Consider the following 117,854-nt stretch of genomic DNA (forward strand, 5'->3'; position numbering starts at 1 on the left):
ACTTTCTTGCCATTAGAGGTGTGTTGACAGAAGTGGCCTTCCTCTCTTTTAAAGATTAAAAAAACTAATTTGACACCTGCTTTGTTTTTGTTAAAAAAAAAAACAATACAAAACAAATGTTTTCTCCCTTCAGTTAACAGTTCGGCCGTAATGGAGGTCTTGGTTCTACTCTTTGCTCTTGGTTACTGTTAGTATTTATTTTACTAGAAGTTTTGCTGGTGACATGTGAGATGCTATTTTATGTTTTCCTGATGACATAAAAATAACAAATAAACATGAAAGACGCAAAGCAGAAGGTTCCCATTCCTTGAGGAACACCTCGGTGTGGTTACCATACTGTATTGATACCACACTACAAGAAGTAGTGCACCAATGTACTCCATCGGTCAAATATTGGAGTCCTGTGCTGTTGAACACAACAAGCCATGCATGCAGTGAGGTGGTAGATGGCAAACACTCCCCCTGACGATGTCACACTGCACTGTAAGCACACGCACGCACGCACAACACTCACAGCAGAGAGAAGCATCACCTCTGGATTTGTCTTTCCCGCACCCCACACATCACCATTAGTCCCGCACAAAGAGGAGCCATGTGACCGAGAAGAGGACGGAACACTTCTTCTTTTCTTGCGTGCAGCATTTAGTGGAGCTTCTTCTTCTTCTTCTTCTCGCTGTGCTACGTGTGCGTAAAAATGCGCATCTGGGTGGACTCGCTGCTCGCCACGTCCCGCAGCGTGTGTGCGTGGGAAACTTGGCGGCATGCTGCGTGTTGTGGACGGCGCCTTGGAACAGATGGACGCGGACTCTGCTAGCCGGGTAAGTCTGCTTTTACTGCTATTTTACGCGCGGGAAAAACACCGCCAGTCGACTCAAAAGCGCGCTTAAAGCTTAAGCGATAAAGGAGCGTTTATGGAGTGGACGCACAGGGTGACGTCTTAATGCTGGTGTCGTGTCCTCATCATACTTTTATTTCATTATCATCAGAACCTGCAGGGGCACTTGGCACTGCTGCCCCACTTGTATCATAATTTGCTTATATTTCTATGAGGGGGGCTTGTCTCATTTTGGGGGCATTTTACCAAACCAACAAGCTGTGATATGGACAATATTGCCCCGACTCACCCTTCCTCAGCTGGGAGGGTCGAGAGGACACCAGGAGGTCATAGGTGAGAGGTCATGTCAGCCCAGCTTGGCAGCACCTGCTCAGGTGTCCTTCCTCTTCAGCCAACTAGTCTTCCTCTTGATGCCACTGGACAGGAGGCAATAGGCAAACATACTGTAGGAAATTAAAAATAATAAAATAAAATAAAAGTAATAAAAATGACCGCCACTACTAATAATAACAGTGGTATGAATATTCATTAATGCACTATATGTAATATTAATATCAATATAAATGTATGAATGAATCATTATTACAATTAGTACTTGTATGGCTAAATATATAATAATAAGCAAATATATTCAATTATTATAACAAATAATATATTTAAAATATATGAAAAGGTAGGTAAACATAGGCAAATTATTATGAATAAACTACATATTTTTATGAGATATATTTTTTAATTATATTATTTTGTATCATTATTATTCAAAAGTTAGTAAATTGGATAATAAAATAGCCAATATATATGGATTTAAAAAATAAAAATAAAACCAACTTTTATGTGAACATGTGTTACTGTGAGTAGTAGAAGTATCATGACTTACGCTGTATAACAACGTCCACATGTATCAGAGATACCTGCCATTATGTTGCTTACAGGTGCTCGATGTATCAGTACGCAGTGTTTTATTACTATTTGTCACTAAAGTAGCACGTGAACGTGGCATACAATCAACATCAGCTACACCGAGTACGCAATGTAACACGTTTATAGTTATGGTTGGCCGTTACGTCATACTGAGAGCTGTTTGGAATATTTTAACACTCTCATAGCTAAATACAAAAAATTAGGAACACAAAGTCCCCCCCCCCAGATTGTAAAAGGCCCTCGGGTGCCATGTGTTCCAAGTAGTCTCTCTGATGATTGTTACAGCACTTGACAGACGTTTTGCATCAGCCATTTTCCAACCTAAAAGGAGTCATCTTCATGTTTGAGTGATGAAGGCCAATCAGCCCCCATTTGGCAGCTCATCGGGGGGTCGTCGTTCCAGACCTCAGCGTGATGCTCAAAAAGGTTATACATTCATTCATGCAAACGCTCCCCTGAATGGAATCTGCATGCGCGCCTTGTGCTGGTTTTGTCTGAAAAGAGACGAGACGAGGAAGGTGACTGAGACACAAGTTAGCCCGGGGTCCCTTGGAACTCTTGTCAATCACCAGTCAGAAGCACTCTGCAGGGATATCTGCAGTGGCGCATCCAGATGCTCACTTTAAATAAAAGAAGAAGTGTTAGGACACCGCCACCCCACCAGCGTGCGTGCTTGATCCTTGCGTAGAGTGCAGGGAAGAAAGCAACAACAACAAAAAAGAGAACAAGCGTGATTGCCGTTATTGTCACAGTCTGTACCAGGAAGTAAGTGCATCCAAGGGGACATCATCGTGATTTCCAAGTATTTTTCTTCTTCTTGTACCTCACCCATTTGCTGCCATTAGCTCGTTTATGCCGAGACTCTTTAGGTCAGTTTGTCATCAGGCAGCATTCTCATGGCTCTCCGCAGGTCTTCAGGAAACAGTCCATTGTAGACATCGTGCCCTTGAAAGGAGCATAATATGGCTAATGCATGTTTCCTGTGCACGCTATTCACTGTCTTTCTTTGCTTTTCATTCACTTTTGTGCACCGATGAGGCGCATGCACTTTCCTAAGCAAGGTCAACTTAATGAAGACATAGGGAAAAAAAATACATCACATGACTTAAACATTAATATTTCAGCAAACGAAAATGTTATTTGGTTATTAAACTTGTGGGATAGGCTCCAGCTCACGTGTGACCCTGATGAAGAAAAGTGGAATACAAAATGAATGAATGAATAATAAACGTGTACATTTTTGTAAAAATAAAAAAATCTCTGGTGGTAATATTAACAGAAAAAAGTTGTCATTTTACATAAAACGTCTTAATATTATGAAGAAAATCAACATTTTAGTAGAATAAAGATGAAATATTAAAGAAAAAAGAAGTTCTTTTTGAACGTCATACTATTATAAGGAAAAATAACATCATTTCAGTCGCATAAATTTGAAATATTAAAGAAAAAAATTTTGTTTTTTAAAATTGTAGTATTATGAGAAACAAACAAAACAACAAATAAAGTTGTATTTTTTATTTATTTATTTTAATTCATTTGGGCTGCACGGTGGCCTAGTGGTTACTATGTTGGCCACACAGTCAGGAGATCGGGAAGACGTGGGTTCGAATCTCCGTTGGGCACAAGTTTGCATGTTCTCCCCGTGCGTTTACTCCGGGTACTCGGGTTTCCTCCCACATTCCCAAAACATGCATGTTAGGTTAACTGGCGACTCTAAATTGTCCATAGGTATGAATGTGAGTGTGAATGGTTGTTTGTCTGTATGTGCCCTGCCATTGGCTGGAGACCAGTCCAGGGTGTACCCCGCCTCTCGCCCGAAGTCTGCTGGGATAGGCTCCAGCACACCCCCGACCCGAGTAGATGGATGGATAAATTAGTTTGCAGATAAAGTTATAATGCTACGAGAATAAAATCAAAATATTATGGGAGTAAAGTCACAATTTTGAGAAGAAAATTTACAAGAAGAAAGTTGAAATAGTTGGAAAAGCTAGAGAAAAAACAGAAATGAAAAACAGCTGCAACTTTCTGAGAATAAAGTGAAAATATCATGCGAAAAAAAGTCGTATTCCAACGAGAAAAAAAGTTGTAACTTTCCGAGAATAAATTCGTAATATCGCAAGGAAGAATAATGTCATTTTAGTGGCACAGAGTTGAAATGTTAAAATAAAAATACGTTATTTTTAAAAGTTGCAATATTATGAGAAAGAAAAAAAAACCCTAACAGAATAAAGTTGCCATTTTTGGAAAATCAGGCTGTGGAAAAAGTTCTAATGTTATGGGAATAAAGTCTTAATTACAAGAAGAACGTTTGTGAAGATTATTTAATAAATTGAAATACTGGGAAATTTAAAAAAAAAACAGCAAAAATGGTGAAAAAGAGCAAAGTTGATACTAATAATAGACTTTTTCAAAGCACAAAATTATCAAATGCAAATTATCAATGCAATTAAAAATATGAACGTCGGAATATTCTGAACTCCTGTTTCCATGCCACTGTTGCAGCGAGCGGAATGATACTGGCCAGGCATGTTGAAATAGCACAACATCTTTATACAACAGCGCCTCTGCTGGTTGCCACCAAGTACTGCACTCCATTTGGACTAAAAGAGGCGACAATTCCACTTTCTTGAACTTAAATGCTGTCTTTCTCCTTGTGTGACAGAAACGTGCTGACGTGTCGCTGAATGGCTGCCAAGCCGCTGCCCTCCTCGTCTCCCTTGTGAAGCAAAGTGGCCGCCATGTACCAGGAGGTAGCCTTCCTGGCGGGCAGCACTGACCACCAGTTCACCACCTTCCACTTCAAGCGTGTGGAGAACCCCCAGGAGGTCTCCTCCAAGAAGGGTGTCTTCTACAAGCGGGCCCAGCTCCTCCTCAAGCCTCAGGCTTGCCAACAAGACGGCGGGGGTGGCGGCGACGACGGGGCGGCCATCATCAACGTGGGTGGCATCAAGTACCGCGTCCCCTGGTCCACGCTGCAAGAGTTCCCCATGACCAGGCTGGGGAAGTTGCACAGCTGCAGTAACGAGGCCGAGATCATGGACGTGTGCGACGACTACGACGGCAGCCGCAACGAGTTCTTCTTCGACCGTAGTCCCTCAGCTTTCCGCATCATCGTGACCTTCCTGGCGGCGGGCAAGCTGCGGCTCCTCAGGGAGATGTGCGCCCTGTCCTTCCAGGAGGAGCTGCTCTACTGGGGCGTGGAGGAGAACAACTTGGACTGGTGCTGCCTGAGGAAGCTGCGCCTCCGCCAGGAAGAGTACAAGGAGCTGCAGAGGCTGGAGGAGGAGGAGGCCGAGCTCGCCTCGCCGCAGTCCTGCGAGGAGAGCCAGCAGCTGGGGAGCATCGTCGAGGAGAACCCCACGGGGGGGTGCATGCGAAGACTGAGAGACATGGTGGAGAACCCTCACTCTGGGATCCCTGGGAAGATCTTCGCCTGTCTGTCGGTGTTGTTTGTGGCCATCACCGCTGTGACGCTGTGTGTGAGCACCATGCCCGACCTCCGAGAGGAGGAAGAGAGGGTGAGTTCAAGCCAATGAAATCTCTCGCCAGCGGTACCTGAGGCTCCGATTGACTTCCTCAGAAGTCCAGCCTGCGGAATTTTGTGAAAGCTGACCTACTGAGAACTATCCGAGTTCTCGGTATGTACAGTATTTTAGCATTATGACAACAACATGGAGTGCTCTGCTCTCACTGCTTACTTCCTGTTTTGACCGCCATGGCAGCCCGTGTATGCGGCAAAACAGTTGTGCCGTGAGTCAATATTGCCTTCAGTAAGGTTGCCACTTGTTTCATCGGTCTACTTCCCATTTGGACTTCTATCACAGCCCGTCTAGACAGCAAAATAGTTGGGCCCTATTGTCGTTGGTCGTTTCCAAAGAGTGAAATCCACTTCCAACCATGTACTTCCTATTTTGATTTCTGAGGCTTCCCGTCTAGAACACAATTTGCCAAAATTTGCTTTAAAAAATTCAGAGACAAAGGTTTCATGGGCCGATCCACCTCCTTGCTAATGAGTGGTTTGCATCTTCTGGTCTTGGCATTGTACTTTTGCTCATGAAGTCTTCTCAGAGTAGATGGTGGTACCTTCACTCCTGCCCTCTGCAGGTTGTTGCTGACGTCAGCAACAGTTGTTTCAGGGTCTTTCCTTACAGCCCCCACAATGATCCTCTCATCACCCGCTGATGTTCTCCTTCTAAATGTTCCACGTCTGTCACTTAGTACACGGTGGTTCCTTTCTTCATTCCAAATGGCTGTACTGGCTATGACCAATGTTGGTTTTTCATCTTCTCTCAGTGTCACATTTGCTTGTTTTGCACCCAGAGACAGCTCTCTGGTTTTCATATTGTTTTCACCTCTAAATGCAGTCTACACAGGCAAAACACATCCTACCCAATAGGAAATTGAGAGTAGACATTCTATGCTATTTATATTTTATATTTTTATATTTATATATATATTTTTTCAATTTTGAAAATATTTCAACTGTCACCTTGTCATTTTTTATACCTAACGCTGTCACTTTATTCCCATAATATTTTGACTTTATTCTTGAAATGTCACAACTTTTTCTAAACCTAATTGTCAAACTTTGTCAACTTTATTTGTTTTATTGTGAATTATCGCAGAAAATGGAAGAAGAAAGAAGATGATGAAAATGTATTTTTTCCCCTCACAGTATTACGATGTTATGCTCCAACAATTTTTGTTGTAATGTTACAATTTTTTATTTCAATATTACCACATTATTCAATTTTTTTCCTGTTGTTTTTATGAGCTTTCTTGCTTAACTTTATTTTTAAACTGTCCAAATGGCCCCAGGGCCGCCCCGTTCCAATACTTTTTGTTGTTTTGAACCACAATTTAACCTCTTTGAGAGTGACCTCAACAAAACGATGAATGGATGCATTAACATGGTGGAAGCGTGGTTTATACTGCATTGAAAGAAGCTCCCTGGTGTACAAAGTTGTAGAAAAAAGTAGAGTTCCTTCGCTTCTGTCCCTAATTGTTGGCATATCGGTGATACCTGGAGCCCCCAGTGAGGGAAGAAAGCACCTACCATCTACTTAATCATCTGCAAAAACAAACAGTGAGTCCTAAGCGGGTTCCCTCCTTTAGCAGGCCAGCCTTCGGGATGCGTGCTGCTACAGTAGCATTATGATTATGTTGATGCTGCAGCCCACGTACAGTAGCAGCGAGCGCTCCCGCGCTTCAGTGTAAATCATCTTGACAAGAGACACAGGCGCAGGGACACGGGGGCTTCTTGTGAACAGCGTTATTGTGCCGTCGCTGCCACGTCGAGAGCCCCCCTGCAAATGCACTCCATAGATGCAACACAAAGACGGGTAAACAACCACGCGGTCACACTAGGGGAAAATAGATTGTGGTTTCTCGATTTTGGGATTTCCGTGCCTTTGCTTCTCTTAAAAAAAACAAAAAAGACATGTTCTTATATAACATGATGGTTATATAAACGAAGTGCTAATCCATACATTTAAATCTCATTAACCCAAACATTGCAGGTGATAAAAATCATGGATTGCTAAGAATTCCATGCATTGTGTGGAAATGATGTTGATTAAACGGGTCTGCAAGCAGTGGAGGCGCTGCCGAGTCTCAACTACAGCAGATTGCAGTCTGAGCCTCAGAGTTTTGTCATTACTGCCCCCTAGTGACCAGAACACTACATATCACTTTTGTGACTCATAATAGACCATTGTCTACCACAAAACAGCAATCATTTAATTAATTAATTTCAGAGAAAAAGCGATAATCGAAACGCGATATTGTACGGGACGACTTTAGCTTTAAATGTGGCCCATTTCCTGGGAAGCATGAACATAATTCCGATTGTGTTTCTACTTAACACTGCAAATAATGACCCCCTAACAGAATGAGGATGCTCCTTGTTTATAATTAGACCTGAAAGTCTGTTCCACTCATGTTTTGTCTCGGTGCTGTCGCAGTTGGTGACCCAAACAAGCATGCTGTCCCTCTTGAGGCTCACCTTTATCACGCTAATTCCCCGTAGCGAACCAATTCGTTGAATAAGCAGATTAAAGGAAACAAGCCGAGGCATCACCCCTCTGGCATGAAGTGGTTTTTGTCATGAAAAGGACGAGGAATCAAAGCGGAGCGAGGATTAGCTGAAGTTCATTTCTTATCTTGGCTTAAAATTAATGATATGTCTTGTGTCATCTTTAATGGAGGCTGTACGGCTCGTGGATGATTGGTGGCAACCAATGCAGACACCTTAAGTGCAAGGGTTTATGGATATTTAACGACTGACCTTTAATATCGCTATACTGTCGTCCCTCGCAATATCGCGCTTCGATTATCACTCCCTCTCCACGCCATGGTTTTTCAGAAATTAATTCATGAATAAACAAAGCGAAAAAAACTCTCCTTCCATTCCATGTGGGAGTGGTAAGTTTTTGGCTTCTTCCATTTAGAAGAAATAAATTCGAGGGTAACTGGTTAGCTTGCTAGCTCACTTGTTTGCTAGCTAGCGGCCGCCTCAAGTCCCTGCAGCATAACAGTGGCGCAACTTCTGTTTATTAATGGTCATCAAAATAGCTTTTCAACGCTTTAAAAATAATGCAATACATTTTTATGACACAGCATGACCAACAATATTGTTTGGTTTTTGAAACAATCTTCTGTGAGTCAGGTCCCTAATCCAATAAAAGATTAAATTGGAAAAAATGGGCGTGCAAAATACTTTTCGGGTAGGACTAATCATTTGCCATGGTTATGGATCAATTTGTGGTGTGATTTAGAATATATGACTTTTTTTTTTTTTTTACAAACTCTCTCAAACGCAATAGTAATTTATTGATGGTCCCGAGTATAAACAACCAGTAGTTACAGCGGCACTTCCCGTGCGAGCCCCCCGCACCAATACACAGCGGTCCGGGCACAGTGAGGGGGAACTACCGAATAACCAACGTCCAACGTGAAACGAACTTCGCCACGGTACACTGCGGACATGTCTGCATGGTGGTGTTGCGTTTTCTTCTTCCTGCGGGTGGCGGGAGTCACGTGGCAACCAGCTCTGAGGCGCATTACACCGCCTAACATTCTGGAGTGTGGCCCAGAGTTACAAACGTTATACGGTAACCGGATTGGCCCGATCTCGCGGTGGAAGCTGACATTATCCGGATCGGCAGCAGATCCCGATCCTGTAGACTGGATTGGATGAAGTTGAGGATTGTCACACATCTTCTGGAAGACTGCTGTATAATTACAGTAAATAATAACATAATTGTTATTCATGTTCTTGTTGGAAATTAGAGCCTAAAAACTTCTTTTTTTTTAACTTTGACCCCAGATACTTCAGTGATATTGCCTTGAATAATGTTTATAACCAGTAAGGGTGTTAAAATAATATAAAATAGTCTTGTATCATGACAATTGTTCCCAGTTAAGCAGATGCTGTGGCGTTTAAGTGGTGACGCCGGCCCTTTAAGTTGTGCAAGTGCGTGTTCCTTGTAGTTTACGGCCATTGTCACTCCAGTTGTTTAAGCCCCGTTTACGCCGATGAATCAAGCTAAAGTAAACTTTCTCTCGAAGGAGGCGGTATTGTTCGGTTCCCACAAACAGTGTGTGTTGCCAGACAACAGGGACTTTGTCACCATGTTAGGAGACAATTGCGTCCTCGCCACAGCCAAGTTTTCATGCAGTTGGACTCAACGTGGTTTGTGTTCATGACAGAGTTTCCTTCCACCCAGGGCCCACCCTCTCCACCCCAGCGCCATTACAGAGCACCCATTAGGCTTGATAGGCAGGCTGGGTTTTACATTAGTGCAGATCCTCCCTGCGCTAATGAAACCATGACTTCCTCACTTGCAGATGGCACAACGCCGAGTGTGTTTGTGTTGCCTTGTGCGACCTTGTGGCTCCTGTGTTGTTGTTGTTGTCGTCAAGTGCGTGAAATATGATAATATATGTAAAGTAGTGTCGTGTAACAAGCTGTTATAGCGACACCACTTAAACATATCACCTCCTCTATTTTCATCTCACTTGGTTTGTTTCCTGGCCAGGTTAAGCTCCAACTACTTGACTGACTGACTTTCCTGTGGAGTTTTTTCCCCCATTCACTCATTTTTAGAGGTTTTCCTTCAAGGAACACTGCATAGGCCTCAATGACATGATACTGACATACAGTGTGCAGATGTTCGGTATCACTGAACACATATTTAGTGCTTTAGGTGTTATGTTGGCATTGTTTTTAATACAAATGTCCTTAATTTCAGAGAAACTATTTGCTGTGTATGTGGCAAGGAACACCCCAGGTAACCAGTCATCTGAATATTGAAAAAACAAAAATAAAACAATTCACAATAAAGTGTAATGTTTTAATTATACACCATTAAATTAAAGTTAATATTACCAACATTTGTCATGTAAAAAGAAACCCAGCTTGAACCCCCCCTATTCAAATGTAATCACATTTTTCAAAAGTAAGAAATAAAAAAGGGATTTACAGGAAAAATTGCTTCTCTTTTTTTTAAGTCGTAAGATTACGATAACATTTTGTATTTTTTTTTTTAGAAAAAGTCCAAGTTTAACTTGACAATAGCCCCAACGGTACTTACATAAGTGTTACAACTACACACATAATATTGAAAAAACTCCTCACAAAATTATGTTTTTTTTTCTTCTGAAATAATGACTTCGGTTTCCTCCTAAAATTCCATTCTTGCTATTTTTTTTCTTTATCCAGTACGGCGCCGTCATAACTCCTCCCACCCAGTGAAATCATCCATACAAAAGAAAACTTCATTGTCATACAGTAAAAGTTTTTGGAAACATTCTTACACAACTTTTTTTTTTTTTTTTACAGTATTTTTTCCCCTTTCTTTAATTGTCTAAGCATAAAATGTAGAACTTCCAACTATTTCAAAGACTGCCTGATGACAAAATCCATACATCTGCATACAGTATATCTGTACGCAAGGTTCAGATTGTTGAGCCTTTGGGGGAGGTCCCAGCGTCCTACTGAGTGTTTTGATCATGCGCTGGTCACATGACCCAACATGGTGACAGTGGAGCCAAGGCCAATGACGAGCACTTAGCCCATCTCTCTCATCTAATGGCCGTTCCATTTGTAGCATTTGCACACATTGTGTACATTTGACAGCCACTCTCTGTGGATGAACAGAGGATTAAACGGGTTGTTTTATTTCACTAGAATGTTCACAAGCGCATCATTAGAAGCTCTGCTACATTCATCTTCTTCCAAACCTCTGTTGGAGGGTAAATCCCCACCCCAAAACCAGAACCATATATCATCACTAGGCCGCGGAATGTCAGGATTTTGTCATCTGTGCAGAAAACGCCGCGCATCCTTCATTTCCACTGACTGAGAGTTAGACGGCCGTTCACTCTTAAGGAAGAAGTGTCATCCATCACGGCGGGGGATCGTTTGCGCTTCTTGTCCACTCTTCACTGCTACAGCCAAAATAAAAAAAACATTTATTTCCATCAGCACAAAAGGTCCACGGACTATTGTGGGATTTTGTCATGGCTGTGATGGCGAAAAGAGACAATAAAACAAGCGAACATGGCTCATAAACACATTGGCCAAAGCAAAGCAGCCAGTGTGGACATGATGTAAGGCGCAACAATACATAAAAGCTACACAGGCTTGTAGGGGCCGTGCATACAACAAGGTGTGCAAACCTGCACTGGGAATTGTGTGTGCTATGCAAGCTGTTAACAGTTTACAGGCAGCAGGTTGAAAAGGATTCAATTTTTGTTTTTTTTTTGTTTTGTTGTTGGAGTAAACAGGAAGTATTGGCTGTAATGTTCTCCCTAAAGAACGGATGGTAAAAAAACACACCAGCAAAAGCAAACGCAACACTGTTGACACAGCAAACGTTGATGCTTTTTGCCTTCACGTGTTCTATGGGATGCACACTGTAGTCTTCAATACAGAAGCGGCCATGTTTTCTCTGCAGTCTCCTAACAAGACTTTTAATGCAGCATTTAATAAGAGCTACAGGAGGTGGAGATGTAGGAAGATCAAAAGCATGCTACTTCTTTTCACTCTGCTTCAGGGCCGACTTGGACTTAATAACCAAACAATCCGGTAATTATATCCTCAAATATTTATGAACACTGTTCATAAATACAGAGGCCTTGGTAGGAAAAAAAGGAAAAGGTTGATTACTAAGCAGAATATTTCAGCAAGGAGCGCCAGTACATGCATTCATTTTCTCAGGTGATCGCTGCCTTTTTTATTTTTTTAAACGGACAAAAAGACCTGTAGGATTGCATATGCTGCTTAATATTTCTTTTTTAAGAGGCAAGGAAGACCCCAGGCAATCAGCTGAAAAGCAATAAGCATATTACAACACTTGGCCAAAACCATTATGCCAATTAGGGATGTTGCGATTGATCGGCCACCGACGAGCATCAGCCCATTTAAGTCAAAAAACATGTGATCGGCATATGCAGATGAATGCCTTTCGAAGCCATTCACAAAAACCGATCGGCGTGCGGCAGCAAAGCCTACACGTGTGCGCTGTCACGTGGTGTTGCCAACACTCGTATCGAGCCGGCAGGGGACTAGTCAACACTCGTCTGTTAAACCTCAGTGGTTTTAGTTCGGCAGCTTGACACAGGCGACGTCGATCCATGCCAGCGTGTTTGATCACTCCCTATTGCTGTTTGACTTGCTGTCGGTGGCGGAAGCATTTATCCGCCTAGCTTCCCGTCTTCCAACTCCAAATGTGACTTTTTAACCACAGTGACCGCAGTGTTTTTAAAACAAGCAAGCAATGCGGTTAGTTCGGAGCTCGTTTTTGTCCCACGGGGAAGCGGATATCACGTTCATGGGGTACACTGAACAATGTTGCTCTCTTTGTCATTACACTAATTATGTCTTCCCTTCCAAACACTATTTGTGTGTGGTCGTTTAATGAACATAAAGCCTTATGATGGGGATACTACCACAAGGCTCTCCTAGCTTGCCAGGCGATTGAGTAGCTCACAAAGCGTCAAAGAATATTTGCTTCAACTCTTAGTCGTGACTGTTGAGTTCAGACTTCACTCCGTGTTTTTCAAATAGTTGACAGCTCTAATTGTCATGAAAGTTGGACACCCGTGCAACCTGGACACTCTTTATTCTCTTTTAAGTTAAGCAGGACAGATTTCTACTGAATAAAGATATTTATTTGTATTATTCTGTATTTATTCTTGAAATAGTGAAAGCATCTACCTAACATATACAATTGTGTATAAAAAATGCCATACAAACTGTGATTTGATTGTTACCATTCTGTTATTTACAAGTGACCAAATATGGCTCCTGGCGCTACTTACGTATGTTGTGTTGTGTAGTTACCTGTGGTGTGTGCCTGCAGGGGGAGTGCTCCCAGCGGTGCTACAATATCTTCGTGTTGGAGACGGTGTGTGTGGCGTGGTTCTCCTTGGAGTTCATGCTGCGCTTCATCCAGACTCAGAGCAAGTGCACGTTCCTGCGAACGCCTCTCAACGTCATCGACGTGGTAGCTATCCTGCCGTACTACATCACCCTCATCGTGGATTCGCTGTCAGTGGGCGGCAAACCGGCGGGCTCGGGCAACAACTACCTCGAGAAGGTGGGGCTGGTCCTCCGCGTCCTGCGGGCCCTGAGGATCTTCTACGTGATGAGGCTCGCTCGCCACTCCCTGGGCCTGCAGACGCTCGGACTGACGGTGAGGCGGTGCACGCGGGAGCTTGGCCTGCTGCTGCTCTTCCTGTGCGTGGCCATGGCGCTCTTCTCGCCGCTGGTGTTCCTTGCCGAAAGCGAGTTCGGCGCCAAGCAGGAGTTCACCAGCATCCCCGGGAGCTACTGGTGGGCCGTCATCTCCATGACAACGGTGGGCTACGGCGACATGGTGCCCCGGAGCATCCCCGGCCAGGTGGTGGCGCTCAGCAGCATCTTGAGTGGCATCCTCCTCATGGCCTTCCCTGTCACGTCCATCTTTCACACCTTCTCACGCTCCTACGTGGAGCTGAAGGAGGAGCAGAACCGAGCCCTGAGGCAGAAGCCCGACTCGCAGGACAGCACCAAGTCGCAGAATAGCGAGGACTCGCAGGAGATGGACAGCTATCATGCCGCCACGGAGGCCGTCGCCTCGTCTGTGCAGCGGAGGAAGTCCGTGGCTCCTCACAGAGCGCCCGTCCAAACTTAGCGTCTCCACGGGTCTTCAGAACCTGAAACTCGGCTTTGGGTTCCTGTGAAAATGCACCAGCGCGTTGCTGAAACTTGACTTGGGGAGTCTTGACTCGGGCTAATGAAGGACTCAACCGCTCTCAAATATTCTACGAGATCAAGAAGAAAAAGACTTAAATGCGCGCGTCAGGTTGAAGCCAACACTAAACATGTCACACGCTGTTGGGTGAAGCAGAATGACTTCATCACAACTATTGATGTCCTTTCATTTCCATTCCTGTCTGTACATAACCTGTGCCAAGCTAATTACAACACACAACCGCAATGAAAGGGCTTCGACAGTCTGTTGGGAAATTAGGTTGACGGGGAAAAGTCAAAAAGGCCGACTCTACGCGCGCCGCCTGCACTCCATAGGAAGGAACACACAAGGGAAGATGAGCTCAAGATCTAATATATCGTGACATTTACATGACGCATGTGCAGGACTACCCAGGTGGTCCTCTGTTTACAGCGTTGCGAGGTTCTTTCATACGCACGCCCATGACTTCAAAGCGTAATGTTGGTCCGTAAACTCGCTGGAGAGCCAATGCACCTCAATATTGGCCGCACTTCTTTCGATCGCTTGATTGTGGCGGCCATGATTAAGGATAAGTAACATCTACCCGGACGTAGGAAGGTTGACAGGGAGGTGGTCCATCAACAAAACAGGCTACTTTCGGCCAAAACAACATCAGCAAACTCATCTGTCCCCATCCCGCACCCACAGGAAGGACTCAAGTCGCATTCTCTGCAGCGTAGTGGTCGTACTGTGTTTTATATGTCCTTCGTGTGTTCCGTGTTAGCCATGTGAGTGCGGGAGGCTTACATCACAGTCTGGGAACGGAACTTGCACGTAGCCAAGGACCACCTGTTTACGGTATATTCACATGCAAGTCTTTTCAAGTGACTTGTGGACACTTCACGGCAGCGGTTCTCAATTATCTTCTGTCATGCCCCCCCCCCACTGGGAAACTGATACTGATAATATGTATTTATTCATCTGCACCGTACAGACGGAACTCCAACCGGCCAAATGCAACAAAAATGGAGAGCAGTGAAGCGTACAAGCGTGTGGATCCAAGACACAAATTGCATGCCGAGTACGACAAATTCATACACTTGGCAGTCCTCACTGCCTCTCACCCCCCGCCGCCCCCGCCCCACTATTTGAGAAGCACTGCTTTACAGCAACAATGGCATATAAGGCAAGATATAGACACAATGTATAGAGTGGCATAACGTCTATATAGACTTCTATATGTATAGAAATACGTCATTATACAGTACTTAGACCAGGGGTGTCCAAAGTGCGGCCCGGGGGCCATTTGCGGCCCAAGGCTGTGATTTTATTGGCCTGCAGCACAGTCCAAAACTGTAATTTAACTAGAAAAAAACTAAAAAAAAAAAAAAAACAGCAGCAAAAATGGGAAAACCAAATAAAAGTCAAAATATTAAGAAAAGAGTTGATTTATGAAGTCAAAAACAATGAATAAAGTTGTCAGTTTTGAAACTTAGGTTGGGGGGGAAATTTATAACATGGGAATAAAGTCAAAATATTAGGAGAAGAAAGTTGAAATATTTGGAAAATTATACAAAAAAACAAAAAACAAAATTTTACCAGAGTAAAGTCAAAATATTAAGACAAAAAACACAGTTTTCGAATCAGAAAATTTTTTGAGAATAAACTGTGAAATGAGGAAAAATATCATTTCGATAACAATGTTGAAATAAAGAAATAATATGTTATTGTTTTAAAAGATACAGAGTTATAATTATGAGGAGAAAATTGACAAGAGGAAAGCTGAAATGAAATAGTTGGAAGATTAAAAAAAAACAGGTGAAATTTTACGGGAATAAAGTCAAAGAAAAAAGTCATCGAATGAAGAACAAAAGTCGCAATTTTACAAGAATAAACTCTTATTATTATGGAAAAAAACGTCATTTTTAGCAGCATTTCACCTCTTTTACACGGAGAAATGCAGTTTTTTTCTTGGAAAACGTTTGGACACCCCTGACATAGACTTTGTCAACATACACAGTATGTATATATATACAGTATACACATAGCACTTACTGCATACATATTATAGTACATACATAAAACAATAGCATAAATAAACATATACAGTATGTATATACAGTATACACATAGCACTTACTGCATACATATTATAGTACATACATAAAACAATAGCATAAATAAACATATACAGTATGTATATACAGTATACACATAGCACTTACTGCATACATATTATAGTACATACATAAAACAATAGCATAAATAAACATATACAGTATGTATGTATATACAGTATACACATAGCACTTTCTGCATACATATTATAGTACATACATAAAACAATAGCATAAATAAACATATACAGTATGTATATACAGTATACACATAGCACTTACTGCATACGTATTATAGTACATACATAAAACAATAGCATAAATAAACATATACAGTATGTATGTATATACAGTATACACATAGCACTTACTGCATACATATTATAGTACATACATAAAACAATAGCATACATAAACATATACAGCTATAATATGATCATAGGATTCATCACTAATTGGATGCGAGTGAATCTTAACAGTTCAGGTTTTAACTTTCATTTTTAATTTTGTACGTTGGAGGAGATGAAAACGTCTTTCATGTTAATCTTTGGTCAAATACTGTAAAAAATAAATCAATAAATGGCTAAAGTTGGATTGCACAACACCAATTCAGGACGAGCGGGATAACACGAACACATCAGGGAGCTCACAAAATGAATGTTGCGTGGCGTTTTAGTTTTCGTTGATGTTATTAGAATGTGTTTGTGTCAGTCGCTGACAACCCTTTAGTCACATATATGCAGCTTCAAAGGAGTGCAGGGCCAAACAAACCCAAGACAAAAAGTACAAAAGCGCGAGGCACAACTTTCCCGGCACGCTCTGCAGCCGAGTCAGCCGCCGCAAATAATGAGCTGCCCGTTGGATTTGCTCGAATTGCAGCGGCAGTTGTGATTTTGTGCAACTGGAGTGTCTCGTCGAGAGGGACAAGACAGCGTTTAAAAGCATCAGAGCCAAGTGTCATTGGCATGGAAGCAATCAGAGGCTCATCAAGCTGTGCTCTCCTTTAATATCCCACACAGGCATGTCTAGGCTGGAGACACAACGCATGGAACTCCTGCACACCGATACTGTATCACTTTTTTTTTTAATAAAGACATTTTTAAAATGGATGGTGGAATGAGACAACCTGGCATGAATGTTTTGCTTTGAAGAACCTCCTTTGAAAAATGCAACACAGATTCTAATGAACTCCTGAGCTCAAAGGGGTCGGTTTAACAATTCATTACATGCAGCGAGACGCTGAAATCTGCATGCCGTGCCTGTTCTTCTGAACATCCTAAATTGTTTTGTCCGTGTTCCTCGTTAATTATAAATGGACTGCTTCCAGGAGTCGTGTTGGCTCAACGCACAGCACGTTTGATAAACAGTGACGACGCCACCTCAAAACGCCACCAGAAGCTGAATAACTTGGACAGCATTCACCTCAACACACATACGGGACAGCGTATGTGAAAAAACCCAGCGTACAAAAAACCCCAGCATGAATGAAGAATGAAATAATACATGCCTAAAAAAAAAAAAAGTACGCTGATCGATGCATACGACGCTAGCATGCTAGCTACTAGCATTGTTAGCATTTACATTTCATTGGGATTCTTCCAAAATGAACATTTTCAGAAACTAATTCATAAATGATAATTTTTTTTAGACTATGGACAAAATATACTGAAATACAAGTGATATGTTACTATGTTACTAGGCGGCAGTAATGACACAAGATTGAGACATTACCTTACATGGCATCACCTTAACACTGCATGAAGTCAGCCATGGCATGTCCCACGTAATAGAGGGGGAAAAAGTTCTCCCATTCCGTGTGTAAGTAGTAAGTTTTGGGCTTCTTAAGTTTAGACGAAACGCATTCGAGGCTAACTGGTTAGCTCGCTAGCTTGTTAGATTGCTAACCGGCAGCCGTCTCGAGTCCCTGCAGCATAAGAGCTGTGCAATTTGTTGTAAACAATGAATGACAGGAGTGTAGAGGTGACTAAAGGGGTTTCATTTTATGTTTACATGGCTCTAATAATGTTAAAAAACATATTTTGAAAGTCATAAACAGGTTTTCTATGCTCTAACTACAAAAACATTCCATTTATTAACATCGAATCCTGTATCGCGGTCGGGTCTGGAACCAATTAACTTGACTGTACAGTTTAACAGTAACTGTACCACATCTCTTGCTAGGTGCTTGCTTTAGCATTTTGCACAGGACTTTGACATTTAGCACTTTAACAAACGTCTACTGAAGCAAGAGATGTTCCCATGTTATTTACATGTAACATGTAACCACGCAGGTTGCTAACATGCTAGCTGTCATGCCGAGTCAGAGTTTAGCAACAGGTCGCAGGCTCATTTAAAGTGTATGGGAATTTTTCATCATTTGTCTCTACAATTGTTGTCATACACAGTGGAACCTCAGTTAGTGTAAAAAATGTACGCCAAAATTTTGCTTCGGTTTGCATACATTTGCCGGTTAGCGTACAGTATGCCGCGTGTCTCGTTGTGTTATTAATACACTGCGTAAGTCCAACTGTGATCTCATTGTATTTTTATCACAAATGTCCTTGTTAGCATAGCTTGCTAACAAAATGGCAACTAAGCCGGAAGTCAGCCAAGTCGCCCGTCTACGTCATCAACGGTTGACTCTCAAAAATGTAAACACAAAAGAGGTTTTTATAGTGTAAATGTAAAATAACACAAATGACCCTGATTTTCCTTTATTTTGTAGTATTTGTTTATCTGTACAAACCACCCTATGAGTTGCTGTCACTGGCATTCACGCATGACTAAAGACATTATTAGACCTGCCAACCCCCACAACGGGTTCCCGCTCCACTATTTGAGAAGCACTGTGCTCATGCAAACAGATTTAATTAGACAAAACTCAATGGGAGAGTCTTTCCATGTCCTTTTTATTTGGTCCATTTTCCATTTTGGATGCTAAAAAGCCACAATACGACATTGAAAATAGATGTTACATAAAAAGAAAACTATAAAAAAAAATGATAGGAAAAGGACAGTTTTGGCATAGGAGGGAACTCAACAATGATGCATTGTAAAAGTTGGCCTGTCTCTATGGGAAAGTGTGGAAGGAGAGGAAACAAACTTCATTTTAAATCTGCTGAGAGCCTGCCAGGTTATTCCAGCCTGTCTGCCCGTGCTGTCTGCATAACAGAACGGGCAATCCTACACTGGCATTTCACTAAATAAATATTCATATGGCTCCTGAGGAGCAGAAACAGTGCATTTCACTGCAGAGTTATGATTAATAGTTAATAGCAGTGGGTGGATGCAGGTGTATATATATTTATTATTATGGCTTGCAGGGAGGATCAGGCTTTCAGGTGAGGAAGGTCTGATAAAAAGAGGGACTATTCACCTCCACTGAACAGGAAATGAATTTTCATGCAAGAAAATGAAATGATGTGGACGCAGGAGGAGGCGGCGACGGGGTGTTCTTATATTGGCAACGTGATGAGGGTCATGAGGAGGCATGATGGCTATGGAGATATGAGCTGTAGTGCAGGGCACCGTACACAAGTCATCTTTGGCCATTGCTCTCAGTGGAAAGAGTTCTTCAAGTGTTCCTTTTTTGGGCAAAGTCGTTAAAACAAGTGGACAAAGCGGTCAGAAAGCCTGCAAGCTTTTGACACACTTGGCTCCTTCGATTGCTCTCAGTAGTTGTGTAAAAACCCCACCAAATGCCATGTGTTACATTCTATAATGCATACAAATTGAGTTGGGCGCCCACATGTGTAGCGAGTCATGTCTGACCGTGTCTTGTAAGGCGGAAGCAGGGAGCCATGCAACAGTCAGTCCACATAGGTGGTCCATAGAGTTTGTGCAAGACTGATTCTCTGCATGCAGGTTAAGTCTTCACCTTAGCAATGTTTTTGCTTCCAGTTCTGCGGGAACAGTTGGGGAAGTTCTTTTTCTTTGCCCACAAGAGTCTATAAAGGCATTTTTTCAGTTAAACATCAGAACCCTGACATGGATCTCTAAAAGGGAGGGTGAGTGGACGTAAATGCCCCATGAAAACACTCCAAAATCTTCTGGAAAGTCCTCCGTAATCGCCTGCTGTCGTACTGAGTGAGAATGCTTTTTAATAACCAAACCCGCCTTGGGTTTGTTTGTAACCAGTTTGTGAGGTACTGGTGCCGACACCCACCCTGTATCATCTTCACGGTCGTCTCTTGAAGCGATCTTAGAGGGCTTTGGCACTAGTGGTGTGGGAGACGGTGTGCGACGCCGGTTTTTGTGGGTATCGGCTATAGTAGTAAACTTGGAAGAGGATGGCGAAGTCCACAATTACCTGGAGCAGGCCGCAAGTCCAGAACTGCACGGGGGCCTGGGTGAGCAGGAAGTAGACCGTCTTAAAGGTGTCGCCGCTCGTCCACATGAGCACCATCTTGATGCTGCGGAGAGACAGTCGAGGGTTGGGCATTAAATCAAAACATAAAGGAAAAAAGCCACAGAGCACGCCCCCTTGACTTTTTCAAGCGTTCATGCACTCGTGCGAGGTTGAAGCTCATGTTAAGACAAAACGCAAACGACCTGAACCGTGACGGTTTCCATCGTTATAATAAAAAAATCAATCAACCTTATCAAGCTAATGAAACAGTGCCGAGGCTTGACTGACCTCCTCTGACACGTCCCATAACTCACTTAAGCGGCAGACAAGCCCACGCCCAATAACTCATTCACCAATCACTTCCGACCAATCTCCATTTGCACCCCTGGGGTGGATCTCTTTTGCTGTATTTTTCAAACGTATTCTGGCATTTACGCTCCAGTGAACTGAAACGGGTCAGATGACAAATCACACGTTTAGGGACAGTACCGAGCCTACGACAACACCCTGAAGCCTGGTCCTCCGTAAGGAAAATGCCCGACGTCAACGGTAACTGAACACACTGCGGATCCATTAAGAGCTTCCCTGAACTTCCTTAGGGATCAATCAAGTGTCTACGTACCAAACATTAGGGGGCAAACCTACGGATGCGTGCCATTCTAAGAGGGGGATTTATCTACACAAGGAGGCTATTCAAGTCAGGTTGGATGTCTTTACATTACTTTGCGAGCTTCGCAGGCATACTTTGAAAAGGTCAACATCAAGGAATGTGCATGGTATGCTGCTTGCGGCTTTGATTAGCTGAACTCAGATGGGCAAAAAATGACATTGGACACAAATGTCCATTTCTACAGATCGAGGCGCTGCGTTGGTGATAAAACATGAACATTACTTTCATTGGTCAAAAGCAGTATGTGAGGCTCCGTCACTGTGTGTCTGACATGGTACTCTGCAGCACAGGTGCCCCTCAGGGTACGGTGCTCTCCCCTTTCCTCTTCACCCTCTACACCTCGGACTTCACACACAACTCCACACAGTGTCACATCCAGAAGTTCTCCGATGACACAGCCATTGTTGGTTGTGTTTCAGAGGGGAATGATCTGGAATACAGGACGGTCATCAGGGACTTTGTCAGCTGGAGTGAGCTTAACCAGCTGCAGCTCAACACCAGCAAGACAAAGGAGATGATCATTAACTTCCAGAGGAAAACATCTCACTTCACACCGGTGAACATCCAGGGAGCGGACATAGAGTTGGTAGACAGCTACAAATTCCTGGGTGTTCACCTTAACAACAAACTGGACTGGTCCGTCAACACCCACGCCCTCTACAAGAAGGGCCAGAGTCGCCTCTTACCTGCTGAGGAGACTGAGGTCCTTTGGTGTGTGCAGGACTCTTTTACGGACCTTTTATGACTCTGTGGTGGCCTCAGCCATCTTCTATGCTGTGGGCTGCTGGAGAGGGGGCAGCACGGACAGGGACAGGAGCAGGATCAATAGGCTGATCAGGAGAGCGAGCTCTGTCCTTTACGGTCCTCTGGACTCCGTGGAGGAAGTGGGGGAGAGAAGGATGTTGGCTAAGCTGACATCCATCATGGACAACACCTCTCACCCGCTACATGACACTGTTGTTTCCCTGAGCAGCTCCTTCAGCAGCAGACTGTTACACCCACGGTGTAAGAAGGAGAGGTTCCGCAGGTCCTTCATACCGACCGCTGTCAGGCTCTACAACACCTGCACCACCTGAACCATGTTGTAGTGCTTTACTTTACTGCTCTCTTTACTTGTCTTGCTTGCTTGCTGCTGTAACAAGTAAATTTCCCCGCTGTGGGATCAATAAAGTACATACAATACAATACAATACAAGCTGCGAGTATGCAAGACAGTGCATGGTATGCTGCAGAGAAAGACAAATAGACCCAAATGTTGTCCGTTTCTTACAGCTAAACAGAGGCACTAAGTTGCTGTCATGTGATTAAACCATGGCAGGTAGGGGATGGAAATCCCTTTGGCCGGTCAGTATCAGTGAGTGTGTAAGACCGTGCATGGTATGCTGCTTGCGGCTATGCTTCACACAGAAAACGACACCGGGCCCGAATTTTGTCCATATCTCCAGATAAATAGAGACGCTATTTTGTCAACTACGCTAATGCAATATTATTGGCTGCTAAACTTCACAAATCTCCCCCCTTATGTTGTCATATCACCTTCCTTAGAAACTGTTCTTGTTGCCGGTAAAAATAAGAACCTTCAAGTTGCAGGCTTGTTTTTTGTATACTATATAAATATCTCGAGTCCATTCAACACGTTTCATTTGTTTTCAAGTGAATACCCTCTCCTGTCAGCGCTCACTCTAAGGTCGTGACCCAAACACAGGACTCCCAAATTCAGGACAACCTCCTGGGGTGGAAACTAGAATGACTGCCTGCTCTCCTAGCAGCTGATGAGGTCTCTGGAAAGAAAAGAATAAAGGGTGATCTGGTGTCCACCCACCCGTCTGCATCCCAAACATGGCAGGTTTGTGCATCCGTGTGTCTGCCTTGTCAAGGAAAAGCTTTGCCATCAAACCTCCTTTGCATTATTCATGCCTCCGGCTTCACCTTAGCCCTTTTCATTTGGAAGGCCCATTTGTGCAAACCTTGCCGTTTACCACACGCTCACTTCTCCCTGTAATTTTTTTTATAAAGCTCACTCTCTCAGTACTTCTCTCTCTCTCATTGCCCATTCCTCTTCAATCCGCCTCCTTCTGTACCTGCTCGCCTCCCCACAGCATGCCGACCTCGCACTCACAGTGAGGAGCTTGTTAACTATGTTCTTTCCACTCCTCCTCGGTTCCTCGGCGACCGCTGTCTTGGTTCTGAGATGCCTTCCTTCCTTCCTGCAGGTAACCATGAGAGAGGCGGGGAATCATGTTTGATCAAGTCCTCCCCCGCCTCTCCAACGCAGAGGGGGCCCGGGAACAGCCACGAGAACATCGTCTGGCTCCTTATTTGCCACCGTCTTGGAGACGTACTGTGCACAGAGGCTAGCTAGAGGTGTGGGCTGAAATGACTGAATGGTTGAGATGTGGAATGTTAAACAAGGCAAGCAGCAGGTAAAAAAAAAACTCAGTGGAAAATCTAATATGGGCCAATACCAATCAACTCCAAATGATTTTTTCCTAATTTCCTAAGTCCCAGTGAAGAAACAGCCGCCCTGCAACTGACCTGAAGCTCCTCCTTGCTGCAGCTGATCCAAAAGCTTCTTTATTCTACGCTCTTATACACACACATCATGCACACTGCCACTGGGGTGACGACCTGGCAGCATCAGTCATGAAGCTGTGTTTTTTCCTTGTGTGTGTGCGCACGTGTGTTCTAGCTAAATGAAGTGCTGTTATCTAGCCACAGTGCTGGGCTCCAAGACACAACGAGCCTTATAAGGCTGCAGTTAGCCCTACCGCATGTCCTGTCTCTCTTTTTGTTGCCTTGTAGTTGTTTTATGGCGGGCTGGTCCGCATCAGTATGCAGCTCTGCCTTTTGTAGGCTGTATAATAATAACAATAATAACAATAATATCAGGCCTCTGCACCTGCAATAAAGTTAAATACACTGACGGCTGCCCACACATGAGGTGTAATTATAAAAAGTGACAGGCAAGAAGAAAGGGAGCTGTAAAATGAACACTACACACTTGCATACACTCCATGTATAGCCTGCATTCATCCCAACCCCCAGAGGACATCAGAATATCAGATGATGGCGATGAGCCGTCTACAAAAAGGTCCTTAACAGGACTCTCCGACATGCTTCATTATTAAAAACAAGCTTGTGTGTTTACTCAGAGATGACACGAGAAGATAATTCATTCAAACCTCTAAGCGGGGAGGGGTGAACAAAGGTGCTGTATCTTCTCGAGGTAGCTTACAGTACTCGGAGTGATTAATTAGGAGGAAGGCGCTTGATGCTTTTCCGCATGGACGTGCAGGGATTTGATTCTTTTTTCCCTCCCCAAGCACTTAACAGAAAGGGCACGGAGGTTTTCCTCTCCTGTCTGTAAGCAAACACACTTACTCATTTATTCATTTGCATACACACACACACCCATTCAATACTTCTGGGTGTCTAAACATACGTTTGACTTAAACAGGACTTGCAGACGAACAGCGCGTGGACCTTGAACGAAATCCTGAGGTGAAGTAACCTAGCAACCGCTGTCAACACGTTGTGCTCACAGGAAAGAGAGAAAGAGGAGACAATAGCTGATGTGTACAATATATGCGGGAGGGGGACATATCAATGTGACAGCTTTTCTACAGCCTGGGTTGACTATACAAGAATCAGATTGGCTCTATTTCACAGCTTATTTACATATAGTGCTGCTCAAGGTGGAATGAAGTGGTTGTGGGCGGCAGTGGCTCAGGAGGTAGAACAGGTCATCCAGAAACCAGAAGGTTGGCGGTTCTGACCGCACGTCCTCCATCCCAGTCACTGGTTGTGTCCTCGGGCAAGACACTTCACCCAACTTGCCTCCAGTGCTGCCCACACTGCTGTAAGAATGTGAAGGAATGCTTGGTGTTGGCCGGAGAGGCCGTAGGCGCGGGTTGGCAGCCATAAAAATTCATACTGTATCATACTGCTCTTAATATTTTGGCTACCGTTTTTTTTTGTTGTACAGGGGGTGCAAAAAAAAATTATAAAAACACTAGAACCGCCATAGTCATTATTTGAACAAGCTCCTCCATGTAATTGTTACAAGCAGGCCTTCCAAATAAGATTTTGGTGAAGAAAAAGTCTGCTGGAGGTTGAATGGTGTTGGGGGTAAAACACTGGAAGCAGTGTCATAACTCACACATGAGTGGCTCCATCTTGCTTGGATGACAGTGTTGAGTGGTAATAAAACAAAAAGGGTTTGCATGGAGGAGCCCGGCGTGGGAGCTGTCATGGCAGGTTAGGTGGCTGCACAACCCTGCTGGAGTTGCTCTTATCAGTCTACTGCAGAGGACCAAGTAGCTAAGGGGGGTGCACACACTCACATGTTGCGAGAAAGCTTTTTATCAGCCCTGTAGACACCCTACAATGACTTACTGTATGTTTTATTACTTTGTTCTCCATCTTAAACGCCCCCCTCTCTCATATTACCTCTCCAGTATCCATTCGCCATGACCATGTCTGCTGTTTTTAGTGTGTGGCTTGGAAAGTTTACAAAGACAAGAGTAATTAAAAAAAAAAAAACATTTTAATAATAATAATAATAATTCGTATCCATCTAAATGCAACAGAAGCAGGCTTATAAAAAAACTCACCTCATGCCTTCTGTCGACTTGTTCTGGTAGTTGCAGTAGAGCTGCGGCGTGCCAAGCATGGCCTCCGTGAACACAGCCAGGAAGCCCAGCGACTCCACGAAGACAGCCGAGTCCAGGAGCACGTAGGTGACGTAGGCCGCCACCAGCGTGAAGGCCACCACGCACTGCACGTAGTCCAAGAAGCGGCTCCACGACCAGAAGTAACTCCAGTCAAAGTCTAAAAGGGATTGCATAGAAATAAGAATGTGTATTAGAGTTTGTTCCGCAGTAATCTACTTTATTTGAACAGCACTCCCTGGACACAACATTAAGTTGCGTAAATTAAAAAAACAGTAAGAAGAAATTCAATAATAATGTATAATGGCTGATTGTTTTAAAAATCTACATATGCACATTGAAAATTTTGTGGACCATTTAATAAAAATGCAGGTCAGCAGTATTAAAATTGCCTTCTGTTCTTTTTTTTAAGCCATTACAATCAAGTTTGAGCAAGCAAATGACATCTTTTCTCTATAGTGGAATAAATTAACACAGACACAAAAAGACGCTTCACACTTGAGCTGTGAATATTCACACAATGTATTTAAAAAAAACGATATGTTGCTGCTACAAATAGGCCGCTGTCACTGTGCATGAGTGAGGAGGAGGATGATGATGCTGATGGCCAGGTTATATTAGCTATAGGGTGAGAACTTGGATGCTAATGAATGATTTACAGCCTTCTGCCCTGGTGTCACTTGAGTGCTTTCGTGCTCAGAACAAAAATGACAGCATAAAGATTCAGCGCACAAGGCTGAATTCCTGGAATGATCAACACAGTCAATACTCATAATGGGCTGATATCAAGGCCACAAGGGACAGTGATTGCCCTGTGATGATGATAATGATGATAGGATAGGTACTATATGTGCCAGCCAGCGCACCATCTTTACTGTTACTTCCTACGGTTTTAAAGCAACCTCCATTTGTGCTAGCAAAGTGAGAGCAGCAGAGGCGATTGGAAGGATCTGCCACATCTTTAAATGGGATTTTTACAAGCATCAAATGCCATATAGCAGATTCAGTCAATCACACACACCGAGTTTTACAACTATTCACTGGTAATACCTGTAATAAAAATACAGATACAAAAGCTGGATGGAAAATGCTCCAATTAACGCCTCTAATGAACAAAAGTTACCGATAGTCGCCGGGGCGTGGTCTACAAAAGCAATTAGCAGCCGGGGTCTCTAATTAGCACAAGGTCAGGAAACACTTGAATTAACATCTGTGGCTGTAGGCAGCCTGCTGGTGTTGTCGCTATTAACTCCACCAGATGGCAGTAGCTGATGTATGATTCCTGTTGATATCAGATCAATATCTGTACCGGCCGATATTAATGGCTGCAATGTTGGCATTGTATCGGAAGTGAAAAAGTTCTCTCGGGACACCCCCAGTTTTTAAACCTTATTTAACAACAGAACATGAAGTTATTGACTTGCGGCTGTTGGTTTCACTTCGTGCAAAAGTAGACGCATGTGCATATGCCTTATAACACACATGTGCAAAAAAAATAAAACACAAACAGTTTGGAAAAACACATTTTAAAGATAATGTACTAATGATAAACTACTACCTCACTTTATTGATAAACAGAGGAGTTATGATGCCTGACCAAGTCAGCTGTTATAGTTTTTCAGGCTTCTGATTGGCCAAGATACACATGACAGCCTGTGAGAATGTGTTTTTATGAGGACAGACATTTTTATAAAAACGTGTGGATGGACGGAGAGTGGGGATATATGTGTGTTCGTGTGGACATAGCTGAAACCTGGCTTTGCATACCTCATCAAAGAGTAATGCGTTCTTACCAAGTTTGAAATTGGTAGTGTAGTTTTACACCAAAGAAAGTTATGACTTGTCTTAACTTTCAATGAATCATCCTTGCCATTTTGGAAGGGCTCAGCAAAATCACAAGTGGAAAGACGGCCTACTTTTATGACATTTGAGCTAATTACTGGATGAAACATTATTTCATTAGAGGGTTAGCGTAGAGCGTTTTTTGACATTTACATGGCATTTCTAAATGAATATGCTTGGCAGGGTCGCGCATGACGCAAGCTAACCTGGCCTGGCAAATGCAATTGTTCTTTCTTTGGCGACAAACAGCATAAATATAACTACCGGGGTCAACAAACCCAATGGTACACAGTTTACCCCATGGCACAGCCAAACAAAAAGGTTTACATGTCATCCTTTAAGCGCCGGTGGTGTTTGTTTTGCTGTGTGGTAGTGGATGCCCAGCTGGCACCACAACCAGCTGAGAACCGTGAGTGCGGGCCAAGTACCACCAGCCGGGCGCTCCTGATAAAAGCCCAAACAAGAGGGCGGCAAACGGCTGGTGGAGCAGTATTCCGACACAAAAGCTGGCAGGGATAGACATTGCACCACTTGACAGCAAACTGAGCCTAATGTGATACACACGGAGGCTAAATGACCCCAGAGAAGCAAACAAGCTGAACACAACAACAAATGATCTTTAAACTAGTCCACCAATATGTGAAAAAGTGCCTACATGACAAAATATTTTCATATTTGCCTCAAAAGCTGTGCATGCAGAGTTGCACAGAACAACACCAAGTTGTGCATCGACAAGCTTTCTCCTCCTCACAGCTGTGGAATCAGACTAAAGCTACACTCTGCACAGAAAAAAAATATAAAAGACTTCCTGTGGTGGCCAAAAACATCTGCATGTGCTGTGAGTACATGCTGGAAGATGTGGGTCAGAGGGGAGGGGGACATTCCACTTTTAGTTCAACTAATGGTTTCTTATTGCCGAAGAGACAATTATAGTGACATTTCTAACAAATATATACATATATACACACATATATATATATATATATATATATATATATATATATATATATATATATATATATATATATATATATATATAGGATTGTGTTAAAATAAGAAAATACAATTGTCGTGGTGAAAAAGGATTAAGATGAAAGTAAATGCACCGTCATGGAAAACAAGATTAGACCACCCTGGTTTCTTCGGTTTCTTCTTCATTTTAATGCGTGATACTAAAGGTACCTTTGTTTGGACAAATATAACAATGACAACAAAAACGGATCATAACAGCTCTTAAATTCAACTCTTATGAGCTACATGTGTTATCATCATTATATTTGTCCAAAGAAATGTACCTTTAGTTGTACCAGACATTAAAGGGATCAATAAACTGAAGAAACAAGGGCGGTCAAATCGTTTTTTCCATGACTGTATTTGCTGGCTGTAGTGCGCATGCCAAACAACAGGCAGCACAACAACTCCTAATTATAAGGCGGTTTTAGCCAATCAGAAGCATCTGCAGGGGAACAGGTGTCAATGAAAACAGTAAACCGTGAAGCCTGTTATAACACTGTCCTTATTTGGACATGCGAGGAAGTGTAATGTCACTGTTTCCTTGCAAATGTCAAGCTGTTTGCAGAGAAGAGCATGGTGTTATAATGGATCTGTGCTGCTGGGAGAACAATTACACCATGTGCTATGATTAAGGCTTACACAACAGGAAAAAAAAAAGCTGTGCAATCAGGAAGAAAGACTGACTGCTGACAACACTCAGTCTATTTGCTCCTAGGTTGTTTTACCTCCATAGTTGAGATGCTGACCAAACTTTTCACTTCATCATCATGCCGGCCATTCTGCTTCCTACAAGGGGATCAATAAGTGAGTGGTAGAAGAACATGGCTTCTTGCCAAATTTTGGTAACAATAGGTGGGACAATGGCTGCCATGGGCCTCAGTGGCCTGTTGGATAAGGCACTGGCCTCCTAATTGAGGGTTAGAGTATCCATCTGGGTTGTGTGTGTGTTTTGATTAACCCCCTCAGTGGGGCGATAAGCATGGCCAACAATCACCACAGTCGGGGTCCTATGTAGCCATGCTTCTCTCTACACAGTAAAAGCAACCAGAATGACTGTAATATGTATTATATAACAGATGACTATGATGACGACCGTTATTATGTCTGTGAAAACACCATCTGCTACTGCCATCTAGCGCCCATACAGGCAACTACAGCCCGGTCCTTCACGTGTGATGATCATTCAATACAACAGCTATTCATCTAGATTCCTCCGGTGCAAAGTAAGTGTACAGATAAACAACGCAGATTAATTGACACAGTATGATGCACCGCAGTTCCAAGCCCCGTGATATACACAAAAATACTACAATATATACTACAAAACAATCACAGAATTACAGGAAGTACATTCATAATCACAAAAAAACAAAATATTATGAGGAAAAAGCAATTATTTTTCAAGACAAGTCTTCATTTATAAGAAAAAAAAGTCGTAATTACAAAAATAAAGTTTAAATATTATAAGAATAAAGTTGTAATACTTTACTGACAACTTTAATGACAATAAAAACAAGAATAATAAAAAAGAATAAATTCAAAATTACATTATGTCTAAATTCTACAATCACAAAACGGGAGAATTTAAAGTGAATGAAGTGCTGCAAGACAAAAACCTTGCACATTTCCTAGAAGTTGTAAGTTGTTGTGTAGAAGAATACAGATGAGGGTATGAGTACAGTTTGTCACGGTTAATAAGTGAATCTCCGCGAAGTAGGATTCAATATTAATAAACGGAATATTTTCATAGTTAGACCATAGAAAACCTGTTTATGACTTTCTAAATATGGTTTTTACCATTATTAGAGCCCTGTAGACATGAAATAGACACCCCTATAGCCACCTTTTACCTCCTATTATTTTTTTATTTGCACCACATTGCGGAACACTAATCATCATTTAAGAATCAATTCATTTTTGAAAAACCGCAATAGAGCGAGGGAGCGATGTCCGAACCGCAATGCAGCGAGGGACACATGCACACGACAAAAAAAGACATTAACATCAGAATATGTCACTCGGCAAGAATAGAGTCCTAAAAAGTAGTGATTTTATAAGAAAACAAGTCATCATGTTACAGGAAAATGATATATTTTTACTAGAATAAAGTCTTTTTTTTGTAACAGGAAAGCCATAATGTTAAGAGACAAAAACTGTAATTTGACAACTGTTGTAATGTTACAAGAATAAATGTCAAGAGAAAGCCATAATATGCGCATTTTCTTGTAATTAATCTTATTTGTATAATTTAAAAAATATATTATTTTACACAGTTAACTTGGTAATGACAGAATTTTATGACAAGCTGTCGTTTGGAACGCCATCAGATTGTGCAGCTGTAGCTCATCAAGTGTATTAAGGGTTAGCTTCTAAGAAGAAACCTCAAGAGCTGAAGACCCAGGTGACCCTTGCTTTGTGTTGCATTGCATTGCATTGCGGGATATGAAGTGTCTCATTCAAAGTCATTGAGCACATTTAGGAAGTAAACCTTGAGTGGTTAGTGGGGGGGGAACTAAAGCTTGTTTGCAATCATTCACACACAGGAAGATGCATTTGAAGACTGCAAAATAATGTTTAGGTGTGAGCATGCACTATTATGAAGGCCACAAAGGACATGCCAAAATGAATAGAAGTTGTTAAGAGTGTGCGCCATGCATGGGGGTGGGGGGGGGGTTATCGTGGATGCAGGCAGGGAGTGCTGGTCAGTGCTGTTAGTCGTCAGTCACGTGTGGGACAGGCTGAAGAGGAGGATGACGGCTGGATGGCAGACACATTTAAGTCATGTACCTACCCAGAAAGAGCCTCTTAGGGATTCTGACCTCCTCCTCCTTAATGTCTGTCGCTACAGACGAAAAATAAACGCAACAAGTGAGGGAAAAAGGAAGGGAGAAGACGAGGAAGAAGGAGAAAGCGAGAGCTTGGTTTGGCTTCAATGTCGATCTTATTTGAACTTGGTTGTCATATAATAATGCTCAATCCAAGCGAGAGGAGCATCCATTCAATGGGCTGGTTCAATAAACAAACAAACAATAAAAAAACAGTCCAAGAGCCACTAAAAGTTGATATAGTTAATATAACTTTAAAAAAAACTCGTGAAAGCCTTGATTTGAAATATTAGCCTTAATATGAGACATATCAGTTACAAAAAAGCTAATTATATAGAACAATGTTTTTAAAAATTGGCTAATATTAGAGTTATACAATAATAATATAAATAATAATTTAATAATTACATTTGTACAAATAAATGTCTTTAAAATCAAACCTAATGGACACCTGTTAATTGAAGTAGAAAAATGATCCATTTTTAACATGCGAGAATTCACATGTAATAGAAAAAAAGCGCAAACAAGATCGCTCTATAATAATAGTAATTATAATAATATTATATATTTATTTCATGCATCTCAGCTTTTATTTTCCTATGAATTGTTTGTTAATTATGTATCCTTCTCTCCTCTTGACTTTAGTGCATCAAATCCTGGAGCAGGATTAAATGTGTTGCCTTGGCAGGACATTCCAAGTCACTCTTACACACACACACACACCCACACACCATGTGACAGTGCATTCAATCACATGACACATTTAAACCCCCAGACGGTTGTTACTAAAGCTCTTACATAAGCGAGGACGCCATAGCAAATAATGATTATCTGTGTTATCTGTTACTACCGAAGAGTAATGTATTTTAGGCAAGTCTCCTCCCCTCCCAACACACATGCAGTTTCTGACCTAGGAAGGAGCGTCTTTTGGTGTTGAGTTCCGTGGCCATGCGGACGCTGGTGCACAGGTTGAGCATAATCAGCATGGTGGCGATCATGATGATGCTTTGCCACAACAGCAGCGTCTCAAAGTAGCGGCCAAACCTGATGAACAGAAACATTGTGACATGGACACACGCTACCAACAAACTTTTCACAGTATCTTCTCGTCAGCAATCATGGCTTCTACAATGAGATCAATGAGCAAGCGATCAAAGAACACAGCTCCCGATGCCAAACTAAACAAAAGGGATTATGTACTCAAGTGTGTGGCATAAGCAGAGTTGAACTATATTTCAAAGGACATTTTTACTTGCATTCAAATTAACCACATTTTTGGTTAATAAATGTGTAATTTTCTGATTATGTAAATCGTCCACGGGTACATGTGAGTGTGAATGGTTGTCTACATGTGCGACCAGTCCAGGGTGTAACCCCACCTCTGGCCCGAAGTCAGCTGGGATAGGCTCCAGCATACCCCAGCGACCCTAGGATAGGCGGCATAGAAAATGGATGGATGAATATTTCATGTAGACATTCCCAATATTAAAAAAATCTGGTAATCCAGCATACCACTAGATGGAGGCTGTGTACCATCCGTAGAACACCTACCACACTTTGAGAACACTATCTATACCACTAACTTAAATATTCAACATCTTAAAATGATTTATTTCAAGCCGAAACTGAGTCAATGTGACATGTGGTTCATTTTTACCTGAAGAGGATTCGCAGGATGTTAGCCACCAGGAGGACCAAGCACACGTAGGTGGAGAAGCCCTCGGCGTTCTGTGTACGACGGATGTCCCGGTACTGGGGGATGTAGGGAACCACCCCACCGAACACCATGGCCCCGGCCGCCACCCATGACACCAGCTTGTTAACAGCGCTCACTATTTGCTCAAACACTTCATTTTCCATGGCGAACGCTTCGTGAACGCCGTGGCCGAACGCTTCCTACTGGCTCTTGGGGGAGTTTTGCAAGATGTCTGATAAGATTTGTAAAACGCCTCTGGTGCTTTAAGATTATTGGAGTGGCATCCGTGTTTTGTCTGCATAATCCTTGCACCACACAAACAAAACAGCCGCTAGCCTGAACGCCACGCCATCACTAAGCTAGCACTGGACAACAGCCAATACTGGTCGTTTGTTACTTTAAAAAAATATCAGAACATGGACGAAGTAGTTGTACTCTTGACGCTTGCATTTGTAGTGTTTATAAAGATATAGCTAAGAGCTGCCTCATTAAGTCCACTGTTCTGTTTTTGTTGTCCTGTTAACGACAAAGCTAAGTTTTGCATAGACTAAACTTCACAAAATCGTCCAATATGTCTGATTTTATGGTTAAATGCCCTGCCTTTACATTAACAGGTAATTGAACAAACAATGTTAGCAACCGCTTTTCCAACCCTACCGCCACCGGGAGACCATTTGTGTACTGGCGATAGGGACCGACACTTCCTGAAACGTCACACGTCTCTTTCGCGTGCAAAGATGTTTGATTCTATGAAGATGATTCACCGCTGCTTCGCCACACGGGCGAATGAGAAAGGAGTGGAATTTCATATAGATGCGAATAACCCAAATGGCGTGTTAAGTTACTTACAGTTGCTTTCGTATAGTTAGTCAGTTTTGTTTGAATGAAAGACGTTTGACATTTAGCATTTTGTTGCACAGCTAATTTCGCCGTGTGTTCGCCGTTGTGGTGAGTTCACGGACGTTCCTAAGAATAGTAAGCATCATACTAAGCGGATATGAACGTTTCCAGATTATAAACCCCAAACGCTAAAGATGAATTAAGAGTTATGTAACAGCTATGGGTGACTGCCTGCCATCTTTCGACTGTCACCACCTAATCTTTTATGTAACGATGCAAACCAAAGTGACAAGGTGTGGGTATTTTTTTTAACGTATATTTATATATGTGGGAGATGTTATTAATGTCACGGTGATAAATCAGTTTGTAAAATCAAATAAATGATCTTCTCTCCTTGGAAACAAGCATGGAATCATGCCGGATGTTCATAGGTCTCAAAACTTTTGTTTGCGTCCCACCGGAAAGAAATTATACTTACTTTCACGATAAAAGCATGCCACTGATAAGACACATGTTTGGGACTCTTAGGAATTCATTAATTGCGTTACATATTTCACTATATCATGTTCATCTTTGAATGGCAGTCGAACATTAAACATTTACATATTTACAACACATAAGGACTCACACGCCAACCTTTATTTTGAAATTAACATGCGGAAGTAGCCCTATTTTACGCATGCTAGCCAAACTTGTGGCAAAGTTGCTGAGTCCGGCTGCTGCTTAAAGCTAACGCTTGTAATAGAGTAATTAAACTAACCACATCTGCATTCCTTGTCTTTTGGGGAACGTTTACTCCATCAAGAGTGGCTAGCGAAAAGATGTCAAAAAGCGAGTGCAAAGCAGCCAAACAGATGACACGGACGGTGAGTACCAATGTTGTGATTTGTGTAGCAGGACAAGCTGTGCACTGGTTGATTGTTTTTTTGTGTCACACATCACAGATGGATGAAACAATGCAACGACTACACGAAAGATTCCAGGCTATGTCAGAACAACTGGAAGGACAAAATATCCTTTTATAACCCTGCGACGTTTACTGTTAATGCGGTTTGTTGTTTCTCCAGTAGGTGGTGCTATCAAACGTTTTGATGGAAGTGTCGGTAATGATTGTTTACCTTTTCGTTACTATTTAGTTGTTGGGGTGGACGATACTCTAAATGTTAGTGTCCATTATTGCCGATACCAATATTGCTACATTTTACTATTTGAAAAAAAAAAATTCAGTGTTTCCCACAGGACTGCAGTATATTTGTGCCAACAGGTTGCGGGCGGGGTTGTGTGTGGATGACTATGATGCACGTGCATGTAATTTTGATGAACGCTGTTGGAGACGAAACAGTGAGCAAAAAAAAATTGTTCATTTGGGTGGCCAAGGTGAGACCATTACTCACATAGGGGTGGCAATAAGTTGATACCTGAAATGTCTTGATGGCCAGTTGGGTGGCCGGAGAGTGACCACCGCGTAGCTCCGCCACAGCAACAAACATGAAGCGCAAAACTAATGTTTAGAAATACAAATGAGCTACACAGCAGCACCAGCTGTTCGCTGAAAACAGTACTTTTTGAGTTTTCGTGTTCCAAAAGTGTCCAATAATAGCAAAAAATGGCTATATTTGTCACCAGTCGAGGTCAGAATATTCTTTAAATATAGCGATAAAGTCGCTAAGTCGGCAATGCTGATCCCTCCTGCTACCTCTTCTTCTTCTGCCTTTTAGTTTTTTGATTCAGAATACAACACAAACTTATTCTTAAACTATTTGAGAATGTATAAAGATTGCACTTTTGCTCTCGTGTCCAGAAGTGCAACCAATGTAACAACACAGTGAAACCTTGGTTATCGCGGTTAACTGGTTCCAGACCCCACTGGGATAAGTGAATTTCTGTGAAGTAGGATCCCCTTTTTACAAATGGAATATTTTTATAGCTATGGCATAGAAAACATTTTTAGGACTTTCTAAATATGTTTTTTTAACATTTGTTAGAGCCCTCTACACATTAAATAACACCCCTATTGTCACTTTTACGTTTGTATTACCCGATATAATAAGACACAATCAGAGAAAATACGTCATTTAAGACATAAATAAAAACTTGCTCATGTGTGTTGCAATAAATGTGTTCCGGTGCTAGAAGGGGAGCAGAAAGGAAGGAACGGCGGACAGGAAGTGACGTCAGGGTTTCGGAGTTGAGTTTTGTACTGGCTTGTATTCACTTCATTTAGCCACTTTAATATGTTTGAAAATGCTTCATTTAGGCAATAAATATGTACAATTTGCTTAACTATGCATATTTTTTTTACTAATAATAGGCCCTATTCAAGCACAAACCGGCATGATTTATTAATTAATATGTTTGAAAAATCGCGATAAGAGCGAAGCTGCAAAATTTGAACCGCAACGTGGCGAGGGAATGACGATGATGTTTATAAGTATAACAGTATGAATATAGTATAGCAGTATGAACACTAACAATATGAACAACACAACTATCAGTGTGATGACACGGATATTGATACAATACCGATACTGCTCTTGGTATCCAAGCTATCAACATTTGTATCCATCCACCCGCCCTTATTATCTCCTCATTCTTTGACTGTCACACTAGATGAGATGGGGACACGTATCATCAGCCTTGAGAAGAGCGTAACAGAGCTCACGGCCCAAGCCGGCATGGACAAGCAGCCCATTTCCAAAGTAGCCGACCTTCTCTCTGACTAGTTGTAGTTTTTTAGTTTTTTTTTTCAATCCCAAATATTCCAACACCAACAGTGCAGCTGGACAAGTGTTACATGCTGATCAATACAAATGCATTCGCTACCTCGGCGTAACATTTAAAATCCTCCTTTTTTGTATTTGTAAGTGTCCAAAACAGTGTTATCATATGATGGCTTTATGATGCTAAATGTAGCTTACACACTTTTAAGCCAAAGACAATCATGTGTGGCCTTTTTAAAAGTAAGCAATAAGATAACAGCCACACTCCAAATTAAAAGTATGAAGATTACAAACAGTATTACTCTTGTGTTCACATTCTAGAGCGCTCCTTCTCAAACTGGTGGCACATGTTGTGGTAATCACAACAGCATTTTAGAAAAATAAAAACACAATTATATGTATTAAAAAACGCACAAATACACATTTAGTAATCAAAGACTCACCGACAGGATTTCCTGTGATGGCAAACCAACGAATTTGGCAGCGAAATGGTACTTTAAAGTGTAAAAAGTTTGAGAATCATTGCGCTAGAGATTAGGAAAGACTTTCGGGTTAAACTATGCAAGTTGTCAATGTGCACCTAATTGCCAAATAAAATGAAATAAAGATGTTTGAAATAAATTGGATAGTGTTCATTGAGCTGGAAAGAGTGGTAATGAACATGAGAGGATGGCTCCCTCTAGTGGTGGCGTCACTCATTGCAGGCAGCATTCGTGGGCACTGACCCTGGTGCTGATTTGTTTCTTAATCATTCCATTGCTTAGCTAAACCACTAATTATGTGCAAAGCAATTAATTCCACTTAATGACTTAAATGCTTGACTCGCTATCAATATGATTAATAGTCGTATTGTTTAGAAGCTAATTCTTACCGTATGGCGTTCACTCATGGTGGGTGCAGTTGCAGCGTTGTAGCTATAGGTGTCAGTGTACATCAAAACAAACCCGACTGTAAATATTTTGCAGTGGTGTGTGCACTCCTGCTGTGTGTCCTTCAAATGCTAAAAAGTAAAAAAAAAACAAAAAAAACAGACTAGCCCTTATTAAAGCAGCCTGCTGATTGGCTGGCCGTGTTGCCATGACAGCAGACTATCTTCAGCATGTTTGACATATTCTCAAGAAGTTTTGCAGGACAAACGAGGAGGAAAAAGAAGACTGGGGGGGTTCATGACGTTAATTGCACCGTGGGATTGTGAGCTGTGGAGTGGCGAGTGGGTGGGAGTGGATGCTGAGAGCTTTGACCCTGTGGCCCACGTCCGGGAACACTTGGTAGTGAGTACTTGTGCTCCTCATTCACCCTCTCTGTCTGACGCTACTTTAGCACACTTCACTTTGCAGGTGAGGCACAAAGTAAATGTCAATAGTTTGAAGTGGCTTCTATTCTCATCAGCACATCCTTGCATTGTGTATGTACAGTATTCTGTTTGGCCCTTCTCCGCCACACATATGCGTACGTACGGCGGGCTGGGGGCCCACCTGTGTGCCCCCGACCACCTGAAGCTCTTTGATACCTGGTGGGCTTTAATCTGCCGTGCTCCTGCCCACTTTGAAGTGAAAATCCCTGTTCATTCTCTGTCCCGCTCACACATACAGCACATGGGCCGCCATCTGTTATCTTTGTGGCCGTAAATTCTCCTCCATCCTCGCAAAAAAACAGCCAGACTCTCGTTCATACTTGCTACTGCTATTGCATTGTGCCCCTGAGCGACCTGTGCCCAAATTTAGCCCTGCAGTTATTTCAGGATCTTTATAGCATACATCACCTTCTGTCTACTCTGATATATTTCTACCTACAGGAATAGAAACGCACGATCACAGGACATTTCACAGCTCAGAGGGGCAGCACGCAGGGGTTTGGGTGAAGTTAAAAAGCTAAAAAATGTGAGGGGGGTGAAAATTGTGCTGATTTATGACAAGTTATTTACGCACGCAAATGCAACTATGTAATTAGAAGGTGCGTGCAACTGCAAGATAGCGCTAATACATAAGCTATCAATCTATTGCTGCACGTTCTCTATTATTCTCTCTCTGTTAGAAAATGGTGACACGAACACACAGTCAGGAAGTGAACACATTATTTAAAGACAAAGTATAAACTTGTGAATGACTGCGAGTGTCAGTAATGGACACGGCTCTGCTTCTTCCTCCTCCTTTCCTTTCTACATGTTGAATTGTGCAAGCCTAAACGTGATTTGTTAAACGTGTCCACACCGTAAGTATTTTTAATAACACTTATATTTCTATGTGTTTATACTGGATATTTATTTTGTATTTTTCTGTTTTCATGATTTGGTGTAATCACTGCTTGTATATGCTATTATAATTCTACAACTTCCATTGTTATTCTTCATAATATTGTATGTACAGTGTAAGTATACACTATTAATACATTTGGCATCATTGTGATTATTCTCATTAAATGGCTTTTATCCGTCCGTCCAATGGCATCGCAGTAAAAGCAGCATCATGTGTTCTTTCGTTACCCCAGATGTGACCTGACAATACTTTGAGGGAGGAGTTGCTGCCTGTATCGATGGTGGCTGAATCTGCTGATGAAGGTAAAGTAGCGACGTTTCCAAAATAAATAGCCGAGTGTTGACTCCTCCCGTCACTGACTCACGTCTCCTACTTCAATCTCTCCTTTACCTGCTTTGTGTTAGCGTTAGTGAAACATGGGTATGTCCGGGGGGATCGGCGCCCGGCAACCGACCCTTATTTTGTCACCATGGAAACTGGGTCAGCTTCGCTTGTAGCCATGGCGTGTTCTCCTGTGACAGGTATGTGTGTGTGCAGGTTGGGGTGGGGGGCAGTCTGGAAATAGACAGGCCGGAGAGATGAAAAGGACGTGTGTGAACAGGTGTGCTCCCTTTGCTTCTATTTGCAGGGATATTTTAGTCGTACTGCTGATTTTATTGCGCTATATTTAGTTCTGACTGCTATCTTTTTTTAGACCACAGGTGTCAGACTCAAAGCCCAGCCCCTTTACCTGTGCTTGGTAAAGGTGTGTACCAAAATTAGTTTTTGGAGAGGGCATTGATCTGGGTGAGAAACTTCAAGTCAATCCAACTTAAGAGGGTTCAACTTTGGCTGTATGTTAACAGCGCCAACGTGTGGTGTACTTGTCGGACAAGTAACAGCACAGGCAACGCAGCAGGCGGGCATGTTATGGCAGCGGTTCAGGACTAGAAGAGTTAGCTTACACAAATAAAAGCATGGTTACACAAATAAAAGCATGGCCTTGGTGCAAAAGTGAGTAGATGAAAGTAACAATTATCCATCCATCCATCTTCTATGCCGCTCATCCTCACCGGGCTCGCGGGTATGCTGGAGCCTATCCCAGCAAGAGGTGGGGTACACCCTTGGACTGGTCGCCAGCCAATCGCAGGGCACATAGAGACAAACATCCATTCACTCTCACACTCATGGACAATTAACCTAACATGCATGAGGTTTCTTGTAATGTGGGAGAAAACGCACGCACGCACGCACGCACGCACGCACGCACGCGCGGGGAGAACATGCAAGCTCCCAGACCCAGATCTTCCCGATCTCCTGACTGTGTGGCCAACATGCTAACCACTAGGCCACTGTGCAGCCCGTAACCATTATCTGTCGACCAATAATCAGACAGCGTGTCTAACTCCACCCATACACAAACATTTGTCCACTCAAAGAGACGCCTCGGCCAAATATTTTGGTTGTTTAGCAAGACAAATACTAGAAAGAGGGGCCAAAACTAAAGAAAGCATCCATTCCTGCGTAACACGTGCCAGCATAGTGCTCAGTGAAGCCTTGCAGATGCATTAAGGTGTGGAGAATCTTTCTTCCCCCCCCCCACCCCCCTCCCGTTCCATCTTCTTCTCTTTCTCATTAACACAGCTAATTAAGGATCTGTCAGACTACCCTCCTCCCCCCCTCCCTCCCTTCTTTCTATATGGAGTCACAGGGCCAGAATCATTGTCCAATTGGAGGTGATCGTCATGGTTGCCGACCCTTCCGCTCGTCCCTCCCTCTCCCCTTCCACGCCACCGTGTCATGATTAAGTGGCTCATTGCCCAAGGTGCTTCATCCATTGCTCTGCTTACAGACAGGCTCATTAACATCTGCCAACTTTATCCACAGCGAGGTAGAGTCGTTAGCTCGCTCATCGTGCAGTGCTCGTCCAATGACTAAGAAAGCCCTCAGCAAGGTTGGGATTTTTTTGGGGTCAGGGTGTTATGTCTTTGGCCACTACGTTGCACTAATAATGCTAATTAAGACGCGCTAGTCCCTGCACTGACCATGAACTCTATACCCCTTGCATACTTCCTTATGTACAGAAACCTGTGCAATGTAATCAGGCTGCCTTCATAAAGATGATAATGGGTTTGCAATGGTGTAAAACTGCACTAAATCAAGCAAAGAGCTGTGCCTATTATTTGCTTATTATTATTGTTATTGGGGGCAAAGAGCTGTGCCTATTATTTGCTTATTATTATTGTTATTGGGGGTTTAGCAACACAAGAGGGTCTAAATATTATCTCTCAGTATGATGCAGTGCAGTTGGGCACCACTACAACCTCCATAATGGACTTGATGATGGCGTATTTCCCCATATTTTGCCCTCCACTGCAATAGACGCCGTGCCACAGTTAAGCGAATAAACGCCTCATCTTGAGTCTACGCTGAATTACAGGCGGGAACACAGTGATGGTGTTTTTTTCTTCTCTCGATAAAACCTTTTCACATTTATAGTAATGTACGACAGTAATACAGTATATTAATATTTATTTCCTTGGTGTTTATCATTTACTGTTCAAAAGAAAAAGCCAACATTTTGAGCTTTAAAATTTTTCTCAGAAAAATAAATGTACATAAAATTAAAAAAAACATTATTTAATTGCATAATACATATTTTTTAAATATAGTTTTCATGTTTTTATATTTGCATAGATATTTTTGATATATTTTTCTATGTTTGTGTTAGTTGATGTACTTTGGGGGGTTTTTTAGCTGAAAAACAACAATAATTTAAACAAACTAATTTTTTATTTTTTTATTCAAATAACTAAATTAAATCATTAAATCATTAGTATTTAATAATATTACATAATATAAAATAATCCCAGTATAATAAATATTTTTTTCTTTGTGTTTTGGTTAAAAATACAGCAATGAGATATAATTATGTCAACATTTTTAATGGGGATTTATATGTGTGAAAAAAATAATAAATGATCAGTACAACAAACAAACAAAAAAAAGCCCTCTCTCCAGCTGCCTGACCTCTAATAAATGCCCAAGTCTAGTAAGTAAACACACGTTCTTGAGCACCATGTGAGGAACTATTGTGGTTCAACTCTGACTGCTTCAGTAAAAACTGGTGCATTGTATTACTCTTGTATGAGTACTGGACCGCAGCTTTCAATTGCATGCTGCAAAGAACACGAAACACAGCACAAAGAAGAGAGAACGTGAAGGACAAGAGGAAAAAGAGGAGGATCATCGGAGGTCAGAGAGGAAAACGGGAGGAAAGAGGAGACGGGAGGCGGATGGGTGGAAGAAGTGTCCTTTGTGTGGAGCAAAAAAAGGTCAATTAGACAGTTTACGGGGTGGATCACACTGAAACACACTCACACACACACACACACACGCACACTGGTGTCAATTTCATTATCCTGCCACAGTTTCTGTCTAAAAAAACCCCCAAAACAAACAAAAACAGAGCACAAGGAAGGGACACTGAGAGGTGATGACAGTAGCTTAGAACAGTAAAGCTTTTGAAAAAGTAAAGCAGTGTACAGTAAAGACGAAGAGAGATCAATGCAAGGCTGGCGAGCGATACGAGCGGAAGCGGAGGATGATCGGTTAAGGACGGGCTTGACGGCTTGTCTCCCGTGGCAACCCGGTGTTGCTGATGGCCGCACATGAACAGCCATGAATATTCAGGAAGAGAGGGATTCATGCTATATTCATGCCATTTTCAATTAAGCATGCTTCAATTACACAACCAGTGTTCTGTTTAATACCAATGAATGGCTTTTTCAATTATACATATTTGAATTAGACACAGGCAGAGACAGGACGCTCTATACTTATTTCAAAAGAAAGAATGATTGTATTGTCCATAATATGAAAGCTATCCGAGGTATTGAAATAGAATTTTCATATGATCCTGCGCTGTATTCTGGTCTACTATGAATACAAACTGGAGGCACACTGGTCAGTCCTGGGAGTCATTTTATCGGATCATCTGAGCCCCAGTCAAAGTGAGTAATGCTCACCTTGGACTGAAGGACACAAACACCAAAGAGTCCACTCTGTGTGGGCCGCGTTGGTGCTCCAGATGCGATGGACACCATCGCGCCCCGAGAGACGCCCCCGCTGACCTTGGATGATCAATCCAACTGTTCGAGGTAGCTGATTTATTACATTTTCTCCCCCCTTTTTCATGATTTTTTTTTTTTTTACACAATTTGTATATATGGGAACCAAATAGCCTGCATTTAAAATTCTATCCATTTTATTTTTATGTGTACAAATAAAATATAGAATTGAAATTGAAAAAAAATTGAAAAAGAAAAAACATGATATGAGGAAAAAGGGAAAAATACTACTACTAATAATACATGGCTAGAATTGCAAATGAAACCCATGCAAAATTGTATGACATACATTTTGACACTACCGTGGAACCTTGGTTACTGTCCACCCCGGTTTGCATGTTTGTACATCACATTTTTGCCTCAGTTCACGTGCATTCACCAGTTAGCCCACAATATGGCGTACGTCTTGTGGCAGCGAGACACCACACAGACGCCATCTTCCTGTTTTGCCATGAGTTACTTCTTCAGTTCAGTCGTGTTTCTCAAGATTCAAGAGAGTTTTATTGTCATGTGCATAGTAAAACAGCAGTTATACCATGCAATGAAAATCTTCTCGCCTTCCTTATCAAAATGCTGGCACTTGCAACTTTCTTTGGGTTACAGCATTAAGGTGAGAAACACTATCGAATGCAAGAAACAACTCATGTCAAAACTGGAAGGTGGTGGGGGTTGATCTCGCTGCCACTCGTGTCTTTGGGGACAGTCACATCAAACATCACATCTTCAATGAAGGTGAAAGCAACCTGCAATGTTCATGTATCCATTTCATTCATCATATGTATGTATTTATGTGCCTTTTCAATTGTTTCCTGCATTTTTGTTCACATTTTTGGATTTCTGGAAGATTAATTGGATTTACATTATGGGAAAAATTTATTTGGTTAGCGTCCGCTTCGGTTAGAGTCAGACCGTCTGGAACAAATCAATGATGCTAAAATGTTTTTAAAAATGTTGGAAGAAAACGACATTTGTATATTTTTTTCAGTGAAATTACCATGTAAAGTCAATTATTTCCGACGGTACCTTCATCAAAGTCCAAACTATTTTTAAGCACATTTTTGTTCTTTTAGTAATATTTGGACCTGCCGTTTGGACTTTCTTTCCCCTTTTTCTGGAGGACATAAAGTGACAATGTCCTTTGTCTCTGTAACATTTAGTGTCTAGATGAAATATGTAATATTATATTATATTATATATTAATAATATGGAATAAATGTGGGTATGGCCGGTGAGAGAAACCTCAAAAATGACTCAATCATTCACAGCTTATCTTTTTAAACTCTAAATAAACACTGAAGTGAGATTTCAATGGGACATGTTAACCATCTTTGAAGCCTGACCCCGCCCCCCTTCTTCCCTCCCCACTGCCAGAGGACGCGAGGGCACGAGGCGCGCGCCGCCAGAAATCAGTCGTGCGATTGACAGAGACGTGGAGCCAGTCAGGCGAAAGAGCCCCGCCTCCCTTCAGCGCCACAGCCAATGGTGGCGCGAGGGAGGACAAGTTGGCGCTTATGTGTTGGCAAGGGAGACGCAGCGGTTCATTCATCTTCTTCCACACTCAGAGTGCTGCGTTAAGAAGGAAAAGCTCTATTTTACACCAGTTTTGGAGCAGAAAGGCTGTCTCGAGAATAACCAAAGACAAACAGAAAAACCCAAAAGGAGCATAATCATTTTTTCCCAAAAAATAGCAGGTGAGTAGAGGGCACCTTTTTCCTTTTTGGCTATTTCCCCTCTGTGGTACTCCCTTTATTTACTAACTGTCGCAATATCTAGTGACTGCACAACATGGAACAGACAGGTGATAGTTCAAGGACACTTAAGGTGCATCAAATGTGTGACCATGCAGGGTGTGCTGCGTGCGTGTGTGTGTGTGTGTGTGTGTGTGTGTGTGTGTGTGTGTGATGCACCTCTGCACTGTTTTCTGCCTCTGCATTGATCTGAACACGCAGCCAGTGATGACAGCATGCCCTTCATGCGCCGCAAACATACACTTTTCAACAAAACAAGGCTGCAGCTGTTTATCATACACGAGCATACGTTGAGCACGTTGGTGCATGTGTGCTGTTTGTGTTGCATTCAAAGTCATTTCAACGCAGTGTAAGGAGTGATCTACTGTCCAGTCAGTCTTCTGAGGATCAATAGCTTGGGAATGTATCGTGCGTGCGTGTGTGTGAGCATATGACTGGTAGCCTTCATGCAGCCGTGCATCAAAAGGTCACATCAGATGAGCTTTGGTGTTATGGAAATGTGTATGTACGTGCACGTGCCTGGCTGGGTCTGTATGGATAGTATGGTATGCTGTAGTGTTCATTGATCGGTCTCATGCCCGCAACACGTCGGTGTAGGAGGTCTCACTGCATCACAGCCAAAGAGTGCACATTACGGTGCGGGATTCCAAAGTCTTCTAATCAAATGCAACTGCAGCCACAGTTTTTTGCGTCCCCAACTACTTTCAGTTCAATTTGCATTGGAATGCTTTTATTTCATCTCCACGGGTAACTTCCGCTTTACAGATGCCGTGTCTGCTCTGCAGGCGTTGTGGGGATGGCGTCTACTGTGACACATGGTGCTATCAGATACCACAGGACAGGAAACAAAAAAAAAACATATGAGGTGCGACATTTAAGTGGATGAATTCTGGCTTGGCGTTTGAGGAAATACGGTATTCTCTTCATTGCCTATTTGTCTAACTCACGGAATCAGGTGTCATGGCACAGCCTTGTGGTGCAGAAAACCCACAAATGTAGCGTATGTTTAAGGTGTGGTGTTTATTCAAGCATCCAGCATGCTACTATTTCAGGAAATATGGTATTTTGCATTTTGCACATTTGAATTCTGCACATGTATCTTGTACTTTAAAGGTACTTTGTTTGTCAAGCGGCACCAAAACACCATAATGTCTATATTTGAGGTGTGGCGTTTAAGTGGATGATCCTTAATCTGAAACCACTCCAAAAACACTGTTGCAAAATGAGTGTACGACCCGGATGTACTTGTATATTGTGACACGTTTATGTAAACTATGCAAACATGCAAACAAAAATTGGCATTTGAAGCTCACCTGGGCCACCAATCCCAATAATTCCCGATGCAGAAATGTGGTGCAGGTGTTTGGCACATACACAGTTAGTCGCAGGTCATTTCCTAAAGCAATGCTGTGGTAATTCCCCTCGTCACCTCGAACTGACACACGATGATGGCCACTTCCTGTGCTTTGGAAATACCCATTGATCCATATTCTATACAGCGATATGGGACTTTCCTATGTGTGTGTGTGTGTGTGTGTGTGTGTGTGTGTGTGTGTTTTTCCCCTATGGCACAAATGATGCTACTACAACAACCTCAGGTGTCCTGCATTTTTACTACGTCTGTCTCTTTATCTCCATCTGTCTTCAGTGTGCGGCCTGGCATACGCCACACATCTGTCTCACGCATCTCAGGCTCAGTCGGTGTGTGCGTCGGTGTGTGAGGCGCATGTGTGTGCCCCTCCAATGATTGAATCTTTGTCTTGTGTCACATGCTTTATTACACAGGGAGACAGATGCTGGAATAAGGTGTGTTTGTGTGCGTTCTTGTGTGGAAGCACATTCTATCGATGTGTTTGTGAGCCCTCTGATAAGTGGACGATAAAGGAATGCTGGACGGCGCTGCTTGGTGGAAACGGTAGAGCCTCTCGAGAGTTTGGTATACAATGGAACAAAGAAATTTAAAAGACGTCAAAATATAGATTTTTTTTTTTCATGTAGAGTTTGATCAATCCATGTTTGTGCTGATTGGTTTATGTTATGTCATTGCTACTCCGCATAACTTATAAGAGAGAGGACGCACAATAATTCGGACCCATTTAAGTTGTTGCTTAAATTGGCTGCCATAGAAACAGGACGTTTGATGTGCACCATGCCAAGCCACCCCTCCCTGTTATGAGGGCACAGTGGGCACAATGGTGTCCCCACAGAGTCTGCCACTCTTTTACAGGTTTATTCTGACTTGAACACATCAACAGCAACACCATACATGCATCTCCAACTCACAAACGCGTCTCTTGTCCTCCTCGGTCACGAGACGACAGCGAGGTGCATTCAGGGACACTCGGAACATCACAACAAGGTCTTTATTATGCGTGTATGTGTGGTCTAAATAAACAGAAAGGCAAAGAAAAACAGGAAGTGGATATTCTTATCACTGACTCTTACTGTGGAAGTACATTTTGCTGCATTTAAGTATGCTGGGAAATCCAGGAAATACACCTACACTCAAAACCCTGAATTCACCTTAGAAAATGACATGGTGTCTTTGAACGCAACCTCTCATTGCTCATAATAACACCATTAAAGTGTGATTCAAATGTTCTCCTACTATGAAAGAGAGCTTTTCAGGCGTGTGTGCTATCTTTTAGCTTGGTTTAAATTTGCAGTTGATAAAAGATGCTAATTATGTCCTGTTTGTTAAGAAAAATACAGAAAAAGGGCATATTTTATACATAGTTGCAAAAGGTGATTAATCATTATTAATTTGTAAACTATGATTAATTTGATCTAAATTTTGAATAATTTGACAGCCCTAAAAATAATACGTTTACTGTAAATATTGCCACACGGCATCACCTAAACCAAAAAGTGGATGGAGGTTCCCCAGGCAGGAAAAATGAGCATCCCTGCAACTTTCACGCCTCGGGAGTGGATGTTTTTTTAGCCTAGACTGGATGAGATATGCTTTCGTGTGGGAATATTTGCCACCAAGGATCTGAAACTGGCTCAGAACCACCTCCGCTCTGCTCTGACCCTGAGATTTCTTCAAATTGACGGTAAGCAAATATTACTAGTAATGCAACAACAGCACCGTAGTCAAAGCGTGGCAGGAAACATCAAGGAAGGTTAGCTCTTACATGTTACCATTCAGGCAAACATCACTATTACTAGTCCTGCTGCTACTAGTAAAGGAAAGCAGCGCTGTTGCGGCTAATAGTGGCCGACGTCTCGCACGACAGGCGAGCCTTTTGTGCAAGACTCTAGCATTGACTGGTTTCAAACATTCACTGGTGTTTTCCCAGCGCTTGTGTGATATGAGAGTAACTGCTGGGATACAAAAATAAACACGGCGTCTATCAGTGCAGAAACAGCGTGGTGTCCTGCTCGTACACGTTCACAGTTCATGGTGATGTGTGCTGAATGACAGACAAAGCGGCCGGGATTTGCTCTCGATAAAACCCAGACAGCAGAAAGTGGACTGGACCGGACCCAGTTGGGAAAGTGCTCGTCTCGACTGGCTAATCCATCATTTCTTGCTCTACTGCCTTTTGGCAGCAACAGTGTGTTGTCTTGACAACACACTGTTGCTGTTGCACACTGCGGTGAGCGTCCATTCATTTACAGACAATTGTAGATGATCATGGCTGGGCCTGGTATTTGACTGGCATCCTATTGATTGTTCCTCTGTCAGTCCATTGTACTTTTTCCATTTGCACAAAGGTTATTGCCAACACAAACACACAAACGGCCACACACGGGATACACAGCATGTTTTTTGCGCCCGCTTTCCAACTCAATTTCAGCTTTAGCCAGCTAATCATTTTCAGTCACAGGGACAGCTCTTGGCTGCCTCCAGTTAAAGGCTGAGTGTCATAATAATGAGTGTGTAGGCGCACCTTCTGCCTTGTGACCTTGTTTGCGTCCTCTTACACTGGCTTTTGTATGAGACATACGGCGTTAATGTAGCTAGCTTTATTTAACTATTACCGTCAATACTCCTATTCAATTAACCGCAAAGTCTCAATCACGTCATGAGATAGCATCCATCAGAAGTGTGTGATGTTTGAGCAGCATGTCCAATCAGCTTAGCCAGCCAGGGAGTGACGCATTAACAGTCTCCCACACATTTCACAGCTCTGATTATTTGTGTTTACTAGCAGTGTGACAGCTGGAATGAGAGAGTGAACATGTGTTAGTTAAGGCTCCCCTCACTTGTCCAACGCCTGTTGCTAGAATTTACTTCCCGATGCCTCCTTGCATCAGTCCATCGTGTTCGTCATCTTTTCACAAGCTGTCACCCCCCCCCACACACACACACACATTGGTGGGATTTCACATTCAGACATCCTAACATATTTTCTTTTTTGTCCTCTTTTTGCGTCATGACACCGCAGCGCGCTACAACCAACAACGACTCACATGACGACATAGAAAGTGATACATCTCTCGCACTGGATCGCAGCTACAGGTGTTCCTAATGAAGTGGCCAGTGGGCGTGAGCGAGCGTGACGCTGTCAAATCACCGCCCAGCACAGCAGCAGCTTGTTGCCACGCCAACTAAATCCTTTGATGCCATGCGAATGAGTTGGCAACCAGACTTTGTTTATTAAAATGAACGAATTCAAGCTACCGAAATATGACCCATTAATGCACATTTCTTGGGATTTGATTCTCCGCTGCCGTGCCTTTTAATGAAGTGGTAATCAAATCAAGTGGTCACACGACAGGCAAAAACTGGAAATAAAGCACTAAAAGCCAGTGGAAAAAAACAGACATCGGGAGTGATTCCTGGAGAAGTGTTGGTTTTCTTTCTGAGCGCAGCACCTGAACGCCAAGACTGGACGAGGGCTACGTTCACGCTGCAGGTTGCTCATATGTGACCCGTATATGATTTGTTCATATAAGTGTGAACAGTACAATTCAGATTTTTGCAAATGCAACTCAGGCCGTGTTCGTATGTGATATGTATCAAATGGACTGCAGTCTGAATGCTGAGGTCGCATATGTCCCCCAAGGTCATGGAAAGGCGTGTTTTACCATGCGAGGCTTATAAAGGGACTGACAGATGTAAGCAAAACGTCTTCTTGTTGTCTGGAAAATGGTTTTCAAGAACGTACGCCTCACGTCAATATCCCACGGCTCCTGGCTCTGACATCCATCCACACGCGCCTTGGAACACACGTCGCCGCAAGCTCTCCGTGAACTGCCATGGCCAAAGGTCTTAGCCCTCGTTCGTCTTAATCTCCTACGTGGAATTATTTGGTGAAGGAAATATTGACTCCCGTTGCACAAAATCCTTGAGAGAGCACAAACTGGGGCTACGTTGAGCGTGACGTCATGTTTTGCGCATGTGCGTCACTTCCCGGACGCATCGCGTTCACATTTACAAGACGCGTTTGTTTGTTTTTGGATAATGTGAACAACCACAACAAAAAATCGGAACTGGACATCATACCCTGCGGTGTGAGCGTAGCCTCATATAGACACACTTGAGTTAAAGCCGAGAATGCTAAAAGACATGAAAGAAAAAAACACGATTGGAAAGCATGATAACCTGTTCCAGGGTCAAACTGTCACCATTTTAAAACCTTTGCGGTGCGAATGGGAGTAAGTTCACGCCGCTTGTTGAGGCTGGTGCTTCTTTTGAAATAAAGAGCTGCAAAAAGGCCACAGAAAGCCAAAGAAAAAGCAAAACACTGGCAGGTAATCCTTTGCTAAAGGTTGATTGCCTGCATGATGTCACACATGGCAGTGGTTTGTTCTCCTGCACGTTTTGTGTGACTTAAATAGAAATGTAAATTGCCAAACTACAGCCGGAGGCATTGATTTACATAAACAGCAAGGGGGTGGGGGGGGGATCAATTGGAAGCAGGCGATAATTTGAAAACGTATGCACAAGTAAATGTTGGGAGTAAAGTAATGATTGGGAGTGCATAGGAAAGCGTATCTCTCGCTCTCTCTCTGTAAGAATAAGTATATTGCACGGCGCAGCAGCAACACAACCGATGTTGTAATAGTGGTAAAGAGCAGACTGCTGAGCCAGTATCAACACCACTAATGGGTTCACTGCAAACAACAATACAGCAGGTGTCACGCGTGAGTTTCACACTAACAGTTGAGTAGTGCGAGCAGCATTTTAAAGCGCATACAGAGGGGAGCTAAAGCTGGTGGATGCTGACCACGGTTTACGGTATGATGTCTTGCATTTTTATGTGACATCACATTCTTTAAAAAATGTTAATGATTGTACAACCTGAGGGTCCAAACCCGCTTCCTTGATAAATCCAGAGGAGATGGATCGTCTTCCTCTTTGAAGATTCTGGCAGAGACCATCCAGGGAATAATCTTCATGAACTTGACGTTGCCCCCCCACCCCCTCCCTCTTGTGCCGTCACAAGCAGTGTTTATTTTGATTCCCGCAAATGGGATTGGTTCCTGATGTGTTTTGCCTCGCCTGGCTACTGGAGCGTCTCGCCGCCACGCAGAGGAAGCGCTTATTATGTGCCGCATTTGGTTCCCTAACCGAGGGGATGAATCTCATTTGTCTCAGTTGGTGGCCAAGAAACATTAGAATTCTACCACGGCGATGAAGCCCTCCACAATCCGGAGGCATCGGTTGCTGCATTTCTTAGCCATTTCAGATCACAGATAACCTTTTCAAAGTATGTTAAAGTCACAGTGTCCCTGACTGCTTATTGTCTTCATGCATCTTCCTTCTGTTGTGACCCCCTCCTGCAGTGGGTGGTGTGCGGACACAAATGACCATGGAGCGCACAAGCAGGAGGATATCTCAGCAACAAAGCTCCTGGAATGTACAGTTTTAGGGGAGGCTCGCGTGTCCTGGTGTGGAAGTGTGAAAGCTGTCAGACGGGGGGGCTATGACTCATGGATGGCGTCACCAAGGCACTGCAGTGGTCCAGAGTCATGGGAATATGAATGTGTATGTGTGAGTGCAGGTTACTGGCTTATTCAGCATCTTCTCAATACAACGCTTAAATGTCGAGAAATGTGTGGTGGTCCACGACAATAGTGTATCCCACAGGCCGTCCTCCAGTTTTTTTTATGATACTATATCATAAAAGTTGTTACAGCAATCAGACTTCAACTGGCAATCAATCAATCAGATTGACAGGAAATGTTCCTAATTGTAGGGGAAGATGAAGGTATTGGTATAGCGATTCAATTATATGATTGGGAATGCGATTTACAGTTTACATTTATGACATATAGTCCATTTGAGTTTGACTTTATGTCACGTGATCCCGTTAATGATATTTATGGCGCGCTCTATAGGTTGTGATTGAAATGCTTCGGAAGACAAGCTAGCAGTCATGTAATACAGATAGTTTATAGGCATTAGACAAACGGACAATGACTTATGGACAATTAGTTGCTAAGCTGCCCTTGCAAAGACGTTTTTCAACCAGTTTTGCTCAACCAATCTTTACACACGTGCTTGTCAGTTGCCCAAAGGTGTGTACCAAATTTGGTGGTGATACGGCTGAACACACTAAAGTTACAGCGGATGTTTTGGAGAGCGTATTGAACTGAGTGCGAAACTTTGTGGTTTTAATCAGAGCGCCACCATGTGGTGTGTTTGTCAGAAAAATAATAGCACAGCCAACACCGTAGGGGTGCGTGTTTTGACTAAATTTCACCCTTTTGTGTGCAGCGGTTCAGAAGTAGAAAGATGACATCAAGGTTAATCAGACTAAATTAGTAGACAAGCTAACGCTAGTACACAGCTCGGCTTTACATGTGCTCCTGCGCGTGTACTGTGGATTCCTGTTTGTGGCCGTCCTCAGGGAGCTTCGGAAGCACCCTCTCACCTGTACTGATCCCCATCTCCCTGCCTCTACCCTCTAGAGAGGTGAGGCATCATGGGGAAACACAACAGCAAGCTGGCCCCGGAGGTCCTGGACGACCTGACCAAGAACACGGAATTCAACGAGGCCGAGCTCAAGCAGTGGTACAAAGGCTTCCTCAAAGACTGCCCGTCCGGCATCCTCAATCTGGAGGAGTTTCAGCAGCTCTACGTCAAGGTCAGGCCTGGGTTGCCAACTCTGATTTTGTGGAGGAGGAGGTTACAGAAAGATGCCATGATCATTTGCATTGCCGACAGGTGAAATTGTACTTTTTGTCACAGTTATGTAAATATCAATGACTCAGCTGGAACATTATCGGCCGGGTCGTTTACTGTGACTAATCACAATCCAGTCCGCCATCGTGGCTTTTTCCCCTCCGTTTATGCTGAGTCTTATGTTTCTATTTTCCAGTTTTTCCCATATGGCGACGCCTCCAAGTTTGCCCAACACGCTTTCCGGACGTTTGACAAGAACGGCGACGGCACCATCGACTTCAGGGAGTTCATCTGCGCCCTGTCCATCACCTCCAGGGGAAGCTTTGAGCAGAAACTCAATTGGGCCTTTAACATGTACGACTTGGACGGCGACGGCAAGATCACACGCATGGAGATGCTGGAGATCATCGAGGTATGGGTCCGTGTCTGGATTTCATGCATTTGTGCAGAAACTGGGAGTCTACAAAAGCAGGATCTAATTGGCGGCAGGTAGACATGGGCCGCTCTGATAACCGTGGGCAAAAATATCACGCTTTCACGGGATTACAATTACAGCCTTAAAACATGTCATTTTTAAACAATAAAATATTGTTTCTAAATAAATAGCAAAATAAAATGTAGTTCTCAACGCAGTCGACCGTGGCTGATCCTGCGACTCACAAGGTCACAAGGCCATAAATATTTTGTTTGCTAAAAAAATCAATAAAAAATCGAAACGCACAAAAAGCAAATAATGCTATCAGTGCTGAAGAAGTTCCATCCATCCAGCCTTTTTCTATGCCGCTTATCCTCATTAGGGTCTTGGGGGTATGCTGGAGCCTATCCCAGCTGACTCTGGGCGAGAGGCGGGGTACACCCCGGACTTGTCACCAGCCGATCACAGTGGCTCAAGAAGTTACAGACTTGTAATGTTACATTATTATTTCATAGCGTGGTGATTGTGCAGGTCACAACTTCTCCACAAGTGTTTTGGAGATGTTGGATGATGAATTTGCTGAGTTTCTATTTATTTGCAAGTTTGCAGGTACTCTGGCGCCAACGAGTTCCCAAGCCACTGCTTTTTCCTGCACATCTCTATGTTCCTTTTTTAGAAATGTCAAGTAACTCCGGGAAATCTGACACGGCAAGTATAGCGTACTGATTAGCATCCTGTCCGCTCATTGGTCGATCAATGAAACTCCTGCTGATTGGTCCTCGTCTGGGCGACAGCAATGCAAAGTTGAAAATTTGGGCTGGATGGTGACACGTGACAGTCGCGCAGGTTCCATTACAAAGGAATGGAGTCGAGGCAGTGGCGCCCATAACTCCACACTCTACGGGATGCCAAACTAGGGCACACATCTCATCACACCGACGCCGCCTGACGCCAACGAGGCAGCTAACGTCAGTGCTGTCTGTGCCGCATCGGTTAAGATGCCCGACTTCTGGCAACACGGCTCACGTCCGTGGTTCCAGCACATCGAAGCCCGGTTCCACGTGCAAAGAATAACACAGGACACACAGATACTTCCACACGGCGGCCTCTCTGGACCTCCACTTTCTCCAATACCGCGCCAACGGTATGACGGACAATATTAGTGATTTGAAAGCGTGACTCTTTCATACCGTGGTATACTTGTACCGTGAAACCGGTAACTGGCGCATGCCTAGCACCGGGTAACAAAAACATCAACAGCTAATATATCCGAGTACACTTCTCTATGACGCCACCAGATGGCAGTGACTGCATTTGAAGTATCATGAGTGGTCAGCATCCAGCAGCTTTGTCTACCTCTGCATGCGCGTTAAAATGTTGCTGCCCAGCTCTCGGTGTGAAACTCATGCGTCTGACATTTACCATGCTGTTGTTTAGAATGAACTCGTCAGTGCTATTCATCCTCACCGCTATTGCAACATTGGTTCTGTTGCTGCTGTGTTGTGCAATATACCTGTTCATAAACGTCCATGTGTTGCCAGGTTTTTTCACGATCCAATTTCTCATGCACTCCAAATCATTACTAAAGCTATAATTAAAGTATTTATTGTATGACGACCGTCGACATCGGTTGAATGGAGAGGGGTTCCCCAGGGTGGCGCAGGTGGCATCAAGACGTCTGTTCTCTCCCCCCTCCCCCCGTAGGCTATCTACAAAATGGTCGGCACGGTGATCATGATGCGCATGAACGAGGACGGCCTGACCCCGCAGCAGCGCGTGGACAAGATCTTCTCCAAGATGGACAAAGACCACAACGATGAGATCTCCCTGGAGGAGTTTAAGGAGGCCGCCAAGTCAGACCCCTCCATCGTCTTACTGCTGCAGTGCGATATGCAGAAGTAGACGGCCTGCGGTGGCGGTGGGGGAGTATGAGGGGGAAAGAGAGGAAACCGGGGGGTGTATTAGAGGACGGGCTTCTGGGTTGTGGAGGACGAGGACGAGAATCTCTTTCCCAGCGGTAATTTCTCAATACAGCGAACATGAGGTTCATGTAAATCATGGACTATTTAGAAAAACCAGCGCATCCACTGTTGCTTCTGATAGGAAAAGGAGGATAAAAGTGAAGTGTGTGTATGTTGGAGCGGAATCAGTCAAATCCCCTCCCACTTTGAAGAGCGTTTCCAAATAGATTAGAACATGACGTCGGCAGGCAGGCTTAAAGCCAAACTTCATTAAACGTTCATTATGTCATCAAAGTACTGCAACAATTTGAAATCTCTGGCACGATAGCCGTGACGTTTACATTATTTGGCCATTATAGTGGCTTAAACGTCATTGTTCGCAATCTGTTGTTGTTGCTATTTTCTATTTCCTTCCACCTTCAGCTCAAAAGCGTTTACACGTTGACTCGTTTCACTCAAATAGGCCATCTGAAGCATTTACCAACCTCGTGTAACCACAACATGTGACAAAAAATATGTCGATAACTTGAGAAAACAGCCTGTTCATGTTAATATTGCAATATTACGGCGCTAGAAATGTTTTCAGCGCGGAGGAGGCCACCTTAGCAGTCTAAAGTGCGCCTAAAAGCAACAGTAACGGTATAACCATGTTATCTAACGTTACCTGCAAAGGCCAAAGCTGCCTCCATGATTTATCGTGGTTTCAACGCTCCGTCCGCTTTTCCGCTCGTTTTGTTGTTTTTCTTCCTCTGCTGAAATGCCAGAGAGGAAGCACTTTGATAAAAGATGCAGGGAGAGCAACTTTGTTCAACTCCGCTCTGATCTGAAAGAAAAAAAAATCAATGTGGGGGGAAAAATAGCAAAAGGTTAAAGAGGGAACCCTGACGTGCATGTACGTATGATCAGCATGCATGCTTGAAATACACGGCTTGCAAATGTCCGACTATCTAAATAGTCCTCAAGAGCAGCAGGAATTTGTCTCTCCTCCTCCTCCTCCTCTTCCTCCTCAATGATGGCCTCTTATGTTTGATAATGTAATTACTATAATATTATATGTACATTTAACAATGGTATTTATGATGACTATAAACAAATGTAAAATGTACTTCTAGCTTAGAACTACTTTCATAAGACAACACAGCTACAATGTGTGTGTGTGTGTGTGTGTGTGTTTGAGAGAGAAAGTGTGTGTGTGTGTGCTGGAGACTTTTGCAAGTGTTTTGTATTTGCATCATTTGTGTTACAAGAGCTAGTTCAGCTTTGTACAAATATGTGTGTCTGCAAACGGTCACACAGTATTATTATTCTTCAACTTGCTTTTGTGGTCTGCTGGTACACAGAGTGTGTGTGTGTGTGTGTGTGTGTGTGTGTGTGTGTGTGTGTGTGTGTGCGCGCGTGTGTGATGTCTTATGTATGGGATGTGTCGTTTTGTTCACCGTGGCCTGCTATTCTTCAAAATAAATCCTGCCATAGATAAGTCATGGTTTTAGGACAGGACAGCTGCTCGTGAGGGGATACAGAGATGTGACTCACAGCGCCACACAGTGGACGGAAGCCGCACGTCAAGATGACTTATTGCAGTAGTATACAGTCCTGGAGTTTTCTTTTGTTGGTATACCGATGATCAGTCATGACTCTCCCTGAACAAATAAATCAGTAACAGACATTTCTTTCTATGTTTAACCAAATAAACTTGGTTTACCAGCGATATTCGGATCATTTTCGCATGAGAGACAAACAGCAGTTATTTTTGGCAAAGCAAAATAAACCCCAAAAGTGGCTCTGTGTGCATCACATGCAACAAAATGTGGACGGCATGTTTGTTTTGTGAGCGAGTAAACTACTGCAATAAACGTGCATCCAGAAAGTGCACCGTGGTACCCTAGTTTTGTTAGATTTCTGCTGATTTGTTAAATAATCCCTCAGAGTGGCCCCTTTGCGGATTAGAAGGGGTGGCGGCGGCGGTGGTGGTGGGGGGGCAGCCCTCATCAGCACCACTTGAACCCACAAAGAAGAAACATTCAGTTTCCTCTCAAAAAAACAAAAGGGCACTTTTTTCCCTTGTCTTATAATTAGTGTTAAGACTCTAGCTCAAAACTCCGGAGAAAAGATCATATTTAAATGTGTGGGGCCTCTATAGTACAAAACCCCATAGAGAAACATCAACATTTAATTGCCAAAGATGGCCTTGTTGTGGGTGGTTTTTGGGGGTCACACAGAGCTACCAATAACAGGATGCATCATGCACTATGACCAGAAATGCTTATGAAATATGATGTTTATTTATGTTTAGGACTGGGAATCATTTGTGCTCAGCCGTGCAATATACACCTGCACTTGGACATCTCTTGTCAAATGTCTACACGTCTCATCATCAGATGCTTGTTTGTTTTCAATATGGTTAGAAACGAAAAAAAAAAGATAATGTAATTATTTTTGTTACATGGATTAAAACACATGGATGTTGAAACGCCGTTAAGGGTCTCTCTGCCCACCTTATGTTACGTTAGCACGCTCACTCACACATTATGAGTCACTGTCTAGCAATGATGTCACCTCACTGCAGTGATGTCACCCTGCTGTTCCCACGGCAACCATGCAGAGGCCATCAGACAGGCGCATGCAGCTTTGTCTGGGAAGCACACATTTATGCACAAGAAACTGGATGGACTGTCATTTATAATGTAAAATAAGACATACCATTCCATTGTATGAGTTATAAGGTTTAATAATAATTATGTGGAAGTAATTAAAACTCAATCAAATTAGGTGTCTGATTTGTAATAAAGTCAAAATAAAATAATTTTTTACAAATTATTCTTTATAACTCAGGCTTTTGAAAAAATGCAACAAAATATTTACTACTGTGGTTGTATAAGTCCCCCGCATGACACTATTTAAATATTTGTATTCATTTGTATTAATAATGTATTTTTCTTTATTGTACTACTTTCTTATGCCTAGGTATGCCTTTTTAAGTATATAATTATATTAGGTGCAAATTATTTGATGGATGTATAAAGGCTCAATTCAAAAGTTCCTGCAAGGGTGCACGACACTTTAGTGGGCCTTTCTGCTTCAAGCCCATATTCTCTCTAAAACCCCCATTTAGCCACCCGCCATGGAACGAATCGATGCCAATCTATTCTAAACCTTGCTGGATCACGTTTCAGCTTAAGGGGGGAAAAAAACACATTTGTGCACAGAGGCTGAGCAGCAGACAAGCTAGTAGAGGTCACTGTGGAGTGATGCCGTGTTCACAAGCGCCACACGAGGGCGCAAAAGCAAGGAACAATGAGAATGTGAAGAAGATAAGCGCTTATTTCGAACGCGCAGTTACACTGAAGTACATCTCGTGTTTACAGCTTCGCAATTCAAGATGTCCGAAAAGAAGTAGGAAGAAGCAGAACCCCTTTTCCAATGTCACAGCAATGACTGATAATTTGTGCACATTCCCGTGTTCAATATGTATTATTTCATAAGAAGAATAAAAATAAGGAAGAAGAAGAATGCTGAGAGTCCCAAAGTAGTGCCATTTCAAAAAAAGGAAACTAGCTTTTTGTGAGCCACGACAAGCCACAGAGGTTTGTAGAAGAGCCACTAAGGTGAAACCAGGGTACCAACATGCATTAGTCAGGACACTAATGGCCATGTACATCTATCATTAGCTAGCTTTAGGCTATTTTACTTGAATTGCCCATCTCTCTCTCTCTCTCCATCACTCTCCCACACACACTTCTACTTTTGTATCAGGCAAAAAAAGGGCAAAAAACACTGTTCCGCATCAAATAGTATTTATTTGTAATAATGTTATATAAGATGCTGTCTCACTTATCAAAATAATCTTAAATCTTGTGCAGATTAGTTTTTTTTTGTACCTGAATGCCCCACGAGTGTCTCCCCATGTCAACATTAGCCAGCAGAGAGGCGGAGCGCGAGTGAAGACGGAAGCGGCACTCTGATTGGCCGAGAAGAAGACGAGGTGGAGGGGAAAATATAGACGTAGGACTCTGATTGGTCAACCAGGTGCCAATGACGCAAGGAGTCGTGAGTGCCGTTTTAGCGGGACAGCGAGGGAGGGTGAAGAGTGGCTAAAAGAGAGAGCAGCAGTTGGACTGCAGCTTTCCACACATAAGGATAGAGTTTATGTATGAATGTTTGCATGTGAAAGCTAGTTGCTATGTTTGTGAGGGGATTAGACTAGCAACCACCACCATTTCTTTCAGTGGGTATTGGTGCTTTTAAAAGAGTGGTGGGGGAAAGGATTCATGCTTTGCTCTTCACACATGGGTAGCTTCCTGCAGGCAGGTGCAAGCTCAGCTACTTGTAAATGTATATGATAGGACAGTGCTGCTAAATGCTACACGTACAGTGGCTGCAGTGTTGGAACTTCTAAGGCGCCCGTCCCCTATGGTGAAGATGAGTCGGGACCCCGTGCAGGTGATCAGCGGACAGGTCAAAGAGCTCCAAGTTTCTTCCAATGGGGATAACAGAGCACCGTGGGAGGAGACGCAGGAGTTCAGTCAAGACCACCCGGGCCTCGCCGCCAAACCAAAACCGGTAAGTCCAACCAACTCACGTGAGAACATCTGTGTCCGTCTGTTTGCAGGGAACACTCAAGACGCTTCTGCCTCACCCACCCGGGTGTTGCTCACCCTTTTTTTATTTCATTTAGGGTGAGGTGTTTATGTACCTGTAAGTACGTACGTAAGTATGTACCTGCAAGTTGTTGGTCATGTGGTTATATTTAATATTTCAAAAAAAAAAAAGTCCATTATCGTCTTTATTTGGCCTCCACCACAATGAACCCCAGGCCTCAATTAAGTCATCCACATCAATAAACACCACACCTCCAACAAATGTACCCTTTACTGTGAGACCGTAATACAGTACAATATATATTATGTATACTGTATTAGATTAACATCGTGTATTAAATGTAATACATATATTTTATATTTGTATGTATGTTTATTCATGAAAGCCTCTCTACTAAACAACTGCTAATGTGATATTTTATTATATTTATTTTTTTATATGTGCACTGAATTATTTATGCATGCATTCACAAATAAAGGCCTCTTTAATAAACACCTGTTAATGTAATATTTTATTATAATTATTTTTTAAAGTTATGTATATTTATATAAGGAACTGTTTATACTGTTTTTTTTAAATAATAATATTTAAAATAGCTATAAAATGCTTTTAAAAACAAAGGCCTCCAAACAACGACAACTTACACCTAATAGATGCCTGCTAATTTCTGTATCGTGACTGCCAATGTATGACAAGCTACAAAAATAGATTTTTAGGGGAAAAAAAGGTAAAGTGGGTAAAATAATCTCTAGGGGATTAATGGTGATGAAACAATAAATCCGGTTCAATGCACAGCGCTATTACATTTCATCACGCATGATTACCTCTTACACTTGTTTCATCTTCCTTTACTTGTGTTCTGCTCTCTGTACAGTTAAAAACTTTCAGTCCGCAGTCAAACTCTATGCTATCATATCGGCTGTAACACTAACACACTGCATCATCGGTGGCCTTTTACCTACCTATAAATATCCTCAAGCTACCCCTGCATTAGCCCGCCACTTACTGCTCACCTCTATTTTCTCCTGCTGCTACACCCCGCTGGTTCCCCTGAGTCTGTTACCTGGAAACCCCTTCAGACTTCCGTCCCCTGTCGTTATGGAGCACACAGGGAGTCTATCATCCTCACAAATAGATGAGTCATGCTTTTGTGGGTTATCACTCAGTATAAAAGGTGATAGTGATAGTGGTTACCAGCCATGTGATTGAGGCATTCCGCGCGGTCCAGCTGGCAGAGGGCAGGCTGTTAACGCTGCCGGTATCAGATCGCAAGCAAAGACCCCCCCAAAGTCCTTGCGTACACTGCCCATGACACGTTATTCATAGAGTAAACTGACTCTGATGGATTAGCTGTTTCCAAAAGGTCGCAGAGCAAAAACTACGGAGAACGATGACGGACCTCCCACAAGGCCCAAGAAGCTGCACACGCCTTCATAGAAGCACACCTCTGGCAGATGCCTGAACCTTCTCATTAAAAATCATGTATTATTTACTGACAAATGCAAATACAGACAAATAAAAATGTCATTCTGTCAAAGGTGACAGGCAGACGGGCCCGCAAGGTGGAAGGAGGCGTGTTCTTTGTAAGTATGACCCATAAAAATGCTCAAAGGTCTTTCTGTCTCCCCTCCTTTTCACCTCCTCTCGCTGTGTGATGGCAAATGCATGCCCACCTACACGCAACTAATCAATCACACGAGTCATGTCCAGTCATGTCAAAGTGGACAGTGAATGACAGGATACTCCACTCCTAACTAGTAAATAAAATGCAATTTCAGATGAACTGATTTTAAAATTCTGCAGGAAACTATCACGTCTCACACACTGTAGGTATGGTTGAATGTATCCTGTCAATTTGTGTGTGTGTGTGTGTGTATGTGTGTATATTCAGGTAAATATAAGTATATTGTAACCATAACTTGTTGTCTCCCTGTGGCCTGAACACCCACACATCAGCCAATGGGGTTTGGACATTAAAAAAAACCAAGCATGTGCTGTGTATACTGTATGTATGTGCATATTCCTGCCCCACTGTTAACACATAGAATGATATGGATATACTTTACGGCGCCTGCAATGCATGCAACAACCATTCTTTCACACAATTGTCCTTGCACAGATTTATGCTTTAACATCTGCTTCTCTCATCTGCACAATGAGTAACATTTGGGTACCTGTGAGCACATAGAATTGCATTTTGGACAATGCGGTGAAAAAAATACACCACTGTTTATTCTGTACGGTATAATCTGAAACAAGTAAAACGCCCGTTTTTTTTAGGGTTACTTTGAAAAATTGCAGTTGCAGTCATCATTGCAGAAATACAATATTTGCTTGAGCCAACCGCTGCACACCAGGGCTGCCAGAACATGCCTGTGCTATTGTTTTTCAGAGGCGGCGCTGTTGTTAAACCCTAAAGCTCCACCCCATAAGTCAGAGTGACTTGAAATTTCTCACACAGTTCAATGCACTCTATAAAACACCACTGTACTGTAGCGTTAGGATGTTTAGACCTTCCACCAAAAAAATTGGCACACACCTTTAGGGGACTGACAAGCACATGTATGCAAAATCTGAGCAAGATTGGTTGAAAAGCATGGCCGCCATCATGAAAAACGTTGAGTGGGACACAGTAACTAACTGGCCATAAGTCATCGAGCATTTGTCTAATGCAGGGGTGTCCAAATTTAGCAAGAAAACTAAAAAAAAAACAACAGCAGCAGCAAAAATTGAAAAATCAGCAGTAATTTTACGAGAATAAAGTAAAAATATTCAGAAAAATATTCGACCAGCAACATTTGTTATCGTGACAGGCCTAGTTGCTTTACAAATATCAAAGTGGCCACGGCATCCTTCATTTTTCACTATGTGGCCCTCTGTGGAAAAAGTTTGGACACCCCTGGTGTAATGATTATAAAAATTTGAGGATATCTGTGTTGCCAGAGGGGGTGCCACAAATGTAATTTATGGTCAAATTATGAACATATACTCTATCAAACACAAAGGAGGAACAACTCAAATGTAATTCATACAACAGGCACTAATGTCACTCGCCTCCGCTGGAATGTTGCCTCCTCCTCTTCCCCCCACCACCAGTGCCATAGCATTAACACACAAACACCACACATAAGTAGACATGACTGCAACACAACACGGGTCCAGACTGGTCTCTCTCCATTGGTGGCACCATGTACTGTCAGAAGTGTGCTGACTCTACTTGTAGAGAAGCCTATCAAGAGCTCTCGGACAACACTAAATATTGCATCACTGCGCCTAATTGTTGAATGTTATGCAAGAAGCATCCAAACGGTCACTAGCAGCCATCCATCCAAAGTTGCGTCTGTGTTGTCCTTGTTGCCAAACTCTTCATTCTCCATCCTTGTTGTCACTTTCAATCCCTTTTATGAACTCATCATTCTCTCCCACATGTTTGCAGCCTAAGCCAGAGAATGCAGTGACTGTTGCCGTTTCGACAAGAGTTCTGTTCCGAACGGAACGGGAGCAGAAAGTGTTCGAGCAGCACGGTGTAGAGGAGTACCTGAGATACCAAATTGAACACGAGAACGAACCTTTTGCCCCTGGACCCGCTTTCCCCTTCGTCAAGGTAACATCGGCTCCGGCAAACTACTAAAGAGGCTGCAGCCAAACTTTGTTTCCGAGGCATTTTAGGTCATTGAAGGATCAGTCTTAAGAGCTGTTGGTCGTGTTGTCGCCGACAGGCTCTGGAGGCAGTAAACGCTCAGCTTCGTGAGTTGTATCCGCAAAGTGAAGAGCTCTTCGACATTGTCCTAGTGACGTACAACCACGCTCACGTAGGCATCCGCCTCATCAACACCATCAACCATCACAGTAAGTCCAAGAAACAGCATGCAGCCCAAAATGTAGACTTGATGCTGGACTTTAGACAGTTTAAAAGTGCTTTTAAAGCCTGTAAGCCTGAATGAGAATACGCCGTTTTGTGTGTCTGAGCTGTGTTTTTCCACACCTGTCTCTGACAGTGTGTTCCCAAGAAGCGCTATTGTGCACTTTATCCACTTTTGACACACCGTATGCACAATAGGACTACACTTGTCCAACGTAGTAGATGCCATATAACATTCAGGAGTGGGACAGAAGGGCAGCAACACCAGGATAGCTATATGAGCTACAGCGCTAACATTATAAAGTCGTCCCTCGCCACATCATGGTTCGAATTTCACGGCTTTACTCTTTTTCAAAAATATATTAATAAATCATGCTGCTTCATGGTTGATACGGCCGAGTCTTCTTTGCTCTAACTATGAAAACATTTAATTACTAAGTAACGAATCCTACTTTGCGGAAATTCACTCATCACACTCGGATCTGGAACCAATTAACCGCAATAAACGAGGGATTAATGTACTCACATTTGAACAGCGACATCATGCTAAGTTTGCCTATTCACTGAAGAAATTCAAAATGATCAAACTTACAATTCCCACAACTGTAGCTGACCAAGGGTGGGTCAGACGTTGTATCTTGTCAGTGAGGAAGCTGGTTTTTCTTTCATGACGTTACGAAAACCTGGAACTTCAAAAGGCATCGTTTGAGCACCTCTTCTTTCAAAAGTGGAGCAAACAAGTGAGGGAGACGGTGCTCATAAATAGGCTTTGGGGACACATATTACTCTGAGAACATCATTAAAAATCATATTCGCATGATGGTGGGGACCTTTAAAAGCAAGTTTTTCTTTGCGGGTGGGTGCAAAAATGATTTTCAGCAAAGGGGTGCAACATGGACCAACAAAACATCAAATTCAGACATTGTTCGTCCAAGGCATTTTTGACAGTTGTCTTCATTTCTCAGCGATGACTGCTTGAGATGTAGGTGCATGTGGAAGGTGAGCATCTGCGATGTGAGGAATTTTCACTCCGGTTAAACAAGAAATCTTTCAGGATGCGGACGCAAGCAAGAACGTGTATAAACAGCTGACTTTCAGCCTCATTCCCACGCAAATCTACGACCCTGCAATGTCATCTTCGTCACGGAGCGCTTCCTGTTCGCCTCTTCAAAACATTACCATTGGATCATCTGGGCCTCATGCTGAGTGGAGGTCCAGATCGCGTCCCCATGGGATGCTAGGTTAATCCAAGAGGCCAGAATAACAAAAACACCCAGATGATGTTGGTGTTAGATCTTGCTGGTGGCTCTCTGCGTGAGCGGCCAGGATCACTCAAACACCTCCAGACCTCTGAGGTTCCCAACAGGACTGAAGGCAAACACTCGCTCTCTGATGTTATGTTGATGTTGAACAAACTTCCTGCGGTGAGGGCCACTGATGGGTCAACCTGGCTGACACAGTCATTAAATAGTCATTAAGACTGAATTCCATTGCTGCTTGCTGTGTTGATTTTCACATAAGAAACCAGACAGCATCGCCCATCGTCTGCGTAAACTGAGGCTGTTTTTGGCATCTGCTGAGAGGTATCAAGTAATCTAACAGTCCCAATGAAAGCAACGATTACCCAAAAACGGAATGCAATTCTTCTCAGCGAGAGAGAAATTCGACCTTCGGGAAAAATGTAACTTAAAACACTTGTATGCGAGAACAACGCTAAAAACCTTAAGCATGTCAGTATGTGGAATCAAATTATGGGACGGATGGAGTAAAAAACTCAAAGCAGTTGAGTTGACAAAGTACAAGGAAGAAGAGTCCTAAACTACTGTGTACACACAATGTTATGTCTAATGTTATGTCTATGCACGTAATACTAACGCTGTACTCACTCATCATCCAACTGTGTTGTTGTCATTGCAGTTATTATTATATATTTATTACTTATTTACAGTGATCATACACCTTGACTCCCATTGTACCCACATTGTTATACTGCCTTATTATTTTCCTATGTATTTAAAATCGGCAAACAGTATATCTGAAATACAGGAAGTGAACAAATGTATTGTAATTGGTGTGAAACAGAGGGGGGAGGGTTAAATAAGATTTGTAACATGTTCAAAATAAATTAAACCATTACCATTGGCACATTTTTGTCGGCAGAACATAGACAGGTTTCAAATCGAGCAATACACGTTCAAATCCCAAATGGACCGGCGGTGAAGCTCCTGCCCATTTCCTGTTTTTCTATGGTTTCACATCTTGAGGAAGAGAACAACAAATCATACGGCGAAGGTCGATAAGATGGTATTGATGCAGGAGGAATAGTACAAAGACTTCAGGATGTTTTCCCTCTCAAAGCGATGGGATGCTTGGAAAAAGTGGAAGTACACAGAGCCGTTGGGGAGGAGGGGGGACAAAGCTAAATAAACGAACAGTGAGATTTTTAACATACCTCTCTGTGCAGCTTCGTATAGTACACTGCTTCTACCGCAGCTGGATGTGAATACTCACACATTTGTTTCCATTTTGATCCCATTGTCGCCAGATCTGTTCATAGAGAGATTTTGCATGACGGGTGGAAGCAGTCCCATCGGCTATCTTAAGGCCTGGCACACCAACCTCTACCTGTCGGCTGATGCAGACAAGGTCAGGGAGGCGCTGGCTGAAGGTGAGACACACGTTTCAATAAGGAAGCACCGACGGTGACTGACAATGTTTGTTCTGAGGATAACTTTTGCTGTGATTTGTGCAATATTAACAAAGCCTGAGGGAAGTCAATTCAATCTCGTTGACATTACCGATCATCAGCATATCGATTGTTCACAATGGAGACATCCAAGGAAGGTAAATAAGAGTCCAGATAAAAGTAGTGATTATGCAAAGCTTTCTCATTCCCTCTCAATCAGCACCACAAGACAACATATTGACGTCCGCTATGTTTAGACCCTGCGGGGAGAATTCAACGCATGACCAAACACCTCAAGGTGACTTCATCATGTGACTCACACATGCTGCTAATGCATTGGGACACACATGCACATACACATGTCAAGACGTCCTTGATGTTCTTAATTAGCTCTGAGGACATTTGCTAGGGCTTCCCGCATGCTGAATCTATCCAGTGTTTTTGTTAGAACTGCTGTCACAACAGCTTTAAAAGGTCCCACATTCTAGTATTTTTCAACAATTGTCAATAAGTCTCAGAGGTCAGTAGCGTACAGCAACTGCGTGGGCCAAAATCTAGCCTTGATGCTGGAATGTAGACAATTTAAAGAGTGTGTTTAATAAGCCTACCGGGGACACGCTGTTTTGTCTTTGTTGGAGCTGTTTTAGTTCACGCCTGTCTGCAATGGAGTGTGTGTCTCCAAGAAGTGCTATTGTGCATTCGATCCACATTTTACATATATACTAGGGATGCTGCGATCAGGGTTTTATGCTGCTGATTCCCATACCAATCCATACCCATCACACCCATTTTTCAATTTATTTATGATGAGTGCTATTGGCCAGGGTCACCGTCAGACTATTCCAAAGGGCCCTGGCAAATAGATAATTATTAAAAAATAAACGTTTGGGCGGATTGTCTTTTTTTTTGGCCTTTATTTGTGTGAAACAATTTTTGTGCTATTTGTGTTTGGTTTTCAAAAACAGGCTCCAGCGACACGACTGGGATATGACTGTTTGTCATATGTCACTTTTGCATGAAATTTGCAGATCGGTAAGAGTCACATTCAGACATTTCTTACTGTGTTTGCTCAGGCATAGCGGCGGCCACCATGTTCATGCCAGACAAGCTAACAGAAGTGTCCGAGTCCCAGCTGAGGGTGGCGTTTGATGGTGACGCCGTTCTCTTCTCTGACGAGTCAGAGCGCATCTTCAAGGCCCACGGGTTGGACAAATTCTTTGAACACGAGCGCGAAAATGAGGACACACTACTGGACCATGTATGTGCTTTTGAACAAATGACTGAAGTCCACAGAATCACCCAATCACAATCTATTCTCTTTTTTTCTGGAAGGGTCCACTGAAAGGTTTTCTGGAGGCCCTCGGAAAGCTGCAGAAGAAGTTTTACGCAAAAGGCCAACGCCTGGACTGCCCGATTCGGACCTTCTTAGTCACGGCCCGAAGCGCGGCCAGCTCCGGGATCCGAGCCCTGAAGACCCTCAGGGCCTGGGGTCTGGAGATTGACGAGGCGCTGTTTCTGGCGGGGGCACCCAAGGGCCCCATGCTGGAGAAGATCAGGCCTCACATCTACTTTGATGACCAAATGTTTCACGTGGAGGGCGCGGCCGAGATGGGCACCGTCGCCGCACACGTGCCTTACGGCATAGCGCAGAAACACAACGCCAGGGACATCTCTGGTGTGGGCAAGTAGACAAGATTGAGCTTGTACAGACAAATGTGGATATGAAGTTTTACGAAAAAGACTGATGGACTTTTATGAAAAGACTGTCCTATCTGTTGTAGGAATGTTCCTTACTAATGGTTCTTATCCTCAAGCTAGTTCTCGCTGCTTAGAGACACAAAATGATCCTCACTGTGAATTGAACAAGCCGGCATTACAGTCGGCAGTTATAGTATAGTCATAAGAAAGTCAGCATATATGTATGATGAACGTCACAGATGTATTTTTTTTTTTTTGGTAGCCTACTAAATGTATTTCATATTCCTGAAGATCGCAATCTTATCTTGCGAGGCCAAAACAAATACAGCTTTCAGTTAGTGCCTTTTTGCCGATGAATGCACTGTTAGCAGCGTTAGCGGCACACAACTTGGGGCATGGTTTTGCACTGGTAACGCCATAAAACAGAAAATGAACACTGCTATTTTCCCTTTGGAGCCAAACGGGCAAAAAGTTACCTCCATGGAGGATGCCATGTTTCTATCGAGCGATGTATCTGATCGAAAAAATTGAGGCACATGCAGGAGGTGTACAGTAATCCCTCGTTTATCGCGGTTAATTGGTTCCAGACCAGACGTTGACTTTCCACACAAATTTCCACGAAGCAGCATTCAATATTAATAAACGAAATATTTTTGTAATGAGAGCATAGAAAACCTGTTTAAATACGGGTTTTAACATTATTCTTTGCCCTGTAGACATGAAATAACACCCGACAGTCACTTTTACACTCCTACATCACATTGCACAAGCTACGGGATCACTGCTGCCAGCATAACAAGCTACCAAGCTAACTAGTTAGCCTCTCCAATTTACGTATTCTAAACTTAAGAAAGTGTTTCAAACGGAGTGGGGAAGAAGCACAAAGAAGCCAAATACGTACCACTTCCACACAGAATGAAAGGACTCAGCTCTATTGGCTCAATAGCCATTCTCCATGCAGTGTGAAAGGTCATGTACAGGTAATCTAACATCATGTCTCATAACATTACTTATGCCTAGTGACCAGAATACTACATAAAACTTGTCTTTCAGTATTTTTTTACTAATAATAAGCCATAGTCAACCATGAAGCAGCGATCATTTATTAATTCTTTTTTTAAAAACCATGATATAGTGCGGGAGCGATATTCAAACCGTGATATACGAGGGACGACTGTATTTCTGCGTTCAAAATTGTTTGAGCTTGCAAGCTCAACTTAGTAGGAAGATTTTCTGGTAGGCAGAACTATATGGCTAAGATAAATGACATTAATTATATTTTTTTTTTTTGCAAACAACTGCAGTATTTACAGGAATTCTAAATAAAGATGTAAAAAGACAGTTGCATTTGTCATTCAATGCACAGCACTGGCACCATTCACCATGGGGTGGCAGCACTGTGATGCTAAGTGTTCCGTGAGCCTTCACCCATTTATATTTACTTTCTGTTTATTATATTCTATTTAGTTTCTGTTTATATCCTTTTCATTTTGAAAGCATGTTGCATACATTTCAGTCTGACAAATGTCTTCTCATTTTGCACCCCTTATCTAGTTAAAGCAGGCACTCCACATCCTCCATAGAATATGTCCAGTGATATATGTGCTAATATCCCCTGCAGTTGAAATGGATCCTCCAGCAGAATTTGGCCGATAAAAGCCGGAAGCGAACAGCAGCAGTCGACGACCTGGCGCCTTGCTGCTAACAGCACCGCGGGGACCAAAGTCTTCACTTAGGGTGTAAAATAATAGACAAAATAAATGTGCAGTGATGGCAGAGAGCCAGTTGGCTGCACAGACAACCCCTGTAATGTCATAACACATGGAGGCTGCCTGCCAAGCTCATGCATCAACAGACAATATCCATCACCTTCGGGAAGCACAAGATGACGACTTTGTGCTTCATTATGCCCCAAAGGGTGCCAGGCGAGTACAGTGTGATTCCTCTGTAGGACACCCCCGTTTGTATTCTTGAAGGCAATGTGGATCAACTGCTAGTATCCACAAAAATGAGGAATCGTCAGTAATTCCAAAAAAGAATGGTGTTATTGTGGGGGGGGGAGGGTTGTACAGATAAGACAGATGGTGCAGGTTAAAATCACCTCTTTCTAAATCAGACTTCTGACTGCAGATGACCTTTTCACACTTATGTTCTACCCCCTAAACGCAAGAAACCCACAGTATAGGAATGCAATGAATGAATAACTGCGGCAGCGTAATTATAAAGTGATGTGATGTGTAGCATTATCCCGGAGCAATCATGTTTTATCTCTACCAAATGATCTCAGAGAGACGATGAGCGATTCAAATGTGCAATGCTGCAGGTAGGTAATAACCGAATTCACCATTAGAAAGTCTACCACCAACACACTTTGACTTGTGTTGCCATGGATACCAAATCCAAGATGATGAGGCTGGGGGGGGATGAAATAGGAGAAAAGGTGTAGGTACATGTAGTGAGAAATGAAAGTGTCATGACAGAGACGAGATATCTTCTGAGGAAGCAGGAAGGGAGATAAGAGCAACGGTACCTTGTTGAAGAATGTTTGTAATTTATAATAGATATTCATAAAAGTCTACAGTACAGTGCTTTCTAAAATAGCTCACACACACACACACACACACACACACACACACAAACGTGCAGACAGATACAGTACACGCATCTTCTGCAGGGAACAATTCAATAGAAAATGTCACTAAGCAAGCAGCCTCCTTGGAGATAAAGGACAAGGAATTGAGGGCAAGAAGACGACTGAATGGCTCAAAGTAAAGATCTAAAGACGATAGTGGCCGAGTGACAGGGTGACTTTTTAGGTGTCCATCAGATTGAATTCGCCTCATTTGACATAAAAGTGCGGGTCCAGCAAAGTCTGACATTTATTTTCTGGCCACTAGGTGTCAGTAATGGTACAGTGATGAGACATTACCTTACATTACATTACCTTAACACTGCATGGAGTCAGTCATGGCATGTCCGACATGATAGAGTGAAACAAAGGCCATTCTGTGTGGAAGTGGTATTTTTTTGGCTTCTTACGTTGTCCTTCTGCCCCACTCCTTTTGAAAAACTTTCTTAAGTTTGGAACCAATAACTTGGAGGCTAACTAGTTAGCCCAGTAGCGTTCTATATGCTCTGAGTGGCGTCTGTCTGTTATATCCCTGCAGTGATTCCGTACCCTGCTCAGTGTTGCGCAATGTGGTGTAAACAAAGAATAATAGGAGTGTAAAGGTATAGGGGTGTTATTTCATGTCTACAGGGCTCTAATAATGTTAAAAACTGTATTTTGAAAGTCATAAACAGGTTTTCTATTACAAAAATATTCCATTTATTAATATCAAATACTACCTTGCGGAAATTCACTGATCGCTGTTGGGTCTGGAACCTATTAACTGTGATAAGCAAGGGACAACTAACACAAGTTTGAATGTGAGAAGAACATGAAGAACATGAGCAACATATTTTAATCAACCCACTTACAGTACACTCGGATCTGGGGGAGGGACCCAACAAATTCTGGAGAGGGGGTAAGCTTACTGTGCATGGCAGCTGGCAAAGCTCTGTGCATTACTGCCCCCTACAGGACTGGAGTAGAATGGCAGGCCATTCTACTCTACATAACACTATTTAACACAATATATATGTATATATATACACACACAAGTATATATATATATATATATATATATATATATATATATATATATATATACACACATATATATTGTGTTAAATAGTGTTAAATACTGTCTTGATACAACTCCCACACATGCTCTCAGTGGACTTCCTTCAATGCAAAGAGCTCCTTTTCCCTTTTCTGCCTCTGTACTGGTGCACATCCATATCCAATTAATGCCTGCTACTGACTTATGCAACGCCTCTCTACTAGAGTGTTCGCTCCTCGCTTAAAAACCACCACAGTCACTTTGCAGCATATGCGAGGTATCATTCACAGTCCTCAAAGAGAGACCACTTGAAGAAGCTAATGTTTTGGGAGAGGTTTTTTAGCATTTTATGCGGTACTTTTGCGTTGCTATTCTTCCACAGGTGTGTTTAGCTACACTGCACGAATGCTAGAATCCATTTGCACACCAGCGCATCCGCCGCATATATGTTAATCATCTGTCTCGCCCTTGCTGTGAAATCAATGACTGCCGCGCGCCTGTATCACCACCACGCTCCTGGCAGCCCGGCCCTTCCCCCGGCCCAACAGCGAGAGCTATATTTAGACCCAGGAGTCACAATACCGTAGCCAAGTAATCACCCCCATCCTGTGTGAGTGACGAGCTGCTGCTGATGCGAATGTTTGCCACCAACCAAGTTGTTGCTGGAGGGGTCGGGGTCAGGCCACACACTTAGTTTCATGTCAGTGACTGCAATCACACGCACACACCTCACATCTAAACCACCTCTTTTGCGATATCATGACATATTATATCTAAACACTGTAATACAGCAGCCATTGCAATATTCTTAATATTGAGATTGTAGCTTACGGTGGTGTAGAAGTGCACTGCAACCGTTTCTAATACCGTAAATGCTCTAATTACGGCCGGGGCCATTATTTACCTAAACTACAAAAAGAATGGGCCATTATTTGGAAATTTCAACTCTTTTCAACAACAATTTGAAGTGCATGAGAAGGTGGAAAGGAAAACATAGCTCTCTTTGACCACATGGTCATTTCTTAAGTATACTGCACACCACAGCAGCAGAACCAGTGTTGTAATAGCGCTAAGGAGTAAATTGCAACGCAACAGTACTGCAAACACGCGTGGGTTTCAACAGCTGAGTAGTGCAACCGACAATTAAAGACCAATGCAGAGGTCGAACAAGCTGCTGAGTGTTGACCACTCATGATAAATGTAACTACTGCCATCTTGTGGAGTTTAAAAAAACTACATCAGGAGGTTGCCTACAGCCACAGCTGTTGAAGACAGTGTTTTTTTGTTGTTTTTTTTTACCAGGCACTACGTTGAGACAGTATTACAGTTAATTGAATAGACTCGTTAATTATTTTTTGATAAAGCTGTTACATTGGATCTCAATCGAGAGAACAAATGACGTGCCCTCTCATAAAATAAATTACTTTGAATCTATTAAGCGTGTTTACTTTCACTCATGAATAATACGAGATAATACAGTGCTGCCCTCTGCCCCCACCCTCTCAAACCGATCCAAGATCACCATCTACCCAAACTTGGTCGCCATAGCAACAGCCTCTTTCCCCTCCTCCCTCCCGCCTTGTGCATAGCCAGCCAGTCTTTTTTAATTAAAGCGTGCGAGATGCCAAAGGCCAGTCAGCCATTCCAGTCGTTTCCACCCTGACTCTCTACTGTCATGTTTGCTTTGACTCATTCAGACGTTTCCCCCCACTATCCCTTCGTCGCCGCCGCCGTCACTCCACTGCCACGTCAGCGTCATTAACCCCAACCCCTCTTTTGTTTACTTTCGCCTAAGACAGCAAAACCACCATTTATAAACCCTTTACGAGAGCACCCTTATTGCAAAGTGGCACCAGTTTATTAGGATACTTATTATGAAATCTACGTAAGACAGCTGTGGGGGAGTGTAAACAACCCATAGCTCCAGTTCCGTGCTATTTTATTAAATATTGTGAGTTTTGTGTTCATTTGTGTTAGGTGAGCTAATCTGCTGTGTACACTGATATCGTCTGAGAGGCGGGCCTTTCTATTAACCGCAGTTAGCAACATAAGCAGATTACAATAATCAGGCGTTGGAAACAAACCGCTTTCTAACAACACCCCATCCCCCATATCCCTGGAGGGGTGAGATCGAAGGAATTAAGACACCCGGCCGCTCATCTGTCACATCACATTTTCTACACAAATGAATTCCAGCTAATTAACATGTGGGAGAAGGGAAAAAAAAAAACATTTGACCTCCCACTTAAAAATAAGTTCCACAATCCTTTGGGTTTGCGATGGGCTGTTCCGATTTCCAGCACGTTAACGTGTGCAGGGGCGGTGATAATTACTCAAGTGCAGAGGCTAATTGGGACAATGTATATTAATTCATTAAAATCTTCCCCCTTGCTGGTATCCAATTGGAATCTGGGCCTCACGTGTGGAACACAAGGTGGGGTCCTGGGAGAAATAGACAGGAAGTATTCTCAGGTAATATCCAGCTTTTTTTCGACTTTGCCACACTTGAAATAGATTCCACAAAAGTGACTCTGCTCTCGTTTCTTTGAAAATTGACGTCCGCATGGTGACACAGACGTCAGAGGGCCCTCGGGGGCGGACCTTTGTGGTGCGGTGTCCGGGGAGGTGGTTGCAGCAAAGTGCTTAGTATTGACGTGTGGCATGGGATGGAGATCCTGTGGATTTGTCCTGTGGCAGCGTGGTCGTTTTAACAGCGACATCATCGCTAGGTTAACTTATTCACTGAAGGAAAACAAAAACTTGCAGACTGACGGATAATTGGAAGAACTCCAGACTCCATTTGAAAATGTGTAGTGAAGCCTGTTTCCCCCCCCCCCACAAAAGCTGTACTCCGTGAAGTGGCGGACATACTGTCATCGTTTATCGCGGTTAACTGGTACCAGACCCAACCGCGATAAGAGAATTTTCGCAAAGTAGGATTCAATATTAATAAATGGAACATTTTTATAGTTTATAGTATAGAAAACCCATTTATGACTTTCTAACTACAATTTTTATCTTTATTAGTGCCCTGTAGACATGAAATAACACCCCTGTAGTCACCTTTACACTCCTATTATTCTTTGTTTACATCACATTGCTCAACTGTAATGCGCAGGCCACTGCAGGGACACAAGAGGTGGCCATTGCTTTAACCAACTAGTTAGCCTCCAACTGAGCTACTATATTCTAAACTTAGGTAAGGGCTTAAAATGGTATGGGGATGAAGGACAAAGAAGACAAAGAACTTACCACTTCCACATGGAATGGGAGAACTTCTTTTCACTATGTTTTGTTGTACATGCCATGGCTGACTCCATGCAGTATGACGGTAATCTATTTTCAAATCAATTTTTGAGCAATATTGAACCTCAGTATTGCGAGGGACGACTGTATACCAAGATGGTCATCAAGATAGGGGCGGGTCCGAGAAGGAAGGACGTTTTTCCCTCATCATGAAAAGTGACCGTTTGAGCTCCCCTTCTCTCAAAAGTGGAGATCACGTTTGGTGCTCAGAAACAGGCTCGAGGGACGTATATTACTGTCCACTGTACCATCGTTAAGTTCATTTTGCATAAGAGGGGACCCTTTAAGATCCATGGAATCCTTTTAGCAACATGTGAAGTGAACCAAAAGAGCAGAGCGCAGATAAGCTTGAGGGCAAAATGAGCTTCTGCGCAGCAACATTAGAGAGGCCACATTGTGTGTATTTATGCCAGTGTAGCAAATGGGATAACAACCCATCCACCAAGACATCAATCCATACGGTTCTGAGTCACAGTATGCACATTTATTCAAATGAAGGACGACTAATTGCGAGAAGAGCAAGTGTGCAACCATGGGGGGAGAGAGCCAAAATGAAGGGAGGCAAACGACACGTGAGTAAACAGGGAAATGTCAAATTGAGGATCAGATATCCAATTAAACATACCTGAGTTTATTTACTCTTCCATCGAGACTCAATTTCCAAATCCCCCTGATAGATTCTCACACTTTCTACAAACCCACAATAACGCACATTTCCATACAAAGAAATGTTGCGGGCATGGAAGTCCACAAATCACACTGTGGTAATTAACAGCATCTTTGCAGTGAAGCCCAGAGTGTTTTCATCTTTGGAGTGCCACTCTGCAGTGCACTCAGGCAAAGTGTGCATTGCTGTCCTTGTATAATTGATGTTTCACGTTCGCCACGCACAAAGCCAAGACTGGAAGTGGATATCCACGCTGACCTTTCACTGACATGAACACACGCACACGCACAGGCTCCATTCAGTATCTATGTTTTTGTTCCTTCAATCATCTGCGGCTTTCATTTAGGGGTCTGGTAGCAGACGCTAGCCTTCTACCCCTGATATGACAACCATATTTAACACATTTCCATTGCTGGAAAGCTGGCAAACATATGTGGGGGTGTGCACTTGCATTGAACCAATACTGCTCCACCCATCATTTTTACAGTAAAAAAAAACCCAACAAAAACAAACATTACTTATTTGATTTCTTTAACTGGTGTTTTTAAAATATTTTGAATAGACAATTCATCCATCCATCCATTTTCTATGCCGCTTCTCCTCATTAGGGTCGCGGGGGTATGCTGGAGCCTATCCCAGCTGACTTCGGGCGACAGGCAGGGTACACCCTGGACTGGTCGCCAGCCAATCGCATATATTTCAATCAAATAAACACAATTAAAATAAAATACATACAATTAAATCAGTTTTTTTATTAATGTAATGCTTTTTTTGTTAGTAATTAGAATTAACCCTTTTATTTCTTATTAGGGGTGTCCCGATACAACTTTTTCACTTCCGATACGATACGGATATTGCAGCCTTGGATATTGTCGTAAAATTGATCCGATAGCAACATCATAGGTACTTGTATGACTTATTTTTGGGGTCGGGCATCGAGTCTCGAGCATCCATGGGAACTGGTTCCAATTTGCCCGGGATCGTTCGAATATTATAATTTCGATTCCTAGTTTCGATGCCCACTTCTTCGACCGGAAGAAATAGCAGCGAACACCAACGAAGGAGGAGGAGTAGGAAAAAAAGCCAAACTTATTTAATCCCCTCCTCCAAGTTTTAGTTAATGTTTCATTTACTCCAAGTAATAAAGGATTTTATGGCAACAAAAGCTTTAGTCCCGAGTACCTGATAGACATCTGACTAATCCAATCAAACCCAAATACCCAAAGTGTGAGCTAAAGTCGTTACACTGCCGAGGCTAAATTGGAGATAATAGGCGAGGCAGCGTGTCGCCACGGCAACAGAGAAACGCACCGACCCAACGTGCACGTCCAAACAAAATGAAGAAAACTCATTAAGGGACACACACTTGTCTTGCACGCAACTCCCATACACATAAGTTGATAAACTCACACCAAGAATGCTAATGAATTACTATTGTGAGCTGACACAGTTACTGATGCATTATGCTAATGGCGAGACTTCAAACAGGAATAGAACTGTGAAATATTTCAACATGTTGTGTTGCACGGTGAGACGCATCCATCAAAGCTAAAAAGTTATTGCTTTTTTCCCCCCTTTTAACTGATATCTATCTTGCCCCGCTCCCCTATCGCTATTTCCTCTGAGCAAAAGGGCTCGACACGCTTGCCGCCGATACGGATATTATTTTATCGAGCAAGCGGATGCAAAGCATTAAGATAGAGCATATCAGGTGGCTACAGCAGCTGAAAAATAGTGTCATTAGAGGTCTAATGGTATTGGAGCGCAGGATTGGGTTCAGAAATATTAAAATGTTTGGGGCATTATGTTGGGATTAGAAGATAGATGATGATTACTCTGAACTGATGAGTGTGTGTTGTAGTATCCCATGGATCAAACGAGAACATCACTTAACCTCAGAGCTTCTCGCTGCATTCAAACAGCAGATAGAATAAAGTGAGAGGAGAAGAAAGTCATTTTGACTTTCTTTAATTCAATCATTTAATTAACTGAAGAAAACTCAAATGGCGGGAGTAAAAACAAGTTTGAATTTTACAAGAATATAATAGTTCGAGGATTAAGTCGTATTTTCGAGTATAGCATTGCAATATAATAAGAACAAAGTCAAAATGTTACGAGTCCAGCTCTTTTATACTACAGCACCTCGACAAAAACAGCATTGAAATGTTACCAGGAAAACGTTGTACTTTTACAAGCATAGCGCATCATGATGATAGTCATTTCTTTGGAAGACTGACGGAATTTTACGAGAATACATTTTTTGCTTCACAAGAATGAACTTGTAATATTCCGACAACAGCTCTGTCATTTTACCAGAATGAAGTCGTAACTTACAAATAATCTTACATAAATTTAGCAGCATAATAGCGTAATATGACTAGGATTAAGTTTTTCTAGAAATAAATTGTAACTTTACCAGAATAAAGTTGGAATTTTATGACAATAGAGTTTATTATGAAAATACAGACGTTCCTCGCTATGTCACATTTTTTCAAAAAACAATAAATGATGGCTGTTTGGTAGTTGGCTCTGGCCTCTTATTAGTAAAAAAATATATATATTGAAAGTCTAGTTCTATGTAGTATTGTGGTCAGGCATCAGTAACGTTATGAGACATGACCTTAAATTACGTTACCTTTCACACCGCATGGAGACTGGCTACTGAGCCAGAGCCGAGCTGATATGCCATGGCTGAGACGGATAAGCCATGGCTCAGAGCAAGTCAAAAAAAAAAAAAAGTTCTCCTCTCATTCCGTGTGGAAGTGGTAAGTTTTTGGCTTCTTTGTCCTTCTTCCACACTCTATTTGAAACACTTTCTTAAGTTTAGAATAAGTATATTGGAGAGGCTGACTAGCTAGCTCAGTAGCTTGCTATGCTAGCAGCAGTCGTCTTTTGTCCCTGCAGTGATCCCGTAGCCTGCGCAATGTGATATAAACAGAGAATAATAAAGTGTAAAAGTGACAATAGGGGTGTTATTTCATGGCTACAGGGCTCTAATAATGTTAAAACCCATTTTTAGAAAGTCAGAAACAGGTTTTCTATGCTTTACTGTAACTACAAATATATTCCGTTTATTTATATTGAATACTACTTTGTGGAAATTCACATCACAGTCGGTCTGGAACCAACAAGCACGATAAACGAGGGATTACTGTAGTCAGACATTTACAAGACTAACATACTACAAGAAAAATCTTACTGTTATATGTGATATTACAAGAATAAGGGTGTTATTTTATGAATGAACTCATACTTTTGTGAATAAAAATTAATTTTATGCACTGCTGAGAAAACGGTTTTGTCACATCATCAGCACGAGTAATTTCAAGTGAGTTTTCAAACATTTGTGCCTCCATAAGATGACATTCTTTCGCCTTCAGATATTTTGTCTTCTCGAGGAAGCTGTGCTTGCCATGTGAAACTATAAAAAGGCCGCGTCACAATCTGTGGCACGACATCGCCACCATGTTTCCCGGTGCAGCGTTGATGCTGTGGCGCTGCAGAGGAGGCTGGTGAGGTGAGCAATACACGTGTCGCTGAGTTCCACTGCGAGCGCCGCAAACGAGGCAGAGGTATGATGAAACGTGAGGACATGTCCGCAGGCGAGCGCAAAGAGAGAATTAGACGTGCACAACAAAGTCTGTACAGTACTGAAGCTGCGTAATACATTTTCAGTCACAGAAATGCGGAGACAATGCAGCCATTCATGAATTGAAGTGGGTTGTCTGTCAGAGTGGAGGTCACTACTGGAGTATTTGACGACAAGCACCTTGGCTGTCTATTTTGACATCCCGTCCTAAAAAGCATTTTTAATCTTCGACCCAGCATGAGATTTTATTAAATGAAACATTTTATTTTGCTTTTATTTTGAATGACTTTTTATTTCACTGATCTTGCGTTACTGCATTGCTGCTTGTCATTTGTTTTGCATAGAGTGTAAGTATTTCCTTCATTAGGCGAGTGTGTTTGTTTGTGAGATCATTTAGTGCAGAGATTATGAGTGTAAGAAAAAAATGAAGGTAAATCTTCTGTGGTGCGCAGCTCCAGATGAGTCATTCCTGCTGTTCTCAGCTCATCAATAATACACCAGCTTGCCTCCTCATTCCAGCGGGCCCGGGCCCGTATTATTAATTTAGCTTTTACTTTTATTTTGCTGTTTTCTCATCCCGCCTCACCCCTGCCTTGCTCAGATGCATTCGGAGGGATCACAGCGATCCAATCACATGTAGAAGTTACACGGAGCAGGCGGCATGCACTTTGAGCTAGATCAGGGCTTAAAAGGGAATGCCAGAAGCAGAAGCCAGTCTTGTGTTGTATCGTTAATTAGCATCTCCCAGAAAGAACTGCAAAAGGTCACTGGGGGCCTCGCCTCGCAGTAACGTTGTTATTGGACATCGATCCTGCCTTGCGCGCCACTGAATTGTCCAGAGGTCGAGCAGGAGGCGGCCGTTGTTTCACAACAGCGCCCTGTTGCTGGGTTGTTACATTTTTATAACTTTGAGAGTTTGTGCGCTTTTAGCAATAAGTAGGTATGTGCTGCTGTTACATAACGCCACTGGAACCTTGGCGTATTCTCCGCTAGATGCTATTAACTAGCCCCAGGCAAATAGCCAAGTGTAATCCTCTCATGCAATCAGTGGCACAGTTAGAACCAGCTACTAGAGCGAGAGACAGCTGTAGCTAGCATCACATATCACTTCTCCACTATAGAGCATCTATTCCTCCTTTTGGCTACCTCCGCATCTAAAACAAATCTAATAACACATTCTTATTCTGATTCAGAATGGGGAAAAAATGGTAAATTACAAATCTGGGGATCCCCCATGTTTAATTTTAAAACCACCAGTGTTTATTTTGGCGCTGAAACTCATAACATTTGCGGCAAAGGCGGAGGGGATTAGGGGATAAGGGAAGGTTTTAACCTATTAAATATTCAGCTGTGCTTCTTGGCATGTACCATGCATATACGCCCGCCGGCTACAATATTAGCTCTACCAGGTAGACTGCAAACAATACAACAGAAATCATATTGTCCGACACTGTTATGCAAAATTGACTTTTAATGATGTTCTAACAGTAATGTGTGTCCCTACAACCTGTTTATGAGCACCAAATATAAGACAAATCTATCATCTCCCTTACTTGGTTGCTTCACTTTTGAGCAGTGTTGCCAGGTCTGCTTATTATAAGCGACTTTGGGCTTGTTTTTTCGCAAAGTCGCTTGCACATTCCCAAGTTTCCTGTTGTTTTGGGCTTGCTATCACCTTGCTAACACCCGACACTGCTTTTGAGCGAAGAGGTGCTCAAAAGTTCCAGCGTTTCATGACATCGTGAAGAAAAAAAACCTCCTTTCTCATGGACATGCCAAATCTGACGCGCCCCCAGCGAGAAGAGCCTGTCCTGTGTGTATGTCCACCACTCCACAAAAAAAAAACAGGCTTCACTACACATCTTTAAGCTCTGTCAACTGTCCGTCAGCGGCAGACACGGGAGCTGTAAGTTTAATCAGTTTTTCCTCAGCAGTTAGGATAACTTAGCATGATGTTGCTGTTAAATGTCGTTATGTTAGCACTGTAGCTCACATAGCTGTGCTAGTGTTGCTAACATTTGTGTCCTCCTGTCCCACTCCTTAATGTTACGTTGTCATATGTGATATATGGCCTGGTGCAGCTACAGTGTATATGTGAAATGTGGAAAAGTGCACAATAACGACTCTTGGAGCCACACACACTGTTGGGGACACAACTCATTAGCATTAAAGCTACAGACACACAAAACAGCGTGTCCCCAGTAGGGCTTACTAAAAGCATTTTGAAACAGCCTAATATTGACCAATACACAATTGTGACTCAGTTAAAACTAAGACTGAAAAATAATCCTATACTTCAGATGTTATCGGCATGCATTCAACAGAAACTGCTCATTTTTAGCATTTGCAGCATCCCCAAAACTGTAAAGTATAAAAAAAATCAAATCAAAAGAAATAGAGCATTGTCATCCACAGAGCAGAGTACTTTCAAAGACACTGACGGGGAGAAAGAAGCCTTGTTAGAACAAGAGCCTTTCATCACGACTCACTCTCATCTTTGCAGCTTTCTACAACTTCATATGAAAGACGACACTCTCCATGTCTGCAACAAAGACACTACTTCTACTCTTCATTATCCGGAAAGCCAGAAGCTCTTCAACTCGTGGCTGCGAGACCTTGAATTTCACGATTAGATTAAGATGTTTTTAAATCCATCAAGGTCAAAAAACAAGTTACAGGTGCAATGCACACTGAGACGGTGACACATAAGGTTTACTAAAGGGAAGCTGCACTTTTATTTTGAAATTTTGCCCATCACCCACAAACCTTATGTGACACTCGTGAACACACGTCTTTCCCTTTTCTGTGGCTTTTAAAAAGAAAAAAAAGCTAACAATACTTGTAATGGGATTCACCTATTTCGCCTCGAAAGCCCTCAGAAAACGCCAACAATGTTTACATAACGTGACCTGCATATTAACCAAGCTGTAGCGATACTGTTCTGGTAGGAACTGACACCAAAGAACTACTTTTCCGCCGTGGCGACACAGCGCCTCGTTCGCAGCATCTCAGGCCAATAATGGGAGGTGACGGTATCTACTGGAGCTTCCTATGCTCCTGCTGCATCACCTGTGAGTTTGGAAAAGTTCATGCAAGTTTATAAATCATGCCTTAAAAACGAAACATCCGGACAGACTGAAGCAGTGGAAACTGGCTCTCAACTTAGACCTGAGGACATCACTAGGAAGACTCCGCAAAATGCTTGTTTGCTCTCAGGACTATGCTGAAGCTTCCAGCTCAACGAGGAGCACAAATCTTGTGCTGAAAGATACAGTCAACCCATCAGTTGGCATCCCAGTGAGAGAGTGACAGTTTTATTATGGTCTTATTTTGTCAATGAAACGTTTAGCATGAGTGCTACATGCTAACACTATGAGAATGGCTAAGTGTTTCGCTATCGTTGGAGCTGCCTAGCACCCGGCAACGTTATTCTCTGCCTGGGGAGAATAAAGGTATAAAAAGTAGTCGTCGTCGTTAGCGGTCACAAAGTCTACCATGATTAGCGCGTAGCAAATGCTCTCTTGATGGGAGTAGCATTCATTGCTATGGACTCAGTGCGTCCAAGAAAGATGCTCTGGTAATGCTTAACATGACCAAAATACGGCAAAACACCGTATTAGGTGTTATCATGAATGTGCCTGTTACTACATGGTCACAGCATGCATATAAACCCATAAAATGTTGTCGGAGGTTTTCTAATAGAGGGCTGAATCCCCAGTACATGCATTATTAGCTGCCTTGTTTAAAGATGTTTGTTCATGTCTCACATAAGGATTATGGATGATGGGCAAAATTTTATAAAAGTGCATTTTTCTGTTTAGAGCTTGTTACATTCATTACAGCCCCCTCCCCCTTTCATTAAGTCGTCCCGTGTTGCTCTTACAGGTGAGAATATCCTCTCCTCGCAGCCGAAGCAGATTAAACGGCAGCGTGGCAGTGTGCAGTCGCATTAAAGAGAGCCGCTAGGTACATTAAAAGCAACCACCTCAGGCTGCCTGCTTGAGAAAGTCGGAAGAATCCTGAGGATTTTAACCTGGCAGGCATCCTGACTCATACGCTGTTGCTCCTTTCTTGAAACATTTTGAGTGGTTTTCTTTGTTGTGAAGTGCTGCATATGAAAACAGGGTTCCTACAGAGTTGACATTTCAACAAGTCCATACTTTTTCCAGACTCGGTACTGAGATCACCAGAGCTGCAGCAATTCATCAATGACTAATCAATTACTCAATCGACAACTATTCTGGTTTTCAATTAATCAGTTTTTTAAAATTTTAAAATGTAAATGTGCTCTGATTTCAGCCTCTCAAATGTGAATATTTTGTCATTTCGTTGTTCATCCATGAAAGCACGTATCATCTTTGTGTTAAAGTAAAACAAGATATTCACACACACCAGCTTTGACTTTGGAAAACAGCGATTAACATTTTTGCCTCTTTTCTCAATAAGTTATGGACCGAACCGCTAACTGTTTGTTTGGTGCATACCGATTTGGTCGGTCTCGGGCCTGAACGACTGCTCGAGTAATCAAAACAACAAGCTTCTGATGAAAAATACTATACAAAAAATACTAATAATAATCGTTAGTTGCAGCCCTAGAATCATGTACATCAATTATGGAAAGAATCCTTTGTTTTCATTATTTTGAATATATGTACGCCATTATGCCACCATTTAGTTTCCAGGAGATTCTAGCTAGGTGATGTAGCTCATACAAAGGGCCGGAGGAGGATAAGCGCAGATTAAGATTAAGTAACCATGTAACTGTGTTTTATTTGTAGACTATATATTAGCTAATAAAGTTAACATTTTTGTTGTTTTTTTGTTTTACTTCTGTTGGTTGATGATTTAATCTGCTTGTGTTTTATGTAATTTCATTCATTTTATTTTGTTTTTGTTTACCATGAGTTTGGTTTTATGGTTTGGTATACATGATTGTGTTTGTGTTTGTGTTGTTTAACAATATTGTGTAGATTTCCATGCAGAAATCATGTTTTTCTGGTGATCATATCATCTTATGAGGTCATACTGAGCAAATAAATTTGGAAAGGCCACATCAAGGCTTTTAATATGAGCTACGATGATGTGGTTTGTTTCACATTGATTTTTAACCTTGTTACTACAGAGAACTTTGACCTAGATCGATAGGCATTCACCATCTAAAATGTCAATACAATACTTGGGCTACACTATATTAAAAACACTATCTACACATATACATATGTGGCCTAAAAATGTATGTAGGAAGCTTGGATCCAAACTAGATCAGCACCTGTCACGAGACAACAGTTAGCGCCGCAAATCATCTCGCCATAATTCCATAATCAAAATTAAATGAGTCAATTTCATTTCCTGTGTTTTCCCCAATATCCAGAACTAGCAGGATCCCAAGGCGTCTCTTAGCAACTCGCTTTAAAACGTCCATATTGTGGATGGAGCTTGGGTGTTTTGAATGCGCCATCGTGTTTGCCTGACATTTGAACGCAGGAGCTCTGTGGGGATCGCAACAGCGCCGTGGGAAGCGAGCGCTGCATGGCAATAAAAGTTGAGTCTGGAGATGGAATAATGAAGGACGTGGATGAGGAGGTGGAGAAAGTAGAATTTAACTCCTGTGGTAGGCTACAGAGCCGACTGGCGCAGTGAGCGACACGCAACTCGTAATTATTACCATTGTGTTGGCAAGCACACATTCAAGGACAAACGGCTGCTTTGTGTTTTATTGTTGTTTACCCTCTTTTTTGCTGTTTCCGCCTCCACTCGACAGACCAAGGCTATAATGGGTCAAACACTTACTGAGCACCTGGGCCTGGTTTGTGGCTGCTGCTCACTTGTTGTGTCCAAATGTCCAACATTTGCTGTTCCTGTTGGCATCATTTTTGAAAAGTGTTTCTATTGGGACACACCATTCTTTCTCGACCATACACCAACACCAGCACTCATTCCAAGAAAGATAACTTGAACAGAACCGAGCAAGTCCAGCTTTCACAAAGAGGGAAAATATTATGGGGTTGAGTCTTTTGACACACCGTTCCAAGATCAATAGAAATATCTTTGAATTTAAGGTTGGGCTGCTGAAAAATGAATAAATACTGTACTTCAATCACGATCTTAATTGATTGCCTTCAGCCGCCCTCACAGTCTTTCCCCGCTGATTAGTTTCATTTACTCCACCTACCTTGCGTGACATGATGACATGATGAATGATTTTAATAAATACTTATTCATAAGGCAACCCCGGTAACACCTTCAAAAGGTCACATTCTACACGAGACGCTTGAGGAATGCCAATGATACGTGGAGACGGCTCGGAGGAGTGACAAGAAAGACCTGTAGTAAATACAGTGTCTCACAAAGTAGTACACCGCTCACATTCAGGGACATTAAAAAATGAACCTTGGATATAATTTACAGTGTCTCAACACATCACCTTGGTTGCCTATAGCTGGAAACACAAGTGAAGATAAACGTGTTTCGCCTCAAGTGAAGCATGGTGGGAGCATTGTTGTCTAGGGCTGTCCTGAAGCAGAGCCTCCCTTTTCCAACATGATGAAGAGCACAAACACACCTGTCCAAGATGATAAGTGCCTTGGTGAGGAAGCTGAAGGTGATGGAGTGGCCAGGTATGTCTCCTCCAAACCTGAACCCAATCGAGCACCTGAAAGTGAAGGGAAGATTGAAGAGCACAAGATCCATCAGTGACGAATGGAAGAGGACTCCCGCAACAACCGTGCCCAAGAGGATTAAGGCAGTGCGAGATGATAATAGTGCTCACACTAAATATCGACAGTTTGGACATGTTTACTGTGAGGTGGCTGTGTGTTACCTCGCTTTAAGTGAATAGTAAATGTAAACTGCTACACAAGCTGTGCACTAACTTCTCAACAGTATATCCAAGTTTTACTTTCAATAGCATTGGCGGTGATGTTGGCCATGACAACCCAGAATACAAATACAAATACGAACACCGCTGTGGCCCCCAACAGAAAGGAAGGTCAGGTTTGTGGGCCGTGGTGCCAGTGACCGCCCCGCCTGAGGACGAGGCAATGCGACGCCCACAGTTACGCAAGAGTGCAAAGAAAGTGCAGCAACAGCAGCAAGCGCCGACTCAGACGAGGGAAAGTGCCAACAAAACAAAGAGAGAGAGAGAGAGAGCGAGAGAGAGAGAGAGAGAGAGGAGGGGGGTAATTCAATCACATCAGTGTCCTCATGCACAGGACAGAGATGGAGAGTCATGGGTAGCTAATGAAATAAGCAAACGCTGACTTGGAGATTTGTCCTGTATGGTCTCGCTCTCATCCAGGGTGGGGGGCACAGGTGAGACAAGAGGAGGCGACGGCCGGAGGAGAAGGGGAGGAGCTTATTTGGGAGAAACGTTTACTTCAGGCCCTGTCCACACGGAAACGTTCCTGGGATTTTAATTTTTTTTTGCGGGTTGAAAAAAAAAATGTGCATCCACACTGCACCGGATTAGTAAGTAGTTGCATTCAGACTGGAATGGATCACTGGGTGAAAACCATGTAATACACAGGGCACACCTACGTGTGGCACTGTAAGCAGACACACAGACGCAACCACGTGACACACCAAACTATAGAAGAAGAAAGGACGCATGCACATAAGTCAGTCGTCTTCTGCTTTCCGAGGCTCTTCTAGGCTTACAACAAAGTGGAATTACTTCTGCGAGTCATTTGGAGTGGAGAGCATCAGGAGAATGTCAACTGCGGTGAGTCATGCCAGTCAAAATGTTCAGATATTATGTTGGCTTGTCATCAAAGCTCACTTCTGGTCACGTGACGGCGACAGGTCGCTGATGTCATCCTTTTCAAACAGCACCGAATTGCTTTTCTATACGGAAATGACAAGCCGGCGTTTTCAGATTTTCCCATTTTAAAATGGAAGCCGTTTTTTTTAAATACCGTTTCTGGTCACGCAGAACACCGTTTCCATGTGGATGAAAGGCTGAAATGATAAAATACTTTGCCGTTTTGATCTGAAAGAGTTTCCGTGTGGATAGCCCCTAACTACGCAACAAGAGAAATGAATACTTGAACGTTTTTCTGGAGGAATGGACACAAATTTGCACACCAAGATCTGGTAGGAATTCTGCAAAAGAGGAACGCACACCATATTTTCTGCCATATTCACTTCCTGTAGCTGGAGTGGCCATTTGTCTCATGCTGTGTATTTTCTCTCGGTTATCCAGCAGTGCCACTCGCTATCACGCGGTGACGCCAACCCCTCCTCTTCACGCAGTGCCCAAAAATTGCAATTAAACTGCTGCATCTCAAGCTTGCATTTGATTTTTCATCTTCTCTCCTTCATCAATAGGCCCACATCAATGGCAGACATCTATAAATGATTCCTTTTGATCACACACACAATTCCAGATTTTGTATTCACGGCAGGTTCCACTGTCCATGTGCTCTTTAAAAGGGGTGGGGAAAAAAAAAGAGCGACCCAGAAATTGACTGTGATGATCGGCGTAATGGAATAAGTGGTATCAGACTAAGGGCAAAACGAGATGGATTCATCATACAGCTAAACAGCCAGGTCACATATATAGGCCAAGTCAACATAATACAGTATGACTGAGAGCATATTACATGATTAATCACACTCAGTGGGCATCAGAGGATTTTTAAAGCAAGCGCACTTAAAGTCTGGTTCTCGCAAACTCTCTTTTTAATTTGTCTACTGGGTCAGTGCAGTAACACAGGGCAGCCTAGTCGTCTCTCCTATGAGCGGGCCAAGACTCAATCTAGAGAGACCAGCGACTATGAGTCATCCCCCAACCTTTGAGTTAATAAAAAAACCCACAACTCTCTCGAGTGCCATGAGGTGTGACAAAATAGGGCCGATGTCTGGCTCAGATGGCAGACCTCTGCGAGCGTCTGTATGGAGCTCGGAGGTTTTTATTATTTTATTTTCTTCACCAACATGAAATCGTGACCTTTTTCTTGAATAGTAAAAAGTGACACTTTCTACTTGCATTTGCTTTACACAACAGAACTAAAATATTAGGCTTTACAAAAAGTCATAGAGCTGCAAACTCAAAAGCAACATTTTCACACATAAACCCAACAGCATAGCACCGTCAAACACGTCATAGCGACACTGATCACATGACACACATTAAGTCATGTGAAAAAATTACAACACCACATGACTGTAGGTATTTGTTTGTGTAAGCTAAAGTCTACTCCTGAAGCGCTGCACACAAAAGGGTGAAAATGTGTCAAAACATGCACCCCCACTGTGCTGCCTGTGCTATTATTTGTCTGACAAATACACCATAAGGTGTCGCTACTTATTAAACCCCTAAGTTTGACACCCATAAGTTGGCTTGACTTGAAATGTCTCATACAGCTCAATGCACTCTACAAAACACCCACTGCAACTTCGGGGTGTTTAGTCGAATGACCACCAAATTTAGTGCACACCTTTAGGGGACTGACAGCACATGTCGGCACGATATGAACAATATTGGTTGAAAAACATGGCTGCCATCAAGCACAATCCTGTCAAAAAAAAGGACAACTCAGGATTAGTTAATGACTTAATTATGTGTCGCAAGCATGACTAGGTAGTTGGGATGTAACGATTACCGGAATTAACGATTAACCGCGGTAAGTATTACCGTTTCAAATTAAAATGATCGTTAAAACCGTGATTGATAACCGTACTTCGATGAACTCCGGGACTAGTGACCCTGCTCATTTATTGGAGAAGCAGCTGTTAGTTACGTTGTCTCTCTCTCTCTCAAAAGCACCAACTTTGATGTCAACAAAAGCTCTTTTGCTCAAAAAAGGGCACCCGCGGCCCACAACGCATTGCGCAATCACGTGCCCTTTCGAGCCCTACAAGCGGCAAACACTCGCACATGCGCAGTTTGCAATGTTGGGCTCGGCCAAGGAAACAATATTGTGTGTTGTTTATTTGTTAGTTTTAATTGTTTCTTTTAGAAAACTTTGTTAGACTTCAGTGTGTTTAGCAGTACTTTTTAAACATTTGGAGCACATTCAACATACCGTGATCATTTTGGTCACAATAACCGTGATATGCAATTTTCACATCCTTACATCCCTTTGCAGGTAGACCATGTGACAGCGGCATATCATGCATTATCTTGTGATGTAACATGAAGACTTTTTTTTGACAAATTTTCTTTCTTTGCATCATTTATATACATAATTTATATAACTGCATGAATATAGCAATAAAGCCTTGAAATCTGCAACCCCCTACCGTGCCCACAAGTCCTGAGGAGGAGCTGCTATAAGACACTATTACCTCATTAAAAAAGCCTACAAATTAAATATGCATGTATGTGCAGTATCATACCCCATCTAAAAATCTCTTTGTGGCGCAGTGAGTTTGTGTAAATTGTCCTATGTGTGCCTTTATTCCACCGTCGTGACGCACACTTTTACAGAAGAGAGAGCCGGAGAAAGTGGGAGGGGCTGTGCGCCACGTCGGTGCCAATAGACGCAGCGCTATCTAATTAAAACCCTACCACGTAATCCCCAAAGCACCACCCTAACCCCCCACACGGTTTAAATCCACTCCATCCGCGCACACCATTTAAAACACGCCGTCCTCCTCCTCTCATAAAAGACTCTGTCCGCTGGAGGAGACCATCACGCCGCGGCACTATCGCTGCTTGCAGGCTATAAAGCATGCTCTGTGGGACACGGCTCATGTAAGACAGACTGGGGACACCCATCCGAGTCATCGAGTCACTCGGTGTCCGCGGATGTGCGCGCTAAGGAGCTGCAGAATCCGCGACTAAAAAGCTGGGTCGCGATCGATCCAGCGTCAACCCCTTTCTTTTTGGTCTCCTCCTCCCCCCTCCTGCATTGAGAAGCACAGGGGGAAGGCGCCCAGCATCCCTGCATCTCTCCGCCGCTGTCCTTGCACTCCGGCTCCATCGGAGCAGAGAGGACCTCCTTCCCTCCACACTAGAGCGCCTTACATCCGGTAAGATAGTAGATAGGCTGACGTGCTGCACCATATCTTGCTATCGTTATTGTCCATGAGGACTTCAAATATTCCCTTACAATGTGTTTAAACTAGTACTTGACTGGACTAAAAGGTTGCTACAAAGTCCATTATAAAGGTTATTAAACAGTAAGATTTTATGCATCTTATAGGAAGCCATTTTTTATGAATGATAGTATAGGAGCATGCACATGGTGACCACAAGCAGCCTCATGTGTAAATACAGTACTGTACAGCATTTTGTGGTTGTTTGTGATGGCCCAGTTTTGACATTAGTGATGCATTGGCACACTGACAGGTGTATAAATATCTTGCTTTGCTTTGAGAAGTTACTGTGTGGGTTCTGTTGAGTTAGGTCACGCCCTGAAAGTCTGTTTTATCTGTGCATCTAAAAAGCTCCCAAGCTTCTCCCCCCTCTCTCTGGCCGACTGGCGACGTTGGCAACGACATCCATAAATTAAGTCAGCAGAGGCTGTGATAGCGTCAGGGTGAAGAAGATAGTTAATTATCACCTGTCACTTAGATGTTTTGGATGCCAGCTCGACTCAAGATAACGAGGACAGTTAACACAAGTGGTGCTGAACAAGGATGCGACTCTTCCCTCAAGACTACTCCGTGTTATCTTTGCACTGAATGGAGATACTTGCCAACATCTTTTCACTAGTTTTACAAGTACATGCAGGAGAACATGCAAAAATATCTGACAACATCACAGCCATCATCATAAAGTACTCACGAGGTAGTCATTGGACAGCGACTAAATGTTCAATTTGTGCAGAAACTCACCTGCCGACAAAGGAAAAAGGGGTTTCACATTTGATTGACAGTTATTGTGTCGCCGCTGCCATTACAGCATGCCTTGGTCTGACCACTGCTTAATGGTTTAATGGCTCCTCTGCGAGATTTCCTTCCTAACCATCAAATAGAGATGCCTCGTAGGTGGGCTTGTGGCCAATTATAATAATAATGAGGCTACCCACTTGTGCTCTCCAAGTGCACAGGAAGCACAAAGATAATTATTACTCGGAACTATAAAAATCAGTCTCTGCACCCAAAGTCTGCATGTGTTTATTTTGCCCAGTGCAAATGAAAATGCACTCCCAAGACCAGCATGATAGTTGCGCCTATCTGGTGATTCATGTGCCAAAAACATGTGCTCGGCATCTTGCTTAGAAAGTGTCTGAGGTCTGCAGCAGACATGGTTTGGGTCGAGGCAGTGTTAGGCTTGCATGTGCTAATCTAGTTGTTACATAAGACGATAAGTGGAGCGCTACTCACTCGGTCAGAAAACCAACTGCTGCATATTTTTGTCCATGATAGGATTGGTCTAAAGGCGGAAGGCTGCAGCCAAGGTGAGTTTGAGTGAGGCCCCTTGTCGGGATGAATGACGAGAGACGTGTTGCCCACATTGACCTTAATGCAGCTGGGAGTTCTCCAGAATGTGACAGCACGTATGCAGAGAATGCATAATGGCTGGGAATGTCACTTTGAATTCAGATTTCTGTCTGTAAGCAAGGTCAGTGTTGGATTATGAGCATAAAAACAGCAGGTTTGCATCATCAAGGAGAATGCCTTGGTTGCATATCAGGGCTGGACTTCCCTCCAGCAGCATGATGGATGTGGAAGGCCAAAGGAATTATCTCAGAGGACGGACGATAAAGACATTGTGGGAAAGATGGCGGCAAAAGCAGCCGCAAAAGGTTGAAATGCTTCTGTGGTCGTCTGGCTTCTGTTGCTTTCATGTTTTATTGCAACTAGTATGCGCTATGTGCTATGTTTATGTACAGATGATTGTTCTCTGCTAATGTCACAGTGGCATCTGCATGCACATTAGAGCTGTGTTATTTGATTACATTTGACAGAGAGCGGATAAACAGCTCGAAGAAATCGCTCACTGTTCAAACTTTGGAGAAAATGGAAGGCATTTTAGTTCGTTTGCTAAAGGCTGTGGAGGAAATGGGTTTGTAGAATCTTTAAAGGCATTACAACTTCCCTTCATATGCTATTTGAAAATAGGCGTGCGTGCTTGTTGACTTAAATGAACCCAAATCTAAAATCTATAGGCACAAATACTGTTGGTACCCCAACTGAGGGTGTCAAAAAGCAGTACAACATGCAGCCCTCACATTTCAGCCACCATTCTAAAAGGCTGATACTACAGAAATCAAAATTAATATACAGTTGTCCCTCGTTTATAGCGGTTAAATGGTTCCAGGCACGGCTGCAATAAACGAATTTCCGCGACATAGGATTCAATGTTAATAAATGGAATATTTTTGTAGTTAGCGCATAGAAAACCTGTTTGACTTTCTAAATGCGTTTTTTTTTTTACATTTGAGCCCTGTAGACATGAAATAACACCGCTATAGTCACCTTTACACTCCTATTATTCATTGTTTACAACACATTGCAACATATGCTGCAGGGACTCGAGACGGCCGCTAGCTAGCAAGCTAGAGAGCTAACCAGTTAGCCTGAAATGTATTTCCAAAAACTTACCACTTCCACAAGGAATGGGAGGATAAGTTTTTTTCTTGCTCTATCATGATGGAAATGCCATGGCTTACTTCATGCAGTGTTAAGGTAATGTAATATAAGGTAATGCCTCAATGTTTTGTCTCGTTACTGCCGCCTAGTGATCAGAATACCACATATCACTTGTATTTCAATATGTTTTGACTAATAATAAACCATATTCTACCACTAAACAGCCATCATTATTTAATTTCTGGAAAAAATATATACAGTGAGGGAGCGATAATCGAGCTGCAATATTGCAAGGGACTTTGAAGTAGTCTATGTACAGCTTGTACAGCAGTATAGTTTTAATATCCACTGAAAATGAGTCCACCAACACGCAGCCATTATTGTCTAAATAGCTGACCACACAAGTGAGTACACCTGACAGTGAATATGTCCAAATTGTATCGAAAGAGTCAATATTTAGCGTGAACACTGCTAACATCAAGCATTGTCTTCATTCTTTTGGAAATGGAATTCACCAAAGCTGCACAGGTTGTTACTAGAATCTTCCTCCATGAGGACATCACTGACAGAGGAGGTGGATGACACCTTACTCTGCTCCATCGTCCTTCCGCTTGGGGATGTGCCACAGGTGCTCAATTGGGTTCAGGTCTGGAGAAGACATACTGGAGAAGACATACAAAGCACTTTTCCCTTTACCAAGTGCAGCTCCTCTGTTTTGGCAGCAGTCGTGCAGCCCCAGATCACGATGCTACCACCACCAAGCTTGACAGTTGGCAAGACACACTTGCTATTTGTTTGTGTTGCCAGCAATTTAGTCTGTCTATACGTTGACTCATTTTCAGGAAAATTTATATATAAATGTATACTGCTATACAAGCTGTACACTGACTATTCTTAAGTACACACAAGTTTACTTTCTGCAGCATTGCCCATTGAGAACATTATAAAAAAAATGCATACCAAACTGTTGGTGGTAATGTGTTCCTGAATAGCAATGCCAAACAAGTAGACTGATTTATTGGCTTGATTTATTTTTGTAAAGACATATTTTGCCTGGGAATCAGTGCTTTATCATTTGCTGACGTCTGATGCATTTGTCAAGTCGATAACAAGCCACCAAGCTGGTGACAGGTGCAGCATCGTGAGTAAGCTCATCATCCTGAGTCTGTGGGTAGCTCCACAATTCATCATTGTGAAGAAAAAAAAAAAAAAAAAAAAGTTGGCTCTAGAAAGGTTTGTCAGTATCTGAATGTTTCACGATGAAAGTAGTGAGCATCAGAGCGGATTTAAAAAGACTAATTCCTCCCCCCATGTGACTGTTTTCATATGCAGAAGGCAGGAGGGAGAACAGGGTGTGGCCAGAATGGGTTGAAGCGGGGTTCTGTGCCTTTCCCATGCGTGCTGTCAGGGCCAATAATCTGCTCTGATCCTACTTTTGGGAGGGGTGGGGACGTCTCGAGCCTGTTAAACCTCTAGTTTGATAAAGTCTGTGATAAGGCTGAGGAAGCAGATTCTCTGCCGGAGGCAACGGAAAAACAGCATACAAGAAAGGTGCAAGGATAAACTGAAGACTGTTGTGTGTGTGTGTGTGTGTGTGTGCGAGTGTGTGTGTGTGTCAGCATCAGCACTCACCTTTAGTACACAAGTGCATCCAGAACTGAACTTGTATCATCTAGAAACCGGACTAGGTTATTGGACATTGCGGTACAGAACTGCAGCTCTCTTTTTATCAGTCAGCCTGTAGCAGGTGCGTCCAATGGGGCTAGAACACAGAGACACCAGAGAGTTTATAGCATCTTGGGCTTGGGATACCCCAGGGTTCTCATTTACGACTTCTTGAGTTTCAAATTATCTTTGTTTTTTGTACACTATGATTTTTGTTTCCATCTTTTCTATACCTAGAATTGTGTTTGTAAGAGTACACAAGATGCCAACATAAGTCAGTCGCGAGGGTGTTGGAACAATTTTTTTCAGCCAGCCTGGAAAAAACTTTAGGAGTGTGTGAGTCCTTTGTTGCAAGCGAACAATGGTAATTTAAGAGAGAAGGGGAGTTTTATTGCAGCTGGAACTCGTGTTACAACAGTCATTTTTATTGCAAATGTTCATTTGAAATCAGAGGAGCGGTCCGCTATATGCCCTGCGAACGAGTTGTAGCCTATACAGTCATCCCTCATTTATCGCAGCTAATTGGTTCCTGACCTCGATAAGAAAATTTCCGCAAAGTAGGATTCAATGTTAAAAAAATTGAATATTTTAGTAGTTAACACATAGAGAACTTATTTATGACTTTCTAAATACGTTCTTTTTTTTTACCATTATTAGAGCCCTGTAGAAATGAAATAACACCCCTATAGTCACCTCTTTACTCCTGTTATTCATTGTTTACACTACATTGCACAACACATATGCACAGCCTATGAGACCACTCCAGGGACACAGGAGACAGTCGCTGCTTTAAGCATTACCATGGTACCGAGCTAATTAGTTAGCCTCCGATTTATTTATTCTAAATTTAAAGGGTTTCAAATGGACTGGGGAAGGAAGACGAAGAAAGAAGCCAAAAACTTACCACTTCCACAAGGAAAGGGAGGAGAGCTTGTTTTCACAGTGTAATGTCGGGCATGCCATGACGGTAATCTAATCTAAGGTAATGTTTCATCAATGTAACATTACTGACGCCAAGTGACCAGAATGCTACATAACTTGTCTTTCAGTATTTTTGGACTAACAGGCCATAGTTAACTGTGAACCTGTGATCCGCAAGGGACGACTGTACACACAGGAAATAATGTTCTACAAGATGACCAATCACAACCTTTATGGTCCATGAGGTTAGATATTTTTCCAGAGAGTCACGTTGCACAAGGGTTTGGAGTGGGAGGAGCCAGCCGGTGTAGCACACGCTGGAGCCTCGACACAGGAGCATAACCCAGGTTTCAGAAGACTGAAGTCAAAACCGAAAGCCGCGAAAAAGCAACAAAATGCGTACCTGGAGACCAGAGATGCGTAGAAGTGAATTCAAAGGTCAAAATGCGTGCATGTTGGCAGGTCTGTAGGTTCGATTCAAGTCGAAAGACAGCCAAGATCTAGCTTCTAAAAAAAAAAAAAAAAAGTGAATCTGATACAAAAAAAGCTACTCATCTGCATTAGCAGGCGAAACCTATAAAACTCCCCCAAAAACACCCAACACTTACAATGAATGAGGATATAAATGAAACAGCTTTAGGTGTTTTTTTTCAAGAACTAACAGCAATTTGCAAGTTGAGCCATTAGAAGATTAAAAGGGCAGCCATGCGCTCCTAGAGCTTGACATGAGGACAGAAAACAGTGTATGTGTGTCTGTGTGTGTGTGTGTATCATGCATGCGTTCCTTAGCATAAAAGGCTCGACTCAACTAACGTGCATGCTCTTCTGTTGCGATCCTATCTCAAAAGTGGCCTCCTTCTCTTTTCCCCTGCACTACTCCTCCTCTTCAATCCATTTTCTTCCCCCACTCGGGAAGGGAATATTTTCCTCCCTCCTTTTGCATCATCAGATCTCCTCCTGCCCACTCTTCACTTTGCCTTTTATCATCTCTCATGTCCTTTTTTGTCCTCTCCATTTGAAAAGGCTCCCCTTATAAATAAAATAGCAGTTTGATCCTTCTTTTTACCCAGACAGTATCGCAATTTAAAGTTGATCCTCCAGTCGGCTAAGATTTGCTCCACAAGCAAGAATACTGTAGACAAGTTTACATGAAGTTAAATGTCCATTCATATATTATGGATGTATAACGATAGCTGCTTTGAAGTACCTGTAAAAGTGTGCAGTCTTTCAGGACTTGCACCAGTCGTCAGCACAAAGGATGCCAAAAGTTGTAAAGTTGATTGCTGTGTTTTCTGTTTTTATACAGGAGGAGGAGAGTGGCGTTAGCTTTGGACAATGGAAAATATTCTGGGTCGAAAAAAAGTCACGACGTGACAGTCAGGGAGAAAAAATAAGTTGAGTGCATTTTATGTGTACAAGTTTATGTGTAGCGAATGCAAACTCATTTCTGAAGCAACCCCATGGCAGCCTTTTCTCCGCTCAATGGGTCTGCGGGCAGAAAAACATCATTATTCAGACACAGCTTGGGTCTCGTTCTGCAACACTTATTAGCTACTCCACTTGTATTGTCTCGGATATGTGCAGGTGTACCTAATGTTGTGGCCTCTAAGTGCATAGTCACGTCGTCAGCCGCTGTAATCGGCAGCATCACGGTGAAAAATAAATAGTTGCTAAGCAGCCGCGGCGGGATGCTTATAGTCCTTGCGAGAACTTCAGAGGCGAGCCTTCAGGTGGAGAAGCAGGGCGGCCGAGCCAAGCATCAGAGGGTGTGCAAGCGAGGAGGCGAGGAGTGTCTGATCTCTCTGCCTCAGCCTGGCAAGGACACATGCATGAATTCTCCCACAATGCACCACAGCGGGCTCTCTTTTGGCGTCCCACATAAGCTTCTGTGAAGGGTATATTCTCTTCCTGACTGCCTGCTGGTACTTTCAAGAAGCTTCTTACTTGCAGCATGCTCCAGCAGTCAGACGTCATGCTTTCTTCACTAGAGCATGACATTTAGGTAGTTTCATGCCCCTCTTGCCTCAGTTTAGCATGCTTCATTTCACGCCTTTTTGAACATATCAGAAAACATATTATGCTGACACTGTAGATGTGTGACATGAAGCAATACGGCTCCCAAACACCCCCATATCACCCTTTAACACATACAACCAGTAGTAGTACAAGTCCTTGCCAAATTAGTATGATTTTTCTCACAATTAAATATCACTTCGCTTTCCTCAGCAGCTCTTCCAGCCTTACCACCTGCTTTATTCTCACTGATTTTACTCATTACTCACACTCACCAGGCCTGAAAATGTGACTCTTGCCAAGCTTTGGCTAATTAAAAACAAAAAATGAGTCTTGGGGGGGGTTATGAAATATTCAACTTGTGTCACCGGGAAACAAAAAGTTAGTGCAAGACTCATTAATATTTCAAAGAAGTTGTTTCCAAAGAGGCAATGGGATTATGTAAACAGTAGCATCTCGAACTAGCCGGCTTGTTTTAGACAGTGAAATGATGCCTTACGTTAAAAGTACTACTAAATACACGATGTGTGCTTTAAGGTAGCTTTTGATACCGAGGTTAATTTAATCGTGCAAACATAATGAATATAATTTAGTCATTTTTATGTTGTATACACATAGGCAACGATAAATGCTTACCTTATGGAGATAAAACAGCAACACTGATGTACAAACAAAGTGTCACGCTACAAATAAGTGATCTTAATGCGACAAAATTATGAGTAAAACTCTAACAGACACGCTAACCTAGCATTTAAAATAAGAGGGGAAACAAATGAATGTACATAAAGCTATAATGGGCGTCAGGTGAAAAGCGGTGCGAAAACCGGAACGCATATAGTTCACGAATGCGGAAGTATTTCAAAATAAAAACGGAAATTGATTTTTATGACGTAAAAAAATGAAAGTAAAAGTTTGGCTCAAAACAGAGCTGGAACAACGTCAGAAACGGCAAAACTCAATATTTCTTTAACTGCAATATGAAAAGCACAGTCGTTTGTCTTTTAAAGTCCATAATGATGTACACATTTTAGAACTCTCAGCACAGCAGTGGTGCTTGTCCTAAATATGTGAGCGATTGCCTCCAGTTCCAAAAAGGCAGGCAAGTTGATGCTGAGATAATAATTACCATCTCCATCTGGGGGATGTGTGTGTGCGTGTGTGTCCCACAGTGTACTTTTTTTGGCTCGCCGCCGAGTCCCATTGGGACTGAGATAAAATTAGTTGTGGTGCCTCGAAAGTCCTGTTTTTGAAGGTCCCTGGAGAGTTCAATAAGGAGTGTATATTCAATTTCTAGATCTTGAAGCATGAGGGATGAGGTGGGCACTGATTTCCTTTCTTTCGCTGTGTTTTTTATATTTAATACAGAGTCGGGATTTGGTTTTAAAATGAAAGCCGAAAGGAAAAGAAGAAGAGTGACAACATGCTTGGTACCTGCGTTTTTTTTCAATGACCAATGAGGCAGTCATGTTTGTTGTTTGTACCTTGTGAACTCTACCTAGCAACACGAGGCCAGTCAAACGTGATAGAAGCAGGAAAAAACATTTGCTGCACAGTGAGCTGGAATTTTATTTTATTTTAAGGTTAATTTGTTATTTTAAGTTTTGGATAAAATGCGTTCTGTGTAGTTTGTTATGCCGCGTTATACAACAAGTGGCTTGGCAAATGCAATGCATCTCCTAGAAATGTCATTTGTGAGGTTTTGTAATAAATCACGTCTGTGTTGTTTAGTTATACAAAGGTCCCCAAACACCGGATGACTTGGTACCAGGCGGTTATGTAATTGTTATTTCATTTTTCATGCAGGAGTGAGCCTACAAACTCAGCTGAAAAGACCAAAAACAAGTACGCTCTGTGATATTTTGCAAAATAAAGCCAAAGAAAAGTTTCAACAGGCTACAAAAAAAAGACTAAAGAGAACTTGACATTTAAAAAATGCATCCGATACGAAGAGAGAGCACTGTTGACTGCATTCACAGGGCCAGTCTACCTCATTAAACCCAAGCACTAATTTGTCAGGTGCACGGCGTCACAGATTGATTGCCTTCTCCAGTGTCCACCGCCAGGCTGGCTGGCATTATGCATCCTTGGGTTGTTTAGTAACAGGGATCAAGGCCAGCGGGGCCGATCTGTGGCCGTGCTGCTTCCAGTGCGCGTTGGCAGAAGGATCTAGAACAGCGGTACCGAGGGGATCGGCGGGCGGTGGTGGGCCCCAAAGCATTTAGCAGAGATCAAGGACTGTTAAAAAGAAACGACAAAGTGACATTTAAGAGGGTTTGGAAGGGATGGAAGATGGATGCAGCTGGGAGGACGGTGGTGGTGGTGGTGGGGGGGGAGGGACAAGGGAAGAGGCTAAATGAGAGAAAAAGGTGTTGTGTGTCAGCACATCGATTGTGGCTAAAGATGGAAATAAATCAGGAGGTGCGTGTGGATGCTATAGATTGCCTTAGAGGTCACTCACATGGAATGTCTCGAAAGGAAAAGTGCACTTAAAAAAAAAAGCCCATCATCCACAATCCTTATGTGAGACATAACACAACACACATATTTCTCTTTTCTGTGCGTTCTAAAGATATAAAAACAGATAAATATAGACAGCTCATTAATGCATATGGGACACACCTACTCCGCTTAGAAAGCCCGCTACTAAAACACCTCCAAAAAGGTTTTATGCTTTTATATCCATGCTGTAACCATGTAGTAATAAACACATTCATGATAACGTGTAATACTTAATGTATTTTGTCATATTTTGGTCATGTTAAGCATTACTGGAACTTCCTTCCTGGGTGCATTTTCACATAGCAACCTAAAAAAAAAACGGTACACCTAGTGTTAACTTTTCCAAACTCCAAAACACAGCAGCAGTGGCGGCAGCTCCAATACGTAGCGTTACCTTTCGGTAGCAACCTGAGGCATCGCGACACGTGTGTGTGGTGAATCTAGCGTGTCGCAATCATCTCTGTTCCTTAAATTAACCTAAACTGGCAACGCCACAGAAACATTTTTTTCTCGTGGCAAAAAAGTCGAATTGAAAATGCAAATTTTGAGCCCCATTTTTTAACATAAATCAATGCAATCCAATTATGTTAAGATTTCAATTTGGACTGCTGGCCTTTCATTTGTGATTTCTATTTTGTCCTCAGGGTGGCGCTACTTTTTCCTATTCAAAGCATGCAGCAAAATTTACCAGCTGTTATCGCTTCTTGTGAGGGTGCCTTCTGCCCTTTTCACAGACAAATCTACACATCTACACGTCTACACCTCTACACATCTACACATCTACACGTCTACACGTCTACACGTCTACACCTCTACACATCTACACGTCTACACGTCTACACCTCTACACATCTACACGTCTACACATAACAGTGGCAAGTAATCACAGCCAGTAAGAAGCAGCAGTAGTATGTAAACATACCAGCCTATAATATATATTATATGTGCCCTGCGATTGGCTGGAAACCAGTCCAGGGTGTACCCCGCCTCTCGCACGAAGTCAGTTGGGATAGGCTCCAGCATACCCGCCACTGCAGTTTGTGCGAAGCTGACATTTTTTGGTCAAATGTGTGAGTGAAATTTGTGCAGCAGGTAAAGCGCAGGTCTTTTCATGCTTATCATCAGCGGTGTGAGCCTTTCCAATAATCTCTCTATAATCTGCAATGCATCCATGGGATTACACTACTGGCCGTCCTTCCATTGAATGAACACCAATTTGTTCTCAAACTTTTTATGCCAAGTATCACCTAAAAAAATGTTTTTTCTCTGCAAGTACCACAGTTTATGTTACCTCCATCTTCAACATGTATCTGTTAGGGGCGACTGCATAGTTTGCACTGAGGTGTGATCGTGTAGCGATGGAACTTCCTGTGAGCGAGGGGGTCAAGCATGAAGAAGAGGGTTGTATTAAATTGCATCTAAAAATATCCCTGGAAGAACTGGAACTGATGTGTGGACATCTCTGCTGTGGAGGTCAAAATGTTTGCAAACTAGCGTTGTGGATTTTCATAAATATGTTCTATCTGTCATATTGCAGCACGGAAAGCTTATGTGATATTTTAGTCACAGTGCAGGCAGTGACTAACACACGGTGGACAACAGTGGATAAGGTAGCTCGCTCCCCTGCTGCCACTATCGCACGTCTCTTTCAAAACAACATTTGTCCTTCCTTGACCTTTTTCCACACTAAAAAGCGTAGCAGAATATACACAAACACAATTACACCTACACTAAATGCATCTAATGGAGCCTATCTTTAAAAGTGTAGGTGTGTGTCCTTCAGTTTGTCTCTCCATCTACCTAGCTGTCTGTCCGTTCGTTCCCCTGTCTATGCCGACTGTCAGTCCATCTGTCCATCCATCCACCGTCTGTCTGTGGCCTGCCTCTCTCCGCCCAGCCATCCACCTACAGTATCTCATGTAGCCATCATCTTTCTTGCCTGCATCTTTATATCCACGTGTGCTTTTGTCCATCTATCAATCTATCATGTTTGGCTGTCTATTTATCTATTGTCTATTGTCTATTAATCCAAATCTCTATCTGTCTGTCCATCCTGTCTGTCTGTGCATCCCTCCCTCCTCTGTCTACCAATCCATCTATTGCCTATGCCTACCTGCGTCTATCCTTCCATCCATCCATCCATGTCTGTCTCTCTATCACTGTCTGTCCGTCTATTTATCTATTGTCTGTCCTCTCTTTGGCTGTCCATTCATCCATCTATCAACTGTCCATCCCTTCCCTATCTCTTCATCCTTCCGTATAGCTGTCTGTTTGTCCAACCATCCATCAATCAACCATACAGTACATCTGTGTGTACGTCCATCCATTTCCATCTCTCTCCCTCAGTTCGCCCGTGAATCCATCCACCATCTGCCCTTCCGTATGTTTAGCTATCTGTCTGTTGGTCGCTTTATCTATTGTCTGTCCTCCTTTTGTCCGTCCATTCATCCATCCATTTGTCTATTAATCAATCTATGATCTCTGTCCGTTCAACCATTTGTCCAGTTGTACATTCATCCATCCACCGTCCATCCCTCCCTCCACTAGTCTGTCCTTTCATCTGTCTATCCTTCCATCCACCTGTCCATCTACATCTTTATCTATGTATCATTCTTCTTTCCCTTGTCCATACATTTATGCGTCCATTTGCTCATTAGTCAATCTATCATCTGCATCTGTACATGTTTGTCCATCCATACAGCCATCCATCTATCCCTTTATGTACATACAGTATCTATTGTTCATGCCTCCATCCATCTGTATGTCCATCTCTTTCCATCCATTTGTCCGTATATGTCTGTCGATCTGTCTATCGTCCATCCTCCCATCATCTGGCCACATCCATCCCTCCCTGTGTCTGTCCGTCCCCCCAGCTATCTGACCATCCATCTACTAATCAATCTATCGTCTCTGTTTCCGCATCATCCATCTCCGTCTGTCTCTCTGTCCATCTATTCATCCATCTGCTGCATCTATCTGCCTGTTTTCGAAGACACAGGGCAGTGGTTCAGTGGGTTTAATGCTTCCAGACCACCAAGTGAGACCAGGCCCTTACAAATGATGAACAGAAATGAGAACGTTCTTGTCACAGTTTCACAATCAAAGGCTGGAGAAATGTTTCTTCTTGTCGTTGCGTCGTGACTTGGAGGCCAATAGACTTGGCTACTTGTAGACGCAGGAGATCATTTCTTGTTTTTGTCATCCAGCTGGAAAAGACGCTCCATTGAACTCGTTATAAATGAGGTCAACCTTCTCCCAGATGGAGTTCGCAAAGACACTGGACCCGTGTCTTGGTTCTTCCTGAACCTGGAAGTCTTATGTCAAAGAAATGCTAATGTGGTTTAATTAGATTGTGCTTATTTCTCTTCCTTTCTTTTGGTTATCATAGCTGTGTGATCATTGTCCTCCTGCACTTAAATCAGGTCCATCATATTCTCACTGCTATCTTAGAATAAAAGCAGCAGACTACTGAGCGGTATAAGGTGTGCGAGTGCACGTGTAATTAAGCTCTCCTTCATTGACAGACTTATTATCTGGATGTGTTCGCAAATGTCAAAGCCAAGGAGAGATGAAAGCGCTCCACGCTGAGGACCAGCCCTCATTCTTATTTTTAACCACTCCATTAATGTCTTTTTCCTTCAATAAGGCGCCGTCTTCTCGGCTTGGCGCTTTTTAGGCTGCACACAATGGACATGAATTATGGACATTAGTAAGGCGTTGAGCATCATCGTGACCAAAGAAGGGAAAAAAAATGAACAGCCATATACTGCGACATCCATCCATCCATCCATTTTCTGTACCCGTGAGTGGCGAGAGGCGGGGTACACCCTGGACCGGTCGCCAGCCGATCGCAGGGCACATATAGACAAACCAACATGGAAACTCAACAAACGGAGATTCGAACCCAGACCTCACAGGTCCCCTGACTATATGACCAACATGCTAACCACTAGGCCACCGTGCAGCCGTTTTCCAGTTAATGAGAAGTTAATTATTCTCTTTCGTTTGGATGAGAAACCTGTATTAACATGAAAAAAACTCACCAGCCTCACCAGCCATGAACCTCACCGCACGTCACTGACCTCAAGGCACAGCAGCATATTGAAGTCAACGTGATGGGAGGTTCCGGCAGTAAAGGCTAGATGAGTATTGACGTCATCGTTTCTCAGATCGCCGCCATTACCGCCACGCACCTCAAATTGCGCCACATATAATTACAGTCATCACCGGCGGACAATGCAGAGCTATCACATCTTTTTCCGGCGTGACGCAGGCGACCCGCGTGGTGGTTTTAGGAGAATATAAAAGGCCAAAAAAAAGTAGTGGAGCAGCAATGATGTGAAATTGCAAGCAGGAGGAGAACGAGATGGGAAAATATGGATGAAAGGTGCCGTCGTCTCAGGTGGCCCCTGTGATTGCTTTGAGACGAAGCAATGGGAGGCTGTGAGGGAAAAAAACATGAAATCAATGGTGCCTGTCGGTGTTCTTTTTCACGTGGCACCGGCTCAGTCTGCTTTAGAGCTGCATGCCACTGCAACGGCATCAGGATCACACAAGCACCTCATCCTTTCCCCCTTTACAACTCATACAGAGGCAGCATCTCTTCGGTCTACTGGAGATGAAGTCTGGCTGCTGAAGCCAACATCATACCGGGAATAAAACGTCCATATACGCCTGTGACTGCGGCCAGTCAATATGCTTTCATTTCTCAGCAGTGCCCACAGAAATTAGAGTTAAAGTGTCTCCTGAAGTACCTTAAGGTGCATTAGGCGTTTTAGAAGGTACTAAAACCACTACCATTATTGTTGAATGACCCAACCGACAACAACAGACTTTGAAAGGCTTGAAAATTCCTGAATACACCTGACATCACATTACAACAAACCTGTGACAAATCAAACCAGACCCTCACAGTGAGGTATGAAGTGTTTTAGCCTCTTAAGGTACAAAATATGCAGAGTTTGTTACATTTCCCAGAGCCGAAAATTTGTACAGTCAAACCTTGATTTTCGTAGACCCCAGTTTTTGTATGATTCGAATTTCATAAGAATTGTTCCATAAAACTTTGCCTCAGTGTTCGTACAATATTGCACTTAAACTAGTCCATTTTTTTCTCCTGTACAGTAACGTTCCTCAAAATCGAAGGCCCAAACAAAGCATCCTACGCACTCCTGACGTAAGTGTACATCAATAAGTTCCATCCATTCCTCGTTTATAATTATGTCACATGTAAAACTATAATTATTCTCTATAAAATGTGTGTTTTTTGGGTGTGTACAACTGATTTACACGGATTTACATGATTTCCTGTGGGAAAAACTACCTCGGTTTTTGTATGTTTCAGTTTGCCTTTGGGGAGAAATGAATGCCGAAAACCAAGATTTAAATTTCAAGGGTGGTTGCAATACCCAAACTCACCACTAGGTAGAGCAACTGCGCTTTAGTGCTCATAAGCCACTTGAATGAAATGTTTGAGAAAGAAGAATGGAAAGCATTGTGGTCATCATGAAATGTCGCCTTTTCTAAAAAAAAAAAAAAAAAATGTAAATAAGAACTAATAATAGTTTTTTTCATTATAAAAAAATAATAATAATTGATGGAAATGATGATAAAAATTATAGTGGTTTGGAATTCTTTTAGGAATAATAATGAGAGGGATTATCAGTTGTTATTTTTTATGAACATTTTGGGGGAATTTTTTGGGGAAAATATATAATTTTGCGATTTTTTTTCTAAATGACAAAAATATATCTCGGGATGTAGTTCAGCCTTTAGACTTGCATTGGAGGGATGCAGGTTTGAATCCTGTTGTAGTCTCCTTCCATAAGACTGCAGAGGTGCTGTTGAGCAAGCATTGTATAGCTGAAGATTCACAAAGTACTGGTGCGGGAAGGCTCTGGTTCCCATGACTGTAGTTTATTACACAGTACATGTTAGTCATATGAGCAGGTCACGCCATCAATAGATGTTTTCCCAAGAGTTCTACACAAGGATCACGAGCACCAATGTCGATGACCCGCTTCTTAGCCCGCTCCGGAGCAGATGTTCAAGTATTCTCGTGTGTGTGTGCGAGTTATTCAATTTATAACGAGGCCTCTGCAACAACTACTAACAAGCAGCCGACACTTGGATTAGAGCTTTGTGGCTCAGGATGGAGAGATGAACGATTACAGGACGGAGGGATTGTAAGTGGGTTCGGGGGGCCTGTAGGATGGCGGTGGGTGGCGGGGGATTAGCGTGACAGAGGCTAGCGAGGAAAGATGGAGGAGGGCAGCATACGGTGAGCTGGGTTTAAAGAAAAAAAAGTGTGTAGTTAGTGGACAGTGCACTCAGTTTTTGTGCGGTTTGGACCTCTGGAGGATTCGGATGGTCCTAAAGTAACCTTTTACACCAAAAATATTTATCTTTGCAAGAACCGCCGTTTTTGCTGAGCAACAGGTTAAGCCAGGGGAGTCCAAACATTTCCACTGAGGGAAAAATCAAAGGATACGTGGAACATGTTTACATTTTTTAAACCAACCAATGGCAGATGTTTTTTATGTTTAAAGAAAAAACGGCCTGCATTGAGGTTTATCGGTGACAAAGCGTGTTATTATGAACTTTTTCCCTTACATGACACATTTTTGCTCATTTTCAAACATTTCAACTTTCTTCTCATGGCCTTTTTCTTGTAATATTGCGTCTTTATTTTCATCATATTTTTACTTTATTGTCAATTTATTGTAACAAATTTCCTGCTTATTCTTTGTTTTGTTTGTTTCTCATAATATTCCGACTGTTAAACAAAATGTTTAGTGTTTAACTCATTCAATCCCAGCCATTTTCCAAAAGACAACCCCTTCATAGCGGCCATTTTAAATGATTTTGACTGATCTTTCAAGCCACACAGAATATTGTGTTGTACAGCGATACAAACACGGAGTTTGTTTCTACCTTTTTCTGTTCTTTAGTAATCAGCAGTAGAACGTAGGTAAGTTTCAGGGAAATATCAGTTCCCCACTAGAAAAGGGAGAAAACTAGGATCAAGCGCTCTGGTTTATGAAAAGGTATTTGGTATTGAATGAGTTCATATTTCATTTCATTTTTGTTTTCTCTTCATACTATGGCTTTATTTCTCTAATATTTTGGTCTTTATTCTTGTAAAATTACTCTTCTTGTTTCCATTATTGCTGCTCTTTGTTTCATTTTGTTGTCTAATTGTATTTGTACAATGTGCCGCATGCTGTAAATGGCCCCCGGGCCGCACTTTGGACACCCCTGGCTGAAGCCAATGTTGTCATTTTTAGCCGCGTAACCTCGAAAGCAACAATGCTGAATGATTGAACTTAGTACTGTGAAACTTGCCTATCAAGCGTATCAGCAAAGTAAATCACAATGCACGCTGTTTCCTGTTCCCCGATCTGCTTTAGCGCACTCATCATTCGTGATTATGTTGCACATAAATCAGTTGGACTTTAGATGCAAGCCAATTAAGCTAAAAGTTAGCTGCGTGTTTACGGCTGAACTTTTAATGAGGATGCAGGAAGCCTTTGTCCGTGCAATTAAACGGCATCCTCCCTTGCAAGCTTTAGTCTACTGCTGCAAAACTGTTATTTGAGACACTATGAGATTTGTTCAAGGGTAAAAATGAGGCCATTAAATCATAATTGATGGCTGCGGCACTCCCCGGGGTGGCTTGACAAATGGCTACAAGCATCAATGTCAACATTTACCAGAAGGAGTGACTTAATATGTATACTAGATCGCCTTATTAGCTGGCTCAAGAGGCGGTTAAGGTGTGTCTAAGAATGCATAACATCCTGCAGCACATTCCTGCTTACACATCAGCAGTACAAGAGAAAATGTGTGTTGTTGACGTGTAAATGTATGCCATACCAGCTCACTGATACCATGCAAGTCCATAATATTAACATATACTGTTCAGAAACTATCAATAACGAGCACAGAAGAGTCTGACTGATCACTAATATGAAATGGTTTTTAACATCCAAGATGTGAAGATGCTCGGTGGAATACATTGTGGTCGTCTACCGCTATGTATTTCTAGGCAAAACATGCAACATAATTTTTTTCCGGATTAAAAAGATGTAGAATTATTTCAAAATAAGTATACATTTTTGAAATATTTTTTTTACAATATTGTTGGATTTTGTTAGATTCCAAAAATATATATTTTATTTGTATATGTATATGTATATGTTTTATTTGTATATTTATTTTATTAATATATTACTTTATTTGTAATTAATCAAATAAACATGAATACATCCATCAATAAAAGTTTTAACTCCACTTCATTTTTTCAGAAAAAAATATTGAATTTTGCAAAAATTATTGACTATTCTGTTACTATTTTTCAATTTTTTTAATTTTATAGCTATATATTTTTGGCATCTAGAAAAAAAAACTAGATTTTTTTTGTAATTAATTTTATTTACTTTTTTATTTATGTCATTATGTAAAATGATTATAAATATGTCCTAATGAAAGAATAGTAGAACCCATGTATTTGTTTGTGTTAGCTAAGTCTTCTCCTGCTGAACCGCTACACATCCGTGAAAGCATGCACCCCTACTGTGCTGCCTGTGCTAGTATTTTTCTGACAAACACACCACGTGGCGGCGCTGCCATTAAACCCCAAAGTTTGACCCCACAAGTCAGATGGACTTGAAATTTCTCACACAGCTCTACGTGCCCTACAAAACACCCACTGTAACTTTCAGGTGTTCGGTCGGATCACCGTGAAATTTGGCACACACCTTTAAGGGACCGACAGGCATGTGTCTGTAAAATTTCAGCAAGATTGGTTGTAAAACATGGCCGCCATCAAGCAAACATGTATGAATTTCAATTCATTTTCCCCTTATTGTTGGTCACTTCCATTTAGTAGAACATTTGCTGCGCTTCACATTCCCCTGCCCTCTTAATGTGTGACAATGATGTCATATTAGCACCAATTTGAAGGGGCCGGGTTTGGTTTCATGGGGATAGTTTTGTTCCATCCGTGGAAATGTGTGCTTTGTGGGTCATGAGTTGATCTCACATAAAGATTAGGAACACACACATGCACGCACATCCACACAGCTGATTTGACACACACACACGCGCACACACACACACACACACACAGCTGGCCACCGTGGATGTGACCATTGGGTTTGTGTGTGTGTGTGTGTGTGTGTGTGTGACGTCAACAGGCCTTGGGATTACTTATTTAATGTTTTTGCAAATGTGATGCTGCAGTTTGTGGTGTTTTATAACATTCTGTGTCATGCGGATTAGGAGGAACGTTGGTTTGCTGAGGTAGAATTTGCTTTTATTTAAGAATTAAAGTCTTTGTCAATTTGGGCACCTATTGCTTATCTTTTTATTTGAGCAGTTTTGTCATTAAGGTACCATTATAAATAGCTTATATAGCTTAATAATGTTGTTAATTGTAAATATGTTACAGTCATTTTTGTATTTCATAAATGTATTAATAATTTTACAAATAATTGAATATAATTATTCAATACACATTTAATTTGGAAGTGTGATGCTTTGTATAAACTACAGCAACAAGTACAGCCTCTTTATTTGGAAAGGGAGTTTAAAAAATACCTTTGCATTTGAAAAAAATATACATTTCTATATAACATATTTAATTTTAAAAAATGTGATTTAATTAGCCAAAATAAAAAGTCATTAAATGAAACATTTTAGAAATATTTTTTGAATAAAATAATATAAAATTAATTAAATTAGTACAGCTACATACATACATATATTTCATTTATAATGATAACACAATCAATCAATATAAAATAGTATAAAATAGTTAAGCAATTAAATTAAAAATGTAATCCCATTCAAAAATAATTGTTGTGCATTACAAGCCATTTTTTCACTTCAGTACCTTTTTTGTGGTCATTTTGATATTTCCATAAAATGCTATACCAGTGTAATTTGCTTTTCATTTCATCTACATTTTTATTGTATTTAATTCTAACTTTTTCATGATCTTCATTACCTTTCTTCACGAAATCACTTGGTTTTACTGCCTGACGTTGGGGCGTCAGCGAATACGGTTCCCTGTGCTGTAAAGGGCTACCTAGCAACTTATTTTATACCGTGTCTATTGGCTGACGTCAGTCGTTCGAGTTGAACGGTTGCTGACCCGCGTGTGTTCATGCTTGACTTGACAGGTGTGAAAAGCGGCCCGTGGCCCACCCGAGATTAAAAAGAAGGAGCCGCCCCACCGCCCCCCCTCCCAACAGCCGTCGCCATGGGGAAACAGAACAGCAAGTTGCGGCCAGAGATGCTGCAGGACCTGAGGGAGAACACCGAGTTCTCTGATCACGAGCTGCAGGAGTGGTACAAGGTAACGCCTGCTAGACCACATGCCGGGAAATACGGTAGCAAAAAAAACGTATACTCCAACAAAAATACCTTGTGGCAAAAAATGTCCCATTGAAAAAAAAAAAAATCACATTTTAACAGTTCTTTATGTTACCTGTGTCCGTATTACATTTTTAGATTTGTCCACTGGATGGCGCCTCTTTTTCCTATTCAAAGCATGCAGCAAAATGTCACACTTTTTTTTACTGTTTTTGCAAGACTGCCTTGCTGTTTTTTTTATATATATATAAAAAGTGGTAATTATGGAAACATACTGGACATTCACACATATAACTTTCTCCACAATTTTGTAATTTATTGCACCGTTTTTTGTCCGCTAACTCCTCTTTCATTTTTCAACCGATTCGCACCATTCAAGTATCAAATCGTAAAGCTCGTTCGGCAATCCTATCCGACCATTTCAGTTTTTTCAAAAAATTCCCAGATTTTCCAAAAATCCAACAATTCCACAGAATTTTTTCCCATTGAAAACGAATGGGCCATTTTTCAAACTTCCACCATTTGCACATTTCTCAACCGGTTCAAACCGTTCCACCATGAAAACATTCCACACATCCAGCCAGGGCTTCAAACTAACATTCCAAAAATTCCAACTTTTCCCGACTTTCCCACTTTTCCTTTGATCCTAATTACTGTAATTTCCTTTGATCTTAATTACTCCACTACTTCAACGCTTTTCAACCAATTCCAACATCAAATCGTTCAGCACAATTAAGGATATCTATTTTTCACATTTAAACATTTCACATTTTCCCCCAAATTCCCATTTTTCCAGAAAACTAATTAACTTAAGGATATTCCTTTGATCTTACTTACTCAATTACTTCAACATTTTTCATTATAACATCTAACATATATATTTTGTCTTTCGTGACGTCATTGTCTTGAATACTTTTACTGTAATTTGCATTCCTTTTTTTCCTCTTATTATTCCTTTTTTTGCTAATTTTTGTTTTTCCCCCCACCTCATTAGGCTTGGGGATTCACACGCAATGTCTTCAGGCATTGTAAAATATCATGAATATTTGATATGTATATTTCACTCACAATGTACAAAATGTGAATATATGCTATTTTAGGGAATGGTTAAATAATGCCTGATTTGGATGTTTCCTATTTTTAGGGTTTCTTAAAGGACTGTCCCAGCGGAACGTTGAACGTGGAGGAGTTCAAGAAGATCTACGCCAACTTCTTCCCCTACGGCGACGCGTCCAAGTTCGCCGAGCACGTCTTCCGTACGTTCGACACCAACGGCGACGGCACAATAGACTTCCGGGAGTTCATCATCGCCCTGAGCGTGACGTCCCGGGGCAAGCTGGAGCAGAAGCTGAAGTGGGCCTTCAGCATGTACGACCTGGACGGCAACGGATACATCAGCCGCGAGGAGATGCTGGAGATCGTACAGGTGACGCCACCACTCATTGTATCGCTTCAATAACGGAGAGGGGACGCTGCCCCATTGTGAGATCCAATCAATACCAAGAGCTGTATCGAAAATTCCGACAAGACTGCAGACTACAAGCACAATAATAAAACATATTGTTGGCTTAATGCTAATCAATATCAGTCAAAACGGAGCATTATTCATTAATAATTAGTAGCCGTAACCATTTCAGAAATGTTAATATTTTTACATATTAATAGTTTATTTTCATTTGTATTTTAGACCCTACTGCCTTTTTGGAAATATTCATAGTTGGACATTATTATTATTATATTATTTATTTATTTCATTTCCTACAGGAGAGTGAAATACTTTTACTACTATTTTCATGAAAGAAATACTTGGGAATTGACAGAAAATCGGGGGTAATATTTTACCATCACTTGTACTGTATATGTTTACAGTATTATTTGATTTCTTATGAGCATATTAATGATTCCTTTATTTGCTACTTTCCAAACTTACCATGTGATGTTTGTTGAGGATTTAGAAAAATATTCAGTGATATTTTAACTATTGTTTTCATATGTTTATTTTGTTATTCTTTTATTATTTTTAATGTTATTCCTATTTCCCAAACATATGATGGGAAGTTCAGTTGAGGAATGTTTGAAATGCTCCGTTATTGGATTTAATTTTTATATATATTTCATATTTTCTTTCCATCAGTTTTTCCTATGATTTTTCTTCCTGCTGAGATCATTTAGTCCACGATTATTCTGACAAAACACATCAATGGGAATGAACATGAATTTGGGACTATTTCATACAAACTGTGCAAAGGAAGCTACATTTGAAACAAACGGTGATATTTTACTTTATGCGCGAAGCATTTTTTGGCAGCAGTAGTAATAGTGACGAACAGCATCACTAATATTCCCTCGGAGCCAGTGCTGATTTATGATTTCTTCAATATTAAAAGTATCACACGGTGACAACAGTGTGTGAGCTGTAGTTCTGGTGGATTACAAAGTTAAATTTAACCTGACTTTATCCCTGAGTGTGCACAATACAGGAGTGGGATTATCTCCCAGCTCTCTGCACGCTGTCAGATGAGTGAAGAGGCGTCCATTGTGTGCGTCTGCTCATTTCCAAGCCGTTAAATCAACAATTTGTGGTAGTTTGACTTGAAGACCGGAGCTTCTAAATGCTGCTGTGTTGTATATGAAATCACAGAGGGTCTAATTTGAGGCGTAGCACTGATCTACGGTCTGTTTTACACTCTGCACTCCCAGAGGAGGCGCCTTAATGGCTATGCAGGCTAATTGTAGATCTGTGCTGCAGGCTCGCTGGCAGAGGTTAATTTAATGCCACCGGGGGAGCGCAGCAGTCGTATCGGTCCTGCGGATCAATGCGGTATAAACACACACCTCCATCTATGCCACAGATGATGCCACATTTGTGGAAGGAAAGCCGGGGGAGGCGCTCCCGCAGAAACAAATGTCACTGGCTCATGGCCACTTTTTATCAGCGTCTAGCACGCTGACTTTTCTCTGCTGCCTCAGCTCCTACTCAAACCCTCGTCTCGCTCTCTCTCTCTTGCGTGTGTGGGCCCCCAGGCGATCTACAAGATGGTGTCCTCTGTGATGAAGATGCCAGAGGACGAGTCCACGCCCGAGAAGAGGACGGATAAGATCTTCAGACAAATGGACCTCAATAATGACGGTGAGGCGTGAGTGTCATTAACGTGAATGGTCAGCTGTCATTGGAAGACAAAAATATGGCATTTATACTTTGGAAATTTTACGAGAAAAAACTTAAAATGAGTCATTTTACAAGCCGTAATGTTGTAGTCGCAATATAAAAAAAAATCTAAAGCTAACTAACCTCTAAACTTCGCTTGTAATGCTCGTAACATCGAGGCTTTGTTCTTTGAACTTTCTGACCTTTTTTACTTTACTCTCGTAACATCCGGCTTTATTCTTGTAACTCCACTTTTGTCTTGTAACATGACAACTTTATTCTTGTAAAATTACAAATTTATTCTCGTAACTTTCTGATTTGGTTCTTGTAACGAGGTTTTTTTTCTTGCCACATTAGGACTTTGTTCTCAGAACTTTCCGAGTCTTGTAGCACGTCGATTTCATTCTCACAACATCGAGGCTTTATTCTTGTAATTTTCCGGCTTTTATTCTTGGAACATGGCTTCATACTTGCAACTCTCTGACTTTTTTCATGTATCATTACAACTTTTTCTTGTAACACTACGACTTTATTCTCGTAACTTTCTGACTTTTTTCTTATAACGTTATTCTCTGAACTTTCAGATTTTGTTCTTGTGACATTCCAACTTTATTCTCGTAACTTTTCGACTTTTTTCTTGCAACATTACAACATTATTCTCTGAACTTTCCGATTTTGTTCTTGTAAGATTACGACTTTTTTCTTGTAACATTACAACTTTATTCTCGTAACTTTCTGACTTTTCTCTTATAACGTTATTCTCTGAACTTTCCGATTTTGTTCTTGTAACATCACGACTTTTTCTTGTAACATTACGACTTCAGTCTTGAAACTTTCCGCCTTTTTTCTTGTAACATTACATTATTCGCTGAACTTTCCGATTTTGTTCTTGTAAGAATAGGACTTTTTTCTTGTAACATTACAATTTAATTCTCGTAACATTCCGATTTTGTTCTTGTCACATTACAGATACGACTTTTTTCGTGTAAAATTACAACTTTATTCTTATAACATGACAACCTTATTCTCGTAACTTTCCCATTTTGTTCTTGTAACATTACCACTTTTTTTCTTGTAGCATTACGAATTTTACTGATGAAAAAAACGGCTATGATTTATTATAAAATTTCGCAAAAGATAATCGACATAATTGCTGAGATTCTTGTTTGTGCTCACTTGCTGCTAGGCAGAATTCATCGGTTCAATCATAACTGCCCCCAAAAAGGTCACGCCTTCTCTGGTATTGAATGTCCAAAAAGGGGCAGGTTGTCATACTAAGCTAGTTTAGCGCACATCCTTTTGTATATCTTTTCTGTATTGAATACATATCGGTAATACAATGTTTTTTTTTCAATGTAGTAATTCAGCAGTCCCCTTCAAAATAATCCCATTTTCCCCCAATCTCCTCTTCCACAGGCAAGTTATCCCTGGAGGAGTTCATCAAAGGTGCCAAAAGCGACCCCTCCATCGTTCGGCTACTCCAGTGCGACCCCAGCTCGGCCTCCCAGTTCTGAACACAAAAAAAAAACCCCGCTCGGTGCCCCCCCCCAGCCTCTCTGTTGCTACTACAGCGGTCGTTGACAGATAAATGCATGATGGTTTCTCTCATATCACTCGTTTTTATGACTATTATTCTACTTAAATGTCTGCAAAGGGATTTAAGATCTCATGTTATGATTTATTTATTTTTGTATATTTTAGAAATTTCAAAGGGACATACGTTTTGATGAGTCAACAGACCGAAATATCTCTTTCTGTCTCTCTCTGGAACATGAGGTGTCTCATCCAGCGCACCCCCCCACACACACACACGTCTGTATATCGTGTATATATATTCTGTATGTCCAATGTGTACCATACTATGAAGCTCACTGCTGTTTTTGTGTACACACTCTTTGGTATTTGCAAGGCAGTATTATGTAGCGGATCCCCATGGGGGGTTTTGGGGCGGCTTTTGATGTCATTTTGGATGCTATTTTGTTATTATGATTACATTTTATAGGCTATTCATTTCATTTATTAGGATTATGATATTATTTATTCTTGTGATTATATTTATTACTGGTATTATTTATTCCGTAGGTTTTCCATTTTTATTCTTTTTTTATGTTTTTTTTCTTTGTTTGTTTTGTACACGTTTTCCGCATTCATGTCATTTTATTTTGAACTGCTGTTGTACCAACGCTAGTTTACAGCGACAGAGAGAGACAGCGAGAGAGACGGTGTACGTTAAGGTTTGTTTAAATATCACGCATTTGATATAAAAGCAACAGTAGCACACTTGATTTGCAACAGGTCTGATTGTGTGTGTGCATGTCAGTGTGTGGAATGCTTGAGGTTGATTTTACCAGTATTATTACTATTATTATTGTTATTATTTTACTTATCACGTACAGTAAGCAGATGATAGTTGTAACCCACCCCCACTGCATGAACCCGTAAACAAATGACAACAAGAAGAAGAGTTATGCACGGTGGTCTCTTTTTGCAGCTCCAATGATTTCATGTCTTGGTCACTCACTAAGGGCTCGCTCGCTCATCACGGGGAATGCTTTAATCACCTCCTGGATTAGTCTGCTCAACTGGGCAGGTAAATGAAGGGACACGTTTCACAAGATAACTGCAGTAGTGGGTTGGATGTTTTGTTTGTTTTTAGGATTTTAAGGGCGCTCATTGTGTAGTAATGGCTGTGTTTACAAGCTGCGGGCTGATAACGCACAACGCTAATTCGGTGTGAAATAGCTAGGCATTGGGCAAAATCCAGAAGGCAGCGTCATTAGTATGAGGACCACACAACATCAAATACCAGGAGATTAATACCAAAGTTGGAATTTTCCAAAATCAAATGAGTGAATGAGAAAAAACACTTTTATCTGCGCAAAGTTGAAATTTCAAGTATACTAAACACAATGTACTGTAAGTGGTAATCTGGACAAAAACATACATACGTAACTCATTCAACCCCTTCAGTAGCGGCCATTTTAGGCGATTTTGACTGATCTTTCAAGGCACACAGAACATTGTGTTCTACGGCGATGTAAACATGGAACCCACCGAAAGAAAGATTAGACTGTTGTCTTACGTCAGGAAAAAGAACGCTTGTTTCTACCTTTTTCCGTTCTTTAGTAATCAGCAGTAGAACATACGTAAGTTTCAGGGAAATATCGGTTCCCAACAAAAAAGGGAGAAAACCATCTTTTTGTGAAAAGACACATTTCAAGCATAACTTTGACTTTGACACAAATATTTTTTGCTTTTGGGGTATGCTGGAGCCTATCCCAGCTGACTTTGGGAGAAAGGCGGGGTACACCCTGGACTGGTCGCCAGCCAATCACAGGGCACATATCGACAAACAACCGTTCCCACTCACATTCATAGTCACCAATTAACCTAACATGCATGTTCTTGGAATGTGGGAGGAAACCGGAGAAAACCCACGCATGCATGGGAAGAACATGCAAACGCCACACAGAGACTCGAACCCAGGTCTTCCTGATCTCCTGACTGTGTGGTCAACATGCTAACCACTCGGCCGCACAACTATACCAACAAACAACACAAAAATGGGTTGTTTTACATTAAAATAAGAATTTATTTACAAATATAACACCATGAACGCCTGTGTGCATGCGTTAAAATTCCCCTACAATGCGTAACCTTCTGCACGCTGCACTTCCACGTCCTCCTTGCTGTTGAGTGTGTAAATACATGCAAAAGAGCCATGCCGAGCGCTCATCAAATGCACTTCTGCCACCTTGTGGCCGTTTTTATGGCTTAAAACTGCTTGAAAAGTGACTTCTTTTAGTCTGCAGTTGCGTCATCACCTGTTTTTGCCTCTCGCGCAAAAGAGTGTAAAAAACGTATTAATACGTCTTTGGGATTGGGCGTTCGGTGTTTATAAAAACATAGATACACGTCTTTGGTATTGAACGAGTTAATGAGAATAAAGCCGTAATAGCACAAGAAACAATACTTCATTTATTAAAATAAAGTGGGAATATTGAAGGGAAAAAGTGTACTTTTACAAAAATAAAGTAAAAAATGAGGGTGTTATATTACCAGAAAAATAATTGCACATGTTTTAGGGGAATAAAGTTGCGATTTTTGTTGCAAACTGTGAAAATATTTTAAAAAAATAAAGTTGTACTTAAAAAAAAAAGGGTCAAATTTTCGAGAACAATAAAATGTAAAATGTTTTTTTTTCCCTCGTAATATTATGACTTTATTCTCTGAACATTATGACTTGTTGACTTTACTCAAGTTAATGTACACAACTTCAGACTTTCATCTTCTTTTTTTTAACTCAGATTTTTTTTAATGCTGTCACTTTATTCTCGTCATATTCTGACTTGATTTGAAGAAATTTTACGACTTCGTGTGGGAATTTTGA

The 117,854-nt window shown here is 42.1% G+C and overlaps 6 protein-coding genes across 21 annotated transcripts in view; 4 read left to right on the plus strand and 2 right to left on the minus strand.

Moving 5' to 3' along the window:
- Positions 1-487: 487 nt before the first annotated feature.
- On the plus strand, positions 488-26,156 carry kcng2 (potassium voltage-gated channel, subfamily G, member 2). 3 transcript variants are annotated; one of them, XR_008567107.1, is made up of 4 exons: positions 488-818; positions 4,422-5,277; positions 13,126-23,535; positions 23,615-26,156. XR_008567107.1 is itself a non-coding variant. In XM_054763009.1 (3 exons), the coding sequence occupies exons 2-3, from the start codon at positions 4,498-4,500 to the stop codon at positions 13,936-13,938; spliced, it is 1,593 nt and encodes a 530-aa protein (XP_054618984.1). In that variant the 5' UTR covers positions 488-818; positions 4,422-4,497; the 3' UTR covers positions 13,939-26,156. The 3 variants fall into 3 exon arrangements, 1 of the variants encoding a protein (XP_054618984.1); XR_008567106.1 differs by having other exon boundaries at positions 13,126-22,958; positions 23,326-26,156; XM_054763009.1 differs by having other exon boundaries at positions 13,126-26,156.
- On the minus strand, positions 2,036-40,539 carry LOC129172866 (solute carrier family 66 member 2). Of its 8 annotated transcripts, none has more exons than XR_008567111.1 (6): positions 33,121-40,539; positions 32,374-32,507; positions 31,430-31,480; positions 25,726-25,942; positions 13,107-20,506; positions 2,036-2,704 (listed from the first exon to the last, which is right to left on the minus strand). XR_008567111.1 is itself a non-coding variant. In XM_054763020.1 (5 exons), the coding sequence occupies exons 1-5, from the start codon at positions 33,321-33,323 to the stop codon at positions 20,296-20,298; spliced, it is 816 nt and encodes a 271-aa protein (XP_054618995.1). In that variant the 5' UTR covers positions 33,324-40,539; the 3' UTR covers positions 4,381-20,295. The 8 variants fall into 8 exon arrangements, 3 of the variants coding, with proteins under 3 accessions (XP_054618997.1, XP_054618995.1, XP_054618996.1); XR_008567113.1 differs by having other exon boundaries at positions 2,690-2,704; positions 17,826-20,506; XR_008567109.1 differs by lacking the exon at positions 2,036-2,704 and adding an exon at positions 4,381-9,896 and having other exon boundaries at positions 9,951-20,506.
- Positions 40,540-44,588: 4,049 nt separating this feature from the next.
- Positions 44,589-57,761, plus strand: LOC129172868 (hippocalcin-like protein 4). Of its 2 annotated transcripts, none has more exons than XM_054763027.1 (4): positions 44,589-44,774; positions 52,698-52,873; positions 53,108-53,323; positions 55,031-57,761. In XM_054763027.1, the coding sequence occupies exons 2-4, from the start codon at positions 52,712-52,714 to the stop codon at positions 55,226-55,228; spliced, it is 576 nt and encodes a 191-aa protein (XP_054619002.1). In that variant the 5' UTR covers positions 44,589-44,774; positions 52,698-52,711; the 3' UTR covers positions 55,229-57,761. The 2 variants fall into 2 exon arrangements, with proteins under 2 accessions (XP_054619002.1, XP_054619003.1); XM_054763028.1 differs by lacking the exon at positions 44,589-44,774 and adding an exon at positions 50,692-51,777.
- A 1,615-nt stretch (positions 57,762-59,376) lies between these two features.
- Positions 59,377-69,444, plus strand: nt5c1aa (5'-nucleotidase, cytosolic IAa). Of its 4 annotated transcripts, XM_054763013.1 has the most exons (8): positions 59,380-59,847; positions 61,425-61,469; positions 63,323-63,490; positions 63,606-63,735; positions 66,294-66,416; positions 66,655-66,732; positions 67,508-67,692; positions 67,767-69,443. In XM_054763013.1, the coding sequence occupies exons 1-8, from the start codon at positions 59,698-59,700 to the stop codon at positions 68,121-68,123; spliced, it is 1,236 nt and encodes a 411-aa protein (XP_054618988.1). In that variant the 5' UTR covers positions 59,380-59,697; the 3' UTR covers positions 68,124-69,443. The 4 variants fall into 4 exon arrangements, with proteins under 4 accessions (XP_054618989.1, XP_054618988.1, XP_054618991.1 ...); XM_054763014.1 differs by lacking the exon at positions 61,425-61,469 and having other exon boundaries at positions 59,377-59,847; positions 67,767-69,444; XM_054763015.1 differs by lacking the exon at positions 66,655-66,732 and having other exon boundaries at positions 59,386-59,847; positions 67,767-69,439.
- Positions 69,445-86,695: 17,251 nt separating this feature from the next.
- The window catches only part of LOC129172867 (hippocalcin-like protein 1), a 31,742-nt gene continuing 583 nt past the window's right edge, over positions 86,696-117,854 (plus strand). The window contains exons 1-6 of one of the 3 annotated variants that reach the window (XM_054763026.1): positions 86,696-87,079; positions 105,064-105,115; positions 110,124-110,299; positions 111,461-111,742; positions 113,341-113,446; positions 114,881-117,854. The exon at positions 114,881-117,854 is cut by the window's right edge and continues 583 nt beyond it. In XM_054763026.1, coding sequence (XP_054619001.1) covers positions 110,204-110,299; positions 111,461-111,742; positions 113,341-113,446; positions 114,881-114,978 — 582 coding nt within the window. In that variant the 5' untranslated portion in view covers positions 86,696-87,079; positions 105,064-105,115; positions 110,124-110,203 and the 3' untranslated portion in view covers positions 114,979-117,854. Of the gene's footprint in view, positions 87,080-89,896; positions 90,334-105,063; positions 105,116-110,123; positions 110,300-111,460; positions 111,743-113,340; positions 113,447-114,880 lie in introns of those variants that run through there. The other 2 variants (XM_054763023.1, XM_054763025.1) reach the window with 2 other exon arrangements.
- LOC129172865 (transmembrane protein 54-like) overlaps positions 93,662-117,854 on the minus strand; it is a 33,900-nt gene continuing 9,707 nt past the window's right edge. Inside the window, exons 5-6 of the transcript XR_008567108.1 lie at positions 94,474-94,603; positions 93,662-94,356 (exon numbers count right to left, since the gene is read on the minus strand). The gene's annotated coding sequence lies outside the window, so the exon portion shown is untranslated. The remainder of the gene's footprint in view (positions 94,357-94,473; positions 94,604-117,854) is intronic.

Source organism: Dunckerocampus dactyliophorus, chromosome 20, assembly GCF_027744805.1.
Source record: "Dunckerocampus dactyliophorus isolate RoL2022-P2 chromosome 20, RoL_Ddac_1.1, whole genome shotgun sequence".
In the NCBI taxonomy this organism is placed as follows: Eukaryota; Metazoa; Chordata; class Actinopteri; order Syngnathiformes; family Syngnathidae; genus Dunckerocampus; species Dunckerocampus dactyliophorus.

What these genes read in the sequence shown, in the direction of transcription:
- LOC129172866 (XM_054763020.1), bottom strand. Translation starts at nt 33,323, where the DNA reads ATGGAAAATGAAGTGTTTGAGCAAATAGTGAGCGCTGTTAACAAGCTG. An exon ending in ATCCTGCGAATCCTCTTCAG is followed by an intron (nt 32,508 to 33,120) that starts GTAAAAATGAAC and finishes TCTGTTCATCAG; the next exon opens with GTTTGGCCGCTACTTTGAGA. An exon ending in AAGTCGACAGAAGGCATGAG is followed by an intron (nt 20,507 to 25,725) that starts GTGAGTTTTTTT and finishes GTCTCTCCGCAG; the next exon opens with CATCAAGATGGTGCTCATGT.
- LOC129172868 (XM_054763027.1), top strand. Translation starts at nt 52,712, where the DNA reads ATGGGGAAACACAACAGCAAGCTGGCCCCGGAGGTCCTGGACGACCTG. An exon ending in TTCAGCAGCTCTACGTCAAG is followed by an intron (nt 52,874 to 53,107) that starts GTCAGGCCTGGG and finishes TCTATTTTCCAG; the next exon opens with TTTTTCCCATATGGCGACGC. An exon ending in AGATGCTGGAGATCATCGAG is followed by an intron (nt 53,324 to 55,030) that starts GTATGGGTCCGT and finishes CTCCCCCCGTAG; the next exon opens with GCTATCTACAAAATGGTCGG.
- nt5c1aa (XM_054763013.1), top strand. Translation starts at nt 59,698, where the DNA reads ATGGTGAAGATGAGTCGGGACCCCGTGCAGGTGATCAGCGGACAGGTC. An exon ending in TGGAAGGAGGCGTGTTCTTT is followed by an intron (nt 61,470 to 63,322) that starts GTAAGTATGACC and finishes ACATGTTTGCAG; the next exon opens with CCTAAGCCAGAGAATGCAGT. An exon ending in CAACACCATCAACCATCACA is followed by an intron (nt 63,736 to 66,293) that starts GTAAGTCCAAGA and finishes CATTGTCGCCAG; the next exon opens with ATCTGTTCATAGAGAGATTT.
- kcng2 (XM_054763009.1), top strand. Translation starts at nt 4,498, where the DNA reads ATGTACCAGGAGGTAGCCTTCCTGGCGGGCAGCACTGACCACCAGTTC. An exon ending in TCCGAGAGGAGGAAGAGAGG is followed by an intron (nt 5,278 to 13,125) that starts GTGAGTTCAAGC and finishes GTGTGCCTGCAG; the next exon opens with GGGGAGTGCTCCCAGCGGTG.